The sequence below is a fragment of the Myzus persicae genome, unplaced genomic scaffold (genome assembly GCF_001856785.1).
Source record: "Myzus persicae strain clone G006 unplaced genomic scaffold, MPER_G0061.0, whole genome shotgun sequence".
Lineage (NCBI taxonomy): Eukaryota > Metazoa > Arthropoda > Insecta > Hemiptera > Aphididae > Myzus > Myzus persicae.
In genome coordinates, this window is record NW_019103863.1 from 49,494 (window position 1) to 193,672 (window position 144,179).

A 144,179-nucleotide genomic window follows, 5' to 3' on the forward strand; every position below is an offset into this window, starting at 1 on the left:
AAGAAAATGATCCTATCATCAATTATTAAATTATAAATTTATACTTATTACGTAAGCCGTAGATATTTTAAAACAATATTTATTTTATCTATATTATGTTATAGGTAGGTATGTAACTATTCATATCACTGAAGAACTCTAACCATAGATTGAAGCTAAAACTGGGCCACTAAAAAGCATAGATAATAGTTAATTTAGAAATATTATCTAGGCTCTCTATGTGACTATGTGCCACTATCCGACGGCACCAAATTATTTCGTTGTATAACTTATATATCAAATCCACCTTGGTTTTCATCGTGAACCATTCTATCTTAATTCATGGTTTTAATATTATGTAGCTGTACATGATCTAAGTTTTTATGCTTCTTTGTCACAAATGTTGTAGTTATTTAACCTTATAAAAAATAATACTATACACCTAATATATCAGTAATGGAGTGCACTGTTTTTGCAAGTGCTACAGGAAAGTTTTAGTAACGCCACCCATATCTTATTCGCTTATACTGAATAGATATAGATAAATACTATCTATATACCTGCAGTGATGTTCGCTCAGAATAGCCAATCATAATGTATATTGCATGGCCAATTAGTTCTTATTATATTTTTTCATAATTTTAACACACACACACACACACGCGCGCGCGCGCGAGCGCTGCTAAAGGAGAAACAACAAAATATATAAGTCGTTTTTCGTTGTTTCAAAGTAAGTCCTTTAAGTTAAGAGTGCACTGCGTAGTGGTAGAGCAGTGTTTCTCAACCTTTTTACTGTGGCGACCCCTTTTTTAAATTTAAATTTTTTAGCGACCCTTACACATATATTTTTTACATACTCGCTTAGATTATCATTATAGACCATTAAATTTGATAATAGTGTGTTTTCCATTTTAATATAAATAATCTATACTCGTAAAAGGTATGTAATATAATAATATTTTATTGATTTTATTTTTTTATTATTTGAGCTTTTAATTTTGGCATTGATTTAAATCATTCGATTGCGACCCTAAATAATAAATTGGCGACCCCCAGGTTGAGAAACACTGTGGTAGAGTGAACACTTCAGAAGTCACCTGGTACTATTGTTAAGCTGCTCTTCCGATTGCTCTCTCTTGGCCGGATGACCACCAAAGAATTTAAGTCATAGTTCATACAACACAGCATTTATGCTATATGTAACCCATGTATCAGTTTTATCACAATAATTGTCCAGATATAAAGTTTAAAAGATGATGGACGCTACATCAATTCCTTTTAAGCCGTCTCGGGAGATCTCCAGATTTTGCGAGTGTGGCTAAGTTAGATAATATAAGGAGGTTGGACTGCGGAGGAGTCTACAGTCGAATTAATAGATTTCGATTTCTAAAATTAAAAATGTATGTGTTGCGTGTAATGTGTATATGGCTCATGGCTGTGAAATCTATATGCACTATCGCAAATACATAGGTAATTATTATGCTGATATTCGACTAACTATAGGTACACTATACAGCAGTAGGTACCTACAACACTATATATAATAGGTAATACCGATTAACGACAATAGTAATTAATAATTATATAATTATAATTAAATATTATAATGAATTCCCCACAGCTGATGTTTTTATTATACACACACTGTGGAATTTCTCATGGTTATAAATTATAATATTATGATAAAGACAGTAAAAATAATTATTATTGCGTACGCGGCACTATATTAGCACCTGTTGCGGTTATATACAGGATGTAATATGCAATTTCATCTATTTGGTGATGGGCGTTGTTCTATCATGGTTCTCCAATTTCGTTACAGACTATCAATGGCAGAGGGAACACCTATTTTATGTTAGGCAGCTGCCTCGTACAAAAGTGGCGGTGGGTACTCCAATGACTCCAGTCTCTGAGACCTAGAAGGCAAAACTAGTTTATAATTTATACTAGCTTAGTATACTAACTTATGAAAATGTGTGAAAAAATAAGTCTAAAATGTGAAAAAATCGGGATGTACCTAGATACTTATTAAAGGCACTTGCTTCATAAGAAAAAAAAGTTTACGCCACCATTGCAGACTATAGTCTATAGATGAATTCTAATATCAAGACAATTAACTATGAAGATAGTTCATGATAGACACTATATAGGTAGCATAGGTATGTAACAGACACACTTTTTGGTACTTTTCAATGTTTTCATGCTTCGTTTTTAGTTTTATATTTTTAACTGTTAAACGTTTTCACTGTTTTCAGTCATGTAAAATTTTCTTTCCAGCATTATTCATTTAATGGTTTATTTTTATTTTACAAGCGAAACCCTAATGGACCAAATTAAAACCATCAGTGTGTTAAAATAATGCCGAAATACTATAAGTACCAACCAAAGTTGCAACATCTAAAGTGGGTACCATATTTTACTTTACTTAAACAGGAACAAACAATTTTTTAATTATTTGTATGAAAAACATTTTTACACTCCTTCAGGGTCAACTACCAGTCTTAATGTCCTAATTTTTTGTAACTAGATTATAGCACTCAATCTTCAACACTCTACAATTATATGCGTTTACGGTGAAAACTAACTCAATGTTACAAACCAGAATGAGTAACCGACAAAATGGTGAAGTGACGATAGTTAATAATAAAAATTGTCTTAACCCGTGAGGTCGTGAGGGAACGGGAAAACAGTGAAGATACCTTTTGTCAATAATTGTCGTTATCAATAAGCCATGGAAATTATTTTAAAATAGAATTTGTTTCATCAAAATACTTTATCGATAGAAATAGAAAATAAACTAAAAATAATAGAAAATTTAAAATGTCAATAAATAGCTCAAGTAGAATCAAAATATTTTATAATAATTACTAGGTATGAAAAAAAAAAATGAAATATATTTTGGTGAACATTTCATGCATTTACGGTTGAATTACAGCAAAATAAGAAAATCGTTCCATGAAAAATCATTAGTTCATTGGTAAATGTCCAACGTTGAAAATATATGAACCTCAAACACTCTTAAAGATTAATTTGACCTTCCAGTAAATTTTTTTTGTTGTTTAAGGTAGAAAAAATTGTGTGGAATCTTGCAATACATTTTCGAATCTTAGATTTAAAAATAAAATTTTTTAATGAATTTTCAATTCAAAATAATTTGCTAATTTTCGTGATTTTTCCGTATTTTGTCAAGATTTGATTTGACAATCATATCACGTCTATATAATAGAGGATGCTGTTTTTTGTTATCTTTTCTCAATTATTTTTTTTAGTTATTGATAATTTTCTACTTTTGAACAGGATTCGTACAAGTGGGTACCTACAATTTGTAAGAGGGGCACGCCATAGGCAACTCATGGTACAAATCAGCCTTATGAGGATTTCCATAACAATGACTGGTTTATTATCACTGACTAAGCTATATCTTGCCAAAAGTGTGATATACATTTTTAAGCTCCTGGTTGTGGGCGTTCACAGTTTCACACAGAATTTCAATATAATACGTACTAGCACTATTGTTCTGTGGATGTACCTATATCCTATACGTAAGTTTGACTACCTATTCTTTTGGGGCTTAGGGGCTTACATATTTTACTTTTTAGTCTTAAAATTAAAATGTATTGCCTCAGACAATTTGCTACCCGGGTGACGTAGGCGCATATTTTTTATTCCCGAAATCGCAATACAACAAATACGCTAGCACAGACATAATAATTGTAAATAGTGTTGTACATACTATAGTCATACTACAGTACTACAGTAGTAGGTACAGTACACTTGAGTTCTTATGTCCCTCAAAATTCAAGAATTTTTATTTTTAGTATATATAAATGTTTGGGATACACTATAATCATGGGCGCCCATAGGTAACATTTTAGGGGGGGGGGTCAAAATAAAAAAATTTGGTAATAAGGTAATATTGTGGTAATATTTATTGAGCTACAAGTTCATAATATTTTTTTCCAGGGGAGGCAAGTGCCCTGTCTTGCCCCCCACAATGGGCGCCCATGACTATAATATTTAAACTCTACCCCCTCCACCTCAAAAAGCTCAAAGTCTGGCGAAAAGTTATAAGGGGCACCCCGACCCGTTGAACGGATTGAATAACGAATGGATAAATGAAAACATATGAATATTACTATGAAGTCTTCTTGTGAACGAATACCACGAATTGAAGCGACCACAAAATTTATCCAAAATTAAATTATTTTATAAAGCTGGGAATGTCGTGTTGCTGATTATTGAACATTAATCGGAAATTAACTAAGGAAATTTAAAATTAAAAATATTCTTAAATAGCTTAAAATATACGTAACTAAAAAATATATACAGCATACAATCAAAATAAATACATAAAATATTTATACTTTAAATAAATATTTAATTACATGAAAAATATGATACCCAAGACTTGTAGTAGACACAAATTTTATTTCTGAGATTTATAAAATATGAGATATCAAATAATACAAACGCCGCGCGTCGTCGTCGTTTTTCTGTTTATATTCTCAAAAATTTTACAGTTATTTAACCTTGGGCATAAATGAATTAAAAAGTTAAAGTTAAGTTAATTTTAATTTTTTTACTTAACTTTTAATTTCTGAGTGGAGCAATGAATGTATTGATTTTACGATTTATTTTTTAAAATTTTTTTGTCTTTCATTACGTTTTGGGAGAGTAAAAGTGTTACGATTTTCTTCAACGGCACCGTTTCTGGTTGGAAAATGAATCTAATTAGTACTTGGGGGAGGGGGGGATCAAGGTTAGGGCTTTGGGAGTTGTAAATAGTGTGCATTTTTAAACATTTTTTTTTTCGATTTTTAAAGCTTGCGAGCGCCCATGATCCCTTTTTTTCTTCAACTCATCTTAACCAAAGGCGAGCGTTGTACCAGTACTCATAATTATCTAAATGAAGCATAGTCAACACTAATTATTGATTTTTTCTCACCAAAAATTGTAAAAGTTGATTTCAAAAATCTAATGTAGGTATATAAAATATAACAAAACATTAATTAGTGGTGATGGTATGCAGAGTTATTGTAAGGTTTTCAGTATTTATTTATTCATTAGTTTTAATTTAAAATATATTTTTGTGCATTCAAATTATAATGTTTTAGAATTCCCAATAGGTTTCCTTCCCATATTGCACTTAATCTTAATTTTTTCACATATTTACTAAGACCAAAACCAACAGGCACGTACTCAAAAACAATTTTCGGGGGTTACCAGTAAACCTTTTTTAGTTCAATTTTTTATGCATCCATAATAAATTTCATTCACTTTCTACATTTTTTTAATTCACTGAATCAAATTAGATATACCTCTAGTCTTCCTTTATTTTCATTAACTTAAGTTTAATTGCAGGATTTTTACATACATTTTTGATCTTTGAGGAGATATTTGATTTAATATTTGTTACCAAATAAACTATTTGAATAGATTTTCGGTTAAAGAATCAGACGATTGCAGACTTTAGTCTCGAGTTCTAGCCCAATCAACTTTTTATTTTTATTTATAAAACTTAAACGCCTTTAGGTGCCCGCGTTGCCCCCTTTTTTTAATTTTCAAAATGCATTGGCCTGAGGGTATCCGTGCTCTCCTCGATTTTTTTTTTTATAAATTAACTCTAGTGGATTTTTTTATACAAACTTTTTAAACCTTGATAATGAGCTAGTGCCTTCGAAGTATCCATAGTTTGATGAACTTATCAGAATATATTAATTATAGTAGAATTTGTGGTTAAAGAATTTGGAGATTGATGTAGTTTGCAGTCTTTATACCTAGTGTGTTTCTAATGTAAATTTTTTAATATTTTTGATTCATAAAACGCATTTGCCTGCGGGCACCCGTGCTTATTTTTATTTCATTAACTTAAGTTGATTTTTTTTAAATACATTTTTTCAAGTTTGATAAACAGCTGGTGCTCTCTAAATTCTCATTGTTTAATGAACTAGTTAATGACCATGTTTTGATGTGATACCTCTCACTAACCAATCGTTGATAATCTAAAAGAAGATTCTGCGGCTTACATCGACCAAATGAGTCCACAGACGAATACACTATGCCGCGGCTGACCACATAGTTCTACGTCGCGACTACATGATGTAATTATATTTACAAATGCACAATCTATGAAATTGTAGTCAATACAAAGAAAAATCTTTAATAAACCAAATAAACAAATATATTATGTTCGGTAAAATGTATTTATTCAGCATAGTTAAATTATTTTTGTTGAAACAAATGTCCATAACAAAAACATATATATATATAATTTCAGAATTATCATAGTAAGATAAAATATTAACAATAGACTAATACACATACTATCTGATTAATAGTACTAGAGATCAAAATAATCGATCTTACAAAAGGTTAAATGTGTAAAAAGTAGTCAGTGTATTTAATAGTTCTGAATTGCATTTTTCTTTGATAAACATAAAAAAAACACTAGCTACTTGGGGATACTAAAAGATACGAAACAAATCAAACAGGTATTAACCATTAAGACAAAAGAAATGTATTTATTATCTATCTGATAATAGTAAGTAATAACATATTATTAAACTATATTTATAAACTTTTAGCTTAATAATATTTTAAAAACTAAAAATCACATAACACTTCAGATGAGAATATTGTTAACCAGAAATCGGTTGGATATTCTGTTCAACCTTAAGAACAGTCTTACAACTTTATTATTCATAAAACTAAATATTATTCAACTTAAAATAACTACATTTTAATGCTAAATTCTAGAACAATAAAATTAAAAGTAAGTTTAACTATTGCAGTAAGCCCATAAAAATTAATTAAAATTGTACATAAATAAATAATTTGACACTTATTTGTTAATATTTAAATTGATATGATACGAAAATCAGATTATTTGTTAAATAAAACATAAACATCAACACACTTTAATCACCAAATTATATTGAAGACAATTTTTTTTTTATATGAATTATGTTTAGGTTCAATTTGTATTTAAAATTTGAGCACTTGTTTTCATCAAACAATTTTCAATAAATTTATCATATTGATGAAAATAAATGTATTTACTGGTATTAAATTTAAATTTGTATTATTTTAGTATTTTTAATTTATAGAATACTGTTTTAGGATTTTATAATTATATTTTAAGTTAAGAAATAAGTCTCATCACAAACCAAATATTATAAGTAATATTAATAACAACAGTTATTCAAAAACTGTTAAATTGGACATCTAAATAATAAATTGTATACACATTTAAGGATTGAAAAAACATTATGGATTTCACATAATAAAGGTGTAGTGTTTAAACTTTATAGGAATATTATATGATTAAATTCAATTATTTTTCATTTTTACTCAACTATAATAGACAAAGTTTAGTATTTGGCTGTTTGTTTTCCAATGAGGTTATTCAAATTAAAGCCAGGTAAGGGAATTTTAATACCATTTAATTAAGTTTCAGACTTAAACTCAAAAAATTTCCAATACTATTGCACCCCAATCTTAGAAAGTTTTGGACTGCTCCAGGTTTTATTTAACCTTAAATATAGGCAGTGTTTTATATATATTAATAAGAATAATAATGAATTTAAATCATAACAATGTACATGGTATTTTTTTTTTAAATCCTGTATATAATAATGATTTATTATTAATATATGACAAAAAATTATGATCGAGAAAAATTACATGCTAGGTTTTTAAATAATTGAAAAAGAGGAACGTAATTGAGAAAAAAAAATTTGCTTAGAGCAGAGAGCTGAGATTACCCACTTTCCAAAGTTTCAGACGGGTTTACGATTTGGTAGGCAATTAAATATTCTGGATAAGCCTAAAAATATATATCACGGTTAGACATTGGTAAATATAAGTTAATATTAGTTTCATTAATTTACCTGTTCGCCTCGATACACAACATACTCGGAGTAATTTAATCCACCAACACTAGGTGTTCCCATAACAGAATGATGTCCAGGTGGTGCATGAGCTATTTTTATCGCATTGTATTGAATAAATGACTTTCCAAGAGTCACTCGACACATAAGTAAATGTCTAAAAAAAAAGTAACATATATTAATTTATTTATGAAAAATACACTAACACTGGGTTGCATGACAAATTAATTTAACAGTTCCATAAAATTTAATGGACCAATCATGGGCACTAAATCATGTTTAAAGGACCATAAGCTCACATTAGATTCATTAAATGTTTACTGATTGTTAAGAAAATTAACATTAATTAAGAAGAATAATATATACTGACCTTAAACATTGATAACATGAACGATCTTTATGCGAAGGACAACCTGTTCCTCCACCAATTCCATACACATACTGATTGCTTTTAGATGAGTTTTCAGCAAAATATATACCTGAAATATTTCATGTTTAAATAAACCTTTTCAATAAGTACCTTGTAATTTAAAATTTACCAGCTCCAAACATGCCCCCAATATAGGCATGCCTTTCATCAAATCCTTTTTGGACAATTGCATTAATGAAGGGTGATCCATGGAAAAGCATCCTTTCATTGGCCTGATTACCATTTTCTACCGATACTTCTCGTTTACGATGTATATAACGATCCCAAAGTTTACGGTTTTGAATTTTTTGTATCTGAAATTAGGTAATTTTAAGTATACATCTATTGATATACTATAAATACTAATGTTCTTACTCTGACTATATTGTATCTATTAAATATCCCTCCAGACTGTCCATTATCACGATGTTCTCGTATAGTGCTTTGTAATTCTTGCTCAACAGTAATAAATTCTTTGTCTTCAGGTAATAGATCGATCAAAAGCGTGCATGGCATTCCACCCGATAAACCAGAACAAACACCACCTATAAAATTATATTGGTTGAAAATTATTAAAGATAAGCTATTAACATATAACTTAATTTAGTATTAATATAGTTGGATAAAAAGAAAATTATTATAAATATTTAAAAAAGAAACAGTTGTTGTTGCTGGTTTGGCACGGCGGCGATATGATAACAGAAAAAAAGGGGTTCTCCATATTTAGATGTTATTATTGAATATAAAATCAACAAACCAACAATTTTCCCAAAATATTTTAAAGTTGATTTTACATTATTAATTTAAAAATAAACATTCTATATTTTAAAGCTTTTATGATAAACAACTTGGTGAGTCACGGCTGCGACTAGTTTTTCGTCTTGACCTACTGAAATATGTTGCCGCTGTTATGCCAGTCTATCCGGCAGCAAATGTAACAACATTTATAATAAACATAAAATATGATTCTTTACAATAGAATAATTACCATGTTTAGATACTAATTTTTCCATTCCTTTTATTAGCTTATGCCGATAACCATATGCTGTAATTCCAATTTGTTTTAAGTCTTCGTGTTCCATTTCTGCCAATATATCCAAAGTAATTTGTTCTCTCTCAAATATTTCATTTAAATGTTCCAAGCATAAACTATATATTTAAAATAAAATGCATGTACGATGTGTTTAATATACTTTAAATAATTTAATTTCAATGTTACCTTGCGAGGAATCCTTGGACAGTTGATAATGTTATACAATTTGGATGAGGGTGAGCACTCTCATATCCATTAACTGATCCATCTCCTTGTGAACCTAACATGAAAGATCTACCAGTTCCACCAGGACTAGGTAATGCGACTGAAGCTCCAGATGGCATGACAACTGTAGCTGTTTCTTCTGGTGACAACTGTGGCGGTGTAGGGACATAAGTTGATACATTATTATCTACTGAATTTGCACTGGGATGTGAAGCCATGGCATCTGTTAATAATGATCTCACATCTTCAGCTGTTGCTAATTCAAGAGGAGTTTGTCCTTCTTGGTTACGCAAAAATGGATCAGCACCATGAGCCAACTTGAGTAATTTAATATCAGTAATGATATACATTATGTATGAAAAAATATATTAATGATTAATAATAATATAAATATTTTGTTAAACAAAGATTTTAATAAACTTACAAGAAGTGCACTTAGTTGTGTTCGACCTTTTTGCGCGGCTTCGTGTAATGGGGTAAAACCCCAGTTATCAGTGGCATTTACAGTAGTATTATGTTTGATTAAGAGAGCCGCAAGATCTAAGTGGCCATACGAAGAAGCATTATGTAAAGGAATTAAACCTCCTTTATCTTGGGCATTAACATCTGCCCCTTGTTCTAAAAGGAATTCAGCTACTTCCAAGTTATTATAACCAGCTTAACAATGATTAAATAATTAAACATTATAATTAAATTAAGGCTAACAAATGTTAAATGTAATTTTACCAGCTAAATGCAATGGAGTAGAATTCCTTCCCTGGGTATCTCGACAGTTTATGTTTTCTGAAGTAAGAAGTCTTTGAACTCGTGCAAGTATGCCTTTTTTAGCAGCATCCAATAGTGCTGCATTGCCTCTTAATAAATCAGCAACTTCATTATCATTATCTCTTACTAGTCCTAAAGGAGTGTGTCCATCACGGTTTTTTTTTGTATCATCAGCACCATGCTAAATTTATTTTAAACAAATTTAAGTAACTTTTCTTAAATGAAAAACAAATGAAAAGTACCTGCAGTAATAATCGCACAATTTCGTATTTTCCTTTAGCTGCAGCTTCATGAAGAGGAGTAAATTTCCACAAGTCAGAAACATTTACATTGGCACCATGTTGAATTAACATATCGGTAACTTCGAAATGACCATATGAACAGGCATTGTGCAAAGGTACAAGACCACTGTACATTTAATGGTTAAATATGGTATTTTATTTATATAATGTAAAATTAATAATATTCAATTATGTATACCCTTTATCTTTTGCATGAACATCAGCACCATGTGAAAGGAGATACTGACAAACTGCTACACGATTGTATCCAGCAGCAAAGTGAAGTGGAGTGGAATGTCTGTTATATACAAAAGTAAATAGTATAAATATCTTTTCATTGTATTTCGTTTTATGTTAATTTTTTATAAAATAGTAGGTACTAAATTATTACCGTCCATCTAAATCTCTACAGTTTACAATATGAGGATAAGCAGTTAACACTCTCTGAACTTTTTCTATTTCTCCAGCCTTAGAAGCTTCTAAAAGTTCAGATTCTAAATCTAAAACCACTGGAGGCTCTGTAATATGTAAAATATTATATAAATTAAATCATAATATATTAAGTTTATATAGTGTATTGATTAATTACCTTGTAATATTTTTTTAATATTATCAGTAGCCATATCAATTGCCTTAAATCCTTGTATTGATGTTATGTTTGTATCAATATTGTACGATAAAAGAATTTTACAACCTTGTAAACAGTCATTTCTTGCACATCGATGTAAAGCTAAGAATTATAATTTTTAAGCCATTAAATCAAAGTAATTTTTGAAACAGTTAGCTAACTATTAATTAATATGTACCTGTTTGTCCTAGTCCATCAGTAGCATTAACTCGTGCACCAAGTCTGATAAATGCTTCCATAACATCAAAATGACCATAGTCTGCGGCTATGTGTAAAGGGGTTAATAGATCTTTGTTAGTTTCATTAATTTGTGCCCCTTTACGAGACAAAAGTTCAATAACTTGCTTGCGCTTTGAACCCAATGATGCAGCTACAATATGCTAAAAATATGAATTCAAACATATAGTAAGTATTATGCATAGAACACATGTGTATCACAACTTACAAAAGCAGTATCTCCAGTTAAGTGGTGTTTAAATTTAGCAATATCTGAACTTAGAAGTTTTTTAACTTTTGAAACATCAGCCACACGACATGATTCCAATAAACAATAACCTTTAAATTCATCTATAAAAAATGAATAATAAACAATAAATAGTTTTTAAAAAATGCCAGTTTTATCATACATGATAATTTTTCTTGTAGTTCTCGTGTGGATGCTAAGTCGATAGCTGACTTGGAATGACAATTCAGTAATGTTGGATCAGCGCCCTTGCTTAGTAATAAGGAACAAACTTCAACACGTGACTTAGACGCTGCTTCATGCAAAGGAGTAAATTGCCATAAGTCCATTGCATTAACACAAGCCCCATGCTTTATAAGCATTTCTGTCACTTCTATGTGTCCATATGAACAAGCATTATGTAATGGAACAAGGCCGCTAAAATTAAAAAAAAATATTACCAATTTGTATTTTTAAGAACTATATGTTTCAATTGACATATAACAATTAAAACATTTTCATTATTATTTTTACCCTTTATCTTTTGCATGGACATCAGAACCATGCCTAAGAAGTAATTGAACACACCGGATACGATTAAAACCAGCAGCTAAATGCAAAGGCGTGGATTTACGCCCATCACTTGCATGACAGTTAACATTAAGAGGTGTTAAAAGTGATGATAATTTAGCATCATCACCAGATCGACTAGATTCAAGAATCTATAAGAATTTTAGTATAAAATAATTAAATTACTATCATAATGTACTTCATTATTCTTATTTCATACTTCATCTTTTCGCCATTCTCCCACTAAAACTTCGTTGATACCAGGAACTCCACTAACGTTTGCTAAATCAATAGGTGATTTATTTTCTGAATTTCGAATTGTTGGATCTGCTCCGTGTTGTAATAAAGCTATACATTAAATATTAATTAATTTTTTATTATTATTTTCATTGCAAATAATACTGGTAATTTTTACATTATTACAATTGTATTTTACCTATACATATTTCAATTTTTCCTTTGACAGCTGCTTCATGGAGAGGTGTATAATTCCAATTGTCCCTAGTGTTAGGATCGGCTCCAGCTTCTAATAATAAACCTACCACATCCTCATGTCCAAATGAGCATGCATTATGTAATGGATGAAGTCCACCATCATCGTGAGCTTGAATAGATGCTCCAGCAGCTAACAATAATTCAACTATATCGCGACGGCCAAATCCTGAAATTATACAAATGCTTATTAACTTAACTTTATATTGACTTTGGTACTTATCGGTTATTGCTAACTATCTTCCTTTACGTAATTTAAAAAATATAATACAATTATTAAAACGATTACAAATTATAAAACAAAAAATAATGGGTAAAATTGAAAATAAATAACTAACTCATGAGTGAAATGTTCAGCCATGCAATTTTAAATGCTGATAAATGGATCATCGTGCTTTTGACATCACATGACTTTAAATAAATAACTGTCTAGATGTTGACTTTGATGCCCACTTTGAGAAAGAATAATTTAAGGATACCTACAACTTTTCAATATTTTTGTGTGAAGTACCAGTTAAGTAACTACACAACAGTGATGTCAGCAAATGCGTTGGCAAATGGCATCAGGCATACCCCATTAAAAGTAACACGTTATCTAAAAGAAATGCCCACACCAATACTAATAAAAACTACTACTCAATATGTTTAGTGTATTGTTACTGCGGTAGTCCCGATAACCAAATTGTTTATTTAGGTAGCATTAACCGATAAATACCTTGACTTTATTACATAACCAACATTGTATTATATAATTACTTTCTATTTTTCATATTTAGTTTACTTGAATATATAAGTAATATTTACCTATTTAAGATAGGTAGGTACTCATATGTATACTTAAATGCCAAATATAAAATATATCTCTATAGAATTTCATTCTTTTTTTTGGTAAGTTTTCATTTAATATATTTTAATAAATAGTACTTAGGTAATATCTACCTATGCTTACTGTCAAACCCACATAACTCCCTCCCTAAAAATAATTTCTATCAGCTGTTCAGTATTGTCATTGTTTAGGTATAACAATAAAATATAGTACCTAACTATAATTGATTTTAATACCAAATTCTACCTGATTCACAATCTCAATTTTTCATAAAACCTATTTCTTCCATATAAAGTAGGAATCTCTTTTACATAATTTGTAGAACATAGTTTTAATAATTAAAACACATGAAAAAAATAAGTTCTTATAATAAAATAATTGTAGACTCAAGTTAAGCAAAAAATTAATTGAAATGTAACTGCTCGTACCTACATAATACTTGATCAATTCAATTTTATAATAATTTAGGTGGATGGGTAGTGAATAATTCATGAATAAAATTTAAAATGGTAATAACATAAAAAGATTGATATTTGAAAGTTGAAACTTTGTACACCTAACATGTTAGCATATTATTTTATTTACCAGCAGCGAAGTGTAGAGGAGTACTTTTCCTGCCCGTCGTATCTCTAGCGTTGACAGTCTCGGCATTTATTTGTCGCCTGACTTTATTCAAGTCGCCCGATTTGCAAGCTTCAAATAATTCTCGCAGTGGGTCCTCTTGAAGCAGAGCATATATGATGGGTTGTTCGGATTCATGTCGTTTGGTACGCATCATAATGTTAGGCACTTCTATTCGAATATTCACAATGCAAAATTGTTATCGTCGGACACGAAAAGACTCGACTACATCGTAAATGACAGTAGCATCGTTCACTACACGGCTAGTGTGTCAAGTCAAAAGTCTACTTCGAATTCGGCGACAGATGTTGAGGACCAGGAATATCGTTCCCGCGGTTGACGTATTGGCATGCAGCACGTCGGTGCGTGATTCGTAAGATCAAGACCATATTTGAGCGGACAGCGAATGCGACGGCGGTATGGAGGACAGGACAGAAAAATAAGAAGTTTCCGCTCGTACGACGGGGATGAGGGAAAAAAATTATCGGAATCCCGATAGTCCGAGGATCCGCAGCGAGCGCCGAGCAGTGCACTCAGTCTCGTATCGGCGGTGACGTGAGAGAACGATTTTCCTCCTTTCTTTTTCTTTATTTCACAGGTATCAGGTACACACACACGCACACCAGTCAACAATTACTTACCGCCGCCGCGGCTGCAGCAGCTCTGTAGTAGTGTACTGGTGTAATCTGCTCTTTCTCTTCTCTCCACCGTACGCCGAGCTGTAGAAGCGACGGTGCGGAGAGGAACGGGTCACGGAGGCGACTGGCGACCAGTGTCGTACTGTTATTCCCCGCCCCGCGCACAACGGCTAACCACTAACAAGACAAGGCGCACAGGCGCACATCAAGTCGTGGGACGTAGCAACAGCATAGGTAAACAGTGGTGAGTGGTAGCCCGTGGTTGTGCGCATGATAGATTATTGCACACGAACTCTATGGTTGGTCGACGATCGTCATGCGCATGATGGACTAGTCATTCTGTCGAGTGTGGGCGAGTGTCGAGTGCAACAGCAGCGACGGCAGCAGCTGTAGCGCTTCTAATATCACCCGTTGGCAGCACTGCCCCGCACCATATGTTTCTACCGCCACCCGGGCCCGAACGGATCAGCTCCGGTTACGGTATGTGTGATAGCGGACGGATTTTTGCTGATCAATTTTCACCCGTTGAGGTTGAACAGCCGTCCGACACTCCGACAGCCTGCCGTCGTCGACCTTTTCCTTTGGCGTTCTTATCACTTGCACTTGGTGGTGCCCGCAGCCGATTATTTTTCTAGAATTACGATCAGTTTTCTGGTTGCCGTCGCATTTCTCGAACCAGTCTAGCTCCTTGCAAGAATTTTGACGCTCACAATGGCCGCTTCCACCAGAGTTTTCTCCAGAATCGCAGGTAAGAAAGGGCTTAACCCAACACCTTCAATTTCGGACGACGCGCCTCCCGATTATCTTACCGTGTCTAGGGCACCATGACAATAATTTCCAGATAAGTCGACTTCCTGGTTCGTGTATTTGACCTATTGTACCTAATGATAGTTGTTACCTTACGGTTCAACTATATCTGAGCTTCATGTTTGCATCACCCTAGTCCAGTTACAAAAATTATGGGGAGTTAGCTGCAAAAATGATTTGTTCATACATTCCAGAAGACATTCCACATACCACACATTTTAAATTATCAATGAATTATATATTTCCTAGCCGTGATGAATAGGCTCACCAAAATGGTTGATACTAATGTACAAATATTTTATTTTGTGTTAAATTAACTTATGTTCATTTTATTGAAAGTAATTTAGTTTTATATTATATTATGTATAGTCTATAATTATTATATTATCCACTTTTTTCAAACCTACTACTTTGTATTAGTAAAAGCATTATTAAATAATGATATAATAAAAAATAAAATTGCATCAAGTTAATCATCCAACATTTAAAGCTGACCAATTATAATATAGTTTAAAGTCTTATACTTCATGATTTAACTAAAATTAATTTTTTTAAATTCATGTAGTATGCAATTTGATGGGAATACGATCATCGTCAAATACAGTTGATCCACGCATCTATGCTGAAACAAGAAAAAATTTACTACTTACTAAAGATACTAAAGTAATCTGTCAAGGAATGACTGGTAAACAAGGAACTTTCCATTCTACCCAAGCTATTGAGTATGGAACTCGTATGGTAGGAGGTGTCTCCCCTGGAAAAGGTGGAAAAACTCATTTAGGTTTACCAATTTTTAACTCTGTCAAAGAAGTAAGTGATAACAAAAAGAATAAGAATTATTGTTCCAGTTACAAAATATTAATATATTTGTAATTGTTTATTATAGGCAAGGGATGAAACTGGAGCGGATGCTACAGTTATTTATGTACCACCCCCAGGCGCCGCAAAAGCAATCTCAGAAGCTATTGATGCTGAGGTTCCTTTAATTGTTTGTATTACAGAAGGAATTCCCCAGCAAGACATGGTACGAGTGAAACATAAATTAATTAGACAGAACAAATCTAGATTGCTTGGACCTAATTGTCCTGGAATCATTGCTCCAGAACAAGTATGTAAACAATTTTTATCAACTATGTATCATATTGTATTAATCTATATTAGTAAGTGAATTGTTCAATTGTATACATTTTCTAGTGTAAAATTGGTATTATGCCCGGTCATATCCATTTAAAAGGATCAGTTGGTGTTGTGTCTCGGTCAGGTACACTTACTTATGAAGCAGTTCATCAAACATCTCAAGTTGGTCTTGGACAAACGTTGTGTGTTGGTATTGGTGGTGATCCATTCAACGGTACTGATTTTATAGATTGTTTGGAAGTATTTTTACAAGACCCAAATACACATGGTATTATTCTAATTGGTGAGATTGGCGGTCAACAAGAAGAAATGGCTGCTGAATATTTGATAGAACATAATTCCGTAAGTAATTATTTTAATAACATGAATTATTGAAAATATATGTATATTAATTGTTTAGGGTCCAAATGCCAAACCAGTTGTATCATTCATTGCTGGATTAACAGCACCACCTGGCCGCAGAATGGGCCATGCTGGAGCAATCATATCTGGTGGAAAAGGTGGAGCTCAAGACAAAATTAATGCATTAGAAAAGGTGATTTAGTGTTAAATTATTGGTTGGTCATCAATTATAAAACTTTATATACTTTTTAGGCTGGTGTGGTCGTTACAAGAAGCCCAGCTGCTATGGGCATTGAATTATCAAAATTGATGAAGAATTAAATTCATAAATTATTTGTTGGCTGTTAGTTTGGTATTATATTTGTAAACTATGGTGATATAGACTTAACGCGTTTTACCTTTGTATTGATTAGGTTAAAATGGCTTCGATTAGGAATAATAAATAAATTATTTTCCCTATTAATTTGAAAATTCCATTTAACCATTAAATACAATGCAAATGGTACTTTACAATCCTTAAATAAATTTTGGTAAAAAATTACTATATTATTATAATTACAAAATTTTGCTTTCGCTGAAGTCTGAAAAATAAATTAAAAAATTGGCACAAAAGGAAGAAGTTAGCTGCACTTCTTTGATTATTTTATTTGAATTTAATCTGTGGAATTGTACAGATAGAATTTGTATTTTCATCATAGTATTAAAACCTAACATTTTGTAAGTTATATTGAACTATGTTAACCACTTTTAAAATGTTAAAATATAATTTTATGTTATTTTATTTTATCAACTGCATTATCATATCGTATGCATTAGAAAACTACTAGTTAAAATCTTCTTAAAATCTGTTCATTAAACATAGAAAATTGTCATAACCAAAAGAAACAAGCTTAAAAAATAAATACAATTTGGTATTGTTTTGTCTATAATGACAACTAAATATATTTGACCATCTTTGTGTAGTTAAACAATTAAGTGGAAATAACTTATCCTTCCTATTGTATTTATATTAATACATTGTAATGGTTAATACTAAAATGAACAAAAGTATTTGCTTCTGTTACGTATATTAACATTTACTATACTTGTTTGTAACATTTTATCAAGTTAAAAATATTTTCCCATTATTATTTTGTATTATGAATTATAATTATCGTCATAAGTTAATAACATTAAAATACATTCTAAATATTTTAATTATACTATTTTAATTGTTTATAGCAGGGGTCACCAACCTGTGATTTGGTTCAGCATAACAAACTAACGTTTTTTAAATAGTGTTAATATAATTGAAATTTACTTAGAATACACTATTTTTAATAATATTATATAAAATATATTTTCAAAACATTTATTAGTTTGGCGGGCCAGTTCAAAAAGCTTGATAGGTTGGACATCCCTGGTTTATGGGTCAAAGAATCAGTGTGTATGTGTTATCTTTGTGTACTATATTATTGAGAAAATACAATACTTAAAGTTCCGTATAATAATTTAAATTATAGCATAATTATAAATAGGAAATTAATAACTAATACAATGAATATTACTAAGTAGAGTATTATCTAGGTTAATACTAGACCTTGGATTGAACGAAGTTCAAAATATTTGTAACAAAGTCAGAACATAGCTTCATAGCAGTGGTTCTCAACTGGTGTGTATTGCCATAATGTGTCGGCAAAAATATAATTAATGTCCAAATTATTCACTTTTTGAAAAGCTATTTTTCTTATACAAAATAACTTCTTTTTTTTTTAACTTGTGAATTACAGTTTTTACTTAAGTTATGTGTTAACCTATAAATGTATCTTGTGTAGAAACTTACCATCTCTGTGAACCCACAATTGTAGAAACCATTGTTCATTTTTTAGTACATAAAATTATTATTTTTAGTTTCATACTCCCCCTCTCACCACTTAAAGCATATATACACCGCTGGTTTAATCATTGTCTTAAAAATTTAAAAAGAAACTAGTCAATTTTTAATATTAGTGAGTCATTAATAAACAAACTGAAAATTCATACAAAAATTTAAATATAATAATATATAAGTAAGTAATCACCAAATATTGAAAAGAATTTTCATGTGTAGTGAATATGTATAAATGACACATTACTATGTATAAAGATAAATCATCAATTGAACATTTAGTTAGTAAAAACTGTAACAAAAAAACAATTCTCCACTAGACTTTTATATATATAATTATTATAATTAATTCAAGTTTACATGGATGAATAAATTATAAGTCTAAATAAAAAAAATTATACAAGGTCTGTTAGGATGTAACAAAAATATTTAGGTATTACATTATTAATCATCTGCGTATTCAAAAGGTTCAGGTGCTTCAGGTTCCTTATCATCTTCTGGTTTAGGTCCAAAAGCAGCAACTGGCTCAACCAACTGTTCGTCTTCAACACCATTTTTAGTAAACCGTGTCATGATGATGCCACCGATTGAAACATCTTTTAAAGGTTGATATGATGAATTTTCAACCAATTGTAAGTGTTTTAGTTGTTGTTTCATTATTCTAGCTGGGTTATTCAATATCTCAAAGTTTGGTTCAGGTTTTTGTTCTTCTTTCTTTTCTTCCTTCTTCTTACTGGTTGAGGCTTCTCTTTCATCAATTTCCATTTTTTCACTAGTAGATAGTTCAACTGCTTTCACAGTGCCACCTTCACGACGTTTAGCTCTTGCTGCAATACTTAATACAGCGGTGGTGACCTTTTCTCTTTCTTCTCGTTTCTTTTCTTCCATTGCTGCAGGATATGCGTACAAAGACGGTTTAGCATTACTTTTTAACTCAAGGAGAGGCATTTTAAGGTGTGCATTTAATGCAATGATACATGTAGGGGTAAAAGCTAGTGCTAAGCAATGGGCCAGTGGAAACCAATACCAATATTGGGTGAACAATAACAGACCGACAACTGCCAACATATTAGTATGACCAGTTCTAGATTCCAAGGAAATTGAAACATTACGACCACCTCCGTCAATGATACCCTGAGCTAGAATAGCACCGAACTTAGCCATAACATCTTCGTGTTTATCAGTAATTACTTTTGCATACAGTGTACGGAATTCTTTTACCTTAGGACAGGTACTTTCTGTTTGTTGAATAAGAATCATAGCGGATGCGATTAAAGCTCCTTGACGAACATAATTAACTGGGTCATTGGTCATCGGTTCTAATAAATTAATAGCTTCTTTGAGTCCAGTTCCAGCACAAGCAATACCTAAAGCCATGGCAGCACCATATCTAACATGAGGGTTATAACTTTCTGCAAGTAAACTAACAACTTGAGGACATTGTTCTGGTGTTCTGAATAACAAAAATCCTAAACCTGTGACAGCTGCACGACGTACATCATCGTTGACATCAGAAACTGCAACGTGCAATAGTTTCCTAATAGCCATATTACTCCCAGTTCCACAATATGCCATTGATATTGTATACATAGCGGACCGACGTAATATTGGATCTTTGTCTTGTAACAAAGAGGTAATTAAAGGATCAGCTTCTTCTAGTCGACCATACATGACAAATGATATTCCAACAGCTAAACCTCTCAAAATTTTTTCATGCTGAGTTACTTGAGCATATGCCACCATGTCTTGAAGTGCTTCACCATTTTTTGATCCCAACATAACCAAACCCATTGCTAATCCAGCAGCTTCACCAGTCACAGCATCGTCTTGATACATGTTGAATTTCAACTGTTCATAAATGTCTTCACGACTTGTACCCATTGCTGAAAGACCAATTCCTAAGCATCCTCCATGTTTTACAATCTAAAATTAAAAATATTTTAATAATGTTTCATTTTAATTATAGGCATTTCATCATATTATTAATTATTTACTTCATTATGTGCATCTTTAAGTTGTCCAAGAAGATAATCATTGATAGCAGCGCCGTGGTTAGCATGGATCAAACCTAAAGCATACAGACCACCACCTTCACTATAGCCAGAACTTCCAGATGAATTATTTTCTCTAGGAGGTAAATAACTGCGCATAAGTTCAAGAGCGTCTGTTTCGTGACCTCTATGAATAACTCCAAGAGATGCAGTGGCTGATAATTTGGCCCAATTTGTAGCCCTGGCTAACCATTCCAGATTATCCCTATAACAATTAATTGTTTAAAATAACAATCAGTGAGATAAGAATTTATTTTTAAAAATACCCAAAAAATCTTATAATTATCTATAATTTACAGAACCGTTTTATAAAAACAATTTTGTCATTTAGTGAATAAGTAGTTTCATGTCTTAGTAACCGATATAATAATAAAGAGAAATTTTAATTTTCGTTTGATTTGTTTTCTAACAAGTGGTAAATTTTGAGTCTCAACTGGTGCAGTGTTTGGAATAAAAAATTAATAAAAGATTAACCAGTGATTAGTTAAATTTTTTTATATATACAGTAGCTGATCTCGTGCACTTGGGTGCTCGTTAAAAATGCCAACTCTATATGAAACTTGCTTGTGATAATGCGAGCAGTATATTAAGAAAGTTGTGTTAGTTACACTATTTATAACTCAAGAATGGCTTAACCGATTTGGATACAAAGTATTGTATGTCCATCTCCAGGTTCTAAGCTATCTCCCCACCAATTTTCAGCCAAATCGATTTAGCCCTTCTTGAATTATAAATAATTTAACTAACACAATTTTCTTTTATTTATAATATATATAGATTTATCGAATTTGTTAGTACTTCTATGGACTGATATAAAATAATAATTAAAAAAATGTATTAACTTTAAATCATTAAATTAACTTTAAACTTTTTTTGTGAATAGGTATATAAAAAAAAATTGACAAATGAATGAATCAATAATGGATACTACCTATATAATTAGGCATAATTCATCAATTGGTAAAAAGTAACTTGATTATTTTAATTAATAATGAGTAATATATGATTTTATTTACCTTAAAAATTGATCACTAGTGGTACCACTATGCATGAATCCATTGGCGATTACTGTAGCTGTATGACAGACACTTGCTCGAATTGCTTCTTTTGTATTTTTTAAGATCAACATATCTGTATGATTACTCCTAATTAAGAACTGTAGATGTAGCTCAATACTTACTTCTCCACTTAATACTTTAGTTAACTTTTGGATTACTTCTTGACGATACTTGTCATCTGGCCCAAGAGAATCAAAAGAACGTTCTTCAACAACAGGCTGAGCTGTGCTGACATCAGTTGAAGCAACAGCTACAGGCGGGGTAACAGTTTCTTTTTCTGTGCTACTTTGGGCTGCAGGAATTGCTTTAATGACATGAGTTGCAGAAGGTATGGGTGCTGTTTGGCGTAAGGACTCAAGAACACTAGACAGAAACTGTTGGGTAGCTGATTCATACAAATCAAATGCTATTTGATATGCCATCAAGCAGTTTTTCTCATCGTTATTTTGTATCAGACCTTCGAGTAATTGAGCTACAGATTTGGGATCATCCAAAAAAATGAAACATTGGCTCATGTTCACATAGTCCGGGACTTCAAGGTTTCGGTATAAACCAATGAGACAACGTAACACAGTGCTGCGGAAACTGCGATTTTCAATAGTGCTCATCGCCACTTGGAAAGCATAAGATAACATTTCATTTACATTGTCGGATAATTCAATGGATTTGGCAAATATATCCATACGTCTTGTTTCTAAAGCCAAACCTAATGCCTGTTTGAATTGCTTGTCGTCCAGACATCTTTGAAACATACGATTGACAATTGCTTCCAAACGCACATCCATCACAGGCGGGGAGCTTGGATTTTCCGCAGCCTCGACGCTCAATTTTGTGTAGTGGTCGATACATTTTGCTATGATGGTCTCCACGTATTCGTTGCGCGCGTTTACGTCAAACAAATCGCTGGCACCCAACGCGTATTGTAAGGAATCCGCGAATGAACCAAGGTGATAATATACCTTACTAGCAACTAGAGCAGCCAAACTTTGTTGTGAGAACGTCTTGTCTTCGTGGAGGAATTCAATTTTTTGGATTGCCTCTGATATTTCGGGCCAAAATTCGTCCACAATAGCATCTAGTTTCCGGAGTGCGAAGATTTTTAATTCAGATGCCGGCTCGTCCAGCAACGATATCACGCCTGCTGCCGACGTTATATTCATTTTGCTGTACTTTTAATAATAAAAACTGAATGATTTCAAATAAGTTTCACCTAATTTTGATACAAAAGCACAAAGTACTCAACTAGTTATGTAAAACATTAATGACAAGCGAATATAGGAATATCCATCTACAACAACAATAAAATACAAGTCATGTTTTCCGAAATCCAAAGAGCTCACAAGTTTCAAGACTCAATGCCTTTTGTTATCGCATATCGATATTATTATTATCAGTAGAGCTGTGAATGAAACCACGGTTAGAGATCACGGTTGTGGATCATAATATCATATTATTATCACGAACTCACGGTTGTAGACTTGAAATTAGTATTTTTATATTTTGTGCCTTAACGCACCCACGACCCACAATATTGTGCCGTGGCCCGTGGGTTTAGGAATTCGGGGTTGTATATTGTTCGAATCGAATACATATTATTACCTATACGCTGTAGATCGTCGCGTATCCATTCGTAATATCAAAAGACAATGAGTTACAAATATAATAATATATGACAGTTTGTTCTATAGTCTATAGTGCGCGGGAACCTAGTAGCATAATATTGTTCTGTGCTAATTCCCACAAATAGATACAATATAGGTACCTATTTACTTATTATGTAATTCTATATTTTATTTTTAACTTAAACTTTTTTTCTCATTCGTATTTGCCTTTAGATAAACGGTATCATGGCTAAGTATTAATTAAGGAGGTGTTTAAACAGCGATGTATGATCTATTGTATTTTGTAATAGTAATAGTGTTTACTATTTAATGTGTTGTGCGTACACAGATGTTTTATACCAAAACTATTTGTTTTTGATTTTTACTGTAGGTACCTACAGTATTTTGTATTATCCATAAACAACAAAACTACAAAATAACGAATACATTTTTTAAGACGAGATGAACAAGAGAAAGTATCCGTATGGCATCGATATGTGTCCCCAGCTTAAAATACATATTGGAGAGAAACAAGTCGCTAATGGAGTCTTGGGACCATCCAAAATGTCTGAAATTTATGGTAAGAACACATCCTAAATAGATAATATTATGGTATAACTGAGAAGTATAGGATTAAAATCTTGTTGCAAATGACCTTTTGGCTGGCAGTCTGTAAGAAGGTTAATTCTTATGTAAAATTTAATGTTATATTTTTTTGATTATTAACAAGTAAACTTAATTATTTGCCTCAACACCAATGAATAGCTTCCCCCCCGAGAATTTCTTCTTCTGATATTTGTTGTTTGCATAATGTCAAAAATAATTTTACCTACCTATTTATTTTATTTCAATATAGTTTTTTCAAAGAATAATAAATAGGGAGAACTTACATCACCAACAACATTCATAATGGCACTGCAATAGATTTAGTTTAAACTTTAAATAAAAAATGTATCCATAACATCAGTTTATGTACAACGATTATTCTCAATGTATAAAAACAAATTTGCACACAATGGCCTTAGTTTTAATGCAAATATTATTTGGTACTTTTATAGTAAATTTATTTTTTGAATCTTCTTTTGGCAATTATAAAAACTTTTTTAATAATTTATGTTAATCTGAGTGGCAAGCTTGTAACTTTTAATTGAAATCAATCGAATTTTATTTTTATAGAAAAGACTAAACAGATATTATTTCAAAGAGCAAATGCACCTTTTGAAGCAATAAATGAGTCTGTGCTTGTGGATAAAGTTCCATGCGACAGTAAGCCATCCAAACAAATGCAGTTGACGTTTGATGGACAACTGTGCAAGCCTTATGTTTTATTTGAAGTATGAACCTATAAAAATAGATAATTTCATTAAAGTTAGGTGATAATTTTTAATTGTTTTATTTAAATGTTTTTAGAACCCCAAAGTGTATGACTACAATCAGAAAAAATGTAACTTTTGTTCAAAAACAGAAAAATTAGATTTCTGTGGGAAATGTGGAGAGATATTTTGCAATATGTGTTCATTTTCTTTGTAAGTATTCATAAATTTTTTATTTTCGCATCAGTTAAGAAAAGCTTGAATCTAATAATAGATGTATTACTTTTTTTCTAGATTTTGCAATGAAGCGAAAAAAATGTGTTTAACATGTTATGAGTAAAATGTAAAAACTTTACTTTTTAAGAAAAAATGTGATAAATATTAATTCATTTAAAATTTTATAAAAGAATTGCATTTTTTTATGTAAGCTTTGTATGTTTTCATTTTTAAATACTTGCTTTATATCATAACCTATTTTTAAATAACTTTACATCGATGTATAAAAATAAATTATTCAACTTTGTGACGGTTTTTACAACGTATTTTAAAGTTTAATTTATTAACCTATTTTTTCAATAAAGATGATATTTTATAACTTTGCATTTGTTATTTTATGTTTACAATTAAAAATAGTGTGTTTACAAATTTGTATGGAATACTAACATTTTAAAAAAATTATTAAAAAATTTTTCTTGCATATTTATTGTAGTCAATGCTTAATATACTATCCACGATGAATATTCAATTCCTTGTTGTGTTTGACCTTTGGATATAGTAGACGAGCATCGTAACATTGTCGGAAATCAGTGAATCTTAAATTTGCTATGGGAAGGTAGATTTATTTAAATCCGTATAGATATTTATGTGTAGGGTAACTGAATTTTTTTTTACTAACTACTTATCAAAACAATTTAAACAAAATCACATAACTTAGGTTAATGTAGAAATTATATATATTTACAAAATTGAATTATCGCACTGCATGTCACTCAGTATTTTAAATTATATTATGAACTTGTCATAGCGAAAAGTTAAGACATGCGACTGCTCTGAGCTCTCTAAAGTCCTTCTAAACATGATAAATCATAGACCTTTTAGAAAGGTTTAAGACGTTAATCTACATTCTACAAAGAAAAAATAAATTTACACTCCACGTGATAATTATTCTGTGATAGTACTATCGTAATTCTTGATTATTATTGTTATCTAATATTGACTACATGTTAATTAATTTCATTTTCATGCTTCCTTTAGAAGTTAGAAAGTCATTAGTTATTAGTTAATAGTTTATTTTATTGAATTTTCGAATATTTTATTTATTCCTTAGATTAAAAATCATTAAAAATGTTTTCGTCTTTGAAACATCTAAGTAGACCTACCTCAGGTTGGTTTTTATACACATTAGGTTTGTTGACTACCAAATATTGAATTTATTTGTTCCAGACTTGACCAGTCGACTTATGTCCTCTCAAGTAAAAACCGCCGTCGTCATGTTAAACATGGGTGGGCCACAACATGTTGACCAAGTGCATGGCTATTTGAAACGCATAATGACCGATCGAGACATGATGCAGTTACCTTTTCAAAAGTGAATGTCAGAATAGTTACTTCGATAGAAATCAACATTTATGACTGTATTTGGTATTTTTACAGCATCTTGGGACCATATATCGCCAAGAGAAGAACTTCAGAAGTACAGAAAAAATATGCTGAAATTGGTGGGGGATCACCAATTTTGAAGTGGACCAATATTCAAGTAATATTGTTCAGATATCTCATTAGTCATTATAAAATAGGGGATAATAATGAATTGATGTATACCAATTTTAGGGAAAATTGATGTGTGAAAAATTAGACAAAATATCACCTAGTACTGCTCCACATAAACATTATGTTGCATTTAGATATGTTGAACCATTAACTGAAAGTACGCTTGATCAAGTACAAAAGTATGTATTACACATTAATTTTAACGTGCTGAACATCATATAAGTTTGTTTATATTTTTAGAGATGGTGCTGATAGAGTAGTATTGTTTTCACAATATCCTCAATATAGTTGTGCTACCAGTGGTTCAAGTTTTAATGCCATTTATTCATATTTTCAAAATAAGTAAACTTTACATAAATCCTAATAATTATATTGTACTAAATAAATATTCTGCCTTAGAACGTTTCCAGAAAATTTAAAATTGAGCATAATCGACCGATGGGCTACACATCCATTGTTAATTAAGGCAATTGGTTCAAGAATTTCCGATGAAATTCAGAAATTTCCTGAAAGTGATAGAGATGACGTTGTCATCTTATTTTCAGCTCATTCTTTACCTTTAAAGGTAATATATTTTAAGTTATTTCAAACTTTATCGCCTAGTCTTGACAGTCTTGTAAAATTGTCATTTTTTTTTATACATTTACGGTCTGGAGTATTAGATTACATCATGGTTATGTTATATAATAACAAGTTTAAAAGTTAAATTAGGTATTTTTTCTCATCAAATTTTAACCCGAATAATCGCTTTTTGTCTAGGTTGACTGAAAATTGAATTAAATCCCATACAAGTAATATTACAATTAAGTATCTTCCCTTATAATTCACTACCGTCAAATAGAATACTTGTAGATATTATATATACTTTTTAAAATCAATTATTGCAATTCGTTAGAAATAGTTTAATGTTATGTTTGAAATGTAGAAGAATCAATAAATTGTATTCTCAACTTATTGATGACTGTATAAACTAAATAGTAATAAAGTTTTAGGCACTAGTTGCGTTATACTCATCTGTGTAAGATGACGATGTTTCATAAATTCAGAACGATACATATGACTTTTAAATATCAGTTTAGGGTGCAGCTCAATTGAGACTATGGTTGTTGGAATTTCTCCAAAAATACAAGTTTTTATTTATTTTAATGTAAAGTAGAAACTATTAGCAATTTTCAATTTTAACAATGTAGGTTTTGTTTAAGTCTCATCCAAACTCTTGTTCTTTTTGGAGTTGCAAAACAAAATGTATATACTTGCTAATTTATGAATTTAAACTAAAGTTGTATCAAGTTAAATCAGGTTTGTAGGTTCTAAGCTATTTAAAATATCTTAAGAATTCATGAAAAAATATAAATAGTTTAATATACTATAAATTGTAGTGATATTTCAAATTCTCATTGTTTAAGTCAACTGTGATTTACTGACTTGTGAATAAACAAAATAGACTGTAGTTATATAGTAACAAACTACTCAGTGTATACTCTGTTTGCCAAGAGACCAGGACTGCACTGACATAAACTTGTTGAACCCCACCATTTACTTGTAATTGTTAAGTGTCATTTGGTCACTGCCAACTGCTCAGAATTTGGGCCATACATACAGTCATATTTTTTTGTAGTTATTTCAATTTATATGTTCGAATGCGTTTCATGTTGTTTTTTAAATAATTAATTTAAAAAATGTGTTGTTTATACTTTATAATAGAATATTATTGTATTATTATCACTGGTATAATACGTAGCATATATTATAACAGCTGACACAAATGGTTATTTGAACCAACTATGTGTACAAAATAGTTTTTGTCGTAGAAAGGGGACATTTGACGGAGAGCCCGTATTTCCGTCAGTCGTATGCGCAAAATGGTCCTGGTCACTCGGCGAACAGAGTATAGACTATTTCTTTCTAACAATGTTGACTCAACAATCTATAGCGGGGTATACAGTTCATATATTAATTTGTCAATGAGAATTACCTAGTTTTTTTTTATATAGATATTATCTGATAAAACAAATTAAAATCATCAAACATTGTTTTTATAATAAGAAATTGTATGTTTATTTATTGAGGCTGTTAACCGTGGAGATGCTTATCCTTCAGAGGTAAGCTCAACAGTGCATGCTGTGATGAAAGAACTAGGTCATGCTTATCCTTATGCATTAGTTTGGCAGTCTAAAGTTGGCCCATTGCCTTGGTTGGGACCATTCACGGATGATGCATTAAAAGGTTTTAAACTATATTGATCCATAGTAAAGTGCTTATTTCAAATTATTCTTTACATCTTGTGGTTTATTTTTATTTAAAGGTTATGTGAAGCAAGGCAAAAAAAATTTTATATTAGTACCTATTGCATTTGTCAATGAACATATTGAGACACTACATGAACTTGACATTGAATATTGTAAAGAACTCGGAGAAGAAGTAAGACATTTAAATTTCAGAATATAGCAATGCACTGAAGTTAAATAATAGAATATTAAAAACAATTTGAATTTATAATTAATAAATGCTTTTAATTTTTAGCTAGGAGTCAAAAATATCCGTAGAGCTGCTGCACCTAATGATCATTCTTTGTTTATTGATGCTATTGCTGATATAGTGTCGCAACATCTCCGAGAAAACAAACCCGTTAGTCCCAAATTTCTTTTAAGATGCGCACATTGTATTAGTTCTCGTTGTTACGAATCCAAACAGTGGTTTTCAAGTGTCTGCAAGTCGAAATAATACAGTCGAAGTATGTAGGGTGCAACTATTGGCTAAGTCAATGTATTTAAAATGATCTAGTATTAATGGGAGATGGAAACTTTACAGTTCAATAAAAGTAAGTTATTTACACAGGTTTAGAATTTTGTTTTCTAATATAATTTGTATTTTATAATAATAATAATATAAATTATACAAAATCACTTTTATACAAAGAAAATTGTTTTTATAACTTATTCAAATAGGGACTATACAAATATTAGTGTTGATGACGACGTTTTTGTTTTGTTTTTATTACATACAATTCAATTAATCTACAAACATGTTTTGTTTTTTAAAGCAAACATGATGTACAATTACAATTGAGAAAAAGGTTTAAAAAAGGAAAGTATAGAAGTGTCATTGCACTTGTCTGGTTAATTTCTTTTAGAAAATTCATATTGAAAAATCACAGACATTCAGTTTAAAATTAATTAAATATTTTAAGCATTTAAGCCCTTCTAGAAATTTATTTTACTATAGATATTTATATATATACATATATACACATATACAAATATATATATTATATAAACATGCATATATAAATATAGTGTATTTAAAATGAGAAACATCACGTGTACTTATATATAAAAGAATAATAGAGAACATCTGAACATTGGCACAGTTATTTTGGGCGTTTTTGTAGTTATTCATTATATTATACATACATAATATATAATGTTATTATATATACATATATATAAATATAAAAATAAAATGAGAACAAGATGTGATAGAATATTGTTTTACCATCTTTTAGTGATATTTTTAAAACGAGTTCTGTATATCATTATACACGAACCTGACCCAGTCAATTGCGGATGACTGGCCTATTGGGTTAATCAAAACCTGAAATAAAAAAATACATACGCATAAAATATTTTAATGCCACTTCATTATTATTAATATTTACCCAACATACCAGGAGGTAAGGGTGGCAGGGTGTCATTTGGAAGTGTAGCAACCGCTGCTGTATTATTTGCAGTATCATTATAGTTGAGGAAGTCCCAAATAAGTATTGTATCATCATGTGAAGAGCTGACTATTTGGAACTCGTCAAACTGGAGTCGAAACACTCGTCCCGAGTGCTCCTGCCGGACAAAAATTCCTCCTCTCTCAATCACGAAAAAACAACAAATCATAAAAGTGAACGTAGTGCAAAACGCTTACCATAAGTGTACGTAGACATAAAGTAGATGCTGGTGCTCTGGGATCTAAAGCTGCTACTAAATTCCATACTTTGATTTTCCTAGAAATATAAATTATATTAAAGATTATGTCATAAAAAATATATTAGAAATGTATTTTATAAATATATCAGAAACTAGAAAAAAAAAAAAGATTTATGATACATTAGATACATGAATATGATTTATATTAAGCTCTCACCCATCATATGCGCCACTAACAATTCTTTTACTATCGAATCTAATGCATCGTACCAGTTCTTCATGGCCCTCAAGTACTCTCAAACAAGCTCCATATTCAATATCCCATAACCTAAAATTATAAATAAAAAAAATGATGTTATAAAACAATATCTTAAAGCAATGCCCCATCAAATTAATTAATATAACTGTTTTGGTAAATACCTGATGGTATTATCAGAACTTCCACTAACTACTAATCGATCTCTATATTGAAGACAGGCAATACCACGTTTGTGACCATTAAGGGTACGCACAAACTCACAGCTTGATGTATTCCATACTTTAATAGTACGGTCTCCAGAAGCTGATACAATGTATTTATCATCAAAATCAACAACATTTACTGCAGCTCGGTGACCAACCAAGACACGACGCAAAGTCATTTCACTATTTGTCAACATATCCCATACAGCTATTGATCGATCCTTCAATAGAAAATTTATAATATACGTTAAGAGTTGGACTTAAATTACAACACAACAATCCAGCAATTACTTTTGAACAAGTGACCATCATATTGTTGCTAAACCTTAAATGTAAGACTGCTTCACAGTGGTGTATTAGAGTATTGACCATTTCACCAGTAACAACGTTCCATACACGAACTGTACTATCGCTGGAACCACTCACGATCACTTTGTCGTCATATTGCAAACATAAAACTGACCCGGTATGGCCAGTTAATACCTAAACAAAATTAAGTTGGTTGAATTTCAATATTTATTGTTTATTATTTTAAAAGACTGAATTTGTTATTCATTACCTTAACACATTCTAATGTATTTCTATCCCATATTTTTATGGTATTATCACGTAAACCCGAGACAATTTTATTGTCATCATATTGTAAACAGTATACACCTTTGGAGTTTTCTGATCGGCAATTTATCCTTTGTAATAGAAAATGGCCTGTTCGCCAATTTGATTCTATACTCTGAAATAATACCACTTAAGTATTATTAATTGATACTAAATGTAGATAGAAACCATATATTTTAGATAGATTTGGTACCAACAAACTTAGTATGCATGTATTAAATATTAAGTATGCTATTTGTTTTGTTTTATGATTATTGGAAGTATAAAATACAATTATGAACAAAAATGTTAGAAGCATTAAATATTCTGAAACATTTCAAGCATTCGCAGAATAATTTCCAAAACAAAAAAAATCAGAAAATGGCAATTTTTTATTAAAAATTTAAGTCTTTAGTCTCATGCTTGAGATTTTTTTTAAAAAAACTTTATAATAATTGTTGATTGTAACTATTAGGTTTGAAATTATATTAGTATTTTATTTGACGTTTGATCTATTCTTATATAATATCTATATTTTATTGATTGTTGTTGTATAAGTTTTTTTATAAGAATTCTAATATATAAAATACAAAACATATTTACTGTAGCGCAAAAAAATAAAAATTTAATTTAAAAGAATACTAACATGAGCAACTGAAATTTAAAATATACCCGAGATATTTATGCAAAAATTAGCATCTACTTCAAAAGAACTCATGTATATATTATAATCTAGCTCTAAGTTTTGAATTGAAATAAATACTTAATTAAATATTAACTAACAATTTAAAATGTATACTACAATTTTAATAAGACAGTTTGTAGATACGATAAAATTTAATGTGTCATAATTATTTTTAAAAGAAATATCACATACATCTATGTCTTGTATAATTTTAGGAAACAGGGCCCTGTAGGAGAAGTGATCTGGGTGGTGTTCACCTGGCTTTGGTTTGAACAAGTACTGAATCCTGAAATAAGTTAAGAAAAACATGAATATTTATCTGGTATGTTGCATAATATTAACACTTACCACCCTCTTCGTTCAGCAAGTCCTCGCCATAATGAATCTGTACGTACTTTACGTTCAATTAACTTTTTCCAAAGCATACCTTCTGAAATAACTCTATACCATTCTTTACATACCAACTCTGCAGCATATAAAGATTCAGCGTCGAGGTAAGATAAAATATTTTCGGCCACATGGTCTAGGCCTTTTTCTAGAACACAAGCAAAAATATTTGTATCAAAATGTCTAGCATATTTAAATTAAAATACTTACTGGGTAAGAGCGATATGAAATCTCTCTGTAACATAGGTTTTAGATATGTGTCGATGTGTCCGTGTTGGTAATGACACATGCGTGCCAATAGGTGTTCGACAAAGTCGATTTGGTGCTGTTCGCTCCATTTATCAAAGTACATAAGACACAGCTCTTGTTCGTTGGCAAATTGTGGAGATGCAACACCATTGGTTGTGGAATCTTTTCTAATTGTTGGGTCATATAGGATCGTCATTGGTGGATACTAAAAAAAAAAAACACAATTAAACCTTTTAATGTTTGTTGGTTGACACTTGACACTCCAACATAATAATAAAATATAAATATAGTACCTACATGGAATGTAAATACATGTTTTTAAAAGGATTCACTAGTTGATCTTAGGAAAGCATGTTCATTAAAGTTTCTAAAGCGTATAAAATATTATAACAATATTTTTTTTCAATGGGTCATACAAATATTTGATTATTAATTGTAGGTAACCTAATAAATGTTAGAGCATAATATTATGATTTTTTTTTATTTGGAAAATGTTATAAAATCAGTTTACAGTTTATTTATAACCTTTATATTGTTTACTTACATAATAATATCATGCATTGTATTTACGAAGATCTACTAATTTAAATTGGTATGGTAATTAAATCTACATTACCCTACCACTTAAAATTAGTAAATCCTTGTAGAAAACCTGTACAATATAATATAGTAATGTACATTATCAAGAATAAATCCATAAAAAATTAATAATTAATAAGCCAACATTGAATTGAATTATACACAATTTACCTAATAGGAAGTTTAGAGTAATTAATGGATAAATACAACAAAAGAGAACGTCATTAAAAAAAATCTAATATAAAAATGATTAGGTACATACTTGCTCAACTAGAACCATTTTGTCACAAGAAATACTGCACGTTATTATCTATCGAAATGATTGTTTGTCAGACACTGCACAGCGGTGTAGGGAAATATGATTTGAAACGCTTTTACTTTAGTGGCTCATTGCACGGCGATCATTAGACCTATGCGATGTGAAATTTACAATATTTACGCTTTTCCCGCACAGCCGATTAAATACAAATAAATCGCTTTTCTTTTGGACCACTTTATTTTTTTTCTCATACTAGAAAGTTTACTCTATTCATTATTATTTATTAAACATAACTACATTAGTAGTTTATTATCCGTGAAAACATTTGATCGAAAATTATTAATATGAACGAGAGGGACACCGTTTTTCTTATTTTCTTAATTTAACACAATTTTTGATACAACATAGTACTGGAATGCCATTGGAAAACTCATCAATATTTGAATAGATTTTCCATTTGGTGTTTACTTATGGGACACACGACACTTAGTTATTGTGACTAATACTATATAATAGTTGTGTTGTTATCTCGCATAATAAAGCACATCAAAGTCCACCTGTCTGACCACGACGACAATAACAAAAAGTCGAAAAGAAAAACAATCAAAATAAATATTACAGATTTCCGGGTACGCGAAATATTCTAAAAACGATTGGCGACTATGCCGGCGGCGAATGACGTGCGTTGGATTCGGACCCTACGGTAAAAAATAGGTATCACCATAAAAAAATAGTGTTGTCACCGGAAGCGAAACTCCGATACGTTAAGGACGTGTGTTTCCGCGTTACAGGGCGACTCGAACGGCGGCGTTCACACACGTTACATAATAAAATGTAAATTATAACGATGTAACGACAACGCGAAGCCAGAACGGGACAGCACGACCGCGTACTCGAGACGCGCACACGCGACACGAAGAGTCGAAGACGTCGTCGTCCGCGGCCAGCCTAACGTTTTCAATAATAATAATAATATGTAACGAGCGAAGCGGGGCCGGTTGAGAGTACGAGGGCAATACACGCACAAGCAGCGGCTGCGGCTGCGGTGGTGGTGGCGGCGGCGGCTGCGGTAGACGAGGAGAACTTACTCGCCGTCTCGCTCCAGTCGGACGCAATAACAATAATAATTATATATAAAAAGCGGTATTGTTGTAGTGGCCAGACCAGTTCAGTTTCCACCGTCGCCCGTGCGGCTTTGGTCTCGCGAACGGGCTCTGATGCAGAGTACTGATGTGCTGTGCCGCGCGCACCGGTACGGATTCTCGAGACAACACGAAACCGCTTGAGCGGCTTGCCCCTCCAACCACCGACCATGTCGCACTATTATTACGACGGTCGGGTTATTACAATACCTAAGTATCAAACGTATTTATTTTGTTTCTTTTCGTATTTCAGAGTTTCAGACTTCAGTACATCTTCTCAGCCGTCGCCGTTTTTTTGCCAGAGACCAACCGAACCAAGTCGCGGTGTCCGACCGTCGACTCACAAACGTTTGACCTTCTCCTAGTCCTCGTCGGCGGCGGTGGCGGCCGACACGCATTTCCTCTACACTCTCTGCAGGCCTCCACCACCACCACCACCATACTATTTCGACTAAAATAATTATTACGATATTTTAATAATATTATTTATTAAATACACACACACGAATTAAACTAGACGCCCACAGCAGCTCCCGCGTGTAAGGTTCTCGGGACCCGGGTTTATATTATGACAACATACATCCGGTTCTACACGGTCTTGCCATTTCCGCAAGTCGAATTTCTAAGGTTATTCGGTTAATTATATATACTACGTACGATTGGAACACGCCAAATACCCGAGACGGATATTTTTGCTCGAAAACACTATTTGGTTTCGACCTCGTTAACTACAAACAAAACGTTCGTTTAACATTCAGTGATTTTTTTGTATCATATTATCATTAACGGTTCTGCATGTGTTGTCGACTTCCTAATGATTTCGCATTGTTCTGGACCGTTCAATATTAATAATAGGTTTACAATTATTCAAATACGTTTGTGTTGAGCGTCCACTGCTTTTTACATTATGAAACTGATTTCAATAGATTTACAGTTAGGTTAACTAATGTTTCAATCTTTGATAGAGTTGTTTTAATTTGGTACAATTATTTTAATTACAGCTGAAACTAATGTCATCATTACTCGAACATACAAGACACAAATCGTACCTAATCTATAGTAATTACAAATAATCATTTGATTTTATACCGATTCGTCTTAACTTTATAAAAAAAAGTGATGCTTGTGTAGGGTGTAGCTCACTTTTGTATATAAACGGTAACTTCTGCATTGATTAAAAAAATTGTATATATATTATATGTAATATGTATTAAATTCTCTTGGACTGTCTTAAAGCAATCTATATTATATATTATAGTGTTTTAAATAATATTGTTTTTAATTTGAAAATATATGATTAGAAGAGCTCAATTCTGCCCGACCTAATCATAATTTAAATATTTCGATTTAAACTTAGTGTAAAAAAAAGTTTTTACGTAAATTAAGGAAGTATCTCAAATCGAACCGACAATACTTCATTTTGTACACGAAGATGTTAGCACAGTATTTGTTCTATGTTCCACTTGGAACATAGATAAAAAGCATTCAAGTAAAATCGACAATTCAAAAATTTTAAAGTTTAATATTTTTGAGGATTTAATAAAACTTAGTTTTATTTACATTATATTTAGTGCCTATATTATTAGGTTATATAAATCCATTTCCTTTAGGAAGTTGATGATGTTAGGTTTAATTTATTTAATTATTATTTGACTTAAAAAAATAATGTTTGTAATTTCAAATGGATACTAAATTGTTTTGAGACAATATTTAGACAAATCAAGATGTTATAATGTCATAAAATTATTCGCTAATTTAACTACTGTTATTATTAATCTTAATTAATTATTTTATATTTTGTATAGGTATTTAATAATATGTCCTTATCACACTCTGTTCACTTTTCCTATTCTTTCTAAGTGTAAACATTTTTTGTTTAATATTTTGATTTACAACTGTTACTGGGTTTTGCCCGTTTGAATTAATTAAATAAATAAATAAATATCCCAAAAAACATCATTCCCTAAATTTGTATAATTTAGTTTTTAGAATGGGCGACTTTGCATTTTTACTCTAAGATTAGGTACATAAAAAAATTAAAAAATGATTTTTCTAAATGCATTTACTCTGTGTTGTACGTGAGCCAGAGATAGAAAACTAACAGTGAGCTGAAATCTTCAAAAAATCTAGTCTTGAAATGTAAATAATATATTATAATCTTAATATTTATCTATTATTACATTTTAATGCACGGAAAAGGTTACATTAATTTAAGTTTAAAGTCTCTATCTGGGTATCTATACTACTATATAGGTACTAATACTTTAGTTTGTAATTATTATAAAAAAATAAGTTAAAAATACGAAGATAGACTTCGATTAACATGATGTTTTTTAAGTTCTTTAAATTTATCAGAAATTAAACATTGAAATTCAAAATTAGGTACCTACTATAATGCCATACATAAGATATTTTTTATTTTAATTTCATTTAAAAGGTGCCTATATGTTATTTTTAAACTAAGGTATTTTAAGATAAATGTATTTGAATTTTGTATGTCAACGAAGTAAAAATTATATACAATATAAATGTAGGTAATGACGTGCAAAACAATTAAAATATCATATAATACGAATAATTTAATGTAGGTACCTACAATTCTATAAAATCTGAGATTGATCGTAATAATATATAACGGTGTAGAAAAAATATATTATTTTTATTTAGACTTTAAAATGTACGTCGCAGTGACGATGATTCATCTACAACACGAAGTATATATTATAATAGAAGGCTTAGTCTATTTCTCCGACTAGTCACCAACTGCATGAACCTGACAGTTATTTATAATTTGGTCACGGTTTTTTTTTACATGGAGTTTTTTTATGTAACTATTTTCTAATTGGCAAACTGTAACTAAAATTGTAAGTTTGATAAGAAACGTAATGGCGTTTCAAATTAATGTATCAATATATTAATATAAATTAGAGAATTAATTCATTCAATTACTAAGTTATATTGTATGTCTGCATAAAAACAAATAGTACACTGCACAATAACAATTTTAATAATCAAATAAAATCAACGATACTTTAGTAAGAATGATTTTTAAATACCAGTATTCGGAAGTAAATATAGTAGGGCTGGGTTAGTAATTCTATGCTAATTGCTAGTCGATATAAACACCATATTTAATAAAACAAAGTATTAATTATACAAATATTAATATTAATAAGAATAAAAACAAATTTTGCGACCTATATTTTTTTAAGAATGAATTATGCTGACGAATTTGTTTTTATTAACATCTACATCACTTTTAATAATTACTATTACATAGGTATTAAATTACGTTTGACATCTTGAGAGTTCTAACTTCTTATTAGAGTAGTAGATACCTCCAAAAATAGTTTTATATTGAGAAAGTATCCTACTAGATATCTGCTTAAGTTATTTTTTAATCTATTGATAAATATAATTTTGATTATAAATTTATAATTGAAAGAACAAATATAGGTACCAACAAGGTAATAATATGGAAAAATGTTGTTAAAATTCACACTATGGAGTAAAAAAATAGTTATAAAACACTGTGTTGTAATGATGGAATTATAAATTTTCTAATGAATGATTATTGTATAATCGTAACACTTTCTCTAACAATAATTAAAATGTTAAACAATATAAAATTGACGTAATTATGAAATAACTCTTCTGGTAATTCAAATTAACCAAGATTTCGATTTACCTTCGTACAACGACTTTAATATTAATTATATAAATAATTAACTGATCAGGTCTAGATTAAAATGAAGGGGGAAAATGTAGGGATCACGACCCTTACGGGATAAGTTTCAAGATTTTTTATGGGGCCTGTTTTTCTGCACCATACATTTATAACATAGTAATTATACTAACTTATACAATATACGTAGTACGATCTACAATTATTTTCGCAACAAGTACGTACAATATACGTAAAATGGGTCCAATACAACATATGCACAATTTTTTTTCTCTATATTATGTTCCATTATTTTATTCTATCGAATAATGCTATAAAAAGTATAAGTCTTTAAGGAAATTATAGAAGAATATCGATTATTGCATAGGACTAGGATTAAGTTCAATAACAGCTATAAGCCTATAACCTATTCGAATATAATTGTTAATTTACACGATATTTATTTTTATTTTATTTTTATTTAAATTAATATCGAAAGATTACTGGGCCTCACTGAGGAAAACTCGTGTGGAGGCCCATGAGTTATCTTAGATTACAAATAATTCTTATTGTTTTAAGGTACATGTTACATTTTTAAAAAACAAATAAGCAGTTTTTCATAAATAAATCACATAAATAATTCTAGTAACTATTATAAGCGTTAAATTAGTATGTTACATACAATTTTATGTTTTACACACATATTCATATCGTAGCCAGTGGTTAATTTTTTTTTTGAATATGGGTAGCGGTAAATTAACCATATCATTGGGCATTAAGTTAGCTATCTGCGTTCCCAAAAAATAGTAAACTTTTCGGCAACTAGTTTTTGAGGGCCAATCTAGGGAAAATTTACTATCTGCATATCTGGTGTTGACCCCATGGTTTATAGAAACTAACTGATTGTGTTTTTTCAGATATATGGTGATTGTTTTTAGGTATAAGAGTTCAATATTGAGGACATTAAAGTCTTCGTAAAGCTTTTCGGTTGGATATCTCCAATTTTTTTTGTTTGCGACCCTGAGTATAGTGTTTTGGCATTTTTGGAGCGGTAGAAGGGCGTTGTTGTAGGTTACCTAACCTACAATCTACATATATAAATAGACCTATATTAAACATCGCTTTAAAGAAGATTTCAAATAGGCGCAATATATATATTTTAACTTATGATATCAACTGCATGGTTATTAGACGATTTTTTTTACTGTGGGGGAGGATATGGTAGGTTTGTAACACGTGTATGTGTGGCAAGGATTTGTCACTAAGGATCCGAGTGGTCACCCATCCGGGAATTATAGTGACACCGACCGGTGCTTGCACACAGAACATGTTTTTGATAGAAGCCAAACACCACGCAAGTATTTTTAATACTTAAAATAACTTAAAAGTTGTTTTTATGATAAAAAGAAAAATACAATTAAGAATATATTACGAGATTTTTTAAACAAAACAAGTTTTAATTTAAGTAGCAAATATAATAACTGTCAATAAGTGACTAGCAATAACGAAAGAAAGAAATAGAATTGACTTAAATTTTATACTGCCATAAAAAAATCTAGAGCAAGACGAAGATTCTATTCATCCGAGTCGTCCCGGTCCGGATAATTAGGGGTCAACGGTCTCTATAGCACGGTTATAGGAGGTGACTACAGTAGAGGTAAAATGTGTTGAGACAAAAGGATTTATTTTTCCCCATGAAAACAGAATTGTTAACAAAATTATAAAGCTGGGTGAAAATCAAAATAATATCTCATGGCCCATATTATATGATCACAATAAAAATAAATGTATCTATAGTCTGTTAAGTATTATTACTTATTACACTGATTATGTATGACATTTTGAAAAACAATTCAATTGAATGTGTTAAAATAGTTTTTAGACAAACTATACTTTTTGTAAACAAAATTGCGAAAACATTTTTTGACCGATTAAATAAAAAAAAATGTAATTAAAAAGTGTCTATTATTTGATTAGTATAGGTTAACGTGTAGTAAACTGTTTGTATGTATGTGCCTGTAAGTAAATTTACTAAAAAGATTTTGGTTAATATGGAAATTATTTCTGTTTTCATGTGAAAAATATAAAATAAACCAGTCTGTTAAGTGGCTTTTATTAAATAATGACAAGCCTTTTATCAATACAATTATTGCTATTCAAATATTTAGAGCGTTTAGATACATCTTGAACAAAATTAAACAAACATGGATATGGGGTGAAATATAGGCTAAACCGCTAAAGTAGAGAGCTCTTTACGCTAGAGGCTCAAGGTGTTCTCAAACTGTTATGTTCACGGAGCTCTTAAGTTATTTCAAAAAACATACAAGCCCCAAATACCAAAAATGACAATCTAAAACTAAAACAAATGATACAAAATGATTTGCTTTTTGATTCGTTAGCTTTATGAAAAATACAAAAACAAAATATTTAATTTAGATAATAAATGAAAATATATAGGTAGGTACCTAATGGTTTTACAATATGTTTTTAACTATCTATCTACAAGTTTTACAGTAAAAGAAAATGCTTCGATCTTAAACTTCCAGAGCGATTTCTGATAGCCAATTGAATGTGGTTGGTAGTTTTGAAATATCAATACGAAAATTTCAAATACTTTTAGAAATAATCAGGTAAAACGAATTAAAAATTATGGTAATTTTTACGTAAAAAAGGGTTTTAAAAAAATCAAATTTGATTTATCGTTGTAAAAAATAATTAATAGTTTTATTAATAGTAGACTTGAAATTTTCATAGAATAATCCATATCAGAACTGACTAGACAGAAAAAAATGTTCGAAATATTTTGGCTCTTATAGTGTCGAAATTGTTGAATATTTGTTGTCGATATATGTATACATAAATATATATATACATATATGATACAATTTTTGTTTGTTACTAATAAAACTTTAAAAATTTAATACAAGGTTCCTGCTCCTTATAAGACTCGCCATGAGGTATTCATATAGAAATTAAATAATGGCAAAAATATAATTTTTTATAAATTCATCAGAATCAAAAAAATATACATAAATAAAGATATTTTCTAATTGTTCAAAAAATATTTATTGTAGAAACATGAAACATTCCTCTGTTACTTCAATTATAATTTTCTAAAATCATTAATCAATCAATGATATTTTTTTAAATATTTAAACTAAATTAAGGCAATTTTTAGGCATTTGAATAGATTATTCAAAATTGTATTTACCCTGGCAAATAAAAATACCCTTAAAAATATGATATTCTAAACTGTCATAATAGAGTTAATTCATTTGGATAATATGATGACAACAATATTTGGATTAAAAAGTATTCAGTGCCTACGTCATCATTAGGCATTGCTTGAGGCTTAGGCATATATTGCCGACTATGTGGTAATTATCCACTTTGTTTGTAAAATATTTATAGGTTTGAACAAATTAAAAAAGTACATTTTTTTAATTTTTGAAGGCATTATTGACATTTTGTAGAATGTAGATAAGTAAGCAAAATTATTCTCATAGACTGAACATGCTCGGTTGGTGGGGTACAGAAGTATGGTAGAGAGAATTGGTGTTAATATTAGATAATTGAAGTAATGATAACAGCAATCGTATATTGTACATAATATGGATGTGTCATTAGTAGGGTTCTGAATTTGAAATATTTCAAAATTGAAAATTTCACTCTCCTTGAAATATTAAAAAATATTTTTTCTTCTTTAAAACGTGTTCGACTATAGATGATTATAAATAAAATAATATATTGATTATACACAGAAAATATTGATGATGAATAACTTATCACTTATAATTTATATCAACCATGGTAAGCGAACTACACAGATATATAAAAATACTAGATAGCCGACTTGGAAATGATTTTGAAGCCCACAAAATGGCCGAAATTCTCTTATCTAAGAGGTAAATGTTTACATTTTCAAAAGAGTTAAAGAATAAACTTAGTAAAATATAAATATTGTTGATTAATATTTCATGCTTTTATATTTTATTTATAGTGCTGAAAAATAGTCCTGACAATATTTTATGAAAAAAATGTAAATATACCAAATATTATAAATTATAATCATATGAACGTCGTCAGGGACTAGGGAGAGTATCGCGTTTACGTGGTATAATGTACGAATATATAATTATTAAATAAATATAGACATTCATTTCCCAACATTAATTTCTTATATGGACGGGCTATTACTTGTTTCCTATTTGGTCAAATTCTCCTGGTGTATTTAAAAATAGGTCTAAAAATAAATATCAAAATCTAAACTCCATTATTTTCAATTATTTCTATCAATATTTTTATTTTTTACTTTTTATTGAAATGAAATATTTCATAAAATTTTAAAACCCTAGTCACTAGTGTGCATGTGCAGTGTTGTGTCTTGTGGGATGCTGGATGCAGCATATTTCCAACATGTGTAACTACTACCTACTTTGTTCCGTCTATGAGTATAAGGTCTACAACTATCTTAAATATAAAATAAATGATAAAGATAAATAATATTCAACCACAAGTTGTATCTTATTATGTTTTCAATTTAGAGACAAAATATGTGGGTATAATGGTATTATATTAATAGTATAAATACTAACGTATCTACCTATAGATTGCTTTTCATTATAAGTAATGAAAATTGTTTAAAATTAAATAAATTATTATCATTAAGAGGATGCTAGCACACTGTTTTCTCTCTCTGGCTGGTGTGCAACATAGAAAAACTCCATGTAAACAGAATCATACATAATAATTTTGAAAACATTTCAACTATGTGGGGGGTTGGTCTGAGAGAAAACAAATATTGTGCTGACATCCTCCTTACTTAAAATACTATCATTTTCAGTCTGTGCAGTCAAAGTATAACAGGTTAGGTATATTGGTTGATAACTATTACAATGAAACTAATAATACTGAGTATGATTTAATAAATTCCAATTTATGCCTATGTTTACGCAGTTATACCAAGTGATTTTTTATCACTGAACACTCATTGTATCAACAATTATAACTTTTATTTTTTTGAACGACAACATAGTTTTACTTTCACATTTCAAAGTGAAATACTTTTCTAAGTATTGCGATACATAAAAATTTAATTCAGGACTAGAAGTTTATGAGTTATAAGTATTTAAAGTTTAGATGAGTAGAGTGGAGTGGTACGCGGTTGCCTTGAAAATGTCGGTCCACTACTCAGCTCATCTAAACTTTAAATACTTATAGCTCATGAACTATTCATCCTAAATTCAATTGTTATGTTTTGTAATACTCAGAAAAATATTCTGTTTTCCAAGATAAAATGTTTGTTTTAATTCAAAAAGTATAAAGGATAAAAATATAAGTTTTTAATAAAACTTTTGTTTTGTTATGACTAGAAAAAACGTGAAAAACTTATTATCAAAAACATTATTACTTATTGAATAATGAGTGTTTTACATTAAATGAATCACCCTGTGTAATTGGCCAATAGATAGTAGAGTTTATATAAATATAACAACTACCTAGGTATACCTACACTACAAAAATAAATAATAAAAAGTAGGTATACGGTATAAATAACCTACATGCATAACATATTGCCATTATGGCAGTAACTATGATTACCATATTTTGTATATTATTTGGAAATAGTCTCTTAAAACTATCGTAATATTAGATAGATACTCTGGGTAGATATTACAATCGCAATTACCATGTTTGACTATCATTGGTGTGCACCCGACTTTAGAATATAATATTATAGCATATAAAATTCATATGTTGCCACTAAGTACATTTTTTTATGGATGTGAATAATAATATTTTATTTTTAAGCTTTTTTAAAGACATTATTTTGTAATATATTTTGAATAAAAGTAAGATTATGAGGGGATCAAACCCCTACATCCTCCTTTGTAAATGGCTCTGTGCTTTGTCCTTAGATGACAGTTTAAGAAATGGAATAGACAATTTATTAATATTTTAGATTTTGAGCGGATAGGAAGGACAGTTGGTGTTGTTAATTTAACATATTAAATCAACCAGTTCAATCAGTTTCCTTGTTTGAGTACTATAACCTATAAATACTTTAAAAAAATCCAGAAAATAAAGTTGATACAATTACAGGCATAATGTGGTTGTTTTGCAACGAATACCAGTGTATTATAATTTATAACTTTAAAAGCAATGATAAACCATCATGTTGAAATAAACAATTTTGATCAAAGCTCAGATTTGTATTAACAGCCAATAGGCACCTATTAATTTTAGAAGGTATTTAATATTTTATTAACAACAATAAAGATCAGCCATTGCATTATAATAAATATTTAATAGTATAATAATACCTATACAATATAGTATTAATCTAAAAATGTTTACTAAATTAAAAATATTTTAAAATATCATTATATTATGAATCTATCTAGCTATGCCTTGTATGCAATAGGACATTTAAGATAACTCCATGAAATAATGAAAAAATTCCTTTTATATTATATATTAGTAGGGCTGTGAATTTGTAGGAAAGTGCATTTTTATTTGGTGATTGTGAAACGTAGCTTAGTAAGTACCCACGAATCCATTTATACAAATTTTATTTGGTATTTTTTGACATTTTTAATTGTTTAGGTCATATTTTCCTTTTTAAGTTTGTTTTCCAGTATTTTTAATCAAATTCAATAAATTGACGAAAAAATGTTTAAAAAAAAAAATTGTTTTTGTACACAGGCTGTATATACATCAATGAAATAAGGCAATTGCTAGATAACTACATAAGTTATTTACGAGGTTATTTATTTTTAACATTTTTAAAAAATGTTTCAGGCGAATAGCATTAAATATAGAAAATTGAATTTTATTCAATCAACATTTTCATTATTTTTTCACTTAACACTTTGTTATGCAAGCAATGTACTAATGTACAATATCCTGTACCTAACATTAATATAAATATAAAAATTAAATTAAAAATCATTTTAAATTAGTTTTATACTATAATTTTTAGCATTGTATATTGCAATTTTAGTGCATATTTCATTGCATTTAAAAAGGTTCTTATTAAATTCATAGGCCTATATATTACCTACACTAAAATATGTGTGTATTAGTAGGTACAACACACATTAGATAGGCACCTATAAAAGTATTTCAACTCTTTTAATATATAAATTAGGTGGGTAGGTACTACCTAAATATACAAACATAAAATTGTATTCAACACTTCCCAGGGCACATTGCAGATAGTTAGTTCAACATTTATAACAAACATGAGCAAACTCAAAGAAACATTAATTACCTAATGAACATCTTTAAATCATACAGAGGACACATGAATTACGTGTTAAAATATACAAATAGTACCTACCTATCTAATTGGAAACCAAATGTGTTTTTTATTTATTCACTACCCAGTAATACATTTTTAGTACCCTATCTTTAACTAAATTATATTATAGGTACATTGTGTACTATCCACAGCCATTAATTGGTGCCGAGATTGGTGCTAAACAAGGATGATATCTCTGAAAAAAATAAATTAATAAATATTTCTTAAATTAGGTATAAACTCGGGTATACATGATATCTATTGAGTTTCATACCTGCTCATGTAAAAATATTAAAATTATGATGAAAAACAAATAATTTTTATTCGAACAATGAATAGTGGTAGGTAATGGTTACTATAACCGGGCATGGTAAAAACCTATGGGTGCCCAATAGAAATTCTGCCAAACACAAACACTCACGTGTATGATACGAAAAAAAAATCGTTTTTTATAACTTATTAGTACTTAAACAATAGAAAATTATTGAGCAATTTCAATAAAAAATATTTCTCCAATCATCCACACACTATGAACATATTTTTTAATAAAAAAATTTATATCATTATTGAATTTAGGTAGGTTCCTATGTATAACTAATGGTCAGGTATAGCTATTACACTTAAATACATTATTGAATATATGAAGAGTCAAATTATAACTATTTTTAGTTAAGTTAATATAATATTATTTAGTTATAGGTGCAACAGGAATTCACTTGTTGAAAGAAAATTATTCAAAAACCTACCATTTTATGGTAAATAGTTATTTCTTACACAATTAAAGGAATAATTTCTTAAGGTAAGCCTTTACTTAACTACCCTAGGTTATTTTTTAATTGTATTTTTAGTATATACCAATACCTCATAATATACTTTTAAACTATACTATAGTTTTCTTGCATTTGTAAATAGAAGTTTTGATGCCTATATACCTTAAAATTTAAAATATTTACTCAAATATTTATCTTAGTATGTAAAATATAGGTAGGTATACATATATACTTGGTTAATATCAATAAGACAATAACCAATAAACAACAACACAAGCTAAGGTATCTTAGGTAAGTATCTAACATGATATGTTAATCAGCAATTAAGCACCTTACATTTTCTGATGATATAATAGCTAGACAAATACTCTAAATTATTCCAGAGGTTATTATTTTAAATTAAATAATGAATTTAAGTCGTTTTAAGTAGGTACACAAAAGTGTACACTAATATACATTTCTGCCTAAAGAAGTAAGTAGTGTGTGTTAAATCCCTTGTTAATAAATCTTATTACTAAAAGAACAGTTTATGAATGTGAAATAAAATAACCTGTATCCGATAAGTCTAAAGGTAATAGCAGACCATTATAGTATAGTTACAAACGTTACTGTCGGAAATAATTTTTGATAACTACACAGAATGGCCACTATATAGAATAGAGATCTGTTGGATGTGATTTATCAAGTGAAAGGGGAACTGGACGACAAAAGGATAGCGTGATGCCGATGTTAAGATGTTATAGTTGTACGTATTTACCTGAGGACTACCGATATCGTCATCGACTATTTTATCAGTTTCCATAGCAGTCACATTGTCCCTATCCATTTGACTGGGAGCCACATTGAAGGAACAGCAACGCTCATTCTTGCGACAACATCGGTGTTTGATTAGCGGCCGCTGAAAGTGATTGTAGTTTTCGTCGCCGATTTATGTGATCGAAAACGATTAATCGCACCGATGTGTTACACACAGAAACCCGACAAACACACGATTTATAGACGATACACGCGCGCGCACACAGCTAACACCCACTGGCTCGAGGCAGCGCGACACGGCCGTGTTGTCGTCTGCGATATGATAGCGTGAGGCGGCGGCGGCGGCGGTGGATAATAAATAAAGAGAATGAGAGAAAAAGAGAAATGAATAAGAAATTAAAAAAATTAAAATCAACACGAAAAACAATATTATTGAACTATTACAAACAAAAACAAAAATTGACTAAACGAATAATCTTATTATTATTGATATATCACCCGGGACGGTTTCTGTGCGCACACACTACTACAGTGTACACGGGTTTACACGTACATAGAACTATAATATAAACAACACGGTGGCGATTGGCAAAGATCAGTCGGCCAAAATCATTTTCACTATTAGCGAGAGAGAGTAGAGGCGGAGAGTTCCGAGTTTTTCAGAATTTTTCGCGACACGAATGGGTTTCAGGTTGACGGGTTGTTGTCATTGCAGTGTGACCATCGTTGGACGCGAACAATATCCCGTATTCCCGTCTGCGTCCGCCGCGACGCCAGACGTGTGCCCAGCCACACAGGCTCAACCACTGTTCAACGCCTCGAGTCTCGACCTCACCACTCATTTATTCATATTCCAAGGCGCGCGTAACGTTTTCATATTATACACGAATATTGTTTCCAACTTTCCAACCAGTGGCGGCGCAAACTTTTTCGACAGTGAGGCAAGAAAATGTTAGTTGCAGCACACACGACCCAACTTTTTATTTTGCACAGAGCCGTGGGGGGCTATGCCCCTAGACCCCCTATTATAATTCTATATCAAATTAGCCTTTCTAGAAATTCATGTTACGGGTACTACAATAAAAATAATTTTTATAAATTATATAAATACTGCTTTATTAATAAATCATTAAATGTACTTTCAATTAAAACAATCATCCAAACATTAATTCTTTTCTCAATACACTTATTATACATTATTTATAAACCATGTTTATGTCTATACTCTATAGTCTATACTCTATATGAATATAACTATTTATATATTTATTTATTTGATACGTTTTGTCACTCAATATTTTTCAGAACCGACTATCCACCATAGGTACCTCCTCGGCACCCCCCCCCCCACCACCCCCTTTAGCTGTGAGACATTTGTCTCACAAAAACCCTCTCGCGCCGCCACTGTTTCCAACACATTAAATATACTTAATTTTGTATATATCGACTTGAAGGCTAGATTTTTAAAATTATTTTCTTTTTGAATACAAATTCCAGACACGAATTCCATTTAAACGCTTGTTTTCCCCCGTTTTTTTATGTGTTACTGTTACTTTTATACCGTGGTACCGATTATCGCTATTTGAGATCGCTACTATCTCACGACATCACCACTCTATTTTAATTATTAAGCCGGATCCACAGCAGGCTGCATTCGTGTCGAATATGTCGACCAAATAGTATTATGTTTGCACATTACTTTTTTTTTATCATGTAATAACCAAATTGCAGTTGAGTATTCTTAGAATTGACTTTAACTAAATTTTTAAACCAATATGGTTACCAGTTATTACCATAGTTACCACGCCCTCGGACGACACGACACACGACGTAGCGTCGTAGCTACGTAGTCTGGACGTAGTTGTGAATCCGGCTTTAGACGACATGATTTATAACAAATTGATTTTATGATTCTGATAAATAATTTATGCGATAATTTATAATATGTTCTACGGTCTATGATTACAATTTTTTTTTTAAGAACTTTAAGCTTCCAACAATAGATGTATCATGTATGTGTATTCATGTAGGTAGGTATTCAATTTATACACCTTTCTAGCCTTCTAGGTACATTTGGTTATTTACGTATTTTTTTTAATTTCTTTTTTTTAAAAGAAACAAATTTTCCATAATGAGTATATTGATATAATATTATTTACAGATATAAATAGACAAAAATCATTATGTCAATCAGTGAAAAAATCAAACACTGCAGAAGGTATCTATATCTATATAGGTTAACATACATTACGTTAAAACGTACATAATAATAACAAATATTTTTTAAATATACGTTATCCATACTATTATGTACACTATTATGTATCATATAATATGTACATACGGGTCAATCCGGCTCGTTAACATATTAGTCACAACTCACAATGTCACATTCATGCAAACGTGCAGTAACTCGTGATAAGGATAACTTTAGAGTTACCATAAATCTGTAGTCATAACTTATGACTAAATGGCTTCCATGTCTTATTTTCTAATTTAACGATTTTACTATTGTACGATTTGCACATAGTATGTTTAGTGTTCGCTCTATATATTTATAAATTAATAACTAGGTATAGCTTATAAAATATAGCCATTTAAGTGCACGGAAGTAAAACAAAAGTTAAATGATAGGTGCCAATTTAAACTGAATATATTTTTGTACATCTATATTATTTTTAGAACAATACAATTTCCACATTTACAGTAAGCATTTAATAGTTAAATAAATGCATAAAAGTTAATAATACTACTAACAACAATAATATGTATACTAGCTGCAAGTGGGCACCAAGTAGAGAATATACATATCTAGATATAATATATCATATATAATATATATTATCTTGAATTTTCATCATACAATTAATATAAGTACAAAGTACGTGCTATGATAGTAACTGGAAAGCAATTTGTTGTTCTATGTTAGGTATTACAAAGCTCGGTTTTTAAAGCATGTTATAAGACGTGTAGACGTTAAAGATTACAGATTATATTACATTTTTACCTAGGCAATGAATAAATAAATAAGAGTAATAACAAAAGTGTGGTTTTTATACCAGCTCAGTTGCAGCTGTTGCCTGTCGACTGTTGAGTGATATTTTTAATAATATAATAATGATGGCAATAATAAACTAGGTATATATTTGATAATACAATTAATAGTGATTAAAATAGTGGGGGTAACATGCCGGGCATGGCACCACCCTGTGGGCGCCGTTGCCTAGTGCTCAAGTTCACCAGTTCACGTGATGAAATATTACTACTTACAAACTAAAATTATTATTTTTAATTGAAAACCGCAGTGGACTTTTCAGTTATTTATTCATTTATATATTTATAGATAGATACTTACCTATGTGTAATTGTTTGCTTAATAATTGCTTTGCCAAGAAGCACGTAGCTTATAATAAAATCCGAATTGGGCATTTTTTTTAAACCATTAAAAACTGTTCTTTTGTCGAAAAACCTAGAGCCGTTGAACTGGGCGTAAAATATTTAGTAATTAATACACTTATGCAATTGTACTTACTCCTCATATATCTACGTGACCACTTTATGTATAATATTGTGCCGAATGCCAATTACAATTTTATTATAATTTTGTAAGTATTGCTTAATTTATCTTGATGGTCGTGTGATAAATAAATACACACTTGGCACATTATTTAGCATTTCTCAAACGTAGGTATGTAGGTGTTTACCTACATCTATAATATATTTTTCTTTTAAAAACCTTATATTTTCATTATACCTGTACTATTAATACAACTTATGACATTTATGTATAATATTATGTACAAAGTAGGTAATGCCAATATTATTATCAAACCCTTTAAATTAATAATTATTAACGGTTGTAGTCGACTGTTAAGATGAACTACGCACTAGAGTTATAATTACTTTTAAAAGCATATTGTGAAAACGCCTCCAGAAGGTTATTATTAATTGTTATAAATGTAAAATCAATTTACATTACATAACTCATATGTTTCTAACTGGCTTTTAAATTTCACCCCATTTGGTATTTTACAGATGTATAGGAATACTCAGTTGAATTTATGTAATAACATTGAAAAATATCTTAAAAATGATTTTCTCCGGAAAACAACTGAAAAGCTAGTTTTAAATATTTTCCATAAGAAAATACAGTATACGTTTTATATACGGTGTAACTTCCCTTTACAGACTCTAAATACTCTTATAACTTTGTTGAGAAACAATAAACTACAAACTTTTTATAATCTGAACCCTCTCAGTAGTGATTATAATATTTCAGTGACTATTACACTATTACAATTAATTATAAATATAATAAAATAAATAAATAACTTTAGTAGCAATAAAATCATTAAATATACTTAGTATAATATAGGCTGATGATAGACGTCTCCAATAAGAATCGGTTTTTCGTTAGGTACAATGATTTTTTATCGTTGCATTCAAATTTAATACATCCTTTACCGCAATCCTCTCTAGAAATCTAGTGTGCAATAGTGGTACCCATTTGTTCACCTTTTTACTTTTGACCTATAAATGTACCAACTGAATTCACCATTCTACTAAAAAAGATGCTGAAGTAGAAAATTAAAGTATTTTTACTGCCCCAGAAGGTGACGACAGACATACAAAAAAAAAAACATACGTCATTGTAAAATTAATACATTCATCGCTCCATTCAGAATCTGAAATACCGTATTTTTACATAACTTATCTATATGGATAAATAGTATGCAAGTAATTGCTGCTTCATTAAAATGTATGCGCTTACCGCCTATATACTAAGCTTACATTGTTTAAATCGACATATTTTCTTTATAAGTTATAGTGATCTAAAAGTGGATTAACAGAATTCACATTAAATTCTATAGTGCATATTGAAAAGCATTTCCATGATACAGAATTCTAATTTATACAATATAATCTTAAATCGTAAATCGTAATCGTAATAGTTAAATAATAATATTACACAGAATTACGGAATATTCTCAATAATATTAAAACGTAGTCCAAAGATCTAAATAAAAATATTTAATTTAGTTCTAGATAAATTTCTTAAGTTTAAAGTTTAAAACAAGTTGAAAAAACTTGTTTTATGTAGAACTATGGTTATTTATTCTACTACATTGGTCTAAGAAAGAATAACTATTATAAATGTATAACATAAGCTTATAAGTTATAACTCTTACAAGTGATCTTAATGTATGACCGGCGATAATTTGGTTTCTGTATTCAGTATTAATTGAATTGTTATAAATATGGGTATGATGTACCTCCGGTATTTTACAGTACCATTTTATATGATACATAGATATTATATAAGAAAAAAACTAACAACTTTTCTTTAAAAGTGGCATAGACTCTCAATATTCTTTATTGAATTTGTCTATTTTAGTATCGATTTACCAATGTATAAAATGTATTTAAAATGTATAATCAGTAATTACATTAATTATAATATATTCATCACAGTTTTATTTTAAAATTAGGCACCTACGTAATTTTTTTGGTAATGAGTATTTATGTACAATATTAAAATAGTAGTTTACAAAATATAATTAACTGTAATAAAGAAAATGGTATTATCGAGACGCTAGAACTTACAGTAGGTTTCAGATCATTTAAAATATGAATGTTAGATTCGTACTGTGGCGCTATCGGAGTTTGATGTTCCTTTAACTGTTTAATGGTTTCCAATTTTTCTGTATCTGCCTGTGAGTGATAAAAATACATTTTTTATATCAATAAATGATTGTATTATATATATAATACCTATACATTACAAACTAAACAAAATTATTATAGTTATGTATTTTGATTATTTATTTTACCGGAAACATCGGATCAGCAAAATCATCAAATGGTCCATACATAGAAAAAACTGGTGGTAATAGATTATTATTTGACTTGGTTCTTCGTCCAAAAGTCATATCCATGTTTATTAATAATGAAGTCATTTCTCTTTTTGAAATTGAAGATATATTTGGTTTTGCTAATATCTATAAATATAAAATATAGTTTACTTTATGTATCTTTATAATATTATATCCCATATTTATAAACTAAATTCAAGTTAAATGTAGATAAATTCGATATTGTAATTTTAAATATAGCTTTAAGTAAAGATATTCAAATAGCTGAAGTTTTTCATACCTTTATGTCATATGTAATATGTATATATATACATTTTTAAATTTTTATTATAGGTGCAATGAAAGTATAAATATCACACTTCTTAAATTAATATAGTAACATTTTAAATTACACTTAATTATATTAATTATCACAGCAAATTAATAAATGATACAATGTTTTAAATGTTTTAAAATAAATACCCAATTTATTATTATTCACAGTTTTTTATATACCCCTTAAAATATATAAACTATATTATATAGCAGCGGCTTAAAGATTTTACTTCTTACCATTTTCAGTAGTTACACGATATCATGGGCGACAGTAGGCAATTCATCAGGGGAGGGGAGAGAAGGGGGGTTAACAATGAAATAAAATACCAAGAAGTTAATTACAATGAAAGTTTGTCTTTGCAAAATACATCAGAATTATATGCTAATTATTCTTTGATATTAAACGAAAACTTAAGTCTTCACGGTTGTTCAATTTATCGCAAGCCGTGTAGGTTTCATGGCTTTTTTGTTAAGACCCGGGGGAAAGATGTGCACGTCTAGCCTCCACCTGCCGGCAGTCTTGTAAAATATACTTCTTTAATGTATTCAAGTACAAATACAGATACTTATTTTGAAAAGTATTTAAAATACGAATATGAATACTCAGAAAAAAAGCATTTGTAGATATTTTCAAATACTTTCAGTTTTTATAAATATTTTTTTTCTCACAACTGATCCGATTTTCATGTTGTACATTCGTTCTATAGAGCATTTAATACCATATCTTTTGTTGATTGAAGTATAAAATACTAACATTTTTTTTGTCGAAGTATTTGAAATTTCGGCTGAGTATAATAAATTCACAATAAAAAAAATATATTATTATAACTCTCTATTTTTAATTTTTATTTTACGTTATTAAAATAGAAAATATATAAGCTAAAAATAATGAGTATTTGAAAATAAGTATGTGATTTTAAATGCAGATACATAGAGAAAATATATAAAATACTTTGCTAACAACTACTTTTTAAAAAATTATTTACGTATTGAGTACTTTAAAAAATATTTGAATTCTTTTACTCAAGTACATTAAAGGACTGTTTATGATGGGCATTTATTCACGATATTAAAAATGTAATGTAAGTTGTATAGCTATAGCCCTATATTATATCTTATCTTTTACTTTATTTTAATATAGACTTTTTAATTCTTATCAACTTGATTAAAATACATATACGTTAGTTATAAAGATTTCAGTGATTCAATTTATATAAACTTACATGCCCAAAGTAAGACCATGACAATGGACAATCAACTGAAGTACGGACTTTTTGATTGCAAACAGTGGAAAAATTATGCACATTAAAGTTGTTAGGTAAGTTTAATGGTGATCTTAAAATATCTAAAAAAAAAAGTAAGATAATATTATATTATTAGTAGCTATATCTTAAATATTAATACAATACAATTATCTATCATATAAAAATATTTAAACATTCTTATACCTACCTAAATATTGGTCAATGTGAAGAGTATTGATAAATGCTACATCTCCACCTCCTTCAATAATACATCTGAGTGTTTGGGTTTCAATCCACATTCCGTTTTTATTACTATCTTCGGGTAATACATCTGAAGATTAAAGTTTTTTTTTTACTTATTTAGTAGGTTAATGCATTTGCACAATACTTTACCATCAAAATCACATTCTTTCATTAAGTTTTGATTAGAGCTTAAAATCGCACAACTATCATTGAAGAAGTTTTGTATTGTCTTATTGTTCGGAAATAATTCAATATTTTCTAGTTTGAGGGTGATTAATAATGAATTCCAAACTAAAAATTTAAATTATTATAAAAAATAAAACAAAAGCAATACATTTAACTGACTACAATGCTACATTAATTTATTTGGTAAATTGTTGTGATTTAAGAAAACATTTTTGTATAGTTTAAAGTATTTGTAACTTCAAGTTTTTACAAAATAACGAATTAATACTATTTTTAAAATCATTTAGAGTAAATTTAACTGTATAACCAGAAGCAGAATGCTTTGTTTTTTAAAAAACATTCTTGTGTAAATTTGGAATGTTGAATAAATAATTTTTTTTTGTTACCTATTGACCAAGTGGCGAGTAACTAGTTTCTGAAAAAAAAAAATACGACTATTAACTGATGATATTTATAATTTATTTAGAACTTATATATGTCAATAAATATGCAATTTAATTTGTCAATGCTTAATTTTTCGGGGCTAAAGATTTATTATAGATGTTGTTTATTTGTTCAATATTTGATGTTTAAAATTAATATTGTTTTTCCCTTGATTATGAAATTAAAATGGATTATCAAACAAGTTCGATTATTTGTTACAAAACTGTATACTGTTATAAATATTTCAAATTATACAAAATATTTTTCGGTATCACAAAAATTTTTCTATAATAAAACGATTTAAATTGTTATTTATATTTTTCATATTTGTACATTTGTGTACAATAATTATTTCAGAAAATAATATTATTTGGACCATAGGCGGAAATCCATTCAAATTTCAGGGGGAGGGACTAACATTTTTAACATCAATGTGAGCGAGGGGCTTTGATGTCACACATCTAAAAAACTGTAAATGTTCGAAGAGGGGGGTGGCTAAGCCCCTCCCCAATCACTCCCCGACTTCTGCCTATGGTATGGAAAATTATACATATTATGATTTTTGTTATACCATAACCATCATACAAAGGAAAGCAGGCTTTTTTGTCTTTTAGCTGTTGAAGATCTCCTGCAATATTTTTTCTCAACATAACTGCACTCATTTTTCTATATAAATGGTGATAAAGTGAAGTTGCATAAAGTATTGGTTTTGAAATACCATAGTTTCTAAAATTAAATTAATTCATTTTAGTTTTAATTTTGAGTTGTAATAACAAAATATTTTGTATATATATGTTTACCTTCTAAAAGAAGCAATTTTATCAGCATCTAAAATCATCATATCTACTTCTCCATTTTTTAATTTTTTCCCACAATTTGGAGTAATTATGCAATTCAATTTCGGCTGTATACCATAACTTATTGATATATCTGAAAGTGCTTGGCATTTGTTTAATGCTGTTATTGTTTCAATACACATAGAAAATGTACGATCTTTGCACAATTGCCCTTTTTCTTCAGCTTTTATATATCCAGGAGCTGAAAAAATGTATTCTTTTGGACTTCTAATGATATTAGATGAAATAGGTTCAGAATAGTATAGAAGTAAATTGTTTAAGGCCCACTGCCACGAAGTTGCATTTTTTAATTCCTTAGCTGTATTTACGTAGTTAACCATTCTTTGTATATTTAATGATGTTGAACTAGAAATAATATTATAATAATTGTTTTTTTTTTAAATGTATAGACTCTTTAATGTTTATTCACTTATTGCATGTATATTTACTTTCTTGCAATAACGGCTGGCCAAGGGTGAGATACCCAAATGCATGGATTAAGAGTTTCCATTGGTTGTAAAGTACCATTAGGACATAGAAAACTTATTTTACTGCAAGCATTTGTACTGTCGCCCTTAAGTATAAATAAATGTATGCATGTAGTATTCAAGGCATAATTATTAAAACTGCATACAAACACGAATAATTCATTTTATATTATTTACTTTAAAATGAACTCTAACGTCGGATAATCTGGCCCAACTAACATCTCCAAAACAATCACTTAAACATTGTAATGCTCCCTGCCTTCCCCAAAATTGATCATTAACGTCACATTTTGATGGGTTCTTACAATTCGCGCACAAATTTGGATATCTGTCTTCTGTATATGTACATTTAAAATTAAACAAATCATCTTTTGAATAATAAAGTTTATAATTACCTACTTAGTATATTATCCATATCAGGATCTGGATCCCATTGACCTGGTTTGCAAGACTCATCAAAAAATTGAGAAAGTGTTTTTAATTGATTTTCTATTAGGCTTAATTGTGGATCGCATTTTTGTGGAACAATAACTCGCTCAAAATACTTCAATAAATATTATTATATTATAGGTATTACAAAATCAAATATACATAAGTAATTAAATACGGTTATTAAGCTTTAGACTAAAAATAAGTAATAAACATTGTTTAAATTTTTGTAGTTTAAAATAATTTATACATTCTAATATTATATTTTATTAAATCTTTATGCAATTAATAATACTTGTTATTTATATAATATTTATAATAAGGATACTTCATTGATCTATGAAATTATGATCAGTAAAAACAAGTTTCGATTCAATGTAACAGATACTAGATGTTAGTAATTATTATACAGATACAGATGTATACAACTTGAAAGTGATATGGATTTAAAACTAGTATGATGTATGATGTATCTTTTTTTAAATACCTACTTTATAGTTTTGAAATTACGTAGTTTTAATAATTTATATACAATACTATGTAAGTTGGGTACCTATTTTTATATTTAATGTTTTATAATGGTATATAAAATAAATAAGTAAGTAATTGTATCTGATTCCAAATAAGTTTATACAAAAAAATAATTTAAACTAGGTAGGTAAAAGTGTATAACTAATAACTTTATATGTATATATAAGTTATAATTAGGCTTACTTGTGATATTAGGGTGGACCATCCATTTCCTGGTTCTCCTTCATAAAATCCTGGGTGACATAAACGTTTACCTTTTAAATCATCTAAGTTCTTAATGCCGGCATCTTCATTAATCAACACTACCATGTTATAATCAAATTTTTCTAAAAAATATTAAATTTACATTCAAATGTTATACTAATACTGATGTAATTTTGTTAATAGGTAATTCGAATTAGCTCTAGTTTATATTTTATGTTGAAATGTTGAGCTTTATTAATATTTATTATTAAAACTCTTTACTATTTAAATACAATATATTTTAAGAGTATAAAACACGTGTCTTAATTGTTTATGTCTTTTGTTATTTTAGATTTAGAAAAAAAATACATCATAGACGAAGTTCTAATATTTCTTTTTAAACTTTAAGCTAAGTGATGGATCATGAATGTATTGATTTTACAACGATATGTGATTACTGATTTTTATGAAGACAAAAAAAGTAAACATGGATTAATCTTCAACTTTAAATGTAGTTTCTGGTAGGATATTGGATTTAGTCTGCAGCTTGTTCGAAAGTAAACAATTATCTGTGCTTTTATAAATAATTGGGAAGAATAGGAATTTTAGAGCAATAGCAGTTAAATCAATATTGTTTTTTTGTAGTACCTAATTCAAAAATGAATAATTGTGGACTAGAAATTTTCACAAAATTTTAGCATTTCCTGAAAATGATATAATTGTAATATACTTAGCTCTTTTTATGCAATTTATAGCCGTTTCAAAATAAATTTTTGGTATGCATAGTAAAACATTTTTTTGTGAAAATAATAATAATACTAGGTTTCTCCCTACAGTTAATCTAAATTACATAGTTACAATTTTTATAAGCATCTAAAGTTACATTTTTTAAGAAATTCTTTAATATTACGAAAATATCTGAATAATTATTTTGTCGTTTTAAATAATTTTTAGATTTTTCTAGATGACTGATAACAATGTCTATGTTTGGTTAAAAAGCTTGAAAGTTTTAAGTAAGGTTCTTTATAAGTTTCGCTTATAGTGATATTTACAATTCAAATAATATGTGATATATGTATCACTTTTTATTTAATTATAGTCGAAGTTTAAATGTTGACGAAATTCGTCTAGTTACCCGTTTTACAAGTTTAATTTTAATGAATAATAGTTGAAAATTCAATACAAAGGGTTCCTCATAAATAATTCTTTAAAAACGTAAAAATTTCAAAAAATTCATATTACTTATGCACAATTGTGTGTAAAGACCTTTCAAGTTTAAATCTTCCAAGGCGCCTAAAGCGTAAGTGGTGCCGAAATATTTTAATTAACTAACGTAATTAACTAACATGTAAACTCTTCATTTGTAAGTGTCACCAATGGGTGTCTTCTTTATTCAATTTTATCATGTCTAGTCTTACTCTGAGCCTATATGCTTATTGTGTCATCTGGTACAGATTGTATATTACTTATTTAAAATGAAAAAAAAAGTTTAAATCTTGAAGAAATTGGATAATACCTATTTAAAAAAAAATAAAACGATTTCAGCTATTTATTGTAATTTATTAAAAAATACTGTTCATAGAAAGTTGAAGCTACACCAGTACGAATGCTACCTACTAGCTGTTTATTACAAGAATAGAAATCAGAAAATAAAACAAACTCAAGTAGACAACAACTGTTGTATAAAATTGAAAAGACACTGAGTATATTACAAAATATACACCTATCAACTTGTAAAACATTATATTTATACAATATACATACCTATGTATAATGTATAATACAATAGATAAAACATTGACAAACAGGTCCAAGTAAAAAATACAAGAGTCAAAAACATGTCATCAAAAAGAAAAGAAAAGGGAAAGAAGGTAACATCTAAAATAAATAACAAATCTGTATACAATAATTTAGTAGCAATATACAATTGATACCTTATTCAAAACTAGTTTAAGAAAAAATATACGCAGTAAATAACAGTTATTAGTGTAGTTTTACCCTTAGTCAGTATGAGTACTAGTTACTCAATGACAATTAGCTTACAATTAGATCTGTCATTATTATATATCTAAGAGATATGATGATACAGGAAAAGTGTTCTTGTTTAGTGATCGTGTGACGCGATTACTTAGAACATGGACTTTATTTTAAACAAGAGTTATGCAGGTACCAAAAATGTCGTAGCATTAACTTATAAACAATACCCACTTCTGTAATTTATATAATATTTTTTTTTTAAGTCATTCCTTTATATTTTCGCTTAAGTCAAAAGTCAAATATCTTGTACAAACATAACCTTTTAATGCGTATTGTAATAAACACGTTAAAAGAATTGTACCTACACAAACCTATAACATCGCGTGTATCATAAGAAAAACAGATTTTTCTTACCAACATAGTTTTGTATTTGATGATGTTTTTGGAATTTTTTTGTACTATTCATATCAGGGCCGTAGCCAGGCCATGCTGTAGAGGGAGCAATCGCCATTTTAGGGGAAGGGGGATTATAAAATAATAAAAATAAACATTTTAAGAAAAATCAGGTATTCTATATACATTTTTTCTAAATATACAATTGGATTTAACTTTTAAATATTTACCCAATCACACTACAAGCATTTGTATTACCTACATGAATTTTTTGATATTGAACCATTTAAGTGTAGATTTTAAAACATATAAATACCTATATTATATGTTTATATATCTTAGGAATAGGCAAATTTAATTATATACATATAAATATTATACCATTTTCGAATAAACGAATTTCATTCGTAATGCTTAAATAGTCGTTCCACTGAGTTGCATATGATATTTCTTCAGCTTGAAACACTCCAAAATCTGCTTCTCCATTGAGAATTTTTCTTATGCAATGTAATCTACAAAGTATTATCTTATTGTTACACGTACTGTTGAATATTTTGTAACTATAGTCAGGGATAAATTTACCATTTTGGTATGTACAGGAACGACACAAATTACGAATGTTTATGATATAGATACAAATACCAAGGAGAATGTGACTTCTCAAATAAAATTAAAACTCTCTTTCAAAAATATATATATATGTATAAAACAGATTAACATTGTGCATAATCGATTACTTACGACTATAATCTTGTAGGTACCTACCTACTATTTTTATTTATATAAGTTAATACTAAATATTTGTCCAATTAATTACTTATTGTCGTGTTTCCCGAATTTCCGTCCTCATTGCTTTAGACCACCGAAAAACATTCATAAATTGAAACGTAGATGATATTAATGTATTTCAGACCTGTTAGCTGTGATCTACCTCTGACATTATGATTAATCATTATAAAAAAAAAATTTTCCGCGGAGCTACGGATCACACACACAACATGAATAATTTTTACTGGCTGGTATAACAACAAGAAAAATATGACGTGAATATTGCTGCCATAGACGTATATATACGTCCATGAAAATAAATTGGCCTTGCTTGAATTTTCTGTTACTAAATTGATTCATTAGGATAATATTTTTATATTTTACACACATTATTTTTGCTAGGAAGTATATTATGGGTATAATAATTATATAAACTATATTATTTAATGCCTCTCAATGCAATTTAAAATGGTATATACCTATTGATTCAAAATTTAATGATATAGTTCTCATTTAACAAGTAAATTTACTAAATTTACCTAACCATAATAAAAAATAAAATCCCTTTTTAAATTAACAGCCATTGTCTTTATCTACGAACTGTTGATTAAAAAGCAATACAATTGTAGCTTTACGTTTTCATCAAAAATTAATTTATTAAAATGTACATTATTTGTATGATGGTAAATAGCTTAAATGTCACTTACTTATCAGTTGCAAATACACATTCGACTTGACTAGATTTTTCTATACTTAAAGGAGGACAATAATCTCGGGTTTTGTCATTTCCTCCGTTACTCGTAACCACACAAATTTTGTCTAGAATCATATAAATTTTTAAAAGTTATATTATGTTATTTGTTTTAATAAACGTGTATCTATATTTTTAAATTTATAAGACTTACATTTCAAATCAGCTTTAGTAAAATTTGGAGAAACAAATAACCACAGTAAACTTAAAAAAATATTCATTGTTTAATTTAAAAAATATATACACCTAATAAATATTTAAAAACAGTTGTCGTTACTTTTAATCACATTTTAATAATAATTAATAAACTATGAACACGAATTTTTATATTAACGTACCATTGATATTATAATATACATATTATGCATCAATGGTAAAACGATGTGTCTTTGTTTACGGTTAACGTGCTACTAAATAAAATATTAAGATTAGATAAAAGCCGGGCGTATAACTAGTATATTTATAATACCCATATGTTTAGTTTAACATTGCGCATGAACAGTATAAAGTTGGTTAAATTATTTGGTTTCTCGTTTGCCTTGGTAAGAAATATCAGCTGCTGTCTGTAGAGTATGGGATAGTGCATAATGGACTGTCCAACACGAATTATACGTTGATATATAGATATACTGTTGATCATTATAACATTATGTGCATTCTTGAAATTGTAGGCCTGGAATATTATGATTATTATGTATTATCCATGGTATTTTGTAACTGTTATATAAAGCGTTTTTCGGTTTCATTTTATTGTATCTGGCTTTTAAACTATTTATTAGTATAAATCACTAACTCACAAGTGGGTAATAAAATAAATTACATGCATATAATATCATTTAAGAAAATAATAGTAAATGATTTAAAAAAAATAAAAATAAAAAAGCTCGTTCTTCGTAAAATATTTGAAAATCAAATAGGGTTCGCGATTATGAAAACTATTTGCAATAAATTAGTCTAATATATTATTAATAATTTAAAAGTATTTACAAAATATATTATAATATGCTCTGTTAACGATTTAGTTCAGATTATAAGCAATAAACACTCAAAATTCAAACTATTTAAAATTATGAAATAATTTTTACATTGGAAATTTCATCTATACTTCATCTTATCTTATAGGTATTGATAGTTGCTTCATGTATGTTTATGTTAAACACCAGTATCATACCATAACGATCGGTAGAATGACTTGTCTAACCTCACTTGAATTTTACACTATAATCTACATAGTCCTATAAAATATGGTTATTAATACATTTCGTAATGTTTAAACATTTAAAAATAAATTTTTTTCCCCTACGTATAGATACCTCCTACATTTTCTTTTACATAATATTGAATAGCCATAGAACTATAGAAGTATATAGAACAAATCATAATAATTTTACTGTTTTTAAGTCAATGGAATATAAAAACAATGTATTTTCACTTTTTTTATTCTTTACTGTTGGTAATTTTATTTTATTTAAACTAAAAATGAGAATCGTGGTTCAGAATCTAAACATTATGATATGTGAGCATATTTTTCTATTTTTTTGAACCGTCATTTAGGTACCTGTACGGCTATACTTACATAAAAAAATATTTTCTTCAAATATAATCACCTCTAACAATAAGTTAGGTATAATATTGAGTCGATTTAGAAATTATTGATAACATAGATTTCAAACAAGTTTCTCTGTAATCATTCTTAAACTAATTATCATCAAACTTGCCACATTTGGAGTACTAAATATTATGTTCTATTATGTTCTATTATAGTAGATATATTTTATGTTACTACTAAAACTAATTTTATATTATTTCATGTGTTTTGTGTATTGTTGATATAACCTTGTACATATAAAGTATGTTTATACGTACCTACTAAATGTATAAATATCAAACAAATTAAAATAATTAGGGTGTCCATAATATAATAGGCGAGCAGTGAGGACAATAAAAGTATTGGGTATTAGGGAGATACTATTACATTTTTATGTATTTACATCGTGTATAAATGGCGTGATGATAGAATTTTTTAACGTGCTATGATAATTAAAGTAATACATTAACTTACGTTGGTGAAAATGAATATTTTTGTGTTTATTTTATAGTATAGTTTGCCTTACAACTTAAATTAGTATTCGATGTTTAAATCAAACAAAAAAACAAATAATAATAGGCATACAATAAAAGAAAGACTATTGTAATTTGTATTTTTTATTGAAGAATAATATACAATTCGGCTAGAGGTATTTAATGTATAAAAATAAAATATTATAACATAATTATTAATAAGTAATACCTAGGTTATAACCATTGCATTGTGCAAGTAAAGTGATTAGTTTAGTAAAATGAAAATTCATAGATACCATTAAGCAACATCACATTAAAACCAGTTTATGAAATTAAAAATTTGAATAATTATATGCTTTTATGTTATGTTACGTTCATATAATACATATTACTAAGAACTAAAAAAAATATATGAATTTTAATTATAATTATAATTCATTTGTTAGAAATAAAAATAGACAGTTCAATTAAAAAAATTATTTATTTTAGTAATTTTTAATACATTTATAATTTTTATAAAACCATATTATATTAAGGAAAATGTAAGTTATAATATCATTGCTATCAATTATTATAACAGTTCTTACTATTATTTTTTTGGAAAAAATCTTGTAACAATAATATTTATCGTATTAAATGAACCAAAATACATTATATTTGTATAGTATTAAGTATATAGATATATGTATAAGTATTTTATTGGAAATTCAAAATAATAATTTAAATTCTATAATTAACATTTATATTCAATTGCAGCTGAATACACCTGCGAGTTGCGGTAAAGTTTAATTTGAAATTTTATTTTATTTTAATAGAATGCAATATAAAACTTATTATGTTTAGTCATTATATTATGATATTATGATAAATATTGGATACCAATAACATAACTCTAATATTATAAAATACTTTTAGAATTGATAGCCCATATGGTTACTATTAAAAAATAATGATTGCTTTTGTAACATTTCAGGGAGATCAACTTTATTATTATTTTTATGTAGAAGATAACAAAAACATTTAAATTGTTAATAGATGTCAAGGTTAGTTGTTAGTTGACAAATTTATTCCATTTTCAATAAAATTAAACATACTAATTGTTTTATATACACCTACCTATATAATTTTAAAATAGCATGGTACAAAGATGTTATCTTACTATTTTTTTCCATAGATATATTAATATAACTTAGTAGTGTGTAATAATACTAGGTACTGGCCCAGAATTAAAATCAAGAGGGTTACATTCATTTAAATGTATGCAACTCAAATATTTATCTTATAGGATTATTATCCGTTTATTTTGAACATTTTAATAACTCAGAAACTACTCACCATAATTTTGATGTAGATGAATTAAAATTTTCAAAAAAAATCATCCACTAAATAATTTGCAATGAAAAGGGACGTTCTCATTTGAAAAATAGAAGTTTGTTAGTTATATTTGACAAAAAATATCAGCATTTCGAAAATATAGTTCTTAGGTATCGAAAATAATGAACATGCAATAAACTTATAATATTTAAAAACAAATAATATTATAACAAAGCACACAAGAAACAATGAAAGTCATAGATGTAGAAATAAACACTGAATCGTTTATTTATTCAACTTTTGAACATACATTTCCTTAACATTTCGTTGAAATTATATGTGTTTAGATAACGTAAATTTTGCATGTGTGTTTTCCCAGTATTTTATACACCGAGTCAAACAGTATTTATATGGATTACATCAATCAATACTGGATCTTCTTCCAACTTCACAGATTTTATTTGACGGTTTCATAAAACATTGCAGAATATAGTCGTGGACATAAACCATAAAGTAATTACGACCTGTCAACGTGTCAAAAAAAAAAAAATATTAGGTAAATACATTTAATAATTAAATCACAAATTTTTTTGCTTATATAAATATCCATTCATATTTATAAATAAACAGGTGACCTGTAGGCTGTAATTTGTAACTAGAATGATGATTTAGTAAAAAACAAGTTATGAATTTTTTTAGATACAACGATAACAAATTTTTAATGATGAACTAAATTCCATTTATTCAAATACTTTCGTTGTGAACAATGTCTAAAATGGATAAATGAAACTCCTATTTTTAAAAGTACATACTATTAATAAGTAAGTACTTATCTTAAAGTAAACAGAAATTTCATAGGGAATGAATTTTGAAGAACCATAAATAAAAATGCATAAAGTGAAAATTCGACTGGTGAAGACGAAAATTGAATATTTAACGAAAAATAATGATTTTTGACCCAAATGTTTAATTAATTTTGTTTTGATTCAAAGATAAATCGCAGGGGTCAGTATCATTTTATCATATACTATATAAATTATAATTTTCTTTACACAATGTAATTAAAATAAAATTGTTTTACAACAGTGTTTTAACACCATTACATAGCACGTATGGGTATTGACTATGGAAACTACCAAATTAGAAAAAAAGTAATGTAAATATTTAACAACATGAACATCTTCATTTGAAATTTTTTTGTTTACAATCATTTATCATTGAATTCAGATTTAACACATACATTATAATGATGTAAGTTCCTTCGTTTATGAAAAAAATATAAACATTTATACTATAATAAAGTATGCAGACATGCAACAATGATTGGTTTAAAAGCCACAGGATGTACAGTTCAAGAATTTCATAATTTCAGGTTGTGAATAAATTTATTTAAACTGCCAATTCACAGCTAATTAAAGTTATACTCAACAATCAAACACTTATATATGGTATTGAAGTGCTTATACTGTGCGGTTTTATTTGTATAAAGCTCGTGTGTTTGAATATTAATTATATTAATGTAGACAATCTTTTCAGCCATAACACGACTCACTGAATATCACTCAAAATCATTTTTTTAAGTGAATTATTTTATTATTCCATTTTTTTATTTATTGAATTAAAGATAATTTTGGTAAAAATTCCTTAACACACTTAATGAAATATCTGTATACAAAAATGAATAAAATAATTGTGCAATCAATATAAGTTAACAAAAATAAGTGAGAGGCTTTAGATTATCTGAAATGAGCGAAAACAGGTGATTCCCAATACTCCGTTTCTATACATGGTATAACCCACATTTCTCTCCACGTAAAATATTTTGTACGGCGTAATATTTATGCAATCTAAGTACTTGCCTGTGTTAAATAGTATTTTAAAATGTTCATTTGACGTAGAATGTTGTCAATGTTGCAAATATTAATTATTGTAATGTTTTATAAACGTAATATACATGAATTCAGAAATGAGTGTTTCATGAACTACAACAATTCAAAATTATCAAATGAAGTTAAGTATAGTTATGTATCCTACTTGTATTCCTACCTGACTCATTGTATCGGTCACCTACAGGCTTGCCTGGAAATTCAAGCTCTATAATTCAATTTCTACGTTATCATTAAGTGCATGACTAAATTTGTGCTACGTGTTGGAAACATAGAACATATTATTCTTGTCAAGATACATTTTTAGATTCTGAGCAGAGCGATGAATTAATTAATTTAACAATGATGTGTTTTTTTTGTGTTTCTGTCATCACCTTTTAGGGCAGTAAAAGTACTTCGATTTTCTTCCACTGCATCTTTTCTGGCAGGGAAGTGAATCTTGTTGATATTTTGAGGGGTCTTTTGATGTGCCTCTAAAAAAATATCGTAGATACATGAAATTTTCACTGAATGATTATATCAGCATTTTCTATACATTATACAATTTTTAAAATATTTTTACTCTGGTTGAGTATACTCATAGGCTTATGACATTTTCGATTAATTTATTAGTTTTTTTTTGTGATTTAATGTTGATAACATTTTTTTCGTTCTTTCCAAAAACTTGAATATGGTTCTTCGTAAGTTGTTGTTACTGGAAATTCAAAAAAAAATTATCGTAAATCCACAATATTTTTTTAAAAGCGTTTGAATTTAGACTGTTTACAAAATTCGTAAAAAAAACGAAAATGTGCTAATTATTTCTAGTTAGACATTTATAACAATTTTTCTTTTTATATCTAAGATTTTAAAATTGAATACAAGATTCCTTATAAGTGTTTCTATTATTTTCAAAAAAAATTTTTTAATAAAAAGTCAAATTACATTTTATGGGAGTTTGAAGTTGACATTTTTTTTAGAACGTTGGATATTCATTCGATTTCTCACTTAGCGATTTTTCCGTTTTGTTGTAAATTGTGATTCAAAAAACTAATAACTAGGGCCCGGATTTAAATGCACTTAAAACTATACAGATATGCTCTAAAAAATAGCCAAAAATGCCCTTAAAAAATGCATTTTACCACAAAAATGACCTTAAAAATGCCATATATTTTTTTTATATACAAATTGTAATTTATAAATGAGACATAATAATTATTTTATTAAAAAAAAACTGAAAATTTTAAATATTGACTGATATGATGTCGACATGCATGTTTTGGCCGTTTTAGAGGAAATATTATTCATTCTAAACATCTACAGTCAATAATAGATTAAGATAAGATAAAAACTAAATCGAAAAAAAAAATGACAATTTGTATGGAAAAACCCGATAAACCTTCTTAAATATCAAGAAAATAATTTATCTTCAGATATTTTTTTGAATATTCCAAGTTTTATATCTATTTTGAACAAATATGCATTAAAAACCAACAAAATGACCCAATAATGCTAAAAATGCTCTAAAAATGAAAAAACGTCGAAATATGCAAAAAAATGCAAAATAAAATTTGTAGCTTTCAAACCCTCGTTACATGGAACGAATTATGTACTTAGAAAGCATTGTATATGATCAACCAAAAAAATATGCACTTTGCATTGAAATCCGGGCCCTACTAATAACTAACATTGAAATACCCTGACCTTACCTAACCGACTGTACAGCAGAGCGACATCCACTTACCCGCTTTATTATTACTTTACCTCATATTTGTAGAGATTTGTATGGTTTTTAAAATCTGAACTTTAATCTATAATAATTAATATTGAATATAATGTAGATAAGGGCAAATTATTGTTTCTTATCAACTTTTGGTTTCTCAATAATCTTAAAACACTGAATTGTGATTAATGTTATAATATCTACACTGTAATAATGTACTTTATATTTTCAAAATTGTATTATCCATGTAAAGACAAATAGTTATAATGAGTGGGTATATGAATATTTTGAGGGTAAGTCAGTCGACGTTAGTTAAATATGTAAACATTGTAAACGAATGAATACACTATAAGTTAAAATTATGCTAATATTATATACTATAGAGTATAGAATCATGTACAATACCTAGATGAATTTTATGAACGATCCTTTTAAGTGTATATAAAATTTGGATAATAATTTCCATATACCTTTGTTTATGGTAAAATGTATAATTGAATTAAAATAATTAAATCCATTTAATCCGAACATATTAGTTTCGTGCGATGGAGGTAATGTTTACAGTACTCTTAATGTACATATTTTAGATACTGAGTAGTACGGATAAATTAGAAACTCGTTAGTTAATTAATGATATTTTTATACATTTTTTTGTGGCAGCTTAAAAATATTTTTTGTTTTAAATCAAAAATTCAACCGTCTTGATAAAAACATAAAATCGTTAGGTCAATTATTTAGTGTTGAAATTAATCTTTACTCGGTATTTGTATAATCTAACGGCTAGTATCGGAAATATTGATTTAAATATTTATAGAATAATTGTTTCTTTGTAATATTATAATGCTTATTATTTCTTATTTAGATTAACATAATATGTCACTTAATTTTAACTCAAATATTTGTTTAGGAAATACAACTTTTTTAGATGATTTGAAAATTAATTGGAAACATGTTATATTTCGTTTAACATAGCCTCGATTTAATATTATAACAAAAAAATAGAAATAAAAAAAGAATAATTTTTCGGTAAAAATATATAGTTTGCATAGTTTCTATAAATGTAATTGTCACAACAATAATAAAAAATTTTATTTTAGTAAAAAATTATATTTAACTTACACAGAACGTTGATTTTCAATTGAGAACCGTTCTATATGACATCGAATGTATGATACCTAAATACTTAATAATATTCATTGCAGCTAAAGTAAAAACACTTTATCCAACTAAAACAACAATAAATAAAATAAAATAATAAATGTATACGATTTATTAATTTGAAATGGAAAAAAACAACAAAAATATATAATATCTCATTTAGCTGGTACACACAGAATTATAATTTGCAGAAACTATAAGTGGGTATTTGTATTTTAAAATTCAAGTTGTATGTTAATATTGAAGTTACATTTTTTTATGAGGTTTATTAATTTATTGCTTATTTTATAAACTATTTTCTGTTCTGAATGAAGTAAGTTTTCAGCTTATGAGGTACCATTTTCATTTGAATAGGTGTTTTTTCTATTCAACATTATTTACATTTAAATGTAGTGTTTTTTAAAAATTCTATGGTGGCATCAATACAATTATTTTGTTGGGAGAATAATAAACAATAATATGATCACTCTTGGATTATCATAGTATTTTTCTCGATATTAATTATCTTATTTGTATTAATATAGAATCACTTATTGTTATCAGAAATTTATGTACATGGAATTTTTTACAAATCTCACATATTAAAACTTAACGATTAAAATTTGTTTGCTATAACATTTATATTAGAAAAGTGAAACTGGTTTTCTACTCCTAGTAATTTATTGTTTTTCAACAACGTTACAAATACGCTGTTCATTTTTACATTTTTTTTCTCTGTAGTGAAAATAATCTATGCATTTTGAATGCTTAATCCTAGTTCTCACTCAAGTATTGGACTATAAGCTATACCTCCATGTTTTGTTATTTTACTGTACTTTAGAGTTTAGTATATTAATCGATTTAAGTGTAATTAAATGATTTTATTATTATGTTGAAATTATACATAAGAATAAAAGTATCAACCTTTTATTCAGCCAAATGATTAAGAATATCATACTAGGTACGAGTAAAAGGTTTTCAGTGGAATTTAACAGACTACCTAGTAATTATTTTTTGGTAGGTTGTTGACGATTTGGCTCATCATAATTTATGAATGATAATATTATTATTATGTAAATTTAATAATGATTTAAAAATATAAAGTTTTATTGAAAACCACTTTTATGTGAAAGAAAATTATTCCTATGTTAATGATAATACTCAAAGTTATTTGTTTTTAAATTGTATTAATGTATTTCATTTGACCATATAGTTACTTGTGATCTACTTATTACATCTAACTATTTGTAAAAAACATAATAAGATAGTAAAACGTTTTATTTAATCTTTTTTTTTGTTTTAAATTTTTAAGGGGAATACTATTATTTTTTATTATTAGATTAATTTTGAAAATTATAATGTTCTCAGAAACAATTATTTTAACGATTATTTTGTAGCAAATCATTGAATTTTATTGCATGCAGATTGCAAATGGACTGTTACTGAAAACAACTGATTATCATTTGAAAAAAAAAAATATTAATTGCATAAAATTGAATATTCAATTTTGTTAGGTTACGGTACCTACCTATTAGTAATTTTTATGTAAATTATAGATGTGAACAGTGTAAAATCTACCTTTCACAGCGAAATATCTAAAAAAAACAGAAATGGATAACCTCTTTGTTAAACAACTGTTTTTAATAACAGTTCATTCAAAGAACCGTGAATATCAAATTGTAGATGACCACTCATAGAGTCTCTCTTATAAATCATTTGTGTTATAAAGATTCAAGTGTTTTTGTTGTTAAATATGCATGTTAGTTTTAATTCAGTAGCCCTAATTTAACATGCTATGCAAATATTTTAGCTAGTTTTTTTACTCATTGAAATTATGATTTGGAGCGAAGAGTGTATTTTTTAAAATAAATAAATAAATTTACTTTTGAAGACTTTTAGTAGAAAAAATTTTCAGTTCATCATTTGATGGAAGTTTCTGGTAGCTAAATGGATTTATCTGGTACATTTGGGAGTAAATTTTCAATATTCGAAATTCGCACTTTAAAGAGGTGCTCATGAAAGGATTTTGAGATTCGCGATGGAAATTGATTTTTTTTATTGTTGATAAATGGATGCCATTTTTTAGTTGGGCTATTGGCAGGTGAGGAAAAAGCATTTATAATATTGTTGATATCGTGGCCGCTAATAAGAAAATTATATTTTAAAACAAATATGGGAGAGTTGTATATATATGTTTGTAACTCATATACTCAAAGACTACTGAATTATTTAGGTACAGATGCGGGATTCTACATTACGGAATGCCTTTGTCAAACACGTCGCCGTGATAACAATACGATATAAGCGATCACTATTCACACAGTTAACATATTATAATAGATGAACGCGTCATCTAAACAAATAAAATATATCACACATAATAGCTCGTAGTAGGCGTAAATCATCGTCGTTACGGTGCAAAGGTAGCTTTATCGTATATGATTGTATGTACAGAATGATTCAAAATTTTCATCCGATTGTGAATTGATATTGCTCAGAAACTACAAGTGAGATCTATAATATGCAATGACACCTCCCCCGAGAGGACATCTCTAAATAACGGACCTTTTTTTCGGAACAAACTACGAGCTTTTTACAAACTGAACCTTCCGAATTTAGGACAAAATTTCAGTTAGCGGGAGTGTCTGGTATTTAGAATTTTCAATATGTATAAACATTGTCAAGTTTGTTTTCTTTAATGATAATTGATTGACATGTATTTTGAGCGTTTATTTAATGATTAAAAAACTTCCGTCAGTTATAGTGTCTCGGATAGTCAAATACAAAAAATGTATAGGCACCTATACGGCTAACCTAACCTAACGGCATACCTATACGCTGTGTTGAAGCTAGAATATGTTGAGAATATTTATAACTTTGCATCGATCTTGTACTTATCATCGTTTTTTAAAATAAAGGTAAATTTTAAAATAGGATGAAAACTTTTGAAGCGACCTGTATACTTATGATGATATAATGGACAAAAAAAAAAATAATAACGTTCCGTGTGATGGTACCACTGCGACGTCGCTCTGGGAATTCGGGTTCGGTATGGAAATCGAACGGATTGATAAAAATGAATAATCGCAACTACAGTATAAATTAGTCCTACAGCCTACAGGCGTACGGTAGCCGTTCACATATTTTACAACACTAGTGCGAGCCGCGAGTTCGATCGAGCGCAACGATAAACGCCGACGGCCTACGGGACACTCGAGTGCAATAAAATCTATAAAACCACAATAATAATACTACACATATCGTCGTCGGGCGTTCGGTTTATCGCTACTATACCTTCCTATAATTATTATTATGTTTCGCCGAACGTGCAATCGATCATTTGTTCTAGCGGCGTCGACCGTCCGCCGAGCGAAGTCTACGAGCAACGGCGGTGGCGTCGGATTTGGTCCCAGACCGCTGGACGGCGTCCGGGTGGTGGACATGAGCCGGGTGGCCGCGGGTCCTTACTGCGCGATGGTGCTGGCCGACATGGGCGCGGACGTGATCAAAGTAGAGAGACCGGTGGCCGGCGACGACAGTCGTCTTTACGGGCCGCCGTTCGTAGACGTCAGTGGCGACGGCGGTGGTGGCAAGAGCCGGTTGAGCCTGTACTTCGTCTCGCTGAACCGGAACAAGCGGAGCGTGTGTGTGGACTTCCAGCAGCCGGAAGGCCGGGCGATCATCCGGAAGTTGGTCGAGCGGTCGCACGTGCTCATCGAGAACTACATACCCGGCACGTTGGACAGGTGAGAGATTGCGCTGCAGACTGACAGATATGACTCTCTGACCAGGTGAGACACGGGACGGGAATAAAATAAAAAATCGGAGTCTCGCTAAAGCGGACCATGTAAATAACCAAATAAATAATGTAATAATAAATAATTCTTCGTCTGTATTCTGTCTGTAATTGTTTTTTTTTCAATCAAAGACATCAATCCCAACAGAGGGATTTGTTCTAAAAGTTTTATGTAGGGGGTTCTTTTTATTTATCGAACAATTTATTTTGTTGGCACTTTATTTTAGGATTAAGAAATGTTTAGATTTAGATTTGTAATAGAAATTGTCCTAAGAATAAGGACAGTTTATTGACAAATTCGAAAATAGGCCGGAGAAATTGCTGGTTTGTATGATTTGTTATGATTAAACTACATATTATAAAAATTCTAGAAAATTTACGTTTTCCACAATTTTTAAGTAAATAATTTTTATTTTGTAGTTATAATATGAAAATATTTGTTTGGTTAAGTTTTATATTTTCAGGCAAAATAAATAAATAAATAAATGTATAAATACGTCTATTTTTTACTATATTTATAGGTCAGGGATTAGTGTAACGTCCTTTAAGAATATTAAAATTACATGGGTATAGTGAATGTTAATAATATTTTAAGTGTGTATCTACGATTATGACTTTTTTTACAATAGGAATAATTCAATAATACTATAATACTTATGTTTATTGTTTGATGAAGCTATATCAGTATTAATAAAAAGTGTCTCATTGTAGTACTTAATGAAAATTAGTAATTGAAGTAGTTAAAATGATTTGCATAACTAAACTATAAATTGACTCTTTCAGATTTTCAAGAAATGTGATTTTTTTTTTTAAATTTTGGTAAACTAAAAAATACTACGAATTACAAAATATCGATAATTTTGACTCATTAATATAACAGGAACAATGTTTTGAAATAATATTTTGAAAAAAATCATTTATGTCCAAACGGGGGCGAACACAGTGAGATATTTAATTCAATATGTTTCTAAAACCAGTATTATTAAATAATAAAAACTCAATGATATTTTAAATTTTTTTTTGGTTCATGTTTACAGATAAGATTAATAGGTATCGAATGGATTTCGAATTATTCAATAAACTAATACTAGTTACTACTTATAATAGTAATACAGCATCATATATTGCCATTTCGGAAGCAAGTAATTAATTAATAATTGCTAACTTATAGAGTATATTATATTTATTATATGAGGTGTTCAAGAAGTTTAGAAAAGGACTGATAAATGATATAATTATATAATTAATATTTATGATGTGATTAAATATTTAACATAATTAACATTAAACATGCAGCAGTGTTATTCGTTTTTGCTCTATTGAGGTATTAAAATGTACAAATGGTAATTAAGTCCAAACTTTTTGAACACATAGTATATTGTTATATTATTTTTTCAGTATTTAATTTATTAAAGTTGTAAGGATCAGAAAATAAATAGAATATTAATTATGCGCAATATTTCACACTAATAACTTTCACTTTGCAGTACCTAATCATTGAAATGTACCTTCTCAAGTTTATAGGTTGAGTTAAACTTTTTAATAAAGTATTTTATTTTGCATAAGTTAAATTACATATTTGTATAGGATAATATAATAATAATATTCTGGATATTCAGTCAAACAAGAAATTAAAACTGTCATACCAATCCAGGATTAGAGCTTGACTAATAACATTTGAATTGGAGAAAAAATACTAATTTTGTGACCCAAGGCAATTTAATTAGATCTTTGGACTTTGGACGTTTCCCTTTTTTTAATAAAATTAAGCGTCATTGTTAACTACGTACAATTTAGGTCCAAATTTATTCCCAAGTAAACTATAGAATACAGCAATTTACTTGTTTCGTGGAATGCATAAATTGAAATGCACATTAAAAAAAAAAAATTATTTTGTAAATAATACAGATGATATTTGTAAACGAATAGTAGAATAATTTGGTATAAATACCTATAAATAGGGTTGCCAGATTTTAAAATCACCAAACAGGAACATCATCAAGCCAGTTTTTTTTTTATTATAGTTAGTATTGTTATATGGATATATGAAAATAATAAATATCAGTTATTTCATTTAAAATTAATAAACCAATACAATTTATAGAGATATTTATATCTAATATATTAGATATATATATATAATATATATAATATAATAGATTATTGAGAACGTTATTTTTCAATTCAATTTGGTACTTGTTTGATTTGTCTCAAGGTGGCTTTTGGAGCCTTTGAGATTACGTACACAACAACATAAACTACATTTATTTCATTTACATTTTACATTTATTAGTTATAGCTTATAAGGTAATTTTGATATTTTTAAAACTGACAATAATTGTATTTATAAAATTATATTTTATATACGATATACCTAATGGCTAATCGTATAGAAATAGAATGACAAACAAACCTGAAAACGTGTCGATACAATTTAGATAACATAATACGATGATCATATAATGCTGTAATGATATTATGTACAATATTATTTCATGTTTCGTTATTAAATAATACATTATTAAAGTTATTTTCACTGGGCTTCCATGAACCGGGATAAAATTAATGACCGCCTGGGACATCAGGACATGCTGTTAAAACCGGGAAGAACGGCAAGCCTACCTATAAAATACGCATGTTTTTTGTCAAAGTATTTTAATTTTAATTTGATAATAATTCTCAATTTCTTTACTCTAACTTTATTTTAGGCTATTAAAATTCAAATAGAAAATATATATATAAAACAAAAAGAATAAGTATTTGAAAATTAGTATTTGATTTTAAATACAGATACTTTGAGAAAATACTCTTTCAAGTACTCAAAAAGAATACAATAATATGTCTATTACTCAAGTACTTTAAAAGACTGAACTTAATACTGTTGATGTTTGTAATAAAACCAATAATTGAATAATACATGATGTCATATTTTAAAATTATGATTAGGTGTGCACGAACTCTGTGTTTTTATTGAATTGAATTTTACTTTATGATATTAGATCAATAACTTGAAACAATTCTCAAGCGTTTTTGAATAGTGTTGAAACTTACATTTAAATATTTACAAAAAAATTTGAATGGAATTTAATGCAAATAATAATATATTCTAGTATTCAGAGTTAAATTATTTATGATCGAAAAACTAATACAACCTTAGACGCATAAGTATTGGTTTGAAAATGTTTGTAAGCTAGTTGTTTACATTATCTATTATTTGTCTGATTACAAAATTGAACTGCTACCTTTGAAATCACATAATAATTAGGCAGTTTAATGTTTTTTTTTTATTTGTTTTTGTATAATTAAGCATAATAATATAATACAGCTCATAATTTATTGTTTGGTTAATTTTTCTCATCGTTTCCCATAATGTAATAAACCTATTACCTACATTATTTTTTGAACTTACTAGATAAAAACTAAACAGGTAACTGATAAGAAAGAATTCAATTAAAGTACTTATCACGTGTATATATGGAGTAAAATGAAGTTTTTTTTTAAACTTATAGTGCCCTACGCAGGCGATAGCGTATTTTTAAATGGATACAAGTTGGGCGATTCAAATGCGCGTGTCTGTGTTCTAGAAACTGCAATAATTGTTGGCCCAAAATTATAAATTACCCTATTTATAATACAGCTATATGTCACAAACTCACAACCTAAAAGTGTGTATAATTACTTATGTTTCAAATAATGTTCTATAATGTTCTAGTTAAATAAATCCTCTCAATCAGAGTGCTTTTACTAGAGCACTTTATTAAATTGAAAATAATAATAATTTTAATAGCCAAAGATGTACATGCATTATATACTGCTGCAATATATCACAAAACACTCTAAGTATTCCTCTAAAACCATGAGACACCAATACAGGTGATTTAGCATAAACAACTCATTGTTTCAAAAATTATTTACCGTTTGAATAATATTAATTTTACATAATTTTAAGTTGTTGCAAAACATAATTTATGAAAAGTAGCTTGGTGTAGCGAGGTGTCTACTCTCTGCAGTCGGGTACTCGGTCTGGGTGTACACATCGGCAGGTGTTGCTAGCTCCCGGATGGGTGACCGCCCGGGAGTCTTAGCAATATTGTATGTTATTTTATGTTGCCAGTAAATAAATAAAAAAATGCATGAAAAAAAAAATTATATGTTTTACTATTTTTTAGCCTCATTATTTATTACTTTTTATTGACAACATATAAATTTTACTTTCATATTCTATATATTATATTTAACACTCTAAATTCTAGTTATTAAGTCATAAGTATTTAGACTTTTAAGTATTGATGAGTAGAGTAGTGGATCAATATTTTGAGGGGTACCTACCACAGTATTACTCCATTCCGGTCATCAAAACTTTAAATATTAATTAAAATGTATAACATATTTTTCCAAAATTCTAATTTTGTACATTTATGTAATCCAAAAAATATTGATCTTTGAAATAAGGAATTGAAAATGTGTATTGTATTTAAACAAAGTAAAAACCTAAAAAAGGATAACGATAAAAATTATTTTTTTCAAACGTTTTTCTTGTTAATCCTTATAATTACGTAAAAGAAATGTTTTTAAAAACATTAATTGTTTTTGAAATAACGATGAGTGTATTCAAATAAAAGATTTGTCTGATATATTCAAATGTAGGTTTTTTCAATATTAATCTGGTAATTAGTAAAAGGAAATCCCAATTAAATAGCATTCATTTTATATTGATTATAGATTATTATTGAAAACCATACATTTGATGTATATTGATTTACTATAATTAGGATGACGTAGGACTTTTAGAATACACAATTATAATAGGCACCAGTTGTGATTGTATTTTGTAGTCGTATGTATACCTAAGTATTGTGGTATCAGCCAAATCCTGACATTTAAATTATAGTCCAACTGAGTTTTCTGTTCATAGTGACTGTCAAATAAATATCAAACGATACCTTTTTTACATTAATTGTAAAATATATCTCTGAAAATATGTTTACTGCAGTATATAATATAAGTACATACAACTTAGTAAGAAATTGTGATTTCGTGTAGTAGTTATTAAGTGGAAACTTTAATAAAAACGCTTTCACCTTCAAATGCATAGAATATAACGTATGTTTAAATAGATTAAACTAAAAATTAAAGGGAATTTTGTTTGTACGATTAATATTTGAAATACCTTTATAGAATAAAGATATTATAAATCATAAAATAAATAATTAATATTTGTTAGTATTAGAATATTGTAAGCACGTCATTTATGCACGCCATATCAATATCGTACTCGTATTTACTTATAATTAACCTTCCATAATAATGTCCAGTCATTACTCATTACTTTCAATTGTTACACCTTGCGGCTTACACGGATATATTAATAACTCTCGTATATCGTGTATCACGCATGACGTTAACGATGGCATGATATATAAAATATATGGATTTAGGTACTTTATGCAAAAACACACTCTCTCATAAAACGTCACACTGTGTATTCACTAAGCAGTCCAGTTGTATGTTACATTTATTGTTTGTATTACAGTTGTATTGCTGCGTATTACATTATAAATAATAATCAAAAGGTCGTATTTGTAAATATGCTGTACAAGTGTACAACTAAACCCTAAGTCTACTAAAGCTTCAATTTCAACATAATATATCTTTAGAAGTTGATAATTACTTTAATGTCAAATATGGATATTTAGGCCAACTGAGATATTTATATTTTACGAAATAATTAATCGCAGTAGTTTACCACCTTATCGGTATAATAAATAACTGGTTAGAAGTATGAAATATCTAGTTTGTTTTATAACTTGACATTAAATTGTATTATTATCTTTTGTTATTTGTTTGTGGAAATACAATATTTAGTATAATAATATGGATAAAACAATCGTATTAAATCGGCTTGTTTCTGTTTCGTTAGACATGGCATTGGATACGAAGATTTACGCAAGATAAACCAGAAATTGGTATTTTGTTCGATAACTGGTTATGGATCCAAGGGACCATGGAACCAAAAACCAGGTTATGATGTTATTGCCGCCTCAATCGGTGGTCTAATGAACGCCACCGGCGATACCGTTCCAGCAAAATGTGCTATACCTATTACCGACTTAATGACTGGCATGTATGCTCATGGTGCCATTTTAGCGGCTTTATATCGCGGCGTTGGTGACAAAATTGACTGTGACCTATTATCGACTCAGCTTTCGATGATGTTCAATTTGGGATCAAATTATTTAAACGCAGGTAATGCTTTACAAATTGTATAGTGGCTTTTTGGCTGCCTACTTCAAAACAGTAAGGTATTTTATAATAAGTATCGACGCATAAGTCAACAAGCGTACCTGTAATACATCCAAGTGTTCTACCTTTCTCATATTTCAAATATACAACGCAACTTGTAGCTTAACATTATTATGTTAGCAAATTAGGAGAATATTAGAAACTATTTCCGATGCGGAGACATCACCAGAAATATATCCATGTTTATCTCCATTGCAATATCGTTTATTAGGTAATTGTTTGGTATGAAAAATCAGTCAAAGACTTAAAATATGCCAATAAGTATTAATGTGTACAATATTATTATTAAATTAAGGACTGTTTAACTATGTGAAATGTACTGTTTACTGGTTTATTTTTTTCAAATAAATTCCATGCTGTTCATACACATTTTTGTACCTTAAAAAAATAACTTAGGCTTTTAACAATGAATATAAATACACATTTTCGACATTATCCGAACGTTTTTCAAACGTTTCAAAGGATTTTATTATCTTCACTTATTTTCAATATTTAATTGTCCAACTAATAAATTCGATTTAATTAATCGTTATTTTAATGATAACCATTTTAATTAAAACTGTAATCTTAATTATCTTCTTCATAAAACTCCTACAAAAGTTATGAGAAAATATCCTTTATTTTTAAACTCTCAGCTCAAGATGGTTCATTTTTTGTGGTTCAAACATTAGTATTATGACATTATTGAAAAAAACATATTTTAATTCGGGATGCAAAAATTATATTAAATGTATGGTTTAAGAGTTGTGATAAATTTGGAATAATTTGATTCATGAATACCTTTAATAAAAAATAATATACAACTGTTAAACAATTATATTAAACATAGAACCTATAGCTTAGCAATTAGAATAATTATAATGTTGCACTTATTATATTAAGTCTAAAGTTGTAGTTTGTTTATAAATGTTTAGAGGCAAAACATTTATAAACAATCAGCATATTGTAATATGCAACACTTTGTGTTTAATGTATATTTCGCATATCATACATATTAGCTTTTTAATACACAAATATCCATCTGAAGCAACTCAGTCTTTGTGTGTTATAAATTCACACATTATTAATTATTATGTATGAAAAAATTAATTTTTTAAAGGGATGTTAACGAAACGATGGGGTACTGAGCATGAAAGCGTAGTTCCTTACAAGGCCTTTAAAACAGCAAATGGTTTCCTTACTTTTGGTACCGGCAACGAAGCACAATTTAAATCATTTTGCGATCGAGTATCAATTCCAGAATTAGCTACGGACGAGCGATTCAAGAACAACGAATGTCGCGTTAAGAATAGAGAACAGTTGTATAACATAATTGAACCAATTTTAGAATCCAAAACAAACGAAGAGTGGATGACGATTTTCGAAGGAGTACCTTTTCCTTACGGTCCCGTCAATGATATGGCACAAGTACGTTCATATTTGTTTGCATATTAAAGAGCTATCAGGACAAGTAACGATTCATATTCTATAAATAATACGCTTATAAACACCTTTTATATTAGTTTATTTCATTATTAATTTTTTTTTAAGTTTAATCATTATCTTTAATCACGGTTTTTGAAATTCTTTATGGTCATAGTTTAATTAAGATCTTTGCCTTAAACTTTTGCCCATTATTATTAATATACGAAGAAAATGAAAAATGATACCCTAATTTGTTTTCATTTACATCGTTGTGCTTTAAGTTTGGATTTACACGATGTACTGGCTGATGTGTTTCTTCAATACAAAATAATAGAGATAGTTTGTTTTCTACAATGTTTTTGTGTTTTGTTTCACGGATCCATAACTGCTAGAACTTAGGATTAATGTTTTCTTCTCAACCCTAGTTATATAAAATAGCTCAAACTTTTGGTGGATAGTTTTGAAAAAGAAAGTATTTCACCAGAGGAATCAAAATATATTACAACATAATATCCTATGTAGGTGTAATATGCAGAGAAGCTTATTGTTAATGTGAAGTACAAACAATAATCCATCAATCAATTATACACAATAAGCTCAATCTTCTCCTTCGTTTCTCCTTCAACACAAATTGAAATTATCTGTATGGTCTTATGGATGATACTTTAAATAATGTGTATTGTAATATAATATATAAATTGATTTTATTTGTAATATTATACAATCAATAACTTTACCCTTTTGCTGTAAAAATGTATTGAGATGAGTAATGGTGTGTTTTATTTCCTATATCTGAATAATTTAGCACAGTTTTGCCATGGTCTTTTGTATGAAACTTAAACGTTACCCATACTTTTAAAAATTATTAAATTTAAAAATAAAATTTGATATGAATATAAAATGTATGGTTATAATGTTGATTTTTATAGGCTTTTAACAACGAACATGTTAAGGATATAAATATTGTCCAAGATGTTGACTGCTCATATAACGTAAAACTTAAAATTGTCGGTCCAGCAGTTACCTTCAAGAATAGCAGTAATGCAATCCGAAGAGAGCCTCCGTTGTTGGGTCAACATACAAATGAAGTGTTAACATCTTTAGGATACAGCACTAATGAAATTGAATTATTGCGTTCAAAAACCGTAATATGATTTTTAATGTTTTCCTTTTTTACTTTTTTTTTTTACATTAACTCTTGGTACCTTTTTGTTACTTCATAAATATATTTTGTATTACATTTTTGAAAAAAATTGTGTTTAAATTTATCGAGAAATCGACAGTTCAATTATTCTACCTTGTAAATACTATGCCAATTTGCACATACTGTGGTCGTTCTACCATAAACCGGTCACCAACTTTCCAACAGCCATTGGTATGCATATGAATGTCACAAAAAGATCGACGATGGACAAGTTTGCCAAAAATGTGTTGGTTACACTGTAAATATATAGAAAAACATCAACATTCACTTCGTATGTATTATAAATATTATTTTTTTTAGGTGATAGAGGTAGTAAATTGGTATTACATATTGCCTCTTCCCACCACCACTTTGCATTAGTAGGTACTCGTGGGACATTGGTACACTTTAAAAAATATTATTATACATATTTTATTTTAATTCGCATCCCTTTAGTTGAACCTGCATTTAAAGTACTTATCAGTTGTTTTTTGATTTTATCTGACGTAAACATGCTTGCACTATATAATATAATACAATAATAGCTTTGGAACGACTAACGACGTAAGTCATCGTCATCAGTAATTAAGTATTATATAATAATATGAGCTACCTAATATGTCGGCCATTGTATCATGATTATTTTGAGAACCGTCATGTATATACAGCGGAATGATGCTCAAATTTCCAAAGAAATGGTAGGTACTTATGTTTTACTGCAGCGTGTTTAAATTCTCGGAAATAATGTTGGGAATCGATTCAATTATTGGTTAAAGGTCAGTTTTAATCCAAAAACTTAATAATACTATAATATTACTATAATACGTGGAACATGACGGTATTTATCTTTATTACGATGTATCGGAGCCATAGAGAGTATGGATGCCCATCGACCCATGATTCCCATACTTAAAAAGTGTCTACACAAGTGAATCTCTGTAATCAGTATTAAAATCCCGAGCTACCGCTTTTGTGCCATTGCGACTATCGTAGAACTACAATTACGTGTGTTAAGTTAGCCCTTCACTCCAACGTAAACGCTCCAAATAAATTACTACATATACATTTGAATGGTAACTGAATTTATAGTAGCTATACCATATAAACGCTATAGTACGTGCATTTCTTGCTGTTTAATTTTGATCACAGAGATTCATTTCGATGGACACTTTTCAAGAGTCGTTGGGCAACCATACTATTTTTTAATCGTGTGACGTACCCAGGGTTGAAATATATCAAGTACCTATAATATCTCAATCATGGATTTTCCGTCGAATGTTCATGATAATCGTGTGTACTTACATCAATTATTGAATTATCATTTTGTATGACTGAGGCGCAAAAGTTAAGCGTTATGGTTAGAAACGTTTCATTGCACGAACCAAAAAACTTCCGAAAACTTCTAAACGGTGGTATTGGAAAGAAATATTAGACCTTATTATAAGTTGAAAATAAAATAATACCATTTATTGCGCTTTCCTGTAAAATTAACCGCGTAAGTCATTATTGTCCCCAATTTATTCAACACTACTGTGCAATTACAATAATGTGAAGTCTCAGCCTGCACAGTGAACACAAATGCATAATTATATAACTATATTGTGGTGATATTATTGATATTTTTAAGGTGACAATTTTTTACGATTGTTTGCTGTTATAATAACAAATTACTTTCACTAATTATTTCTTTGTAAAAATATTTTTTAAGTATTTTCTTGTTTGTCATCTCATCTTGTCGCCCCGTTGAACCGATAGAGGAATTCGGGGATGTTATTTTGATTTCTGGCAATCGCTAGCTGTTTGATGGTTAATTGACTCTACACGTTGTGCTTTAGGTCGGGTCATCTTATTTGCAAACTGAGTAGCCGTGTTTGTATTTCGTATGCATTATTCTTAGATACATTGAGATGACATCATCTATCCAATTTAAATTGTGTTTTTTTTCAACGTCTGGTTCTCCATTTTACTTCGCTGAGTTAGGATTTTTTCTCTACTTGCACAACTATTATATCAGTTTGTATATTGATATATTATCATTTACAACGTTTTCGTACCTGCGAAGTTTTAATTAATTTTTTTTGCCGTAGTTATTTGTGTAATCTTTCGCCAATTTATATTTTTCGTTTCTTTTGATATGGCTATGCCCTTTTACGTTTTATCCTTGTATCCAAGCAATAGTGACAATGTTTTCGTAGTTTCGTGCTTCTGGCATTATTTTCGATTTCAGGCTTTTTTTATATTATTATAATTAATCATTAATACGATTAATAATCATCTCCGAAAATCGACGTAAAAGTTATTGAACGTATTTGGTTATAAAGCCGTATGCATATGTGCATAAAAAATTTAACGTTCTGAAAACGTCTTATATGCTCCGGTCGAATATATCACATATTAGCTTTTTTCCATGCTATATTACAGTCCACAGTTAAACTTAAAGTGACCACGATATTATTATTCCCACTTCAGTTTCATCGCTTATTGTATATTTATTATATTGTTGTACTTATACGTGTACGCGTGACGTAGGTACCTACCCACAGTATGTGCGTATTTTTTTGGACTTTCCGCGTCGTAATGAATTTCAATAAAATATAGACGGTCACCGATTAAATTTAATACTATGGTGCTCGGACGCTGATAATGTTTTTTTATAATACATAATATTATACTATTACAGACATGGTATCGTTTCGAAGGACGAGTTATGGTAATTTCCCATCGCATAATTATTAAATGGACCAGGAGACGTATTCACTGAAACGTTTCCAAATGGCGGTCGACTTATATTATAATATTATAGTTATTATATTTTTTTATTCATGTCTGCCGATGCTGCCTGATAATACAAATAATAACTATCATTATTATAATAATTGTATGTATATTATTATTATTATTATTATGCTTTTGGGATTGCAGTCCACCCCGACCTACCGCTTCTCGCTAAGAATCATTCGCGGGCGTGATTGTCTCCTCAGTATTAATATTATTACCGTCCGCAATCAGTGCCCAATACACAATATTATAGTCTTAATTTTTAAAAATATTTTCACACGTGATATTATAATATTTTACGAGATTATCTTAGGTAACTACACCGTTGTAAGAAACTTTCAAAATTTTAAATATATTATTCTTTTGTTTATTACCTATGATACTATTTATAATATATCGTAACCTTATTCGTATATAAATGTGAATTACGCAAATGCCATGTTTGTGAATTTATCGAGTACAACTATGTATAATATTATGCTCATCGTAATTATTTGATGTTCACCTATCATGAATTTTCATACGAATTATGCATATCCAAGTTATTATAAATGTAGTAGCAGTGTTATGAGGATTTCAGTAGTGATAAGACTTCGTCAAATATGAAGATTACTCTTGTAATATACTATCACAGTTAATTTTTACTACGAAATTAAAATGTATATATTTTTTTATAAGTGATATGGACAAGCTCACAGTTATACTATTTATGTGTATGTTGTAACGGGAAAAATTTGTTATTTGGAACAATTAAATTCAGAAATAATTTAATAACTATGTTATTGAAATGCTCAAATATTTTTTTTTTTTTTTTAATAACATATCGTGGTGGGTAACCTGAAGTTGTACTCTATAAAATAGAGCTGATAAGTGATAATTCATGTCTGATGAAGTGATGATGAACCTATTCAAGAACCAATTAAAAGAAAATAATCTGGTGGAGAAATTGTTTTAAGAATTTTTTTACCAATTTTTCCTCCCTTTTAGACACTGGGCAAATGTGTTTGATGTTCTATACGTGAAAGACTTGAACTCTAGTCCAGTGTTTCTTAACGTGGGTGGTACCAACCCCTAGGGGGTACTTCGGTCCTACAGGGGGGCGGTAGGTTTAAAGTGGCGGTGGAGTTATAGTGAGCTCTAAAATGCGAAATAATGGAAAAAATAAAAAAAACTCCAGTGTCCAGTGACACTTATCATTATATTATTAAATATTAAGAGTTTTCATTTTAATTTAAAATACTGGTTCATAAATGTATGCATTTTTTTTTATTGTTTGGAAGCGGGGCGTAAGCCGTCAGTTATTTTGGTGAAGAGGCGCTGAACCAAGGAAGGCTAAGAACCACTGCTCCAGACCATATTGCTTGACGCACACACGAAAATCACTAAACATCAAGGGTTTCAAATATCTGAGTTTCGCTCAACCTTATATTTCTATGAATGTTTTTATCAGCTTATATGGTTATTGTAAATAAAATTATAAAGGTTTCACACAAACCAAATATTTGTATAGAATTTTGCATATAATTTTAAGAACCCCCAACGGACCATTGAAATATGTTATAATAACAGACAGAGGATAAAACCTAAACGTTGAAAGTTATTGAACTTTTAAAAATGTGTTGTTAAACATAAATTTATTATCTTAAATTAACTTTTTACAAAATGTTAATATAGCTCAACAATTATTACAACTGATAACATATAATTAAACATATAAAATAATATCACGATTAATAGACGACTGTCTATTTATTATAACAATCGTTTAAAAGAATATAATATAGATAATATATATATTAGACAAGTACCACTAAAATGGCAGAATATAAAATTTGCAGTTATTGATTATATCTACAGCAATACGTCAATTATAGATAACCATTTATTTTTATATTTTATAACAATACAAATAAAATATACTTTGTATCCATCTACCAAAATCAACATTAGTTGTTCTCGATTGCTATTATTTTAAAAATAATAATTCTACAAGGACTTAAAATACTCACTGACCATATATTTAAGACTAAAATCAAATCATATAAACTTGATGTTATAGTAGAATGGTATAATATTAACAAAATAATTATAATGAAAACTGTTGGTACAAATTATTTATCAAATAGATGAACTTATTTTGTGTTTGATAATTAATTACTCTCTTTAAGGTGTTTGATTGATAGTTATATAACATTTTAAATTGTTGAAATCTAGGCAAACATTTAATAGGTTAGATTTGTAACTAGAGCTAGGATTTATATAAGATAATAAATGGTAAAGTATGCATAATATTTTTAAAAATATTCAAAATGATGCAAAAAAAATATTTCAAATTATAGTAAGTATTATATTATAAGTTCTAAAAACTTCGCTAGAAAATTTTTGAACAAGTTTTCATAATTTAGCACCTTCACATTGAACTTTAGACATTCTGTGAAATCATTTGTATAAATGTTACACTAAATTTCACTCACAAAATATTAATAATAATAAAATAAATTATGCCAAAAATAAATATGATAGAAATTCAAAAGTCTTTAGTCAATAATATAATAATACAGTTACACCACGTATACAAAGGGTTTAAAGTATGAAATGCAGAAATATTTGATGATGATGATATTTTGTTGGATTAATTTTTATAGAATTTGTAAGTTTAGATGTTAATATACTGGGAATTTAAATACATAGTTGATCAGTTTTCACATCTTGTAGAATCGTAGTTTGAATAACAGTTATTAAAATGCCAAATAATATATATTTATATCCACATCATCTGGTACTAAAGTGAGCGAAGCGAGAGTGCGACACTTGTATAGGTAATCTGCAATACCTGATCTCTGGTCCCTGCTTGGGATTTTTACTAATTTTTTTAATTTATATGGAATTATTGGTATTATAATGTTTGTGTAACATTGAGACATTGAGTATATAATATATTATATGCACATATGATGTAGATAGAAATTTTAAAGGTACATAATAGTTATTATATTACTCATGACATCGAGGCAAGTGTCTATAATGTTGCTCTATGAAGGATCAGTATAATTGAGTAGGTATGTACAGTATTATCATTATATATTTATATCAATAAATTAAAAAAAAATGTAATTAGATATTCGTAAAAAGATCATGATAATAATAATAATAACAATAAGAATAATAATTAAGTAAAAAACATAATAGTAGTTTTTTACGAGTAGTTTTTTCTGAGTATGGACATAGTACATCAAGCTTTATATACATTATAATACATTAATTATATAATATAAAAATTAATTCAAGCAAATTAACACAGTAGCATAGGTACGTAATATTACAAAATGAACTCTTTTTCATTTACAGAACAGCGAGGTTTGATATCGTTGCAGTTCGTGTTTGGACTGTATTGTTTTGGCGTAGCTGGGCCAGGGTGAAACACAGCCGACGTGGGTTGCGGAACGAGCCGTATCCACTTGTTGTGCTTTTCTCGGTCAGCCCCTTCTGAAACCGATTAATGAAAATCCAGACTTATAATTTATTTATCAAATCGTTTGTTACGCGGTTCTATATTACGAGTGTTTTGAGGTATACAAAAAATTGTCTTTGTATTTCATATTGCTTGGACAATAAAATAATACAGTATCTATACATCATGCTTATTAAACATTTTTGGGTTTGAATTACAGTGTAAATCGTTATAGGCATACATGCTTAATCCGTTGACTTTAAATTTTAGTTAAGTTTAAATTAATCCATCATATAGCTTATTATTAATTTATAATCGTATATTTCATTGTATTCATGTAAGTAAAATGTATCTGCATGAAATATTATCTTATTACGTTGATACATGGAATATATTGGTAGGAAATTTTAAACCTATTGATGGGAATTTTGTATTGTAAATAATTTAATTTTAATACGTGCTGAAAAAGATGCCCCGAAACATCAACATAATACATTTCACATTATCAGGACAATTGTATATATATTATATATTTAAAATATGTAATAATTAGTGTGTATTTGACCTTTTAACCACGTGCGGCCCCTAATAACAATTGCACGTGGCTCGTGGGTAAAATTTATAATTTGTATGAAAATATAGACATTATGTATAAAAACCACGAACTAAGATGGTATGCACTTGAAATGGTGTATTGAAACTTTGTTTGTTTGAAGATAGTTTATTAAATTAATACCTATACCTACCTAATCTACTTAAATTACCTAACAGTTATTAGGTACCTACCTTAAATAATCTAAATTTGATGTGACTATACATTTTTGTTTGAAATAAAATAAGGTTTAAATTGTGGTCCGAGAAAAATGTTTATTTATTTTTCGGCACTTGACAGCATCAAAAAGGTTGCTGAGTTGCAGACCTCTGATGTATAATATTGACCTATATTGACATTATACCCCATCATTATAAAATAAAAGTTTATTTTTTCATTTTAAAGTCTATTTTTTTTATCCAATATAAATTTGAAGAAATATGACCTACGGGCTACGACATAACATGTGATGTTGATTTTTAATATGGGCAAATATTATATTTTCTCTGTAAAATAAATGTATAGACTCGTACTTATCTATTGTACACAATAGGAAGATTGCATTTTTATCATTGGAAGTCGTAGACTATCAACTTACTTTGCATCGATTTCTTCTTCTCGGTTTAGCGATTCCAGTATTACATACAAAACCCTTAATTGTTCTTCGGAAATTCCTTGTCATAAAACAATACAGCAAAGGATTGATTGCTGAATTTGCATGGCCTAAAAGTAGTGTAAAAGGATACCACTTCATTAAATACTCCTAAAAAAAATGAATGTTATATAATATATATCGTATGAATAAATACAAAATAGTTTGGTGCAATAATCGCAAATACCTGATCTAGACCAAATTTATCAAGTGTGATATCTAAATCTAAGAAAAGTGTTAATAAGTTGTATGGTAACCAACACAATGCAAATATTACTGCTAAGACAAAGAGTATTCTTGCTACTCTACGTCTCTCACGTACCATTCTGACCTGAAAATTAAAATACAATTTATAGGTGCTAATTATTTATTGAGTTTTTTTGAAATTGTTTTTAGGAAAATATAGCAAAGTAGTTAAAAATAAAACAATATAAAATATTTTGATACTTAAATAATGGCAAAATTAAAATCAGGTTAAATTGATTATTTTAATAATTCATATTAAATTATTGTGTGAAATGTAAACATCTGAATAACACAACTTATTTGTTTTATAACAAATTAAAATTTATAATTTCACAATTATTTCATTTCTGCTCAAAATGTATAACTAGGCAATTATTAAGAACAATTGAATTTGTTAAACAGTATAAAATATAAATTATATTATACATATATAATATATATAAATAGGTCGTTTTATAAACATGGACGAAAACTATTTAGAAATAACTTTATTGAAGAATTTTTTTGCATCAAAGTCTATATTTTTTTATTAATGTCTATTGTACATAATATACTCCGAATTAAGTGTGAAACACAATATCGGGCATATGACAGGGAGGCTGTGGAGACAAGCGTGAATGGCACTTTGCCTGTGTTCTTAATGTTTATAATGCGTTTTAAGTACCTAAAATGCGTCGTTCGAAATTAAGACACACCATGATTAACACATACACCAAATCCCGTAAACCATTAAAAATAAGGATATAACGGATAACAACAAAAATAAAATCAGAGAGCCCACGAAAATAGAATAAAAATATTACTCATTTAAATTCCGTTCACGTTTATGAAACATCCTATATAATAATATATTGATTAACCTGTTGAACACTTATCATGCCCTGCTGGTCATCAAATGGTGGTCGTACGGCCCATAGTCTTCGACCCATCAATGTGTAGGCTCCAGTCACTAGAAAACCAGGTGTAGCATACACCAGAACAAAACATAGAATACCTGTAAATTGCAATGGATTTTTACTTTTTGAACTGTAGGTATATATTTTAAACATTTTTTGTAATTTTATTTCTTTCATTAACACCTATTATAGATAAAGATAAGTCTTATAACATAAAATGTACCATAAACGTGTTTAGATAACGTAGATTTTGCATGTGGATTTCCCCAGTCCTCTATGCACCAGGCCAAACCATATCTATGGACAGCATCGATTAGTATTGGATCATCTCCCAACTCCACAGATTCTGTTTGACGGACCCATAAAACTGGGCCGAATATAGTCATGGACACAAGCCATAAAGCAAGTATGACCTGTCAATAAACAATCAGATACATTAACTTAAAAAGTAAATCACATTTTTTTTCAGTTTAAAATTCATGCATATTTATAAAAAAATAAGTGACCAGTACCTAACTAAAATGATAATTTAGAAAAAATTCTGAATTATTAGATAATGGAGATCCGTATTCCATTAGTTCAGTTTATGTTCTTAATGTATGAAAAAATGTTTAAGATGGGTTGAAAAATTATAAGGAAGTAAGTATATGTGTACACACATATTATTGATGACTGATGAGTAATTAAGTTCTTATCTCAAGGTAAACTTAATAGTTTCAACGAGGACGACTTCTGGCTGTAGCTCTATAAATTAAAATTCAGAAAGTGAAATTTCGACCGATGAATATGAAAAATTATTATTTGGACAAAAAATTATTTTGATGTTATTTAAAAATTAAAAAATCTTAGAGAAGATAAAATGTACTAAATATTTATAAAAAATTCAAGCAATATTATATTATTTGCTGTAGGCACTACCATAATATGTATGGTTTGGGTTTGATATCATTTTTAACTCTGAGTATTAAGTCTTGCAAATGTAATACGAGAATCCGCATGGAAGATTTTACATTAAAAAAAAAATATATCGGAAATATAAAATCATCACTGTTTATATTCATTTTTTATTAGAACTTCAATTTTTAACAAAATTGAATATTCAAACCAAAAGTAACGATTATTGTTCATTGATCTGTTTTTTAAATTCAAAATAGTATTAAATATCCGAGACGTCTTGTTAAATTTAAATTATTTTTTTCTATAGGTACACAAGCGATGTTTTTAACAAAATTAAGTTCAACGTACCAAATCAAGAAAATACTAATAATAATATAGGTACATATAGAACAACATAATTATGTATATCCTCAAAACAAAATGCTGACCCACCAGTTTCCTTCGTACAGAAAAAATGTTTTCACTCACAATGATTTGAATTAAAATTGAACTGTTCAATTACAATGACCTACCCAATGATGAGATATACTTGAAAAGTTGAAACCATTATACAGCAGAAGAGAGTTTTCCGGTCATAAAAAAAATCCATACATTTATATAATTCGCACACATACAACAATGGTTTGTTTAAAAGTCACAGGAAGTGTATTTCAAGAATTGTATAATTTCGGGTTTTGAACAAATTTATAATCTTCGTTAAAATGTATGTAAGTATGGTGTCTGAAGTGCTTACATTGTATAGTTGTATTTGTACAAACCTTGAATAAATCAACTCTGCGCAAACACGCAATATAATTTGTGAAATGCAAAATGTACAATTTTAACTTTTATGTGTATCATAATATTGTATTTGAATATTAGTTCTATTTTTGAACAAATATATATATTTTTAGACACTTTCGAATGCATTAAATACCACTTGAAAGTTAAAAACATTTTTTCGAGTGAGTTATTTTATTTATTTGTTTTATTTAAATTAATTTTGATTGACATTTATTAAAACACCTACCTAATGAAATATCTGTTTGAAAAATTCGATAAGGTGATTTTATAATAACGAACAATGTTTTGAGTGAGGTTATCTGAGAGGAGAGATAACAGGTGTTTCTAGTACCCGGTCTGTATGCGTGGTCAAATAATATACCACATTCATATTGTGCGGCGTAATGTATAGGCAATATAGGTACATTACTTTGTTACAGCATTAACATTTAAAATGTTATTTGACGTAATATCATTGATTATAAATAGTAGTACTATTTATAATCAATGGTGATATGCTGTAATCTTGAAAGAATATTAACTGTACTGTTTTATAAACGTAATGAACATAAATTCAAAAATTAGAGTTTCGTAAGCATGCTCAGCGTGGCCCAAATATTATGTTTGAAATAAATAATTTTAAATGATCATAATAAAAATCCAAGTGGAGTTACGTATCTGACCGGGCATATTCAAACACATCATTTATGATCACCTGAACGTGTAATAATGATTTAATATTTTGGAAAATCTGGAATTATTTAAATCATTGCTTTTTATCTTCTTTTAGTTCTACAATAATTTAAAAACACACTTTATTTTAACTCAAATATTTGATTACAGTATCATACAACATTATATTATTGGAAGTGTAGTTTTGGCATATTGTATTATTTTTGTTTTTATAGTATTATCTGACAACGTTAAAACAATTTTTTTAGACGTATTGTATTATTTGCATCAATGTCATTTTTAAAACGATACAAATAACAATTATTTGTACATAACGTTATATTCAACTTACGTATATGGTTGATTTTCGATTGAGTACTTTTCTGAATGACATCGAATGTTCGATAGCTAAATATCTATCGATACTCATTGCAGCTATAGTAAAAACGCTTGCTCCAACTGAAACACCTATCAATAAAATGATATAATATTTATTAAACAGAAATGTAACAAAAAAACCTAAGACTTAGACATTGTATGTCTAATTTCTTTACATTCATATCTATTTTAGACGTTTATAACCTCCAATTTTTAAGTGTCACGACTTACGACACTGCATTAAACTATATTCCAAAAATTGTACAAGAAATATAGTTATTATAATTTTCATTTTATGTTCTACATTTGTCACCATTTTCTAACAATATTAGGAAATAATGAAATCAAATTGGACGATTCATTGAATTGACCACAATTTTTGTGGCGGTGTTCAAACTGGTGCGTTATATTACAACATTATTTAAGTAAATGATAGCTAGATGATCAATTGATTTTACAAAAATATCATTGTGGGCTCATATTTTTATTATTTTGGGAAATAATGATGATCGATATGACCACACGTCTTAGATTATCATAATATTTTTCTCGATATTATTTTCTAATTACAGAACGAATTTATTGCTATCAGAAATTTATTTCTATAGAATTTATTAAGAACTCTTTGTTTAAAATATACATGTATCAATATTTACTTTAGGAAAAGGAGCAGTTTTTCTACCTGCATGATAATGTATTGTTTTTCAACAACATTTCAAATACTACGCCGTTCATTTCTATGGTTTTTCCTCCACAGTGATTATAATCCTTGCGTTTTGAAAGCTTTATCCTAGTGGCTACTCATATAATATTTGGACAGTGGTACTGCAAGCCACGTTCACGTTTTGTTATTTTATTTTACATTAGCATATTAATTGGTTCAAATGTAATTTAATTATAATTTTCCCATGTAGAAATTATACACGAATGTAAAATCATCTATCTGTTATTAGGGCAAGTGATTAATAAATTGCGTACTTAACATAATAATACAAATGAAACATTTTAGGTGAATCTAACAGTATTTTGTTTGTATGTGTTGACAAGTGTATCTTGACGATCTTGGCTTAAAAAAAAAAATTGAAAAAATATTCTAATAATGATTTACAAATTTGAAGTTGTATCTAAGACTACTTTTATTAAGTTGTATATGATGCGTGTTATTTTTGAAAAGAAATTCTTTTGCTGATAATTCTTAAAGTTATTTGTTTTTTTTTTATTGTATTAATCTATTTCGTCTCACTGTAGTCACATGTGGACTTTTACTAATCCTTCGAGCCTATAGTAGAAAAAAATAGTAAGGTGGTAGAATGTTTTTTTCACCTTTTTGTTTGGCAAGTTTCAAACTTTAATTAGAAAAAGTTATTTGTTTATTACTAGATTACGGTTGTCAGTGATGAAGTACTCAAAAGCAATTGTTTTTAAGGTGATTTTATTCAAAATCATTGATATTAAGACAAATATTTGATTGTATTGCTTGCCATTGCTAATTTGCATTGCATGAATGTAGCTAAAAATTATTGATTGGCATTCAAAAAAAAAGAAGGAAAAGCTTAAAATAGTAATATTATGTTAGGTTAGGAATTGGTTATTCCCGGGAACTTCATTTGTCGGGTATAATTTGTTAGGTGTTCCTGGAATTTCCAGGAAACACGCCAGAATTTGTGGAAATAGTAAATCATTTGTATTGTGGAAACGAATTATAATTTTCGCATCATATAATATTATGGGGTATTTCATTTTAATACTTAAGTTTTTCTTTGCTACACTTTAGTATGAAAATAACTTAAAAAGCTTAAAAATATGAAATACTGAACATTAGGTTTGAATTGGTATATTTATAGTACCTATGTACCTATGTATGTTTCTACTTATTCTGGAGAGATTGGTGGGTTTTTTTACAATTTTTTTTTACATTCATTACAATTCTCTATTTTTTTTTTTTATTACATTTGTTCCAAAAATGAAATAAACAAACAATAAAACTACGTAGGTACTATTTTTTTTTTTTTAAATTCAATGTTTTATGTAATTACAAAATAAATAATATTAAATAATAAATAATATGTAACATAGATGGCAAAAGATTAAGACCAAAAACAAGAAACGTGGCTTAGCGTGGCGCGTTGGCTGCTACCAGTTCGGGAATGCGACTGGGAGTAAGTAACGGCCATAGCTACTAGCTCTCGGATGGGTGACCACCCGGGTTCATAGTAGTTAAAAACCTTGCCACACATACATGTGTTTGCTACCTACCGTAACAACCCAAAACAATCGTAAAAACAACCTACCGTACCAACCTTACCCCTACCACAGTTCATAACCCCTACAACAGCTAATGGCTTTAGTCGCCGGGCTTAAGTTCAATAAAAAAAAAAAAAAAACAAGAAACATACGAAGAAAGGACTTTTCAGCAATAAAACCTCAGAGGTACTAAATAAAAATGTTGTCCAACAACTATTTCATAACTTTTGGTAATAATAAAATATTTAAAAAGAATTCCTATAAATACATAAATGCATTTATTATTTCTAAAATATTTAAAAAAAATTTTAAAATTCAAAATGTCACTATTAATTAATATAAGTTCCTAAATAGGTATTACGAAACCAGGAGATAACACTGAAAGTTAATATACGCAATACCAAATTAAATATACGAATTTATATTTCTAGACGTCTTGTCAACATCCTGAGAAAGGTTTTTGGGACACCACGACAAACTTAAAAAACCAGAACACTTGAAGTCCATGTTTAGGGGCACCTAAAATGTATAACTGCTCAAGTCAGCATCCATTATAACTAGATATAACTTGATCAAATTAATGTGGGGGGGCTGGTCGTTGGGTTAGGTTTTCCATAGGTTTGATCAGCTGGATTGTACCTTTTTAATATAATGCCTAGTCGTCTCTATTTATTGTTCCAGGATGACCAAATATATTAATAATAATACAGTATAGTAGGTTCATAATAATATTAACTGTATAGTATAATATCAGCTTTGAAATATTCTTTAAGTATTATAACTACGGTATGAAGTTTATTTATTACCATGCACCCACTAATTACGCATTGTAAAGTTTTTTCAAATATTTTATTTTTTATTCTATACATTTCCATATATTTTAATCAAATAATGTTGTACCTCGTTGTGTCTGTTAAAATTTGTAAATGTCAAACGTAAAATATAGTTTAAATTATTCATTTTTAATATTATTAAATTCTGAGTGCATTATTTAGTTTTTGTCTATAGTTATTTTTTTCTAACCAAAAGAGTTAAGACAGAAGGATTTGATCTAAAAGTGTAATTTAGTTCTTTTTAATGATTGAACAATTTATTTTGTTGATACTTCAAACTAAAGAAATGTTTTTTTTCTAATTGGCCTTGGTAACTTCTCAAGATTTTATGCGTATTTCACATAATAATATTTTATTTTGGGTGCTACGATTTAATCACATTTCGGTCCCCGAGCATTCTAAATCGGTCATTAACAAATCGATAGTTTGATCTAAAAAAAAACTACTGACAAATTTAGAAAATTGGCGAGAAAGATAATTAATTTGTTATAGTTCAAAGCTACACAGGGCGATGCAACAAGTATGCTCACCCAAATTGTTTTCTTTAATAATGAAGTTTTTCAAAATCTGATTTTTGGAGTCTTTAAATATACTCAAAGACCATATTTTCATATTCTTGAGATTTTTTGTGCCACTTAACGAGTGTCCTGTGGCGATACGAACCTTTGTTTTTCAAATGAGAACCCCACTTTTTTCTTTAAATTATTTAGCGGATAATTTTTTTGATAATTTTGATATATCAAAATCAAAATTCGGATTAGTGATTTCCAGGTTATTGAACAATTTGTACTATAGTCCATAATATGGATATGCTTATACAGTTCTACACATGAAAAAAGAAAAATAACTAAATAAATCAAGAAGGATTTTACTTGCTATTTACCTAAGTGTTTGACTAAATGAATATAAAATTACGTATTACTTTTTATTATGTGTATAGACTATAGATAACAACGTATCCTTATATCATTCTTCCCTATTATAAAGGTATTTCTGTGTTATTCATAAAGTGTTTTTAATCATCAATGTTAGCATTGTTTATTAATTTTTCAATAGCATTTTATATTTTTTATATTTAATTTCTATGTCTATCAAATATAAATTAACAATATTAAAAAATAAAACGTAAGAATGTAATTAGTCGTTTGCACTGTGGTCTACAACATACAATTGTTCATTCAATAGATTTAAATTTATTACTTAAAAGTTAAAATATTGAATCCAGTTTTTCCGTTTTCCAATGATTAACTGAAGTAACCAAACCGTCTAATAAACCTTTCTAAAGTCGTTAATTTACTATCCATCTTTATCAATTCACTAGTATGGTTATCTTGCACTGACATAAACAGTCTAATGACGTCATTAATCGTGTGTTCAGATCGCGTATTATGAAAACTAGACTAGTGGATTTCACAATAGTTCGCATAGCCACTTGTTTCAGCATTGTTGAATAGGAATTATAATTTTGAAACTAAATGGGTATCACTGAATAATAACAAAACTCAAGCGCAGACGGAAAACACACCCCCTCGCTACAAGAGACTGTATAAATCGTTATTATTTTTTTTTTTACTTAAACACTTGAAGGTTTTTTATTTTTCTTAAAAATACAATTTTCATTCTATTTTTTAGAAACTGACGTTTACATTTTACAAGAAATCCATAGACCAGTTATATTATACCTTGTAAATACGATGTCAATTTGCACATTGTCTCGCCGTACAGCCACAAACCGGTCACCGACTGTCCAACGGCCATTGGCATGCATATGAATGTCACTAGAAGATCGGCGATGGACAAGTTCACCAAAAAGTAATTGGTCACACTGTAAATATTAAAAAATCAAACTTCAAGGTTCACTTCTTGTTTATTGTAAAAACAATTTTTTTTTGGAATGCCAGTGAATGGTATTACATATTATTAGGTATTTTTCACCACCGCCACCAATTTGCATTAGGTAGTACCCGCCTATAGTTATTACTCATGAGATATTAGTACACTTGAGCATTATAAACATATTAATGTTACTATACAAATAATATTTTATTTCGCATTCGTTCAATATTTGACTTGAGTTTTTAATTTTTATGCTGTTTATCAGTTTTTTGATTTTATCGGACGTACACGTCGGGTATACCAATAATTCAATAACAGCGTTGAAACGACGTGACGCATCAAAATAATAACACCTATTCAATTGTATAATTTGATCTACCACGTCGGTCATCGTATCGTGTCATCAACTAAATTACATTAGTATAATACCTCTATTCAGACAGAAAAGTGGGTAGTTCAAAATCACGCTCTTCGAACATTAATTACTCCAGTGAGTATTGAGTTTTGTTTATAGTAATGTTGATTGTGTTTTGTCTTCGATTTCTTTCTCTAATTATGGTACCTATATACGGCTCTAAGGCTATTATGTACTTAATATACTCATAATATGCCCAATAGATTTATATATTCCAATTTTACTCTGCGCGGTGACAAAAAGCAACAGTTGTCTGCTCGCCATAATAGATATTAGTATGTAAAAAGTTATCAAATACCGCACATGCGTCTTTAAATTGTCGATAGAAAAATAAAATAAAAATGTTTACCCATTTGTAACCTAAATAGATGACTATATGGTTCTTGTTTGTTTCATAAGTATTACAGCGTGATTATTGTAATATGAACATTATTACAATTATTTTTAATTAGGTACAACATGCTTGTACAAATGTAAAAACTTACAAACAAAAACAAAATTTCAGAGATAGAACATTTGAGATTTTAAAAATTCTTCTGTTTATACAGAAATAATGTTCAAATTTCCGAGGAAATGGTACTCATGTTTCACTGCCATGTGTTTAAATTCACGGAAATGACGCTGCCAACCGATTCAATTATTGCCTGATGACTAGCTTTCATATTAATATTATACGTGGAAAATTACTCTATATTTGGACGTTATTCCGATGTGTCGCTAAATATGGTTTTGAAAACCGAGTGGAGAATATTTGTCATTTCGTATAGCTGAGACATAACTTTAAGTCTTATGGTCTTAATACAAACTCAAAAAACAAAAAAATAAATATGACCAAAATTTCAGTTATTATTTGGATTTTAGTAGTCGATCGAATTTTTGAAATTCACTCGACTAACGAGAACCTGCTTGGAATATGTTTACAATTAGATACTTTTTCTTATTAACCCTGACTAACGGTTAAGATTCTTCGAAAATAACTTAACTATGTTTAGTTGGTTGCAAAAACATCAGTTGACGTTTTAACTTGACACCGAATTTTCCTTTGTCACAAGTACGAAATACCGTCAGCAACACTGTACTTTTTGTTTGCTGTCAGTAATTTTAATTTCAAAACAGAGTGACTAAATGTATTAGAGCATTTTTCAAATAAAATATATAATGAGTACATTTTTTTTACAACACTTAGATAAAACATTTTTTTAAATCTTAAACAGAAGTATGCTTAACTTTATGCAAACAATTTTTTATAAATAATTAATAATTTACGAGTTTCAAAACTCTAATAATACATTTTTTTTTATACCTACCTACCTACCTGTATTTACGATTATGCTGTAACAACGTAGTTATAAAATATTGATAATATATTACGGTACAACTGCAAATTTCAGTCTACAATCATAACAATTTCTTTTATCGGTGTAATGAGAGGAGTGATTATTAGTTATGGGTTAGGCGGGTTAGGTATTGCTTTATTTTCTAGCGGTTATAATATTTTGTTGATATTTAAAAGCCTTGTCCGAAAAAAACTTCCTTACAATGGAGTTACAAAAAAAAATTTCAACGATTGCATAATTAGGTTGCGTAAAAAAATATTATTTATTGTCCTTCCTTCAAAAAAATACTGTAAATCATTAAGGTCCGGTCCCCAATTAAACACTATATATAGGTACATTCGTCATGTGTTTAAGGAAAACCCTTAGGCCCACAACTGTCTGCACGCACTACAAAACAACATAACAGTATACTACCTGTATACGTAAATTACTGTTACAATTAATCATTAATTGCAAAAAACACCTGCGAAAATCAACGCATATACATGCCATTGAATAATGAACATTCGGTTTTTATTGCCGCGAATTGTTCGTGCACAAAAAAACCAATAAGTTCTCGACACTTGCTTTCCAACCATGGGCCTTGTACCCACTACCGGACAAGCAATGAGTTTATAGAAAGCGTAACAACATGCAGAGGGCGCTTTTTCATTACTCGAAAACGAACGGCAGTGCTGGGTATCGGGGTAGTATATATATGTATGTTTATAGATTGTCGTATTTTCTCGCAAAGATGGCCCACATCACTGCGAGATATTGTTACGTCACTCGTAATGCTATTGGCATACACGGTTCTCATCCAGTAGTATAATATTAAAGGTCTGTGGTTACAACCGAAAATATCATATTATACCTATGATGTATGCGGACGCAGTGTGCTCGTATTTTCTGGCACTTGTCGCGCCGTAATGAATTTCAATACGATTAAAACACCATATTATAATATGGACTCCGACTAACTATAATATAATACATAATATTATGGTATTCAGATACTGTTTATGTTTTTTTTTTCTTAATTTTCTTAATAAACAATATTACGGCCCCGATCGAAGGACGATTTATCGTGATTTGCCATCGCATAATCAATAAACGAACTATCAGGAGACATATTCGCTTAAACGTTTCCGAATGACTGTCGATAATATGGCTATTAAATATGTTTATTTGCGTGTGCCAGTTAATAAATAAGATAATTATCATACGTATAATGTCATTATAAAAGTGTTCTCAGTGATGTCCTGGTCCAACCACTCCTCACAGGGAATCAACCGTAGACGGGATACCTTCGGCCAGTCGGCCTCCTCATTATAATATATCCAAGACTAGTGCCAATATATTATAGTCTTAATTGGTGAAAAATATTTTCATACATGATATTTTAATATTGTGTGATAAATTATACGAGAATATCGTAAGTTACTTTACAGTCGTAAGAAACTTCATCATAATTTTGAATATGATATTCTGCTGTTGATCGCCGAGTACAACTATGTAATATATTCATCGAAACCAATTTGTTTTTCGTTGATTTGAAGACGCTATTTAATGTAGGTATTCAAGCGATTATTGTAACTGATGGAAAAAAAACCCAAGGGGAATCATGTATTGATTTTTCAATCTTTTCGACCAAGAAAAAAAAATGTTTCCACCATACATCAAAGCAAATATATTAAAAAAAGGGAACTCTTTCCGTTGTACAGTATTATAGGTGTCCACTGTACCGAGGTCATTGATTGGGAAATGGAAGTATTAAATTTGAGTTCGACGATAAATCATTGCACACGAATAAAGATTCCGGTGGATTCTGTCTGTCCTCCTGATTATCCGTGACAAATTCTTGTAAAAATAAGTATGTGTCTAATATGTATATTTAAAATTTTTAAATAGCTATATAATAACAGTCTATGAGGAACACCCAGTATTTAATTTTTAAACTTTATTATTGAGCAAATATTTTTTATCGATGATGGTTAAAAAACTAAAATTGAAAATTGAAAATTTATCATGCCTATAAATAGCTCAAAAAGAGTCGAACTATTTTGAAAATTAAATTTATGGTTTATTTAACAATAACAATTAAATCGAGTTATGGTTATTTGTTTTTGAATTATAATTTATAACAAAGTAAGAAATTTGATTTTGCCAAAACTGGTTTTGAGTAAAAATGTCCATTCGACTATAATTTTATTTTATTTTCCCCAATTATTCTGAAAGTACCAACCAGATTCACTTTTTTCTAGCAGATAAAATATTAATAAAGAAAATAAAAAGCACTTTTGCACTATAAAAAGGGTTTTCAAACAAAAAAAAATACACTGCATATATTTTGTAATATCATATTTTTTTAAATAACATGCATGTATACTTAATATTGTTTGTATATATTTAAGATTAATTGCTTCAATTAAACAAGGTTATGTTGACATTTTATTATTTTATCCTCGTGGAAAAAAAACGGAAATTGGCTTAATGAAATGCACACATGCTTCTGTTTGTCAACATTTTTATTTCTTATTAATTATGATGTTTGCGTAAATATGATTTATTACTTTAAAATCTAAATAATATTTTTCTTTCTTGTATGAATTGAGTTAAACACTTTATTATTCACTATTCTTTTTGACGTTAATCTCTCATGTTATTAAATTATTATTATAAAAATAAAGCTCTTTTCATGTTTGGTGTTACTGTGTGTAATTCTTCTAACTCCTTTAGTAAATTTCCATTTATTTTCATCACCAAGACTTATCAAGAATATGCTACAATTTTGCATACAATGGTAGGCTACAATACTGCTGGTAATTAAAATCACATTGGAGCTGTTAAAAAACGGTTTTTTTATAGGTACTAGTTTTAAATTATTTCAAAGTATTCCGATTATAATAAAATTAGTAGCTTTTTAAATCTTAAGTCCTTATCCGCAAAAGAAGATATTCATATGTTGTTTTAAAAAATATATATATAATTGAATGGAATAGATGATTCAAATCTCTTGAGTCTTATTAACTTCGAAATTAATTGTCATATCCATAGTATTAGAGAACCCTGTTTATTTTATATTGATCATGGGTCTCCTTTTCAGGGTATATGCTGTTCTAACAAATTGATATTGAATGAAATAATGGTAATTATGTTAACATTGACTTTGATTATTTTTGCTTTGATACATAATATCGTAATTATTATTACATATCATTATTAATATATTGTTTTATTGACACTGATTTGTTATTATTTCAGCCTGGTGAGTGAAAACTCTATCGCCCGCCACCCAGGTTTCTTATTTCAAAGCCGTCCAAATAATAAATATGTCACTTTAACAATCTAATAATTTAACGGATCCCGGAAAATAAATGTACCATCATTATTATGATAGGTATCTACCATAAGTATTTTTTTAAGGAAAAATTATGCCTCTTTTTAATTTTAATTTTGTTTGTTTAATTATTATTATTAATATTCAAATGACCTAATTTATATTAATGCGTATCTATATATCATTATGTAGGTACACTGTTTTTAAAACACATTATTATTATACAAATTAAAAAATGAATTATTATCACTTATATACTATATAGTGTTGTTATTATTTCTATACATATAATTAAGCAATGAATTATTGTCACTTATATAATATCATACTAATTGTTATTATTATTGTTATTATTATTATGGATGGTGGCAATAAAACAAACCCGAGTGGCGATAAAGTTTTCACGTGCTTAACCGGTCGTAGGTACCATTTTTTCTTTTGTGATTTTAGTCATTAAATAATTTTGTAATTTTTAATTACTGCACCTATATTTTGTATTTTGACTTGGGTGTATGTCTGTAACCAAATAAATAAATAAATAAATAACCGTCTGGATTCGCTGTAGCGTTTTATCCATTTGTTCGCGTTTAATGCCGTTTACTAAGTCTGAGCTTTGATACACTTATAGAATTACTATCGAAAACACGTAGGTACCTATACATTTATTTTACGAGGTATTTCCAACATGTTATGTTTCGCGTTTTATGCGTTTTAGTGTGTGTTACTCGATACAGCTGCGATGCTTTATAGTTTATAGTTTACACCTATAATTCCAGATAATATAGATATGTGTATAGGTGTTGTTTCCCGTGATAATAATCTGTATAGGAAGTAACTATTTTTAATTAATTTTTTGTCCTTGTTTTTTTGTTCTTTTGGAATCAAAGTAGCCATAGGTTATAATATAGATTTTAATGATACAGTATATATGTCATACATGTAACTATACCATTAATTGTAATAATTTATGTTTTACATAAAACGATCATACATATAAATATAAATTTAAATTTATTTTTAAGGGGTAAGACGCTGTTGGCATAAGAACAAATTAAAGTATTACAATATGGTTTTGACATATAATTACTAGTTGAAAAAATTACGAATGCTCAGTTATTTTAGCTTGTTTTTAATGCCTTGAAAAAAAAATCAACATCATGTGTTTCAGAGAAAAAAAATTAGCATCCTTACCTACCTAAATACTATGAAAAACCAATAGTATGTTAAAAAAATAAATGCACAGTAACAATAGATTTTCGATCACAATGTATATAAACGGCCCCGCTGGACTCTGAAAAATTATCTGCAAGTGATAATGACACCTAATTCTTAAAAGTCATTGTCTTTGGAAAACGTATCAATCTACATATGAATACATTTTTTTTTTAAGTAACCGTTCAAAATAATGTTTATAAAACTCCATGAATACAACTTACCAATAATACTTACAGATAATTAAATACACAAAACAATAGTGAATCATTAGTGAATCATTATAACTATGAGATAATAGTAAAATGCGTGATATTGTGTTATAGGTAGGTAAATAATATTATTTATTATTAATTATTATTGAATATTGATGTACTATACATTGATTAATTGATTTGATTGGATTACAATTAGGTTAATTTTTTTTACGTTAATGTTAACTGATAAATTAGTATACGTATTTTTTTTTATTTAACCCATTCACAACAGTGGCTATTGGGTGATATTGACAACATGAAATTACATAGGTACAGAAACGTTGAAATATAACAACGCTCAATAATTATAATAAAAATACCACTGTAGTACTAGGTGAAGCGGTTACGTTGGGGTGAGTTATACCTCTTTGAGTACATTAACGGCGATAGTCAATTCGATTGAGACGGAAATAGAGTTAGGGTCCTGAGTGATTCCGGAAACATAGAATTTTCACAGTCCTGGATGAAATACCTATACAGCATTTGATGACAATATATTTGATATTAATACGGACGCCGCATGTAGTGCATATTGGGTGTCCTCTTTGGCCATTAAGAAACTACCTTGTTACTATTAATGTGACATTTATGTGTAGCAAATTCTTAGTCTAATGACTTCGTACTTTCTAGATTATTCGAGAGAGAGAGAGAGAGAGAGAGAAAGAGAGAAAGGCCAGTTTAGTGGATTGAGGAGACCATTGTTGGTGCTATGCAAGTGTGCATTTGTTTTTAATTAAGGCTATAAGTGTATCATTACGCTATACAATTTCGGAAAGAAGTGTTTGTGTGGATGATATTGCATCACATATATATATAATATCAAATTATCATCATATTTTATCATGTTAATAGCTTCCATATATGTATTGAAATTAAAATTACCATACTTAGTACCATAATAATACAAAATGTGTTCCAAAATGATTTCATGGTTTTGTAAAAATAAATATACTACCAACTTAAGACGTGTATAATATATACTATGTAAATATTAAATACAATATTGGGTTTATTCTTACATTATAGTTGAGTTATAAACATAATTTCAATAATTTTTAATCATTCAAATGAAATGAGTAAATAATTGAACAACAGTATATCCACTCAAAAAATTAAATTCTAGAAGTAAAATGTTTAAATTTTATTTTATAACGTTTCGAGCTTTGTCTTATTGATTTTGTGTTTCATTCTAAAATTTAAATATAATATGAAATGTATTTATATATAATATTACTTTATTAATATTTGAAGCTATTTCATCTTTAAACAGAACACAGTATAATAGTATATATTATATAAAAGTCGTTCAATTGAATGGAAAATATTTAATTTTTGATTAAAATATGAAGTATGTAAATATAATTAAAACAAATTAAAACAAATTAAAATAAAATATGTTGTTAATATGACGGTATTCATATATTAATGACATAATCATTTGATAGTATTTAATACTACCGACTTAAATTTATATGAGTTCACATTATAATTCTTGTATCAATCTAAACATTTAGAAATAAATCAAATATTAAATAATTGGAACGTTTAAAACTCCAATTATAAAAATATATTAAAAATTGTAATAACAATACTAAAGAATATAATGACTTAAAATTAATTTTTATGTTCTTTCATATCAAGTAAGTGACGTACACCTACTTTAATTGTCCGTATTATGATGGCTGACACACTTTCATTAAAAGGTATTTTTAACTGTGAATTGTTCAATGAATGATTTTTTTTTTTCATGAACAGTTTTAAGTAAAAAAATAATTTGTGTCTATATCTATAGTTATTACAATATCGCGAAACAAATTTAACTTAAATATTTAAAGATTTTATTATTTAGTAATTTCTTAATCCATTTTGTGTTTCGTTTATAATGATAGTATTATATCGGACGAGTTACTTAAAAAATAAAGTAAACACAATAATAACGATCGGCAGACGAATCCAAAAAAATCCTGTATTGGACCATTGAATGGAAGTTTTTTTTTAGAAATCTGTACAAAAGAAAAAATATATATTTTCTATACAGCTTTGATTTCCAGTTGAAGTAACGTGGGTGTACCATTAAGACGAAAACCCAAGTGCATAAATTGTTCGTACCAAACGTTTATACTCGCGGGGTCATAAATATTATATACCTATGTCCTATACAGTATACAAAATATAATATGTATATACGATGGTCTCTTTACCACATTCTCATGGAAGGAGAACTATGCACCTTACTTCGTATTGCTTTTGTCAGCTTTTGTATTTGTGTTGAAAATTCAAAACCTTTTTTAACATTTTCTCAATATTGTCTCGATAAATTATCGCTCATAATACTATCACTAATAGTATTATGATTAGCGGGATGATGGTTGCACAGTACTTTGTGGCCCATTATTTTCAATTCGTTATTTCTCTTAAGGATTCGATGTCATATAAATTTTAAAATGAATTATTTTTCTCTGTGAACTATTGGGTTATCTTTGGAAAAAGTGAGAGGCCGTAATCATCCACTCATGAAAGAAATAACTGCATACTCGTAATTTTATCACATTCAATTCAATAGTATTCACTGCAAAATTATTATCATTTGCAAAAACAATAATAATATTATTCAGGGACGGAGATGCCCGATATTCTGATTTTGAAAGGATGGTGAATGTGTCTTGGGCGGAGAAACGCCCATGTACCAGTTTGGCAGTACTTTATATTATAATAATATTATGTGAAACAATGGCTTGACCTTTATGTATCACCGAATTTCTCTTTCTTCCACGTTGGTTTTCATCGACCAAAACTTTATCAATATAAACATAAAACAATGCATATTAATTAATCATTGTGCGGTAAGTATGTATTGATGTTTGGAGATTTGAGCAACTCAAGTTTTAGAAAATACATTACTTTTTTATGCCCAGTGTAACTGCGTATAAGTACACTATTACATTTTGATTGACTCGAAACAAACTATTCGGCGATGGCCCTTAGTGGCATTATTTTTTTATATGGACATATAAGAGGTACTCGAGTTTATAATAATTATTATTTAACCTTTATTATGGTTTTAGTTTATTTTCTTATCGTTATTACCGGACGTCGAAGTGTATAAAATATTATAATATGACGGCCTATGAAACAATCTATTATTATATTATAAGTGTACATATTATATGCATATTATTATAATAGCACTTAAATGGGGGAATGTGATTGAATTTATTGAATACTACAGTGTCACGTCTATATCAGCTATGTATTTATGTATTTCATAACAATTCAGCCCAAGTCTCAAAATACACAGAGTTAGTTTGTATCATATGATACTAATACTAACAATAATATCTTAATAATAATAATATAAGAATTCGATTCACTCGATGAAAAATGTATGGACATCTCATTAAAGGTTTGTTTTCAAGTCATATTAGAGGATCGAAGGGAGAATTGAATAGATGATTAGATGAGGAAATTGGAATAATAAAGAGAGGACTGGAAGAGCATGACGTATCTAGTATATGACGAGGTGGAACATTACAACTTATTTGTGAAACAAATAAGCAGGAGTACGGCGATCAATCGAGTTAGATTAAAGTTTAGTAGTAATAAATGATATATTCACAATGTGTTTCCGATTAGCAAGGTTATGTGCATTAAAAACTTTACGGATAGGGTCATAACCATGTGCAGGACAAGGGCATTTAGAGAATAAGCGGAAAACGATAGAAATTTGCGTTGAACCTTTTCAACCACAAGGGAATCTATAGATAACCGAGGGTCCCAAATAGTAGATTCGTACCTAATCTAGAATAGGTCGGACCAAGGGCCGATAGTGCGTATCTTTAACCGACGGTCCGATTTTAACTCAGATGAGATACATCGGGCGAATCCGAGGCTTTTAAAATATGCTTCACAACAGATCTAATACCCATTACCTAAAACATTTTCATTAGATGAAAATATATATATATTGAATTAAACATGCAGGTATTGAATACCGATTCGAATGAATTACCACTAACCATGCAGTAAATTACGCAAACACGTATCAATTACATTTCGTTACAATCGATCGTAATAACACGAACATAATATCAATATTATGAAGTGTTTGAATTTTTTTAGTTGAAATGATACTATGAAAGTCAACAGAAACACGACGGTTTTGATATTATCGAATTGACGGCTGCGAGACGTACGAAATAATATTAGGTAGTTCCCATTTAAACGCCAATAATTATTTAAGTGCATCTCAACAGCTCACCTATGCCGAATTTAACACAAAGAGCCCACCCGAGTAATGCATAAAACGTTATACGTCATGCCTAGTACGGGTCACCAGTATTCACGCTCGTTCGTGTGAACTGTACTGTCAACCACAAGGTTTATACATCAGGGGCGTCATTTCAGTTTTTTTTCTGGGCGTGCAAACTTTTAGGCAGGCCAATTTTGATATTTCACCAGGCCATTAAAAAAAAAATATATTTATATGTTTAAATGTATTGAACCTATGCAAACCTATGTAAATATTTTCTCCTTGCCTTTTATAATTCTAATTGAAACTCATAACGACTAATGCAACTTTTAAATGGCTAGCGGTTCAGAGAATTAAGAGCTTATAAGCAATTAAAGCAACCAGCTAAAGCCATTTCACTAGTATTTGAAAAAAAGGCAAATAAGGTATAATCAATAGACCTCACAAACCAAAAATGTATAAAAACTTGAAAAAAAAAATATTTCATTTATAATATTACCTGTATATGAAATCATAATATTGTATAAGTTGATTATAACAGCGCATTGGAGTATTAATGGGGGGACCAATTGTTAACATTTTTTAATTTAGTGGAGCCGTTGCACACAGTGCCCCCCCCCCCCAAAAAAAAATGACGCCACTGGTATACATCGTTCTTTTTATCAGTGATATTAAACTATTGTATATTTAAAATTCGAATATATTTTATGGCAAAGTTTATAATATAAAAGTAAGACTCCTGTATAGGTAACACAGCTACGAACGTATGATTGACAATTTTTTATAATACGTGTGCTATTTACACTGTCGTTTGTACGATTATTGGAGAGTCGAATGTTGTTCTATATTTTTGGATTGTTTCACAGAATATTATGAAAGTTTTCATTTAATTATGACGTTATGAATCAGAAAAATTAGATCATTGACAACATGCCGAAGCTTCTGTGCTTTGCACTTGTGTCCGGTGTGCACCTAATATTGACCATAAGAGATTAATCATAATTTTATTTTTGAAATACATTACATGAAAAAAATCACATGAAGTATCATATTATTATACTGTACGTAAAAAGCCTACCTACCACACCCCGTGATCATAATACAGTTGATATAATATGGGTGGGTCCATTTTCCTCCAAAAATAAGATACTGTTTTCCTCCACAAAAGAAAAACAGTATCCATTTTCCTCCAATTGTTAAAATATTTGGCTACATTTTAGCTAGAAACAGTGATGAAGTGTTGTGTTCCGTATTATAAAGGGAGAGCGAAGAACATCGTAAAGTAGTAACTTTAATTAAGTTTAATTTACACACGTAAGTACTTACATATTTTATTTTGTTTATAAATGTTTATAGTAATTTGAAGGTAATTAAAAAAAAAATACATAATATTACTTAAAAAATAATTATAATATATTCTTAAACCCTTAAAGGAAGAAAATGGTCGTGATTTATTCTATTTTTTTTTTAATAGGCAGTGCAGTGTAAGGAAATGGTTTCTCATTATTGAAGGACTAAGTCAACTACTTACTAATATTAATTATTATAATAGTATATTTTGTATGGGAGTATAAAATGATGTAGATTTCAAACCTAACTGTTTACAATTAAATCTCAAAAAAAAGCCACTTCGACATTTTATAAATTGTACTTTTTTTCAAATTCAATGTGTTACGTAAAGACAATTTGTAAACCTGGAGAGGACCATTTTCATTCGTAAATGTGTTGAAAAAAGCAGACATAGTCAATTTCCTGGTCTAATGTTTAAATATCATCTAAATGTCATGAGTATTTTTTTGTCAAGACCGTCCTAAAAGGTCAATTCTTGACTATTCTTCTTATCACCATTTTTCCAACGAAATCGCTTAAAGAGATTTCACATGAAGTCGATTTTATTATCACGTCCTCTGGGTGTCGTTTGATTGATGGTTCTCTGCAATTGACAATCTTTTTTCCATCTGATCTGGGCTTTTTTTGTAAAATAAAAACTCAACGATTGTAGTACTTATGTAGTGTACCTACCCTGAATTCTGATACATGTGTATACATAACATGTTTTATTGGGAAAGTTTCAATGTGATTTATTTTTATCTTTACATTATTTTTCGTACTTAAAGTTTAAAAAAAAAGTAAAACAATTCAATTTACAGGCATAATATTGTATTCCAGCAAAAATAATATGATTATTTAGTACAATATAAGTATATATTTAGAATTAAAATGTAATTAAAAGTAGACTTATTTATTTTAATATTATTTAAAATTATTACTTTGAAATACATCAATTATATGATTAAATACTTTATTCAAAAATAACTAGTTTAAACTTTAAATAACTACCTACTATGAAATTCCATTAACTAATACATTATTTTTTTGAGAACTTCTGTGTTTTAAAGTTTAGAAATTAGCTGGTAACCACCTATGTATGCAATTTAATTCAACACTAAAAATTCAATTTTTACTCAATGGCTGAAACTTTTAGGTTCTTTTACTTCCAAAAAAAAACAAATTTAACCACAGTAATGCGTTCAAACCATGACTTTTAAACCGTCACATTTTATAAAACTTTACCACTTTGGGAACATAAAAATCAAACAGAAAATGTTTATCTCCTCCATAACACTCTTTGAAGTCCGATAAGGTTTGTATCGTAGACATGAGTAAAGATATTATCACTGACATCTTCATATGTTTATATTTTTGGTCACAAATAATTAATTCTCATCGTATTATACAGGATAATAATAGACTATCTCAAAAAGTATTTAACATTTTGAACATATGGTTTTAAAAAGTTTGAAGTCATTATAAACCTACATTGTTTATAATTTTAATTATTTTTTTTTAAATTACAGAATACATTTTTTTCTACGATTCTAATGATTCAAAAACCATAAAAATGAAAAATAGAAAAAATACACTTTATTCCAAAATTGTTACTATTGAAATAACTACCTTGTTCATAAAATACGATAAAAGATTTTAGTCTGTATTTTATTTGACATTTATGCTTTGAAAGTAGCTAGCGTATTCTTACCAGCTACAGGTGGTTATAACATAAATATAAAAGCAAATATTATAAAGCTCCTAGTAAAATATAAAATAACGTTGTCGAGGTATTACGATCACTCCATGTGTTGTATTGAATAACATCAAACTTTTAGAATTTTGTGTTTGAATAATGTAAAATTCGCAGATTTTAAGACTACTGGTAGTATACCAATTTCACATGCATACAATATATACTATTTTAAGGTAAACATCACACAATACCATTGGATAACACTTATTTATATTTATTTCAAATCTGTTTTTTATTCTTTCGAGTAGTCAGCTTATCAAAGTTACAAACTAGGTGATATCTAAGCATACTTAACCTCATATTTTTTTCTTAACGCGTACATATACTATTCAAATTTTGAGTTTTTGTATTTTTAAGTATACCTACTCAAGGACTATATTTTTTCAAATACTTAAGGTCCTCTAAGTACACTTAAAAGTTCTAAAAATCAAAATTCGAATAAATCCATTGATAAAGAAAAAAATCGAGGGTGCTCATGCTTGTTGATTTACTTTGTATAATCAATGTGTACGCAAGTATTGTTAATGCTTTTGAGGGGTGTGATGGGTATTATGTTGTTATGTGAGATTAATAGAGTTAAATTTTTGTATATAGTCATATATATTTTACGTGATTTATTAATTTATGTCTTAATCTATATAAATTTGACTGTGTCTCAATTTATTACAGCTGTGTTATTATTCAACGTTAAATTATTAATCTATCACGATAAGTAAAGACCTACGGATTTTTTTGTTTTATTTAATTATTTCCGATAATTTGTAGGAAACCCCAAACCGATGGAAATGAAATAATATGCGTCGTGACTTGTGTATAGTGTACACATTACGTTCGGTAATGTAAGTTATACGAAGTGTTTGATGTCACTGCAGAAACTACGAAAAACCAATAACTACGACCAAACGTGGAGGCAATCAGTCGTCAACCATGGCGTTTTATATCGTCTGAATAAGTATAAAGATAATCTAAAAGGTAGGTTTGCTCTTAAAAGGTATACCTAATAATGTCCTAGTTATGTCCATAGCACACTAATGCAAATTCAAATGTATAATAGCCCGAATAGGTACGAACAAACCAAAGTTTTGAGTGAAAACATCGGTGCACACGAATTGCGTACCAAAACAGGTAGACGAACCTTTTTGAACGAATTGCGTCCCGGACGCAATTCGTGTTACCTTTTAATTTAACATTTTTTTTTTGAGCTTTCCAGTGGTTTCCAAATTTATTTTTGATTTTGATATTTTTAAATTTAAAAAAAATAATAATAATAATAATTAAATAGGTATCATTAACATAATAATGTTAAGTGAAAACTTGTTTTTAGTGGTTTGTACTTTTGGGCCGGAGCTATACATGGCGTATTAGCCGTGTTTAGTCTAGAAAAACAACGAGTACCTAGAAAAGCAATAAGACAAAGAATACTATTTTTAGAAAATAAAATTAAACAATTAAACAATAATGAGATTACAATTAAAGACTATGTTAATACATTAGCCAATAAATATAAATACAGAAAATGATATTATTATATTTTTACAATTATTAAATTTACATTTTTTTATAATAGGTATGTGATTGATTATGACATTATATTTTTACAATTCAATTTTAATTTTTTTTTATAAATAAGTATATTATTATGACTTATAATTTATATTATTATGATATTATAATATTTTTACAATTATTAAATTAAAATTTTTTTTATTTAACTTGACATATCTTTATTATGGCGATATCACTTTAAGAACCCCTTACAATAATTAACCGTAGATGAAAAGGTAACACGAATTGCGTCCGGGACGCAATTCGTTCAAAAAGGTTCGTTTACCTGTTTTGGTACGCAATTCGTGTGTACCCGTATTTCGATGTAAATATAATGTGATAGCGATAATCTTCATACATATTATTATTGTCGAACTATAAAAATATTTATGTTATTATTTTATGTTATGTACTATTTTAGAGAATGAAAATTATATTTTGCCAGAAGAGAGTAAACATTGATTTGTTAGTCTCTTCTCTAGTATTATTTTGTTAATAGTATTTAATAATTTTTACCATTTATTTTATTTTAATGATATGCTGTTAAATAATGACAGACCCAAGGTTGTCTCAAATGCATATCACAGAACTTATGAGCTCTTGTTTTTTTGCTGTGTTCCGGGACTTAAAGTTTTTCAATTAAAAATTAAGTTGACCCACTAATATTCATAATTTCTTCGGTACTCGGGATTAACGTCTCATGACAGTATGGGAAATGTTGGATTATGTACTTTAATTAAATAGCATTTAGAAAAAAAAACATGTTTATCCAATCTAACTTTTTAATTAGTAGGGTAATCTTGGCAACTATTAACTTAAACATATTGAAAACAACTAAAATTAAATATATCTAGTAAATTTAGTTAATGTGTATCCAACGAATTTACCAGAGGCAAATAGTGCCAAATACGGCTTATAACTTATTAGTGATTATCTTATAATATGAATATTAATCGTTTTTTATTTATTTGTATGCAAATTATGTTCTAATGTTAGTTGCACTACTTTTGAATGGTGGAAAACGTATCTCTAGTTTCATAATATTATTTTGGGATAATTCTTGATTTTGACATGTCAAAGAGCTACAACGAAATATTATAATGATGTAAATTTAGTTTTTCTACGTGACTTTGTGTACTGTGTAGGTAACAGTTAAACTTCGTTTAACCACGTTAAATCTATAAGTCTTGTAGTATACGTAGACAATTCTACACTGTAAAAAGGTTTTTTTAGCTATCTTTTGTTTTAGACCTTTTTCGATGACTGTGCTTTATATTTGGTACAATTCAAAAAGGTTCAGCTGAAAAAATATTATTTTTTGTACAACCACCATTTGACACCGATAGCCGAGAGTGCAATTCTATTAAATCTTAGAATTATATATTTCAAGTCTTAAGATATTTAATATAAAATAATATATAATCTTTTTAAATCCGTGTTAATAAGTGCACACATTTTTTTTCTTTTAATATACAGTGTTACATTGTTGGTGATCATTAGATTCTTATCATGTACTTTTGATAATTATTAATTATTATAAAAAATTATTAATGACTGTATAATGACTTTCCGCTTGATGATTTTTATAAATTCTATAATTAATTATATTAAAATAATAATTATTTATATATAAGTATACTATATCTATAATACTCAATGAACAGCAATGTTCTCCAAATAGTTAATATTACAAAAAGCATGGTAGCCCACCCGTATACAAAAAAATGGGTTTGTGTGTGTGTAAACCCTCGATTCATTATGTCGGTGCAATAAGTTCATCATCTAAATAAGATGTTTTACATAATTGTTTGTTACATAAATTCTATGAGTTTCCTTTACAAATGTTTGAACACTTATTGCAGTAATTTAAAATCGTACCTATAACACTATAACTGAGAAGTTCTAAGCATAATTTACTTTTAACGTAATGATAGTAACTTTGGAAAGTAGCCAGCATTTTTGAAATTCAATAAATAAATAATATGTTTTTTTTTTAAATTGCAGTTTATCTAATGTAATTTATTTCAACAATGTTATTATACTATAAAATAACTCTAAAAAAAGTTTGGAATTAATGATAAAAACATTCTACACAAACTAAAAACACACATCGTTGTAAAATTAATACATTAATTCCTCAAATCTAAAATAAATAAAAATTGAATGTGGATTATATAATATTAAGAGATTTTTGTATGCACTTGACATTATTTTGAGGATTCAAAGTTAATTCCAACGATTAAACAAACACTGAAAATGTAAAATCACAATTTTTGTATCAAAATTTAAAAGTACTTTTTTTAAATTTATTCATATAAATAAAAATTCATATAAATGTTTATTCTCATATATAGATGTTAAAATACCATTTTTTGTGACCATCGGTTTTTTTACACATTTACGTGTACTACCACTTACAGTAAATAACTTTGTATCATTGAACAATTATTAGTTTGACGATTTAATATATAATAAATATTTGAAAGTATAAAAGTTAAAACCCCTAAAGGCCTAAACACTTAAATTATTTTTATTTTTATCCTTTTATAAATAATTTATGATATTTGGTACAGTTTTTAATTTCTTATAAGTTCTTAAATTGCTAACACCAGCCACCAGTTGATTTCTGTCATTGCCATTTTTGTGTTTATAAAAATCATTTTTGTTGATTTATAAACTTTCGAATATCGTTGTTTCAGCTTCCATAGGTATCTGATGGCAATAGTCCATCATATTGTCTTAAGTATTATCGATCGTCTTCTAATTACAATACAGTTTGTGGTCTTGCTATCGCTAATTATACGACATTGCACAACAATAGCATCGCATTAAAAGTCTTAGTTTATATAAACGCACACAACAACATTATATGATTTTTATAGAGAAATATTTTGAGGAAAAAAACTGTACAGCAGTTTGATTGATTCACATTAAGTTCAACTTTAATGTTATATTGGCAATTTCAAAGTTCATAAACACTGATTAAATATACAAGTAAACAATTTGTGCTCAAATATATCTGGAATTTATTAATGTAAGTGCAATTTGTGAACGCCTGAAAAACGATTATACGCAATTAATTATGAGTGCATAGCAGCTTGAAGTCCATAGTTTTTTATTATATAAAAATATTAAAACATTCTGATTCCAATGCGTGCCAGTAATAACTTTTAACCCAACTGTTTTGATCAAATACAAGATATAGGTACCTAATTTTTAATATTTACTCCCGTCAAACATTTTTTTTTCGAGGGGGTTTTATGTTTATATAATATTACAAAAATTGTATGATTTGTTTAATTGAATAATAATGATGGGCACATATCAATAAAAATGTATTACAAAGGATGCTCATATCGTCATATCGTGGTGACCGTAGTTTTTTTCTACGTATTTTAGATTATATGAGTGTCGAGTGAATAATGTATTTGTCCAAACGGTTCTTTCAATATTATGAGTGTTTTTTTTTTACACCGGAGTTTCCCTTTTTATAAATTATTTTTGAAATAATGAAAGAAGATTGTCATTTATGCAAGCAATTTATGGAAAATGAGGAATATTTTAAGTTAAATTTGTATTACTTTTACTAAGAACATATTCTGTACAGTACAGCTTTCCAAAGACGTTATGGATAATATTATTATAATCGTATGTACCTTTAAAAATGATGTTTTATTTCGTTCGTAAAGGGGGCTGAAAGTCTTTTTTCGGCCTCAAGCTGATTTTCATCATGGATGTTTATGCGCCTATAAAACCCTATTAGTAAACGGAATCGTTGTACAATTTGACGTTTAATACGGAAAAATAATCTTGTATTAAATCAAAATAAAAAAATAAAATTGCAAGGTAAAATGATTAAAGTAATAAATAACAACAAAACATATATTTCATTTACGCAAAAGTGAAAAATTCTACCTCACAAAAATACAATACGAAATTCGTATTTTGTGTCTTGTTGATTTCCATTTCGCTTGTTTTTGTTTTTATAATTTTGTCATCAGTGTTGCGTAACAACTCGTTGTGTAGGCAACCGTAAGGACAATAATTCGCAACCCACAGACATCAGAATCGTTTTAGAACATTTGAAATCCATTCTGTGATATAATAATATCTATATACCTACTTAGCTGTTGTAAACTGTGATTCGACTCAGGTGTTTTTTTGTAGTCGTCCTTTTTTTTTGCACCGACCATTCGATGATAACACAGCTTACTACCGCTTGAAAAAACTGCCCCAATCGCTGTTCAAGACCAACAATTATTTTTTGTTTATATACGTATAGTATATACTATAATATATTGTAGGGCCACTCATTATTTGTAAGACATCATCTGAACAGTAAGTTTTTCTCGTGAGATGTGTCAATCTACCGTTTATTAAAATAATTTTATCGATTTTGTTCAACCAGATGTTCCGTTATTGTTATGCGACTAATACAATAATAATTGTTTTTTTTTTCACCATATTTAACAGTTTTGCTGAGGACAGATACATCTGTATATTATCTTGAGTCTATTGCTGATATTCAGCTAGTTATGTTGATACATAACACAGTTCAAGACATTGTTGTAATCAGATACCTTAAACTTTAGGTAAAATACCGCCATTGTCCATCGTCCAAATATGTTCAGATATCCGTTTTAAAATAAAATAAATTATTGGCAAGTTATTAGATAGTAAAGCTACACTTCCAAGTTTTCAGAATTTCTAACGATATGACAGACATGAAGCAACAACAGTATTAAGCTGTAAGGAAAAGTTTTGAAATCTCTTTATGTTATGTAATGTAGTGGTGAAATTACGTATTTTATTACAAGAGTTAAGGTTAATTATTATATCAAATATGTATTATAAGACCATAGTTTCACGGTGAAACAAAATGTGTGCTCTGCTTATCCTGTTAAGAGGTCAAATGGGTAATAACAAAATATGATAATATTGTTCTAAAGTTCTTTCGTGTTTAACACCTAACATTATGTTACATTTTATATTATTAAATTAAACATATAAAAACAGTTACTTGAATTAAAAATACTTATTTTTATCGATTTAAGTTTTTTTTTTTTGAGAATTGAACACTTGTATTTTATTGGTATTTGAAATTCGAACCCACGATATAATATATCCAAATTGACTTTAATAATATTGTCAAGCCATGAGAGTTGAATTAATGTTATTTTAGTCTCAAAATTCGTCTTTGAATTTTTACTCCACCAATTATTTGAGTGGGAATAATTTATTTATTATTAACATATTTTGCGTTCCCTGACCATTTATAAATTAAGCATTTTGAGAAATTTATGTTTTCATTTGGTATTATTGTTAGAACATTTTACATTTTTATGAATTACCTCTAAAAGTATGATTAAAAAAAACTATTACAATTAACTCGTGAAGAGCTCGTTTAACATGTAAACATATATAAACGATTCAAATATACAAAACTCATAAGTTATGAGTCATAACAATAATTATTAACAGCAGTTTAAGATTGAATGACATCTCACAAATATATTTTTTTAGAATTTACGAAACTTTATTAGGTGCCATTGTGTTAAAATTTGAACTAAATTTGAAACTAGAATGCCTGTATTTATTATTAGATATATGTTTGGGTGTCTAATTGGAAGTTTAGCGATTAGTAAGTGTTAAGTTATATAACATACTAGCATTTCTAACTATTGATTTATTGTGATAACTTAAGATACTCAATTCATCATTTGCGTTAGTTGGTTGTTTTCCAAGATAACTATGTACTACTATAATAATTTATTGTCATATGTAAATATATGTAATAGATATAAACAAATATTTTTCATTATATCGGACGTTTAATTTAAAACCAATTTAAAAATATTATTTGTATGCCATTTAATGATAAAAATACAAATACCTTCTACAAAAATTACAAAATACAGTATAATTTGTAATACATAATTTCGTACGATTATAAATGAAAAGTTGTTATAAAATATAATGCTCAAATGAATTGTTTTATTTAAAAAAAAAATTTTATTGTAAAATTTAATTTTGCTCATGAATATTACTGTCATGAACTCATTTAACTTAAACTGCGATACGTGACTAGGTTCTTTTTAAGATGTCCAACTGTCTAGCTGTACATGATTTGTGTAATTAATATGTAACATTAGTATTATTACCTTTGTTAACTGTTAAGTACAAAAGCCACTCTATAATTGATATTTGATTAGTTTACCTCCTAGACATGGTTTACATATTAATTGCTTGTAAGTTTCGCAAAGTACATTACACTCATACACTCATTGCAATTCATTAACATTAATGTTCCGATGTTATATTTCATTAACTCAACACATTTTCTGAATGATTTTGGCCTTATAGTAACATGTCAGCCTCTAAACAATTACGTTGTATAAATTAGTCTCAGGTTATGAATAATTAAATCGTGTTTAATACACAAGTATATTTATACTTCATCGATCGAAATATTAATTTAGCACTTATTGGAAAATTAGTACGTTTTTAAGTATAACTCGTATTGTTAAATAGTATATTTTAATACAAATTACAAAAGTATTGTGTCGCTATAATTATTATAACAACGAGCAAAATATAAATACATAATATTATAATATTTTACTATTTATTTAAGTACATTGGTTGTATTGAGGATACGCTGGAGTTATTTTGTGATCGAATCTTGAGTTTAATTAAGTGGATCTTAACGTTTTGTTTTGAGAAGTAATTATGTTTTGTCATACAGAAGGAAGTGTGAAATCACTTGATGAACTACAACAGACTACCACTGCCGTACTGCAACGTGTGACATAATATTTATAAAGATAAATGCTAAATCATGGCTCACGTGTGAGTAATAACAGTATACAAACGGTGTTGGGAATTTAATTAAATTACTGAACTAAAATGCTTTTAACATGAAAACAAAATTATACTATTATACATCTCAAGTCCGTGGTATTCAGCCATGTACCAATATTGCCTAAACATAACGCCGTGTTATCGAAAACATTTATTGTTCGGTATTAAATATTACAATATAAAAATTGTAGGGGGGGGGCTGGTGTAGTGGTGTGGCAAGTGTTTGGGTACAGTCACGCTAATGAGTGTTTCGGCCAATGATCGTCCGGCGTCCTCCTAGCTCCCGGATGGGTGATCACTCGGGGTTTTAGTGACAAATTCTCGCCCTACACATTCCCGTGTTTCTGTAACCACCCTACACTATACTAATGAGTAATTGCCGATGCTTAAGTTCAATGAGAAAAAATAAAATAAAAATAGATATAGGTTCTTCATAAAAAATATTTTTTATTGCCATTTTTAACTTTAAATAATGGAAGAGCTAGTTATTTTACTTTCGTTCGAAATAATTTCGAGACTTAAATAGGAACCGAAAGGTTAGTATATTAATTAAGTGAGTTCATGAACAACAATATTAACGAATGCCATAAATAACAACATATAGGTTTAATACCACAAAAATATTTAATCAACTCAAATTTCAAAGTCTTATATCATATATTATTGCTATAAATTAAACCGGAGCATTAAATCTTGCGTGCTGCGTTTGCGACGAGTTTTCTATCAAACTTACTTAAACGCATATCACTTCTACACATGGATTTTCTCAACTTTCTCTTTAAGTAAGTACTAACGAAACACGTTTACGTAAACTTGCTTGATACGTAGAAGTTTTGATTTTAATCAAAAACCTGTCGCAATTGTAAAGTACAGGGTATTTGATGCAAATGTATTTATTTGTTATATGTCCATTAATAATGTTGCCCGAGAGCTGGGTATCTATAACTAATAAAAAAATCTTCAAAACTATTTTTATTTTATATTAAAAATGTTTACCGTTTTTTTTTTTTTTTTTGGTAGTTATATTTTATTTCATACGGTTAGATAGAAAAGGTTGAGTAGAAAAAAACTTAAGTTAAAACAATAGTTTTAATGAAAGAGTTTTTTGATTAGTTTTGAATTTCGATGTCGCTATTGACGTCATCGTCTGTTTGTCGTCGTGGCGAACTACGTCACACGTCTATGATAATTTTAACAACAAATTCAAATAACAATTTTTATTTCTTAAAAAATATCTGTATCTGACCAATCCATAAAATATTTACCAATAAAATTATTATATTGGAAATTCATAAATTTGTAACTATTATTATTATTAGGATTTTTAAAATATCGAACTTATGTTTTTTAAGATACTGTAAGTAAATATCAATTTACTGACATAAACATTTCAACTAAACCGCTGTGATTTGTTTTCATACGAAAATGTAATTGCTGTGTCAATTAACCTAACTATTAACATGATAAACCAATTAACCTTTGGCGAAACTCATTTTGGTGTGACATAAATCTATGGCTGCTAATCACATTTACATACATTTTTACAATTTTTTGACCAATTCAAACGAAGACGGAGGACTTTGGTAAATTATTTATAAAAGCCCATTACATTAACTATAGTCTTTTTTTCCATTGTTGATCACGATTAGAACATTATTTTCGAATTGATGAGATACAGTATGTAAATGATAAACATTTTTCACAAAGTAAATGAACAGGAACATTAAAAAATATTCTGCATTCCACCTACCTACCTAATACGTTCATAAAATATGTTATATTGTTATATAGGATATTTCATTACCAAGTGACGTGTGAAACACTACCGTATAATAGGTAATTCAATTGAATTTGAAAAATGTGTCATACAATAAATGGATAACAATGTTATATAGCTCACTTTATGGTTTGACATTTACGCTTGTAACGTTTTATATTTTATGCACAATATCTATTTATCATATTTTACACAACAAAACAAATATGAATGATATTAACACAAAACCTTTATGATAATATGTATAGTATCTTACAAATTATTTTATACGAGCAGCTGTATTATCCCGTATCCGGCGTTGCCCCGGAGGGATGAATAAGACCGAGACGGCCAATCAACCTGCAGCGGATGGTAATTAGTAGGTAAATTTATTTTCTTACGTGCAACAAATTGCAAGCAGAAATAAATGAATATGCGGTTATGATTTTAATATTATTAAAGGAGGTTCGACCGACATCCAATAACTAGTTCAATCTATTATCTAAACCTTAAGAGTAATTTTCGATTCCATAAGTCTCCGTTGTAGGTACACTGACCTTTATATTAGGTATATAATAGCTGTTACCCATGGCTTATCTATTCAATACATTTTTGCCACCCGTCTGAGATACCAAATAATACGAGTTGTAGTCGTTTGGACGATTGAAACAATTTTAACCAAAAAATTGATGATCCGTATGGGAGAGTGGAGTTGTTTTTAGAAATATGCACTTTGATGTTGCTCGTGTGGTTTTATGCGTTGTGTTATCAATACTGTCGACTTGACTTTACTGTATTACAATGTTACAATATTATTGTTTATTTTAAAAGTTATAGTTCACATTATTAACTACCTGTGTTTATTACATGTGATTTTATTTTATTATTTTAAATTTTTCAAGTGACAATGTATGTGATGTCACTATGTACTTTATACAAATATGTATGTTACTTGAAGCAATGAAATACAGGTATAAAATTATATCCAACCATAGCAACTATTTTATATTCTGTAACCAATAGCAACCCTATGTACACAAAAAATATTCGTTTTTCACAAGTCAACAAATCCCTGTGTGAGAGCATCTCTTTAAAAATGGGATTTTGGAAAATCCTTTCTCAGTGTGAACTTACATTATGAAACAAAGGTACTGTCAAAATGCCAAATCTCTAGCTATCATAGTTTAGATTCTACGTTGATCAGATAGACAGTCAGTATATTAGTCAGCCATGTAATGACGTAACGTTAACATAAGTCTCTAAATCATCAAATATTAAAAAAAAGCATTTCCACAGAACGTACTTTTTTATATAAATTATATTGCAAATTTAAATAATTGTTTTACAAAATTTAAAAAAATTATTAAACAACAATGGTATAATAATATACATTTCATATAAATTTTAATTTAATTTTAAAATTCAGTGAAGACAATGCAGAAACACACTGTAGTCCCGTAATTTTTTTTTTTCAGGAACACAAGTTTTGGTTACATTGTAAAGAATAAGGTATTGACGAAGAACCTTGTATTTTAATGTCAATCCTTTGCTAAAAAAAAAAATACATTTTATTAACTGTTAACTACAAAATTGTTAGCAAAAGGTAATAATTTTGATGAAATTTGTTCCTTACCTAATCTTTAAATGCTTATAAAAAAAATCCATTGTATAAATCGTTCTTATGTATCTTATGTTTTTAAATTGTGACAATGAAAACTCACGAATAAACCTTGTATTACATTTTCGAACTTCTTTTTATCGATATTTATAGAAAGAAAACAAAAATAAAATTCAAAATCGTTAATGTCTGTTAATAGCTCAATAAGAGTCAAAATATTTAGAACATTTTATGATACATAAAAATACTAATATAAACATTTGGTGAACGTTTTAAGTATCTACAGTAATAGGTACCTATTTGTTGGTTCTACTTGATTATATAATATTATATTCTACAAAAAGTATTATTTTAGAGATATTTTAGTTTTTAAAACCGTGATTACAAATGCGTGCTGCGAAATGTTTTTTTATTTGCTTCTACTTAATTTAATTTTCTTAACATTTTCACGTATTATATTATTATCAAGTTTTAAATGAATGCATTGCACAAGTAGTTTTGAATGTTTTGATCCATAAAGATGTCATGGCGTCTTTTTTCAAAAATTATTACATCATAAGCTGCAGCCATCTTACTAAGTCCATATAAATATGAACATCCTACTTTACAAGCATACTTTTAATATGTTCTTAAAAAGATTGTTCATTAAAAAGTTTTCAGTACGTCATTACTCGGAGTCTTACTATTAATTTCAACAAATTTATATGCAATAACATCTAACGAATCCAACGAATAATGATTACATCCTATTATATCTATAGTGAGTGCATAACTCTAAACATAGTTTGCAAAATATGCTTATGGTAAGTAAACTAAGCCGTGAGATTGTTTTTCTTAAGAACGAAATTTCCTATCGATCAAAAGCCTCAAGGATAGATTTAAAACAGTAAGCTCTATGTTTATTTTTTTACATAAATTTATTTCCCGTAGGTTATTTAATGGGTCAAACTATAATATGCTGATACTATAAAATAATATCATTATAAAATAACTAATTGTTTTATAATAGCCTATAGGCTATTAGATAATAATCTGACGGTGTATAAAAATAATGATTTTATTTAATTGTTTGGCGTGATTAACGATTAATAAACACAATGCGCTGATGATGTTTTTGAAATAAAATTGAATCACGTAAATAAACGTCGCTTAATGTGATATAGTTGACGTTCGTTATAGCACGAGATCAATCTCGGTTTTTGATTGAATGTTGTTTTAATTTTTCGGCGTCATCGAAAGGATATTGTTTAAAATAATCCCTTGGTTATTTTCCGGAATCGATTTTCGACAAACGGTTATGGATGACATAAAAAAAAAGTTTGACATTTTTCCAAGTGTGTTTGCGAGCGAGAATGCACGCTGAGGATTACACTCATTTTATTTGACTTTTTACAGTATACACCGACTTAGTGAAATACATCAATAAGAACGATATACATAATATTATTACCGTATGAGTCATGTGTGAAAAATTTCGAAATATATAAAACAAAGTATTATACATTTTATAGAACTTATTAAATTACGAAACATCGTAAGTGGGTAAAAACTAAAAAAAAAAAACCATATATAGGTCGTAATACATTTTTTGCGATATCAGTGTAACACGTTAGTATAATAATGATAATAATAATATATTATCTGACTGTACAGAGGTAATGATACGTCGATACTGCAATGGCTATATAATATTATTGAACTATCCACAGATGATGGAGATGATGGTTGCAGATATTGCAGCGTAATTTTATGAAATTATTGAAATGTACTACGGACAGTAGTAGAGCTCACCGACAAACTTTGCAGCGACTTATTGGAGAACAAATTTAATGTAGACGAATTCATTGTGATATTATGTGCTATAGGTTTGATGCGTGATCAAATTATTTTCATTTTCTCGATTGAGATGAATATAAATTAGCTTGGTGAAAAACCAGGACAACCAACACTCGTATCTATAATATTTATTACGACATTAATTATTAACCGTAACCATCGAATCTGTGAGACATTGTCTCACTTTTGGCGTAAACAATATGAAAGAATAATACTTAATTGTTTTGTGCACAGGAATGTTCACGAATTTTAGAAAAATCGTTTACGAACTCGTGTGACGAGTCCTTTGTTATTATGTTACCTAATAATATTCTGTTGTTTTCAAACACCAGTTCTGGGGTTGAGGTATGACGGGTGCTGCTTAATATATATTTTTTTTCAAACTTATAACAATACATCAAACAACACCATGAGTGATTATGATAAATTAAATAGTTTATTGTTTATGACGATCAACAAATATCAAACGGAAACTTAAGGGACGACTAAGTCCGACAAGACTGCCTTGTTCATATATATCGTACAAGGAAATTCATTAGACTTAATTACCATACATTTTGGTTATGCGTAGCCAATACATATTGATAACTCAGAAACTATTTTTTCAAATCTATATTTAGTCGCATAACATTTTCAACACAAAAGTCATCTACATACGGTAAAAAGAGTGGTTGAAATTTGGAAAAATATATTGAGCATGTATTGACACAGAATATTACATAAATTACATCAAAATCTAAATATTTGAAAATAATATGGTAATAAAAGCATGTAATAACTACACATAAATTTAAAAAAATCAGTATTTAGTAATTAATTCGTTATCGAAGGGGGGAACGGGGGTGAGCGTTGTCGGCGATTGCAGGTGATTCTCCCCGTATAAATTACACTTAAATACGACTAGCGAGTTTTCAAATGTCCACTGACATTATAATAGTAAGCAAACCTACGACTATTACACCTCTGCATGACGTATTTGTGGCACGTTTAAGACTTGAAAGCATATAATATTATGACCGTCGTCGCCAATGAGTTTTCGACACGCAGTCACATAACGTGGCACGTTTTTCCACCACCGCGAAACCGTCGTCGTTCCTCGCGGAATAAATAATAATATAACGCGTGACTCCATTTAAAGGGGGATGGCATAACAGCCAAGCGGTTTTTGATTTGACAATAACAATTATTTATCGTAGAAGCCTGATAGTCGCGTATTTACACGGCGTTCTATACGCATTGTGTCACGATCCGATTGTTTTCCTCGACAGAGTCGCAAAACGTTTTCATCCGCGTTAGACAATAATAATAATAATAATAATAATAATAATAATAATAATAATAATAATAATAATAATAATAATACCAATTTAACGTGTCAGAATATTATTATTGTCTAGCGTATGCTCAGCCAGTTTTATAAAATGTATGTAAATGTGTATATAGGAATAGTTATATAATGGAATGGGAGATTGCGAACTCCGCTAGAATACCGGTTAGACAAAAAGGTCTCATGTAAACTCCGTCATTTTTATTTTCTTACCTGTAATGGATGTGTAGAAACTCAACCAGTGCTTATGTAAAACTTAATAATATACCTCAACTAAAGAAGCTCAAAAATCCAAAACGATAGTGTTAGAGAACGTTATAAATAGTTCCGATAATGGATTTGTATTGGACTGAGAAGACAGAGTATCTACAAATTGTATCTCATCAATACAGTTCACAGTTCAACATATTATAGCATAACATAACATACCTAGGTTGCTAGATACATATTTTATGATTATTACAATTATTTATTATGATAATATGTATACATGACAATTTGGATGATTTGTTGTGACAATTATTATTTTTATTGATTTGTCTTTTGTTTTTTTTTATATTATAATAATGTACATAATACCTGTCCTATAAATTAATTGTATACTGTGACATGACTTGCTTCATTGACAGAGTTTACATGAACTCAATTTTACTTGATTTTTCTTTCCGGGCAGAGTTCAATAACATTATGTGTAAACCTGCGATAATAACGAGACAGGAGACGACATATTGTTATGTACGAAAGATTTCTATATAATATCATATGGCTTTAATCACTGGCTGCCACTGATTTTGTTCGAATCGTCTTCGCATCGATTTTCGTATATTCTATTTATATCGATTTCGTTCTCTAGACGTTCGACTATCTATATGTAAGTATACGAGCAAATTCATCTTTTCGATGAAATTATTATCAATTGATTATTACTACTAATTTGATTATTATGTTCGGACTTTGATTTCAAAATAAAAATAATGATTCATCGCCTAAAACGATCGATAATCTTATTTTTAAATAACGGTGGTATGTCGAGTAATAGGACTACTGGTTTCAGACGATTCGCAAACTTATATGAACTTAAGTTTGTTCGTACAATGTATTATACGATTATGCGACATCTATTTTGAACCAAATTCGGTATTTTATCTTAATAAATCGCATATATTGAAACATGAAACTAATTGAATACATACACAAAGATATCATTTACACGGCGAATAATATTTGCAGTGCGATTAAATTATGATGTTAACAAATTAGTGGTTTTCAGTTTTTTTACTTGTTTATTATTTTTATCGTTTTTATTATTTCGTTCAAAAAAAATCTGAATTTAATACATGTCATATAGACGGTATTTATAGTTATCGACATGGTTAGGTTAATTCTTCTAATTAAGGTACAAATTGATTATTTACGTAAGCGACGCAGATTATTAATTATCCACAGGATTTTATCTCGGGCTTTACCTAATATCTTTTGACCATAATAATATGGAATGCTAATTTATATTGTAATATTATCGTAGAACAATAGACAAGCTACCTAAATCTAATAAATAGTAAAATGCTGAACATTGAAATTTTTTTATTTTCTGGGTGTTGGATAAAAACGTGTTAGAATAATATTGTATCGGATGAACACAATAAGCTTCAATGTTGGATAATTATAATTGTCATTTGTAAGTATCGAAATATACATTAATGCACCCATATTGTAATAGTTGTATTGAAATATTGTGTTATATGTTTTGAATATAATTTTATTAGAAATGATTTTTGGTGATGTCTTGACTGAAATCGATTATTGTCCTTTTGCAATCTACTCGAGTTTACACAAGGAACAATTTTCTAAGAACCCATATCGTCTTTTCATTTTTGTTCACTCGAGCGAATCCTAACGTGACTGGAAACTAGAATAGTGGTTGTGACAAGAGCTATTGAAATGTTGAGAGTTTTTTTAAAGGTCATTTGAATTGAAAATTACTCATCTATAAGTGTAACTAAATTATCTATAAACTTCACAATATACTAAATACAATATTGTCAGTTTCGGATGATTACATTTTAGTTTCACAAATATTTCTAATTCAGACTATCCAGTGACACAAATACGAGAGATACGTGAGGAGTATGTGAATTATTTAAATTACTAAACACAATGCTTAACGTGAAAACATTCATCAAACATTAAACAAAATTTATTATTTTAAAAATAATGAAATAATGCAGTTCATCCCTTCGAATATATAATTATAATGGAATTCGTTTTTCTTGTATGTTTGTTAACATTTTTTCATGTTGAGTAAGTGCTCCAAAATCGATAGTATTAAATGTCAAAATGTTTATATTACTAGTCCGTTAGGTAATTTTATAGAGATTTATTATTTGTATAAAAACAATGACAAACGATGGTAAATATACTTTAATATACAAATAACGATTTTGAATTTGTTTATCATCCAAATTTCTCATGGTTGAATAGTTATAATAGTAGAAATTTATCAGAAAAATTTTAATCCGATTATATTTTTTATATATAGTTCAGTTTTTCTTATTTGTGCATTAAAAATTATTATTTTTAGGTTACCTATTGATGGACGTATGTTGAGTTGAACCCTTTTGCAAATATTTTTAAAGGTAAAACGTTAATGTCTTTCATGCTATTTTTTTTTTATTTTGCATAGTTTAATTATTCATTCTAATTCTTTCGTTTTATTAAACGTTTTGTATCAATTTGTAATGTTTATTTTCGTATTTTTATATTTTTAAATTTATTTAATTTAATGTAAGTAGTAAGTTCTATAATTTATAAAGATCAAGTTTTGTGAAATATCAAATTTATTATTTTTTTTTCATCTCGTTGATTGTCTGAATTTTATATTCAAAACAGTTTTTTTGGCAGTTACCCTATTTTATTTCAAAGCATTTACTAATTTTACTAATTTTTCTAAGAAACGAATCATATATTATTTGAGAGAGCACATCGGTAAAAAATGTTTCACTGTTCTATATGTATAGCGAATATAGTAAAAACCTCTTTCCATAATATTTCACTCGCTGTGAATACATTTTCTAAATTAAGGTATCGTCACCTACGTAGCAATAATATAAAAGAAGGAGTCTAGTCGAAGCCTCCCAATGTGTAAACATGTGATTTCAAATACGTTCAAAACTAAAAAACAACATGCGATTTTGTTTCGACCAGAATTTGATAAATTTCAAGAGAAAATACGGGGCAAATACTGAATCAATACTCACAGTTTGTCCATCAATATGAATGAGTTACTGTACTCTCAAGAGTAATGATCAGAAGAAGGATGTATTGTATGGATTTCAATGAAAAAATAAATTGTACCAAGTCTGGAACCAGAAAATATTTTATGACTGCGATTTGCATGTACATGAAATGATTGGTTTATGATAGTTAAAGTATAAAATGTATATTTCCGGTTCGAGTGTTTTCAAATTTCTCAAAAACAGGGCGTCGATTCAACTCGATTGTACTTTTTGAATTGGTTATTGTTACATTACGATTTGTACTTATTTTCAAGGTTCTTCCTCATCTGAAGAAAGTTGCTATTGAAGTCCTCTCCAGTACCTATAATTGGAATACTTCCGTGGTATTCACCAAGTTCACGAGATCCACTCGAAGTGTAAAGGACTAGAACGTAATGTATAAACATTTTATAATGGCATCGATTCGTTGATTCAGAAAGTATCTTCTGGTTGATTGCCAAGAAGACACACGAGTCCATTTGTAAAGTGTGTGTGAGTAACGAACATAACCGAAGTTTCAAGAAAAGTTCCGATGTTTAAAACGTTACAGTTACACTGGTTATACGCCGATTAGGTCCAGCCTTTGAGAAAAGATTCGTTTGCCGAGAGCTAAGGTGTTAACACATCAAAAATAATTTTAGCCGTGTTGATTTTCTTTATAACCCACTACCCAGTGTTGAAGTGTTCAGTCATTTAGAACTAATAACTTTGTAAAAAATAAAAGTATTAAAAAAAACCTTCAGAATAAACATACGTAGATGGCTAATATAATATGTTACAATAAATTATGACGAGTGAAACACGGAGAAGGGTCTTAAATATATCACACGTCATGAGGTGTATGACGGAGAATAAATTATACTTACGTATATCAAATATGCCTTTTTAACTTTAGACACTTTTACTTCGGAGTCATACATTTTTGTGTTTAAATTTTTAATATTTATGTAATATAACTTAATGCATAACAGAGGTTAGAACTAAGCACAATTACTTCAGTGGGATTTTTCAATGTTTTGTGTACACTTGAAAAAAATGAAAATGTATTTTGTATTTTCAGAACCATCTTCATGCTTTGATAATTATATAGAAATCAAAAAGAAAGCATCTATTCTCAGCTAGGTTTAAATTTAATAATAATACAATTTACACAGTTCCAACTGTAAGAGATGGAAATGTTGGAGTTATAATATTATTATTCGTAAAAAAACGAGTAAATTCGTTTGTTATATTTTCGAGTATGAACTACAAATTCAACATTCTAAAACCCGGAAATGGAAAAATGTGTCCAATTTACAATTGATAATTAATTATACAGATTTTATTTTAGACGTCTAAGGTCAATTTACACAAAATTATTTAGGTTGTCCATAACATATTTATTTTATTTTTGGATGATGCTACATAGCTCTGCTTTCGTTTTTAGAATAATATGATAGCTAGGTACCAAATGTGATAACTTCTTCTATAAAATGTAAGTTCATATCATAAACCTGAATTATGATGAGTGTAATGAAAAGAGAGGCCAACGTAAGAATTACCAGAAAACTTAAAAAAAGTTGTTATGCTGAAATTGAACAGTAGGTACCTATCTACAGATTTATTTTATTGAATCAAAGATGAAGTGCACTATCAATTTAAAAAGTTAGTGGTCTATTTCCATGTAAATTTTCAACTTATAATAAAAAAAAAGTTAACAATTTATCAAACGTTAGACTTATCGCATATTTTGATTGAATGCATTGAATTTGAGTATTGCCGGTCTAGTGGAAGATAAATTAATTTTATTGTCCATGTCTGTAGTAAAAAGTAAAAAGTTTCGGGAAATCCTTTGAACTCATGCATTTTATGTAATCCAAAAGTAAGTGTGGTTTGTACAACTATTAATCTCTCTTTTGAACTACCAATCCTATCAACAATACGAACAGGGTCCTCGACGCTATTTCGTTGCATTTCTTACTTCTCTTTTATTTGGGTGATAAACTGATAAATGTCTTACCAACACTCTTAAACACATTTCTGTCATATCATTATAATAATTAATACTATTTAATTATATACAAATAATTCTTGTACAGTGTTGCACATATTATAATTCCAAGCTTGTTGATATTGATGAAATATAATAAAATAAAAGTATAATAATTATTCTCATACGGATTGAACCGTAATAATCTAGAAATCTTGAATTATTTTAACAAGTTATAATTTTTGTAATTTCGTATTAGTAGTTTATGATAACTTGTCTATGATTACAGAAATTCTCTGGTGTCGTGTGATTTTCTATGAGACGTATTTTACTGAAATATACTGCTGATGTATTCGATTTCCTATTGCATTTGTAACTGTTTGTTTAAGCTCTAAAGCGAAGATCAAAGTTAGGTTAGTTCGACTAAGAACGTTTGTAATAATATGGAGTGTTTTGAAATTGGAAAGTCTGTTATATGATCGTATTTGATAGTTTGCCAGGATCCGGGTAAATGCACCATACGTCCGAATTGATTTGAGAGTAGATTTGTTTGTAAAATTCAACTTTGTAGTGGTAGTATTTTAATTAGATTCTTGCGGGTTACTACCTACACGAAATAGTTTTTGGAGATATATCTTAAATATAGTATTTGTATAATATTATTATTAAATTTTGTTCAGTTTGTAGGTGGTTGGTACTACTGGTTATTGGATTGGCCAAAAGCAAAATGTGTTTGGAGGTATATCAGTATTTATAGGGGTTGTCACTTATTTAGCCGATCCTCAGCACCTTTACTTTTCACTCTGCAAGTACAAAATATTCTGTCTTAAATTATCTTACCGGAAGACAAATTGTTTGTTTATTTTTGTGTTGTAAATTAATCATTTTTTGTTTTAATTAATTATTGTAAAATACAATTAAAAAATGTCGAAGTTTTATAGTTATAGTTTTATGAATAGTATCTGTTTGGAGTAAAACGAAGTCAAGACAAGTGAAATATTTTACTACCTTTCATAGGACTACGTTTTTGATTGTATTATGTTATATGTAAACATTTGAAATAATTTTTAATGACATTTGTAAAATAAGTGATCGGGATTTTGACATTGACATTATTTCCTTAAAAACTAATTTTAAAAATGACACATTCGATTAACATGTTTAATAAATATTCGTGAATTAAACGAATCTGTTTTGGTGTATTTCTTAAAATTATTATAATCTTATGTTATAACATCTGGCTGTAGCAACCGGTGAACCACGATTGCGCCCAGCTTACCTTTTTCCATTCAAAAAACGCAATACGATTGCGCTCGACCAATTAGCACTATCGCGCCAGTCTATAACCTTTTTTACCTGCATAAAACGCAACACGATTGCGATCTAATATATATATAATATGTGTTTGTCCCGTATATGTATATGTTATATAACGATTTTCTAGTACACTATTTAAAAATACAGTCGGACTTGGTTTTCCTTGGATTTGATTTCCCCATATGTACAACCGAGTAATCGAGATAATGTTTTATTGTTAATTTATCTTATTATCCATGGACTGCAGATATCAGTATGCGTCAATGATAGTGTCGTGATCGGACTTTACATTTGAGCTGCAATTGACTGTTGGCTGTTGACTGTTAACTATTTTAAACCGTGTTTAACTCACTAGCTGTTCCGTAAAGTGTATCGTCGTGAAAATAATAATAGTGTAAAACATGGATCTATGTATATCAAAAAAGTTCGAGACTGAGAAAGGTAAACCATGCATATTAGTAAATGGTCATAAATATAGGGAATATAAAATACTTAAAAGCGTAGGCAGTATTCGGTATCGGTGTACTAACAAAAATTGCCAATCGAGTATATACGTTGACAATAATGTTACGAAAGTTCTTAGCATGCTTAATGAACACAATCATGAAAATATTTCGGAAAATATCGTTAGTAGACAAATAATAAATTCACGAATTAAAAGAAAATGTGAAAACGACTTATTCACAAGGCCGAACAAAATAATTCGACAAGAACTACGTAGCACTGAAAATGATTTACAAACCGTCCATTCTGATATCAAATTATGGAGAAAAAGTATGTACGATTTCCGTAAAAAAAAATTACCAACAATTCCAAAATCACTGGAAGAATCAAAATTTCAATTGTTTAACTTGCGCGATACTCTTAAAACTAATTTAGATGAATATTTTTGCTACATGGAAGAAATTTCAAATATAGTTGTATTGACTTGCCCAACTAATCTGGATATATTAAGTCGTTCAAATCATATTTTTGCTGATGGCACATTTTTACATTCGCCAAAATACTATGATCAACTGTACACAATTCATACGCTACAAAACGGTTTTTATATTCCTTTAATATACTGTTTTTTGACGTCAAAATCAACTGAATATTATGTAGATATGTGGCGCACTATTATAAAATTATGTTTAAAGTTGACAGGCATAAATGTATTAATATCATTGGCTAATTGTAATTTTCATTTCGATTTCGAAAAAAGCGCACACAATGCTATTAAAGAATGTTTTCCGAATAGCAAAATTATGGCCTGTAGATTCCACTTAGGTCAAAGTTGGTTCAGAAAAATCCAAAGCAATAGCGACTTATTAAAAGAATATAATTCAAAGTCAGAAATAGGCCTTTGGTTAAAATGTTTTTTCGCTCTTGGTTTTTTACCCGAAAATTTAGTCGGTGATGGCTTTTCTTGTTTAATCGAAAATGCTCCTACTGACAACTTTTATTTTTCGGATTATATATTTGACAATTATGTATGCCCTGAAGCGGTTTTTCCACCATTTGTATGGGCTGGTAAACCTTCAGAAGAAGCTCGAACAACCAATGGACCAGAATCATTCCACCGACATTATAATTCGCAGTTTTACACATCACATCCTTCAATTCATGAAGTTATTAATATATTATTAGACATTCAAAGTGAAACATACTTAAAAATTAGTAGTATTAAAACGAATAATAAAAACAAACCACGAAAAGAACAAATTGATAAATTGACATTTATAACGGAAACATGGACAAAATTAGAAAAAAATGAAATATCTCTGCTAGAATATTTGAAAGTAATGGGACCAAAATTTTGTGCCACAAAATTGTAATTTATACATTTGTATTATTTTTATTCTTATTATTATTATAATTAAAAAAATATTTAATTGGACATTTTTAATTAAAAAGAAATATCTATGCTAGAGTTACTATTAGGGTATTATTATTAAAAAAAAAAAATTGTAACTCAAAATTTTTAACCAAGCCAACAATTTAATTTTGTTGTCAGTCCTAAGCCTGTAAAATTGGGAAGGAAAATTATTAAGAGCGCAATCGTGTTGCGTTTTATGCAGGTAAAAAAGGTTATAGACGGGCGCAATATTGCTAATTGGTCGAGCGCAATCGTATTGCGTTTTTTGAATGGAAAAAGGTAAGCTGGGCGCAATCGTGTTACATCCGTAGCAACTTACTCGTATTTAATTTATCAACTCTTAACGATGATTTATCTAAGGAAAACATAATTACCTACTGATATTTGAATTAATTTTACTGATATATCGATTTACATATCGGTATTGACCGAACTATCCACAATAATTTATTCTTAAAATTTGCATGGATTTATTTGATCTCGTGTTTTATGATTATTCAAGCTTCATAATAATTATGTACGCATGCAAAAACGCTTAAGTTTCTTCTCCAAATACAGTTGTTTCGTATTGAATATTATGTTAATGCATTTAATTATTGTGATTTACATCATATTATCTTAACACGTTTGAAATTCCACTATTTTTGTTTCGCGAATCGTGAAAACTCACAAGAATCGGCTGACTTCAGTTTTCGAGTAATAAATTCTAAGTTTACCCAACTACTGAGGAAAAACTTTTGTTGCATTACACCTACGCGAAACTGAGTTGCGAATTTTTACGTCGCTGCTAAATTAATAACTAGTGTCTTATAAAACAATTACGAGGTGATTAGCATTCCGAGTTATTTAATACTTAAACTTCTTTATTTAAATCAATAATATAATATAGCGATAAAACCGTTGTTGACCCGTGTAATTTATTTATGTTTTATAATTCAACATTAGTTTTTAGTTTTGATTTCCCGAGCCAGATAATTGCTGCATTTAATTTGGTCTGGGCCAACGCGTAATAATAACGTACAAATATTTAATTTTAATGTCATGTGTGTACCTACTACAACAGTTACTGTCATATCGCTCGTTATAATATATTATATCGTTATTTGTAACCGTCGCGTGTTATCGCACTCGTGTGATCCATTCCCATTAGAAATTTAAGGCTTTCAGACTTTCTAGTCTAGCTGCAATATCGTATTATATAATATTTGAGTACTTGAATAATATGTAATGGTTATAATTACCCACGTGCTGTGCCATTTTTATTAATGTGCCGCGTGTAGTGTTACTAAATTCGTCTTTTGACATTCGTCGACTTTTTACGTGAATGCGCATACTGTTACGGCGATGGAGTTAATTGTTCGTAAAGAATAATAACAGGAAATTATATAATACATTAGGTATACATTATACATACATTTGTATAGCATTAATCATGCAGTGCTTTATTAATAGGCAGTAACTCACGTGTGCAGAACTTGTGGGTTTCAAGTTTCAAACATTAATAACGACTTTCAAATTTATTACCCTTAGGTACGCGATTGAAGTGCTATTACTGCTGCTAAAATATACATATTTAAAAATTCCCTCACACACATGCGAACACGATGCAACGCCTTTCTCGAACTTCAACTCGTGTCGAACACGAGGTTTCCACTAAATTACATTTATTTATCCCCACGGTTAATCCTTTTTCACTTCAGAATATGGGTACTCATTTCATCATTTAATCGAGAGTGTTCAAGGTGTTTAATTTTTGTTATTTGACTTTTAACTTTTAATTTCTATAAATTTTCTCTCGTGAATTATTGACGTGAAAGAGCACATTTATTTTTAAAAAATCACTTTTTTAGGAGTTTTAAAATATACAAAAAAATTTAAAAGTATATATTTAAAAATATATAACCGTATACCGAATACTTTTGCATTGTTTTCGTTAACCAAACATTGAATGTGATTTTATTTTAATTTAGCTACGCCATTTTTAAAAGATAAAATATACATATCTATATTTATTTATTATTTCTGAACAATATTTACTTGATATGTTGATTATAATTGTGTTCTTTTAACCATATTATTATTATTATTATTTTTGAAGATTAATTCACATTAATTTTAGTTGTTGATTACTACGTAAAAAATATAACAACCATGTAGAGTATTTAAACATTAAACATATTATATAACTACTATACTGCTATACCATATCTTATTTTATTATTGTATCATACCATTCATAAAGGTGTGAGAAAAATGTAAAAAAACTGACTATTTTTATTGTGTCCAATTTTTCAACGAGATTGGGAGACTTACGTATACTATGATCCTAGAATAGCGGATTATTTTAGAAGTGTCGTAATATAGAGTAATCGTAATTTTTTTTAAATCTATTTTACATTTTCGCTTTTCAAGGCATTTATACCAAATCTCTCTTTTCAGACTGGCTACACAACATTTTCTGTTATATAATTACAAGTTCTACTACACGTGAAAAAAAATTTAAGTATTTATAAAAATCATTAGGAAAATACTAAGTAGTAAGTACAACAAAGTCTACTATGCGAATTATCCATTTAAACTGTTTAAATAATGTATCATTCTATTTTGTTTAAGAATTCATTTTTTGATTTTTTAGTTTCCATTACAAACTATATAATATACTTGCAAGTTGTATGCCAGTAAGGTAGCCGCAAGTGCCTCTGCCACAAAACAGAGATCTTATGGCTTCACAACTAGGTAGATTCGAGTTGATACAAATAAGCACATTATACCTTAGTATTGTTCTATATTACTGTGTATACCTAGATGGCGTATTGATTTTCTATGAATTATAATGAAAACATTTATTAGAAGGTATCGAAGAAAAAATCGTACTTGAACTCTAATTTTTGTCCATAAAACAACGTTGAACGTTTACTTAGATCGGAGATATCGCTTACACATAACGCGCGGTTATTCTATACCGATAGTAAACCTTGAGGTCCGCATGGGTCGATGGTTAGGTTATAGAAGGCCACGAGATAGGTTACCGGCCGGAACACTAGGTATAGCGGGCGGTATAACAAGGTATCCAAAAACAATAAACATCCCGATCTTACCTCCTCATGTAGTGGTACTTGATGACCACGACGATGACCACGGAATTGGCTATGGCCGCGACCAAGAACAACGGGACGTAGAGTCCGATCAACAGGATACTTCTGGTTTCGGTGAATTTCATTTGCGACGACGAGAACTCGGCGATCAGCTCTTCGATCACAGCCGCCTGTTCCATGCCGACCGCATTTTTCGTCCACAAACTGCTGCCATTACGCGCAGTCGTGTTGTTGAACATATTTTCGTGTGCCGACTGTGCGTAGACGTGTCTCGTTAAATTGTTCGTCCTGCAACGTCATAAACGGTCGAGTGTTGTTGTTATAGCGAAAATGTGCAATATTTACGACGAAAATAAAATATTATGGTAATATATTATTTTATTATGTCACGTAGATAAACTAAATTGTCCGTTCAACATAATAATTTTTTGTCTCTCGGAATATTTTTATTTTTGTCTCTATTCTAAAACTATTTCGCGAGCGTACGGTTGGTTTGAAAAATTATTCCATGCAGCTTCAAATCTCATAATTGTTATTTATATTTTGTCATGAAGTCCGCGATATTCAGATAAGAACTGATAGTATATTCGTTGGCAATCGTTATGAGGCATTTTTAACTATTGGACATTGTAATTAATATGATTTTGATGAAGGTACCTAACACTACATGGTTTTATAATGATTTAGATGTTTAATGTTATACAACTATTATAGTTAATGGTTTACATTATGATTATTTTATAAGTTATCACTCATTAAAACGATTAACGAAGTGTATGAGAGTTTTTGTAAATACTTTTTCTGTATACCTATTTTCGTTATTGTAAAGTTTAAGTAGTTATTTTAAAGTCAGCGTCCAAAAGTAGAATATTTTTTTCAAATTATATAAGATTTAAATTTATAATTAGTAGTTAATAAACTATAATTTGGGCATTTAAAGTTGATAGTAAAAGTGGAATAGCATAGTGGTTCGGTTCTATCGTCTGAATAGCTGTATTGTTATGATCTCTAGTTATTAAAAAAAAAAAACTCTAATACTTTGCGAAAAAATTATTTCTTACCTTTAAAAGAATCAAATATGCGGACATAAATAAATAATGGCTAGTTAAAGTCAAGTATTATAATAATATAACATGTATTGGTTAATGGTTATTTTCGGTTAACTATGTGGTTGTATTTTGTAATAATACATATTGAATCTGAATGGACACATCAAGAAGAAATACCTACTAAAATTCGCCATGTAAACTGCAGTTGTCTGGCAGTATAAATTCACAACAAAATAAGGGTTGAATTTAAATGCCTGGAGCCCGGAAAGCCAAAATGTTTGAACAAGAACCATAATGAGGCTGTGCACAGTCTGTCGAGGGTCGATCGACAATAATTCACACCGAAAATAATTCGTTCGAGTACAAGGGACAACTCGATAGACTCGTATAACACTATGGTTATTCAAACTGCAGTGATATACATTCGGTTAAATTATATAAACGAGAAGTATAGTAAATGATTTTCATTTTCCTTTAATTACTTTGAATTTATTCCGCATTAATTTCGTTTGCCCGGACAGATCAATCGATATTTTAACAAGAATTACAGCCGTTGTAGGAGTTTCGTATTATATTTGTCTAAAATACGCCTATACATTTGTACGCTCGAATAAAGCATAGGTATTAAATGATACATTGTACCGTTATAGTAATGTTCGATATTGAATTATAATTGCTGTATGGCGCTGATAACATTAAACGTAGATATCGTTTTATCAGTTATTAAATGTCAATATTGAACATGATTATAATAATATTTCCTATTGTAATTATATAATTTATAAAGCTAAGACAAAATTGATAATACCATCATTCATATATTGTGTCGAAATTCGTATTCGAGTGTGTTTATTAATTGTGTTGTTGTTTAAATAACATAAAACTAGAAGGTGGTCGATAATATTGTTGGCATGATTGTTGAGTTTTCGAGAACCGTTAAACTCTATACAATAATGTTTAATCGGTTCGATACCGACTCACCTATTATCCCATCGATTCTCTCGACTCACCACAGGACATCGTTAAATCACAATAATTATTTAAAATTGTTGAAACCGTTATTATTTTTTATTTTTATATTTAAAAACAATGATTAATCGTCACGCTTGTAAGATGGTTATGGACGGAGCTCATTTCACTAATGCATTTGACGTTTTTTCTCCTTCAAATTTTTGTTCCGCTCAAAGAATAAAACGGTCGAGTGTCGAGCACTCTTCGCGATTCTCGAAACTTCATTATGCTTCCGTATACGCAGCTTAAAGCCGCTTTTGATATTTACTTAACTTCGTACAAAGTGACACAATCAAGTCAAAGACGTGCGTACGGCTAAATGGCGCGTACGATGCGTAGTATACGGGCCACGTGAAGATTTCCCAAGTGCCATCTCCGGTCGGGTTTTGATTAAGTGAGCCGCCAGCAATTTGTCTAGTCGACAAAAGATTTTCTAATATCCGGAAACACCGAATTTAACGTCTAAGATGGCATAAACTCGTTTAAAAAAAAAAAAATTCGACAATAGACGGCATATTTAAAGGGCATAAACACTTGTACAATGTAATAGGATTGCTGCCAACTGTTGCTATCTGTCAACTAATCGTTAAATCGTTTCCATCATGTTACATTTGTGTATTTGTTTAGAGATCAAAATTCACATACATTTTTTTAATTTTATCTCACATTTTAGTTCTATGAATGTATTGAAATTTTCATGATTTTCCGTAATTTCAGGGGTTTAGAAAGATTAGGATTTTTCGAAATGTTCCGAAATTTTAATCTTTGTATTTGTTAACATCCTATTAAGTAATAGTATTTAAACTTTCTTCTTAAGTACATTTTACGAGAAAAAAAATAGTTGTAGCTTTCAAAATGCATAACAAGTTGTTATTCAAGTAAACCTAACAACTCTACAACGAGATTATGCATCCAAAATAACATGAAGTTTGTTAAAATTTTCTATGAGGTCAGAACCTCTATCTAAAATTGCATTGGTTCATACTTTATATTATTAGTTTGTAAATGGAAACTTTCCCGGAAGATTTTCTTAAAAGAAATCACGTTACTCAAAAGTAACCCAAGAAGTCATTCTTTATCATTGTTGCCACGAAATGGTAGCTCAAAGTTTTCAAAAAAATGTACAAACTCTAAATACGTTTTTTGCAATAAATAAAATAATAACATAATATTTTTTTTTTTGTAGCTAATCAGGTGAGTACTAAAATATTTTAATGCGAATAATTTGTATTAAACATTATGTAAACTTATGAACTGAACTACCAATAGTAATTTATTTACTTTTATTCATTAATTCATTTGATTATATTTTTTATTATGCATCTATATTATTTTCAATTTTGATATCTATAATTTATAGCCTAAGATCTTATCTATTTATTCATTATAATGATTATACGCCTATGTCCAATGTCACTTTCGGTGCATGAACGGTTGAGATCTCAAAAAACACCCGACTTAAATATGGATTTGAAATCTCACTAGTGCCCCTTTGAAAAATACTATCACGTTAGTTCTGATTTATAAGGCTTACCGAAGTAGTACCCGTAAGGCCGTAACGAAATAATAAATGGCATTCAATTTAGATAAACGACCTTAATTATTTTCCTGTAATGTTAAACACATACATTTGAACTATCGCGCAATCTATTTATATGTATTTTGTTGTGTGGGCATGGATTTTCCTGTTTTTTAGTTGTACAAATATGAATTGATAAATACGTCAAACCTTTGTCAGAGGGGATAGAGAACCGTTTTACGTTTCTGAAACATAATATTTGACAGTATTATCCGTCGTCAGTGATTTCTTGTTCGACCATAAAATATGCAGGTTTAATATATAGGGAAATTAACATATCCAAAAATATACATTATGATGAAGTTATTGGACAATTGAGAAGTAAAAGTAAATTTATTCACAGGAAACTTATAGCTATTAAAAAGAGAGATATTAAAAGAAGAAAAAAACTGAAATAATCATAATAATTCATTTTTGTTAAACGTTATGCCTTGCATTGCTATAATATTTTATAACTATAAAATTATAAGTTTTAAATTAATTCACGACGTATAACTTTGTTCTGTATTTGTTACTTAATTATTTAAGACCAAAATTGCAAAAAATAAATGTTGGCACAAAAGCACCGGCAATGAACGTTTTTTTTTTGTCAGAAAAAAAAGTTTTTATGGGTTGCTTAGATTTACTCTTCCAATAAAATATCACCAATCCACCACTAGGCCTAAGCTTCCCGTTAAGCAATTTACTTTAATTTTAATACATTTCTTATTTTCAATTGTTCGATAATTTCATCAGAATTTAGATTATTGAACATTTTTTGTTATTGGAAGTCATAAGTATAAAAGTTTCTAACTTAAATTCATTCGAAAAAATTCACGAGCGAGTTTCAATAACTTTTACAATTTAAAATGAGCGTTCTCAAGCCACTTAAACTCAAAATAAATATTTAAGCAGGTGAAAATAAAAAGACTTGCAATAATTGAAATAATAACTAGTTCAAGGCATAAACGAAGTTAAAGGAAGCTTAAGAAGATACTTATACCTATGAAAATGTTGATATTCATCACTTTACAAAACCTTCATTAAAACGTTAAA

The 144,179-nt window shown here is 28.8% G+C and overlaps 10 protein-coding genes and 1 long non-coding RNA gene across 16 annotated transcripts; 5 read left to right on the forward strand and 6 right to left on the reverse strand.

Annotated features, from left to right (window-relative positions):
* Positions 1-6,553: 6,553 nt before the first annotated feature.
* LOC111035567 (tankyrase) lies at positions 6,554-15,179 on the reverse strand. Its single transcript, XM_022317240.1, has 20 exons — positions 14,125-15,179; positions 12,658-12,882; positions 12,442-12,569; positions 12,186-12,373; positions 11,836-12,089; positions 11,655-11,776; positions 11,388-11,589; positions 11,171-11,311; positions 10,973-11,099; positions 10,781-10,879; positions 10,543-10,708; positions 10,262-10,481; positions 9,960-10,192; positions 9,497-9,852; positions 9,266-9,426; positions 8,653-8,822; positions 8,408-8,591; positions 8,239-8,347; positions 7,869-8,025; positions 6,554-7,804 (listed from the first exon to the last, which is right to left on the reverse strand). The coding sequence occupies exons 1-20, from the start codon at positions 14,315-14,317 to the stop codon at positions 7,739-7,741; spliced, it is 3,501 nt and encodes a 1,166-aa protein (XP_022172932.1). The 5' UTR covers positions 14,318-15,179; the 3' UTR covers positions 6,554-7,738.
* Positions 15,180-15,305: 126 nt separating this feature from the next.
* LOC111035569 (succinate--CoA ligase [ADP/GDP-forming] subunit alpha, mitochondrial) lies at positions 15,306-18,026 on the forward strand. Its single transcript, XM_022317242.1, has 6 exons — positions 15,306-15,546; positions 16,171-16,415; positions 16,492-16,713; positions 16,800-17,084; positions 17,143-17,277; positions 17,337-18,026. The coding sequence occupies exons 1-6, from the start codon at positions 15,510-15,512 to the stop codon at positions 17,403-17,405; spliced, it is 993 nt and encodes a 330-aa protein (XP_022172934.1). The 5' UTR covers positions 15,306-15,509; the 3' UTR covers positions 17,406-18,026.
* A 1,312-nt stretch (positions 18,027-19,338) lies between these two features.
* LOC111035568 (26S proteasome non-ATPase regulatory subunit 1) lies at positions 19,339-23,365 on the reverse strand. The gene is made up of 3 exons (XM_022317241.1): positions 22,019-23,365; positions 20,946-21,207; positions 19,339-20,874 (listed from the first exon to the last, which is right to left on the reverse strand). The coding sequence occupies exons 1-3, from the start codon at positions 23,218-23,220 to the stop codon at positions 19,396-19,398; spliced, it is 2,943 nt and encodes a 980-aa protein (XP_022172933.1). The 5' UTR covers positions 23,221-23,365; the 3' UTR covers positions 19,339-19,395.
* Positions 23,366-23,513: 148 nt separating this feature from the next.
* On the forward strand, positions 23,514-25,314 carry LOC111035570 (apoptosis regulatory protein Siva-like). Of its 2 annotated transcripts, XM_022317243.1 has the most exons (6): positions 23,514-23,818; positions 23,896-23,946; positions 24,053-24,241; positions 24,838-24,995; positions 25,072-25,187; positions 25,269-25,314. In XM_022317243.1, exons 3-6 carry the CDS (start codon positions 24,124-24,126, stop codon positions 25,312-25,314), a joined length of 438 nt encoding a protein of 145 aa, XP_022172935.1. In that variant the 5' UTR covers positions 23,514-23,818; positions 23,896-23,946; positions 24,053-24,123. The 2 variants fall into 2 exon arrangements, with proteins under 2 accessions (XP_022172935.1, XP_022172936.1); XM_022317244.1 differs by lacking the exon at positions 23,896-23,946 and having other exon boundaries at positions 23,515-23,818.
* An 851-nt stretch (positions 25,315-26,165) lies between these two features.
* On the forward strand, positions 26,166-29,650 carry LOC111035566 (ferrochelatase, mitochondrial). Its single transcript, XM_022317239.1, has 9 exons — positions 26,166-26,358; positions 26,418-26,562; positions 26,628-26,730; positions 26,805-26,923; positions 26,985-27,086; positions 27,144-27,309; positions 28,814-28,970; positions 29,050-29,165; positions 29,268-29,650. Exons 1-9 carry the CDS (start codon positions 26,319-26,321, stop codon positions 29,466-29,468), a joined length of 1,149 nt encoding a protein of 382 aa, XP_022172931.1. The 5' UTR covers positions 26,166-26,318; the 3' UTR covers positions 29,469-29,650.
* Positions 29,651-30,023: 373 nt separating this feature from the next.
* Positions 30,024-48,200, reverse strand: LOC111035565 (beta-TrCP). Of its 4 annotated transcripts, none has more exons than XM_022317236.1 (11): positions 47,513-48,200; positions 33,000-33,243; positions 32,751-32,937; positions 32,595-32,688; positions 31,683-31,853; positions 31,415-31,606; positions 31,082-31,344; positions 30,879-30,989; positions 30,660-30,738; positions 30,403-30,577; positions 30,024-30,338 (listed from the first exon to the last, which is right to left on the reverse strand). In XM_022317236.1, the coding sequence occupies exons 1-11, from the start codon at positions 47,579-47,581 to the stop codon at positions 30,328-30,330; spliced, it is 1,596 nt and encodes a 531-aa protein (XP_022172928.1). In that variant the 5' UTR covers positions 47,582-48,200; the 3' UTR covers positions 30,024-30,327. The 4 variants fall into 4 exon arrangements, with proteins under 4 accessions (XP_022172928.1, XP_022172926.1, XP_022172929.1 ...); XM_022317234.1 differs by having other exon boundaries at positions 30,403-30,580; XM_022317237.1 differs by having other exon boundaries at positions 30,412-30,580; positions 47,513-48,199.
* A 4,680-nt stretch (positions 48,201-52,880) lies between these two features.
* On the reverse strand, positions 52,881-62,579 carry LOC111035573 (transferrin-like). The gene is made up of 14 exons (XM_022317247.1): positions 62,306-62,579; positions 62,108-62,219; positions 61,014-61,144; positions 58,263-58,405; positions 57,519-57,663; positions 57,297-57,454; positions 57,081-57,205; positions 56,596-56,997; positions 56,367-56,521; positions 55,337-55,477; positions 55,152-55,274; positions 54,923-55,044; positions 53,343-53,510; positions 52,881-53,223 (listed from the first exon to the last, which is right to left on the reverse strand). The coding sequence occupies exons 1-14, from the start codon at positions 62,370-62,372 to the stop codon at positions 53,044-53,046; spliced, it is 2,172 nt and encodes a 723-aa protein (XP_022172939.1). The 5' UTR covers positions 62,373-62,579; the 3' UTR covers positions 52,881-53,043.
* Positions 62,580-65,836: 3,257 nt separating this feature from the next.
* On the reverse strand, positions 65,837-70,332 carry LOC111035576. The gene is made up of 4 exons (XR_002604655.1): positions 70,234-70,332; positions 67,948-68,106; positions 67,787-67,885; positions 65,837-66,050 (listed from the first exon to the last, which is right to left on the reverse strand). It is a non-coding gene; the product is annotated as an uncharacterized LOC111035576 (long non-coding RNA).
* A 3,231-nt stretch (positions 70,333-73,563) lies between these two features.
* Positions 73,564-82,928, forward strand: LOC111035572 (succinate--hydroxymethylglutarate CoA-transferase). The gene is made up of 4 exons (XM_022317246.1): positions 73,564-73,997; positions 79,968-80,293; positions 81,450-81,757; positions 82,684-82,928. The coding sequence occupies exons 1-4, from the start codon at positions 73,564-73,566 to the stop codon at positions 82,906-82,908; spliced, it is 1,293 nt and encodes a 430-aa protein (XP_022172938.1). The 3' UTR covers positions 82,909-82,928.
* A 4,536-nt stretch (positions 82,929-87,464) lies between these two features.
* Positions 87,465-139,792, reverse strand: LOC111035575 (orexin receptor type 2-like). 2 transcript variants are annotated; one of them, XM_022317249.1, is made up of 8 exons: positions 139,509-139,792; positions 99,021-99,163; positions 94,236-94,351; positions 91,776-91,965; positions 91,517-91,650; positions 90,598-90,741; positions 90,357-90,521; positions 87,465-89,208 (listed from the first exon to the last, which is right to left on the reverse strand). In XM_022317249.1, the coding sequence occupies exons 1-8, from the start codon at positions 139,742-139,744 to the stop codon at positions 89,035-89,037; spliced, it is 1,302 nt and encodes a 433-aa protein (XP_022172941.1). In that variant the 5' UTR covers positions 139,745-139,792; the 3' UTR covers positions 87,465-89,034. The 2 variants fall into 2 exon arrangements, with proteins under 2 accessions (XP_022172941.1, XP_022172942.1); XM_022317250.1 differs by having other exon boundaries at positions 87,466-89,201.
* Positions 134,492-136,703, forward strand: LOC111035574. Its single transcript, XM_022317248.1, has one exon. The coding sequence runs from the start codon at positions 134,954-134,956 to the stop codon at positions 136,367-136,369; it is 1,416 nt and encodes a 471-aa protein (XP_022172940.1). The 5' UTR covers positions 134,492-134,953; the 3' UTR covers positions 136,370-136,703.
* Positions 139,793-144,179: the final 4,387 nt, after the last annotated feature.

Bases quoted from the DNA above. Each gene is read 5' to 3' on its own strand.
- LOC111035567 (XM_022317240.1), bottom strand. From the start codon at position 14,317: ATGATGCGTACCAAACGACATGAATCCGAACAACCCATCATATATGCT. The intron at 11,100-11,170 runs GTAATTAATCAA...TACATATTACAG, and splicing joins TATTAAAAAAATATTACAAG to AGCCTCCAGTGGTTTTAGAT. The intron at 8,823-9,265 runs GTAATTATTCTA...ATAATTTTATAG, and splicing joins AAAATTAGTATCTAAACATG to GTGGTGTTTGTTCTGGTTTA.
- LOC111035569 (XM_022317242.1), top strand. From the start codon at position 15,510: ATGGCCGCTTCCACCAGAGTTTTCTCCAGAATCGCAG. The intron at 15,547-16,170 runs GTAAGAAAGGGC...AAATTCATGTAG, and splicing joins AGTTTTCTCCAGAATCGCAG to TATGCAATTTGATGGGAATA. The intron at 17,278-17,336 runs GTGATTTAGTGT...TATACTTTTTAG, and splicing joins AAATTAATGCATTAGAAAAG to GCTGGTGTGGTCGTTACAAG.
- LOC111035568 (XM_022317241.1), bottom strand. From the start codon at position 23,220: ATGAATATAACGTCGGCAGCAGGCGTGATATCGTTGCTGGACGAGCCG. The intron at 21,208-22,018 runs GTAAATAAAATC...TAATTGTTATAG, and splicing joins ACTAGTGATCAATTTTTAAG to GGATAATCTGGAATGGTTAG. The intron at 20,875-20,945 runs GTAAATAATTAA...TTTTAATTTTAG, and splicing joins TTAAAGATGCACATAATGAA to ATTGTAAAACATGGAGGATG.
- LOC111035570 (XM_022317243.1), top strand. From the start codon at position 24,124: ATGAACAAGAGAAAGTATCCGTATGGCATCGATATGTGTCCCCAGCTT. The intron at 24,996-25,071 runs GTATGAACCTAT...AAATGTTTTTAG, and splicing joins AGCCTTATGTTTTATTTGAA to AACCCCAAAGTGTATGACTA. The intron at 25,188-25,268 runs GTAAGTATTCAT...CTTTTTTTCTAG, and splicing joins AATATGTGTTCATTTTCTTT to ATTTTGCAATGAAGCGAAAA.
- LOC111035566 (XM_022317239.1), top strand. From the start codon at position 26,319: ATGTTTTCGTCTTTGAAACATCTAAGTAGACCTACCTCAG. The intron at 26,731-26,804 runs GTAATATTGTTC...TACCAATTTTAG, and splicing joins TGAAGTGGACCAATATTCAA to GGAAAATTGATGTGTGAAAA. The intron at 29,166-29,267 runs GTAAGACATTTA...TTTAATTTTTAG, and splicing joins GTAAAGAACTCGGAGAAGAA to CTAGGAGTCAAAAATATCCG.
- LOC111035565 (XM_022317234.1), bottom strand. From the start codon at position 47,581: ATGGATAGGGACAATGTGACTGCTATGGAAACTGATAAAATAGTCGAT. The intron at 32,689-32,750 runs GTAAGTGTTAAT...AACTTATTTCAG, and splicing joins CTTGCTGAACGAAGAGGGTG to GATTCAGTACTTGTTCAAAC. The intron at 30,990-31,081 runs GTATTTACCAAA...TTATAATTTTAG, and splicing joins AGTTCTGATAATACCATCAG to GTTATGGGATATTGAATATG.
- LOC111035573 (XM_022317247.1), bottom strand. From the start codon at position 62,372: ATGAATATTTTTTTAAGTTTACTGTGGTTATTTGTTTCTCCAAATTTT. The intron at 57,455-57,518 runs GTAGGTAATTAT...GTACATATACAG, and splicing joins TGATATGGATAATATACTAA to AAGACAGATATCCAAATTTG. The intron at 55,275-55,336 runs GTAAAGTATTGT...TTTAATCTTCAG, and splicing joins GAAAGAATGTGATTTTGATG to ATGTATTACCCGAAGATAGT.
- LOC111035572 (XM_022317246.1), top strand. From the start codon at position 73,564: ATGTTTCGCCGAACGTGCAATCGATCATTTGTTCTAGCGGCGTCGACC. The intron at 73,998-79,967 runs GTGAGAGATTGC...CTGTTTCGTTAG, and splicing joins ATACCCGGCACGTTGGACAG to ACATGGCATTGGATACGAAG. The intron at 80,294-81,449 runs GTAATGCTTTAC...AATTTTTTAAAG, and splicing joins ATCAAATTATTTAAACGCAG to GGATGTTAACGAAACGATGG.
- LOC111035574 (XM_022317248.1), top strand. From the start codon at position 134,954: ATGGATCTATGTATATCAAAAAAGTTCGAGACTGAGAAAGGTAAACCA.
- LOC111035575 (XM_022317249.1), bottom strand. From the start codon at position 139,744: ATGTTCAACAACACGACTGCGCGTAATGGCAGCAGTTTGTGGACGAAA. The intron at 99,164-139,508 runs GTAAGATCGGGA...TAATATTTACAG, and splicing joins AAGTACCACTACATGAGGAG to TGTGACCAATTACTTTTTGG. The intron at 91,651-91,775 runs GTACATTTTATG...TGCAATTTACAG, and splicing joins GTTATCTAAACACGTTTATG to GTATTCTATGTTTTGTTCTG.